This window comes from Coffea arabica, chromosome 4c (genome assembly GCF_036785885.1).
Source record: "Coffea arabica cultivar ET-39 chromosome 4c, Coffea Arabica ET-39 HiFi, whole genome shotgun sequence".
Lineage (NCBI taxonomy): Eukaryota > Viridiplantae > Streptophyta > Magnoliopsida > Gentianales > Rubiaceae > Coffea > Coffea arabica.
Window position 1 is genome coordinate 13,758,612 of NC_092316.1, and position 144,179 is coordinate 13,902,790.

A 144,179-nucleotide genomic window follows, 5' to 3' on the forward strand; every position below is an offset into this window, starting at 1 on the left:
TTTTACTTTTTTATATATTTTACATTTTTTTAATATTTCATCGACTTTTTTTTCATTGCAAATTTTATCCTCACTTTTCCATTTTTTAAATATTATTTTTAGGGTTAAATTTCTTCTTTGGAATTTTCAAAAAATAGTTAAACTTTTTCTTAATTATTAGTTTTACTAGATGTGGTGTATTTTGGTGAGAATAGGGTGTGATGTCTATTTTACCTATTTTACCCCTAAAATCATTATCGCATGGTAGCACATGACCTTTTTCTAACTAAAAAGTCATCAAAATGGATATAGGAACTAAAATCACACATTTTGTTTATCTGAAGCATGAATTTTCATCATTTTAAAAGTGAAGGGCTAAAAAGATGTAAATGCAATATGTGAGAGACTATTTGCATCATTTTTCCTTTTATTATGGTTAGTCATTAAGGATGGATTTACAGAGGTTGGGCAGGGGCAACCAACGCCTCCCCTCCCTATAATTTGTAAAATCTATATAGGCCCCTTAAAGTTTTCTAAAACTTATAAATGAAGCCCTAATTTTTAAATCAAAATTTGTCACTTTGCCTCCCCCAATGTGTTGTCAATATTTAAATCAACTAAGTAATCTTCTTTGATTTTTCTGTAAAAATGAATTATATTCGAAAGTAATAAAATTATATCCTATATTTTTCAACAAAAGTGTTCCAAACGAGTTTTCTTGACAACCATGTTTGGACCCCTAGTCCCAACCCATAGACAAGGCACGGACCGCCTCTTAATGCATGGTATGGATTGCAACTTACATGTACTAGAGCGTTCCACCTATTGCTCCTGTACGTTTAAACAATTCCACATCGGCTTATAATTAAACAACTTGATCAATTTTTCAGAAAATATATTGTATGGTAGTAGTGATACGATAATGCAGTAGGAGAGCTGGCAATATATGAAGTGTGGGGGGTTTTTGGGGAATGGGAGAAACTCTTGAAAATTAAATATAAATATTTTGCAACTCTTAAAAAAATAAATATTGAATTTTTCAATAAGAAAAAGTGAAGGAAATTAACCAATATATAGTATTAGATTAAGATTTTAAGAGAACAAGAGAAGCCTTCATATAACTATTCTAAAATTTTATAGGGGTTAAAAGAAGTTTCCAAAATTTAGAAGGCGCTCTTCTGGTAAATGGTAAGATTTGAAAACATAAGTATGAATGACAGAGGCGGAGGAAGTTAGCTATGTTCCAATCTATCTACAATGAATACTAAATTAGTTCTTTGTACAAATGTATTGAACAAATAATGTCAAGAATAATTAGTTGAAACTTGAAAGGTGAATTTAGCCCCTTACTCTTCAACTCGCCATTGAGATATTATGATGAGAGGCGCTTTGAAATTGAGCAACATTAGTAACCGGACAAATTTCCCATGTTCATGCATGTGAGAATAGTTGGTAAATCTGGAATGCGTCCAGGCAATTATATTGTAACTAGGTATTTGTTAGTAACTAATATTATGGTCCAAATTGTGTAAGATATTAAGTTTGGGGTGTAAAATGAGAACAATTGATGCAAAGTCATATGAGTCCTTACTAACACGTCAAACAAGCAATGCCTAGGAACCTTACATAAACACATATATAGGCAGCTATTTCCAAAGAGAGATACTACATATATATAAAGGGAAAAGACAGAGGAGGATATAAGACAATTCAGTAAAAGCCTAAAAGGAGAATATAAAAGAATAGGAAAACGGAAAAAAAAGATACACAAATAATATACTAAAGTCTCTTGAACTGACATAAAAAACCTTACAATTAACAAAATTTGTAAACCTATTACAGACCAACGGAGTTGAACTAGTATACCACTTTTGTCACTTGAGTACTTATTTGAATAATATAATTGTTGAGTTGACAAAAGGTAATAGTCAAAAAGGTTTATCTGCACTTATACTAACTAATAAAAACTCCCCAAACTATCGTATTTCTAACTTTTTGGTGGAAAGATTACATAGTGTCTTTCTATTTAACACGGCTTCTTTATTTAACCTTTGCTCTTACAAATAAGTTCTTTTCACAATGAATAAAAAGATTTATGAGTGATAGAAAACAAAAATTTGCATTCCTACAGAACTTGTTGTTTATAATTAGAATATAAGTTGAAAATGAAATTTAGGGTGCATCCAATTTTAAGTTTCTAGTCCGATAATGGTTGGCAAGGACACTTATGATAAGGAAGAAAGGGGAAGAAAAGGCAATAGTGATCAATCCAATTGGTTGTGCCTTTATATTTTATAAGTTTGATACATCTTGATTTTTTGGTTTTCCCCAACATGTCTTTCTTCTTATTTTGACAGTGCAATGCATTGTTAAACGTTCAAAGGCAAATGCCACAAATCCCATATTTAGAATTAAAATTAAAGATATGGAAGTGAAAACATACTTAACCTTGAAGGGAAGTGGGCTGAGAGAGCTGGTGTTGTTACATGATGTTGGTTCTAGACCAAAATAAATCATATAAGTCACAATAATTTCTCTAATAAAATTTAACAAATAAATTAACAAAAATTCATACCTTAATCTTGCATTAAAATGCAAATAAATTGTACCATAAAAATGTTGATTTGGCATGGGTTGAGGCGAGGACTAGATCGCTCTCTTTAAGACGATTCGTGCCCCTACGGAGTATCCTCCGGTATAGTAGGTCTCAACACGTCGCCTCCAGGATACAATAGCCCAGCCTTTTGCACACTGTAGTTTACTCCAATCTACACTATTGGAGCAAGACAGAAACCTCACACTAACACTGTTCTTTGCCCTATAAACTCTTATAGTAGTGGGGAAAAAATAGAAGGTAGTATAGAGATAGCAAAGTATCTCTTTGGTTTGGTTGATAGATGGCTTATATATAGGCTAAGAAATTAGGAATATTAAAATACCAACATTAATAGGAATTAACACCTCATATTTCAGTTACAAATTGAAGAGTCTACATTCATTGTATAACGGTAAAAAATCACTAAATGAATTCATAAAACCTAATCATTTCATAAGTTACAAATGCAAGACATAAATCTCATAAGTTACATTTTTAATAGTGATCTTGTAATTGAAAATTCATTTCAAAATTTGTAACTCATTGCATTTGAATTCAAAATAAATATGTGATTTTTTTATTAAAATATCCAACAATCCCCCACTTATTTTAATAAAAAAATATAATATTCAAAACTTAACACTTAATAGGGCAAAGATTAAAAATTCATGCATAATGAAGGTGGCAATGCCTTTAAACCTTCACTTAGTGCTCAACAATTCCCGTGCTAGAGTCAAAGTGGACTTAACCTTTAAACGATGACTACTTGAGGGCACGTGAAATCGTATCACACACATGAACCTTTCAGTGTTCTCAAATAGGTTTCATAAGCCAGCACATTTATGGCCTTGTGCTTTATCCCGGTTTTCATGAGTGCTCTAGAGAACCAGCCCAAATTCTCATAGGAAGCGGCCCTACTTCCACACTCATATAGGTGAGTCTATCAAGGATGCTCCTATGACTTAAACATCCCACCCATAAGGGCTATAGAACTCATTAAGGGAATAAAAATCCCAACCTCGCTTATCGTCATAGGATCACAAATGCACTTACATCATAGGGATAGACAAAATAATCAAAGTAGTGCATATTAATCAACAAAATTACTCTATGATTCGTTTGTCTCCAACCTAGTTCTTGGGATCTCCAGTTCCTAGGTGGTTGTATCCTCATAGGTGATTTTTAACATATATTAGACTTTTGTCTTATCCCCCTCGATGTGTATCATATCCTTGACTCAAGCTTGAGATTTATTTTTTCAACACAAATAAAATAACAAAGATATGATATTCACGAGTTTTTTCAAATAATCTCTTAGTGGTCCAAATACATGGAACCAATCTTCGATGAGAAAATTTCTCATCCATATATTTTTGCCAAATAGTGTAGGCGTATATTTACTCATAAGTAATTTTTTAATTCTTTTCTATGGCCAGTAGTCTAGTGATGCATTAGAAGCCATTCTCAAAAAACTCCATGATAATTTTTGCTTTTGCAAAAATATCAAAAAATATTTCAAGTACCTTCACCTCATGTCATATTTTTCAGTGAATGCTTGTCTACACTACTCAAAATAAAGTTAGAATAGATTCAAAAAACAATAATTATGTTATACTCACAAATTGAGCAAATAGAATGATATCACTCTATTTTTCACTGCTTCTGCTACCATTGTGTTTTATTTCAAACACATTTATCAAGAGTTGCACATGAGACATCAAAATGATTGCAAATTTTAAAATACATTAAAATCCTTCTCCTTCCAAGATAGAGATGTAGTGATGCATACTATCACGTAAATCAAATTCTATGTTAGCCTTAGAAATTATAGGCCCCCACTATTTATCATATTTTTTTATAGAATATAGTGCAAATTTCACACTGAGTGGATCATGTATGGAAGGCATTTATTTTAGATGACTAGCAGTCTGTAATAAGTAACTTGGTTATTTAGGATCTAAATGTCATAACCAAATACAAAAAAAATATTGACAATCTCCCAAAGCTAATATAAGTACATGGAAACATATTTTTCAACAAATCAAAACATATAACTGTTGGAATGTATGCCCTAAAACAATGTATTTGTTTTTTATTTTATACATTCCTTATTATATGTTTTGTATTTTAATAACTTCTTATTTATCTGTTAAATATTAGATACAACCGATAAAGTCCTTATAATATTACTAATGTGATGATAGTCACAAGAGTTGGTGACTATGAGATATCAATCACATTTATAGTAATATTATTAAAATTCCCTAGTTTTTGTACTAATGAAATAGGACATCTTTAGTACAGTAAAACTAGTACACAGTTAGCCTCTAATTAATGTAATTAGTGGTTGTTCTCATCAACTATGGTATGAAGATACTTAGGCTAATGTGTAGATGATTTGAAAAGTACAAATGCATTGGAGTGATCCGTTTAGAGATCCCGTTAGGATATCTATCTAGTGCCAATGGTATATCTCTAGTGAAAAATTGTGTAAGTGATCCTACGACTTGAGATCACCATAGAATCTTGAGTGAGAATCACTACATTTTGACTCTAATTACTTGTTACTCTTTGAGAGTGCCTTAAAGTGTAGAAGTTGGATGTAGTGTGAAGCACGTAAAGAAAATGGGTGATCAAGGTAGGATTTACCACTCTGATAGAAGGAGTTGATATCTGGATGGCCACTAACGAGAAATTAACCCTAAAGTCGACTGTTAGGTAAATTGAAGAATGTCTTCAATTTAACCCAATTAAGGGTAAATTTCGGGAACTAGAAAATTTAATTAGTCATCAGGGAATTGGCACTTATTCCTTATTCCTGACTAATTGGATATCTTTGGTAAAAGGATAATAATTACACGGTAATTTTTCACGGAAGGTTAGGTCAAGTTCCCTTGACTAATTCCGAATAATTGGGCAATCACGATGTATTGCTAGACACCGCTCGTGATTTATAATTATGGATTAATTATTTATTATAAGTTATGATAAAATAAAGTCGTTTATTTTATCTAATTATTAAACCATAATTATTACCAATGCATTCGGGACCTATTGGGTCACACGCAATAGAGATTTAATCCTGGATTGAAACTATGTGAATGATCGGGGTTTAATTTTAAAAGAAAATTAATCCCAGGCCTATTTGAGTAGATAAGAGTAAATGGTTATCTCTTATCTATCAGATAATGATAGATAGAGTCTTGGGTGATGAGAAGTCTGACGGTTTTTGATTTTGAATCAGACAAGAAGACTTATCATTCTATATCATCATATATCTCTCATCATAGAGCTCTCGGTTTTTCCAATTGATTTTTGGGGACTGAGATACAGATCACAAAAAGAGAGAAAAAATATACGTTCGAAGAGAGTAAGAAGGCTAGCACCTTTTTCTGTTCAACACATAGTTTGTGAGACGATCCAGGGTTGCTCTAGCGTGGATATCAGTAGAGGCAGGACGACTGGACTGCTCAAGGGCTGACCATCCTCAAACAACGCTGCAGGGAGACGCCGCTTGGATTAAGGTAATCCTAAAACCCTACTTTTAGTACATCATACGTAAAATCTAGGGTGATTCCTGGATGGTTTTAGGGAAAAATTTTTATTTTTCCGCTGCGTAGTGTCCCTAAAACCCAACAATAACTTGTAGCATATTCAATGCCAAAGTAAGAGTTCTTCCACTCAAAAATAATTTTAAAAAGATCATCTTGAGAAATAACTTAGCAAAACCTCCTTTATATTATTTATTTATTTTTATGCACGGTATTTCAAATAAGAGAAATCAATAATTATCCTTCAAAGTCATGAAGTATTATTAGTCAATGCATATGCCCCCACTTAATTCTCATAGAAGACAACTAAACAGGAAATGTATCCAGTTAGTTAATAGTGTAGTATCGCACAGTATTAACATCTATATACAATAAGTCAGAAGATAATTTGTTTACTAAAAGTGTAGACTAATTTTTTTTCATAAACATCAGCTGCCACTATATTTCACAATCTAGTATCACTGCATAGCAATTAAATTTTGATGAGCATCCTACTAACGTATTTGTACGTAAATAGCCAAAACTAGTATATCCACAAAAACTTGAAATCCCTAGATATATATTTTGGTTAACAACTTGAAGTACATTTTCATTCCAAATTAAATTTTACTGATGATATATGTTGACATATATCTTTGCCACCAAGTTAATCATTTATGTCAATGCCAATTTTTCAACTGATATAATTCATTAGTATAAGAGACATTGAAAATTCACTATATAACATGACAAGCTTAGGAGAAAATAGTTGCTCTATGCAACATATATTAGAAGCACAAAGATGATAAAATGTTTCTATACGCGATCTACTAATATTCAAAGACGTCATGCAAGTAACTTTTTTGTTGTCATCATGTTTACCTTGAACAAACAAATACATGATATTCTATTAATAACAGACAACTTGGATCCAAAGGTATATATTGCAAATTATTTATATGCAATTACACAATATTAATACCGGACTCTAAAGCACATGAAATCAATGGATTATCCTTTCTTACCTTGGTCCATAATTATGACTATTCACATGAAATATCATGTTTATTAAAGTTTGTCCGGATTATGTTATACACCATGTAAGATTCTTATCGTCGGAATGATGTTAGTTTTATGATTAGCTTATTTAGAAGCAAAACATGCAATGATAACCTTATCTTATGTGAAGAGGCGATTCATCTTAAAAATTGTTGGTTCTAGACCAAAATAAATCATATAAGTCACAATAATTTCTCTAATAAAATTTAACAAATAAATTAACAAAAATTCATACCTTAATCTTGCATTAAAATGCAAATAAATTGTACCATAAAAATGTTGATTTGGCATGGGTTGAGGCGAGGACTAGGTCGCTCTCTTTAAGACAATTCGCGCCCCTACTGAGTATCCTCCGGTGTAGTAGGTCTCAACAGGTCGCCTCCAGGATACAACAACCCAGCGTTTTGCACACTGTAGTCTACTCCAATCTGCACTATTGGAGCAAGACAAAAACCTCACACTAACACTGTTCTTTGCCCTATAAACTCTTATAGTAGTAGAGGAAAAATAGAAGGTAGTATAGAGATAGCAAAGTATCTCTTTGGTTTGGTTGATAGATGGCTTATATATAGGCTAAGAAATTATGAATATTAAAATACCAACATTAATAGGAATTAACACCTCATATTTCAGTTACAAATTGAAGAGTCTACATTCATTGTATAACGGTAAAAAATCACTAAATGAATTCATAAAACCTAATCATTTCATAAGTTACAAATGCAAGACATAAATCTCATAAGTTACATTTTTAATAGTGATCTTGTAATTGAAAATTCATTTCAAAATTTGTAACTCATTGCATTTGAATTCAAAATAAATATGTGATATTTTTTATTAAAATATCCAACACATGACATACAGTCAATAAGCCATATAGATTAGGCTGGTGTCCCTCTCCTACGTAACGGGTGTTTTGCCTAAAAAAAGGGCAAAAATTTATATATAAAAAAAGACTCCATGTAATTAAGCTAACCTGTGAAAAGCTTTTTATGGTTTCAAATCATACATTCCGATTTCTCATGATTTGAACTAATTTGAAACAATAATAAAAATCATTAAAACTAATTGAGGCAGATGAAATGATAGAATTATCTTAATATATATAAGCAAAACAAACTTTCTAAGAACCATCCTAATTAAGTAAATTTATGGAGAAACACTTTATTGTTAAGCCAACCTATGAAAAACCCTCTATGATTACTGACTATTGTCATTAGCATTCTCCACCTTCGATCGTCCCCTTCCCCTTCACCACAATCCCTTTTGTCCCCTTTTTCCTCCTCTCCCTTTCCCTCTCACGCACCCCCTTCCCTTCCTATGCAACCCCTTTCCTGCACATCCTCGCCTTCTTTCTATGACCAAATTTATCTCAGGAGGGAGAGGATAGGCTTTGAGGAAAGGGTGATTTGGTCATGACCTCTTCTCTCTCTCTTCCACAACCAATTATGGTCATTGGAAGGAGAAATGGTGCAAAGAAATGGCTGCGAAAGGAGGAGAGGGAGCGGGATGCAAGAAAGGTGGTGATGGAGGGGAGAGTGGTGGTGGAGGAAGACATGGGGGTGGAATTTTATTTTTATTTATTTATTTAATGTATAGAAATAAGGTGACTTTATTTTGAAGTTTTTATTTATTTATTTTATGTATAGAAATAAGATAAGTTATATTTGAAAATTTATATTCATTTATTTTTTGTACAGAAATAAGGTGAGTTGTATTTGCAAGTTTTTATTTATTTTATGTATAGAAATAAGATGAATTGTATTTAGGAGTTTTGGATTGTTTTTGAGAATATTATGAGTTCTAAGGGGTTTAATAGGTATATCAGCTAAACATTTGATTTAAAAATTATTTTCCAGGTCAACCACTTGCAATAGAGGCACGTTTCTCTCAAACTCATGAATTTAAATGATTGTTGTTGATTTTTCACGTTAGTTCAAACCACGAAATACCGAATTACATGACTTGAAATCATAAGAGGCTTTTTCTGTAGATTTGTTTAATCACAAGGGGCTTTCTGCATTTTAACATTTTATTTAACTTTAAAGATATGATAGGTATATCATCAGAAATTTTATTTGTTTCCAGTAAATACTCACGAAAGAGGTGCTTGTATCTCAAACTGATTAATTCAGACGATTTCTGTCATTTCTTTAAAGTAGTTCAAACTACAAGGTATTGGAATGTATGATTTGAAATTATAGGGACCTTTTTGTATTTTATCCAAAAAAATTAAAATGATATGTTTCATCCCACACATTTTAGAAAAAACTATTTTTTTGTCCTTTACTTTTAAAATGAAGCTAATGAATCCCTCACATTTTAAAAAACAAAGCAAATTAATGCCAAAATGACAACCTAACATAGATTTCAAGGGTAAAATTGAAACATCACTTTAGTGTTAACTAAATCTAAGGATATCTGACATATACATCATATTAAGTCAATAGAAAAAGGAAAAAATTCAAAATTACAGCATAAGAAAAACCTTCTCTTTTAAAAATTTAAAATTTTGAGAAAGTGACATTAGGTTAATATAAAAAAAAATAAAATTATGACATCGAAAACAAACCATTCACTTTAAAAAAGAAGAAAATTTTAAAACTTATAACATCAAAAACAAACCCGACACTCTAAAAAGTTTAAAATTTTTTTGAATTTATAAAATTTGATTTTTTCTTTTTGTGTTGACTAATGTCATTGCTTCAAAAAATTTTAACTTCTTTTAGGCAGAAATGTTTATTTTTTATGTCATAATTTTTTATTTTTTCATTTTATAGTGACTTAATGTCATCTACGTATCATATGTAGCTAGATTTGGAAGAACTAAAATGATGTTCCAATTTTATATCTAAAATCTATATTAGATTATCAATCTGGGACTAATTTGTTTCATTGTTAAAATGTGAGGAACTTGCTTGTAGCATTTTAAAAATGAGAGATAAAAAATATTTTTTGCCAAAAATAAAAAATGAAATAGGTCATTTTTTCAACAAAAAATGCCATACAAATTAATTATCTGTGCATGTTAAGATTAGTCCCATCATCAATTATGTGGCAAATTTTATGTCAATAGCTGGGCTATTAATGAGGTCAGTTTCCCACTCTGCTCCAAAAAAGAGAAAGCAGACGTGAATGATGGAAAATTGACTTGATAAGAGAGGAATCTTGTACATTCTTCTTTTTCCACCTATAAAGGTGTTTTTGTAAGTCCAGATCCAGAGTTTTTTGAAAAGTTTTGTCAGATCAGATCAGTGACAGTGGTGGTTCAGTTCCTCCAGTCCCCTCTTAGTCCCTTTGATCATCCCCTTCCCATGTTACAGGGTAAGAGTAGGTCTAAATTATATTCCCTTCCTTTTTTTATAACTAACGTTTAAGGTTTTACACACCAATTAAGAAAAGTTTTTCATTACTTAAATCTGTATATTACTTTCCTTTTGTACCCTCATTAATTGTCCAATAATTATTAGGAGTAGTAATTAAGAATCCTGTATTGGAAAAGAGAGATAAAAAGGTAAAATTATGAAAAATGTTGTAAAACTAATAAACTACTATAGTATGAATAGAGATATTAGAGGAAAAGTAGAGCAATGGAGAATGATATTCTTGTATTCCAATAAGATACAAAAGTTCTTCCAAAGGGTGTCAATGTACCTCTATATATAGGTACTACAAGATTAAAGGAACATCAATCCTATTAAACACCCACTACTACAAGAATATGAAGAAACCTATGAAACGGTTTCTTCACTACATGAATAGATTTATGGATTGTAACTTCTATACATAATGTAGCCATAAAATCAAGAATTAATCCTCTTAGGAATACAAAGGGACATCCACATTTTAGTTGTTTTATAACACTCCCCATTGGATGTCCATTACATAAAGAATATGCCTTGTTAAAACCTTACTAGAGAAAAACCCATTGGGACAAAAACTCTAGTGAAGGAAAAAGAGTACACTATTCCTGTGTATTAATTTCTCCCCCTAATGCAAACATCATTTGAAATCTTTTAATCGTCGTATTCCAATACTCTTCACCAATTTCACTGAGATATGGTACTTCAGGACCAAGTATCTCTTCATTTTCCTCTCGCGGTCTAAAAGGATCCTTATTAGGATCTAATGATCTGACAACCATTGGAGTACTTAATGTATGTGCCTTATCCATATAAAACCGCTTTAATACTTTCCGGGTATATGCAGTTTGGTGGATAAAAATTCTACCTTTCAAATGCTCAATTTGTAAACCAAGACAGAATTTTGTCTTTCCAAAATTTTTTATCTCAAATTCTATCTTCAAATATTCAACATTATTTTGAATCTCTTCAGGAGTTCCAATCAAATTTGGATCATCAACATATACAGCAATTATCACAAAATTTGATCCATTTTTCTTGATAAAAACACATGGACATATTGGATCATTGGTATCCAAATATTTGTGAAAATTCTTGGGCTACTTGCTTTACACCTTCAGGTGTTTGGACTACAAGTCCAAAAACTTTTCTTTTAACCAATAAATCCAATTCAAATTGGATCGTATCTTTCCATTTTGAACAATCATTTCTATACCGACATTCATCAACCGATCTAGATTCATGATTCTTATCAACTTCTATAATATCAAGTGCTAAATTTCATTAGGCTTTAATTAAATTTTTTATGATTTCATTCTCTTCAGGAGTTGGCTCTTCAGGAGCGATCTCTTCAAGAGGTTGAATTTTGTCATGACATTTATTTAATCTCCGGAGATATTTGAAATCAATTTATACCTTATTTAGGTATGCCGGCCTTAAATTTATTTGTAGCATTTGTGCATGTCCTTCAGGGACATCAATTTTAATCAAGGTATTTCCTGCAGGAATAGTTGATTTAATAACTCTTCTAGAGTCGATAATATATCTGACAACTGGTTTGCAATTTTCTGCAAATGAATAATTTCTTGAACTTTTAGTTCATATTATTTTGTATGAGGATCGAGGAAATCCAATTTTTCAGGTGATTTTCTTTCGGTTGATTTCTTCCTCCCCCTAATGTCGGGAATCGTAACTCATCAGAATAAATAAATCATTTAATAAATCACTCATCAAATATTTTACGATATTTAATCATAAAAGGTAATTCATACCCAACATAAATTTTAAATTTCTTTTGGAGCCATATATAATATAAAGGGGGTATGTATAAATATTTGTCGGCTCTCAAATATTCTCACTTTTGTCAAATCATATATCCATTGGGATCAGTAAACTTCTGGTTTACTGCAATTGATGATTATAAATCAAAATCAGAATGAAGACAACTATATCGATAACCATTTCTCTCTCGAATGGTTATTATAATATAATTAACCTTTACCTCACTTGATTTCTAAACATGATCTCTATTATTGTCTCATTTAGTGTCTCAATTTGATATCCATTTCAACGGATATTCAAATTCAATAAAATTTTCGAGACATGGTAAAAAGTAGTACTTTATTCATGATAAACTTTTCTCCTACAGGGAGAAATATAGTAGTGGCTCTTCTGGAGCTTTCAATCACTTAAGCACTACCACTAATTGTGTTTGTCTCACTCATTGGAATATAGTTTATATAGTAGCACTTATTAATGAGACACATATCATTGCCACCATAATTCTTATGGGATAAATATCATCACCATAATCTTTTGATCCCAAATGTTTACATCCATTTCTTCTTCGGAAAGAAAAGCTAATTAAATCAATCATCATACACCTTCAGGGTGTTTAAAGAAATTGGCTATGTGAAGATGATATTATAATTTTGATTCGTCAAATGTACTTCGGGACATTTATTTTCAGAATTCTTATTTTCTTGTCCTTATCATTATTATCCCACTTTAAGTGGTAACTTTTTTTCTCTTATCATGGTAAAATATATATTTACCAAAATCATAATCATAGCAACAACCATAACTAATAAATTAAAATTTAATCGCATTCACTTCTGGGAATGGACTAGAATTAGCATGCAATAAGTACAAAATACTTCACAAAATTTCTCTTAATATTGCTACTACAGGAGCATATTCGAGAAATCAATTGTGGAGAATATCATTTTCAATATATCTTATGAGTAAAATTTTCTCGACACAATTTCAATTGAGAAGTAATTCTGAAAATTGCATAATTATGTTCTTGTAGCCACAGGTAAATTTATCATACCAGGTTTTTGAAATAATGACCATCTTCTAGTGGCCAAATCTATTTGTTAAAGAACGATCATCTTCAGGTGATCGAATCTTTTTCTTTAAATATTTCAAAGGAAAAGTAGATTCTCAAATATAATTGATTTTCTATAATAACATCTCCAAAATTCATTGCATCAAAATATAAGTATTTATAACAAATAATTCTAAAGATAAATAAGTAGAATTAAAAGGAGAAATATTACCTCACAGATGTCAAACAGTATATATTTGTGTTTAATGGTTGCTCAGCAATAGGCACTTGTATTTTTCGATCATTCAATTGTTAGCCATAAGAAATTGACATAAGTTGGTGGGTCAGAGATTTACCTCAGAAGTTACTTGAAGAAATACGGGCAGAATTTTGGCAAAACCTTGTGTTTCACTTTTGTTCATGGTAGAGGCTCCGTTTTCATCTTTTGCTCAGTTGATTAGAGCATCGTGCTGATAACGTGTTGTAAAACTAATAAACTACTATAGTATGAATAGAGATATTAGAGGAAAAGTAGAGCAATGGAGAATGATATTCTTGTATTCCAATAAGATACAAAAGTTCTTCCAAAAGGTGTCAATGTACCTCTATATATAGGTATTACAAGATTAAAGGAACATCAATCCTATTAAACACCCACTACTACAAGAATATGAAGAAACCTATGAAACGGTTTCTCCACTACATGAATAGATTTATGGATTGTAACTTCTATACATAATATAGCCATAAAATCAAGAATTAATCCTCTTAGGAATACAAAGGGACATCCACATTTTAGTTGTTTCATAACAAAAAAATAATTAATACTGTATGGGAATAATAAAATGACAGATAAAAGTACACTAGAGCAAATTTCTTAAACGTCAGTTATAAAAAAAGGGAGGGAGTAATATATAGTGTCTAACAAAAAATAAAACTATAAAGGTGCCTTGGTTATGGCTTGTGGAAAATTGACCGTTGCTTGTTCAGGACCAAGACTTTACTGTAGCATCTAAAACCGTGGACCTATAAAAGTGTCTTGGTCATGGCCTGTGGAAAATTGATCATTTTATGTTCATACCACGGACCAGGATTTTGCTATAGTATCCAAAACCATGGACCTATAAAAGTCTCTTGGTTATGTTATAGGTAGCAAACAAACTCATTTAATTAAATTTATTTATATTTATCCATGAATAGATAAATATAATTATTTTAAATTTTTGCATATGAATATAAATGGATTACTTAATGAGTATTATTGGGTTACCCATCAAATTCAATTAACTCATTTAGAATTGTCTTTCTCCAAACCTCTACTCTTCTTCTACCTTTTTTTTTTTTCCAGATTTTCATTTTGTCATGATGTTAACTACTTTTGTTTCATTATTATATTATTATTATTTGTTGATTTTATCTTATCATTTTATTTTCTCTTAATTTATTAACTTGCTAATTTTTCAGTGTTACCAATTTATGACAAGTTTTAATTTCTTTTTCTATCTTTTCAAAATAAAATTTTAAAATTACATACAAAAAAATGTTAGGAGTTCAAAATTTTTGGATTAAATTTTTATGTTAAATTTTATAGTATTTAGTTCAAAATTTTATATTTGTTATTGTTCAATTATTAGATAGTATGTAATTTTACGATATAGAATGCGAATGAGAAAAAAATTGATAATTAGGTTTATTGAATATTATAAGTAAATATTTAAAACTAATGGTGGGTGCAAAGGTTGGTATAAATTAATAATTTAGTTTGCAAAAATGAATTTAAATGAATTTACAAAAAGTTAAAATAAATAGATTATAAATAAATAATTAGGTTATCTAATTTATTTTTTGACTTATTTATTTATACCCATCTACGTAAATGAATATAAATGAATTGACTCACTTCTATCTATTTTTTTTTGTCACAACAATAATAACTGTATAATCTATATTAACCTAATCTAAGGGAAGGAGAAGTCGACGGAAGCCCTGTTGAAGGAAGCCACCCGAAGGTGGCAACCACAATTAAGTGTCAAATTTGATGGACCCAAGACTTGTGTCTTGAGGTTACCAACAGGCCCAGAGACTGTTGATTTACTTATATCTATTATTCATTTTAACTAATTTATACCTGTCTAAATCATCCATTTTGACACTTCTAGTTATAGCACGTGGAAAATTGACCGTTGCCTGTCCACACCAAAGACCTAGATTCTATAGTATCCAAAACCGTGGACCCATAAAGGTGTCATGGTTGTGGAAAATTGATTGAAACCAATAAATTTCTGCCGACACACAAACACAGCAATCAAGGCTGTGATTTTGAGATGAATGCAACCCAAAACCCGAAGCAAACCAAAACGGAAAACCGGTATCAATTCCGTCCAATTTGGATGTATTGGATTACAGCCTCCACCATTTTAAAAGGAAAAAAAAACGAAAAGCAAAACCGGTATCAGTAATAGTTTGAAAAAAAAAAAAAGAAGTTATTATTGAACTAAACACAACCAAATTTCAATTAAACTTTGTTAAATGGAACCTACTAGGCTACTATACTACTTATTGCAGAATTCAATATAGCGAAATCCCAATTCATCAACTATATAATTATTGTGCATTCATGAATATAGATTTTGGGAATGAAAATTAAAAAATTTTAATAATATTATATAGGTATAAAGCAAAACTTGTTTGTTAATGATCCACCCCAAACCCATCTTGAATCTATCATGATTTCACTTTCATGTTTCTTAAAAAAAAAAAAAACTTGTTTTCAAATCATTGTAACTTAGTTTTGAAAAAAAAAACACTAGTTAAACACTAGTTTTAAAAAAAAACTTGTTTTCAAATCATTGTAACTGTGAATTAGTGCATGAGAAATTTAACTATTAAACACTAGTTAGTTCATTCTTCATCCTTCGTATACTTTGTTTGATATCTGTTGGATTGAATTGTAATTGGTATCAGATAAGATTCGTGAATATTCTTAATGTTTGAATGTATATCAATTAGAGATATGATAGGAATGATTGTTATCTATTAGTGGTTGATAGATATCTGTTAGTGGTTGATAGGTGAGAGGATAATCAATGACCTTCTTGTGTAAAGCCTATAAATAGGCATCGATACCATCATTAGTCTGCATCAGAGAAATAAAGAAAATCTTCCCAAAACTCTCTCTCTAAATTTCGTTCCTTCAAACATGGTATCAGAGCAGGGATTCTAGGATCTCTGCTCCAAAGTGTTACTCTGATAATTTCTTCAACAACCAGCCATGGCCGAATCGTCTGCGCTCACGGACGGTGGGAAAGGACAAGCTGACGTAGTTCTAGAGGATTTTGCCACTCGGATGATGGAAGTCCTGAATAGCTGCCAGAAGTCTACACCGAGCATGGATTCGTCTTCGGCTCAGATCGGCATCAAGTTGGATGATACCAACTATGCCTTATGGTCCCAAATTGTCGAGATGTATATCTCAGGGTAGGACAAATTGGGGTATATTAATGGTGAACTCCCTCAGCCGTCACCAACAGATCCAGCGTATCGACGGTGGCGAACTGAAGACTCTATCGTGAAAGGGTGGTTGATAAATAATATGGCTCCATCCTTGATCGGTACCTTCGTTCGTTTTCCCACAGCAAAAGCGGTATGGGATGCTATTGCTACCACATACTTTGATGGAACCGATACATCCCAACTGTATGATCTGAGGCGGAAGGTGACTAGACTGAGACAAGCTGGTGGGCTGATCGAAAAGTACTACAACGATTTGCAAGGTTTGTGGAGGCAGATCGATTTTCGTCGGCCGAACCCGATGGAATGTGCTGCCGATATCAGCAGGTATAATTCTCTCATACAGGAAGAGAGAGTCTACACTTTCCTCGATGGGTTAGATGACCGACTGGACCAGATTCGCAGTGATGTTCTGCGGATGAAACCATTTCCAACAGTAGAAGAGGCGTATGCCTATGTCCGACGAGAAGACAGCAGACAATCGGTGATGATAACAGGGGGAGACCACTCAATCGGCTCTGTCATGGCTTCCAAGGGAAGGAAGAATGAGCCGATTTTAGTACCCCGAGCCGAGATGCCAACTGAGGAAGTTAATTGTGCCCACTGCAATAAGAAAGGGCACACACAAGATACGTGCTTCAAGTTGCACGGATATCCAACATGGTGGAAAGAGCGCAAAGGGCGAAATTGGCCAGCTGATCGACTGAATGTTGCTGGTCAGAACGGAAAGATGGCCGTTGCAGTTGCTGATATCAATATTGCCCAGGTGCACTCTACGTCTTCTACCAATCAGCATCAAGGTATGAACTCCTCACATCGACGCGATAGTAATTGGATTGTCGATTCAGGAGCCACTGATCATATGACCTATGATCCAACTGACTTCTCATCCGTAACTCAACCACGACGGTCGAAAATTTCCAATGCTAATGGTGTGCAGTATCCAGTTACAGGAGCTGGAACTGTTACTTTATCTCCGTCTTTATCTCTACCGAATACTTTATTGATTCCCTCACTGTCAAATAAGTTACTATCAGTAAGTCAAATAACTACTGATCTTAACTGTATGGTACTGATGTATCCAACCTTCTGTCTTCTTCAGGAAATTCTCACAAAGGAGATAATCGGTCGTGGTACTAGGAGGAGGTATCTATATTACATTGATGATTTCAGTATCGGTAGAGCCAATCAGACAAGGAGTACCGATAACACCAAAGAACGAGAGATTCGACTGTGGCATCAGCGACTAGGACATCCTTCTTTTGGGTATATGAAGCACCTTTTTCCAGCACTTTTTTCGAGTATCAAAACTGCCGATTTAAAATGTGAGACCTGTGTATTAGCCAAAAGTCATAGGGCCTCATATCCTGTCAGTTTGAATAAGTCGAATACACCTTTTGCTTTAGTACATTCTGATGTTTGGGGACCATCCCCGATCACTTCATCTACTGGAGTCCGTTGGTTTGTAACTTTCGTAGATGACTGTACTCGAATGACTTGGTTGTATTTGTTAAAACATAAGAATGAAGTTCTTGATATTTTCAAGTCATTTTGTTCCATGATTCATACACAGTTTTCAGCAGCAGTCAAGATTCTTCGATCTGATAATGGTGGTGAGTATGTTAATCGGCCACTACAAGAGTTCTTTAATATCAATGGTCTTATACATGAAACATCATGCACCCAAACTCCACAGCAAAATGGAGTAGCTGAAAGAAAGAATCGACATATCCTTGAAATAGCAAGAGCATTACTGATTGGTGCCCATGTTCCTCGCCGATATTGGAATGATGCAGTCACAACAGCAGTCTATTTATTGAATAGACTGCCTTCAAAAGTTATCAACTTCCAGACACCGCTGCAAGCACTGTCTCAACATTTTACTCTACCATCGGTTCTAATGCTTCCGGCACGGGCGTTTGGTTGTGTAGCATTTGTTCATCGGCACAAGAATCAACGAAGTAAGCTTGATCCCTGTGCTGTTCGTTGTGTCTTCGTGGGGTATGCAGTGCACAAGAAGGGCTATCGGTGCTATGATCCAACCACTAGCAAGATGTATGAAACCATGGATGTTACATTCTTGGAGTCGGACACATTTTTCTCCTCGGCATCCAATTCTTCCCTTCAGGGGGAGACAAGGGATACAGAAGAAAAGAATTGGCCAGGATTAGCGTGGCCGTGCTGTCCCACTGATTCTGTCGGTGAAGCTACTGTTTCTCCCATTGCCGAGCCCACGGAGCCCACTGTCGATGGAACCGATAAAGCTGCTGATGAAAGTACGGTTGCTAGCTGTCCTATTGATTTTGTCCGTGGAGCCGTCGATGGAGGAGCTGCCGATGGAAATGCTGATGCTACTGATGAAATTGTTGATATAATCCCTCCCTCTTCAGTACCTAACTGCATGTCTCCTGAGAATGTTCCTGAGGTAAGTACTCCTGCTGATTCTAATGTTATGTTAGATACTACTGCAAGATATGTATTACCTGACAGATCCAATCGGGGTAAGCCACCGACTCGGTACTCTCCAGAAAGTCATGCAAAGCGATCAAAGTATTCCATTGCCAATTATATGTCCACTCACAGGCTATCTGAACCTCTTGAAGCCTTTGTGAATAATGTGTCGTCAACTGACATTCCAAAAGATGTGCATGCTGCTTTCAAAGATCCAAACTGGACTCAAGCAATTAAGGATGAGATGTCGGCATTGCAAAAAAATGACACGTGGACTTTGGTCCCATTACCAGATGGGAAGAGGACGGTGGGATGCAAATGGGTTTTCACAATCAAGTATAAGGCTGATGGATCAATCGATAGATATAAAGCTCGTCTCGTGGCTAAAGGATACACTCAGACCTATGGCATCGATTACCAGGAAACTTTTTCACCAGTGGCTAAATTGGATACGGTCAGAGTACTGATATCTCTTGCGGCAAATTTGGATTGGCCATTGCATCAGTTTGATGTGAAGAACGCTTTCCTGCATGGGAATCTGGAGGAGGAAGTCTACATGGATATCCCACCAGGGTGTTCTACAGTATTGAAAACAACTACTGTGTGCCGATTACAGAAAGCATTGTATGGACTCAAACAGTCACCACGTGCTTGGTTCGGCCGTTTTACGCTAGCTATGAAGAAGTATGGTTTTCAGCAGAGTAATGCCGACCATACTCTTTTCCTAAAACATCGGCATGGAAAGGTAACTGCCTTAATAATTTATGTCGATGATATGATTATCACAGGCAATGATGAAGAGGAAATCTCCAAACTACAAAATCAGCTGGCGGCTGAATTTGAAATGAAGAGTTTAGGGAATCTCAAGTATTTCCTGGGAATTGAAGTGGCGAGATCGGCACAAGGCATCGTCCTATCCCAGAGGAAGTATGTACTTGATCTGTTGGCAGAGGTTGGGCTCCTGGATTGCAAACCTGCTGACACGCCAATTATGCTAAACCACAAGTTAGGAGAATATCCATATCAGAAACCAACTGACAAAGAGAGATATCAAAGATTGGTCGGTAAGCTGATCTACTTGTCACATACTCGGCCCGATATTGCCTATTCTGTTAGTGTGGTCAGCCGATTTATGCATTCACCCAGTAATCGGCACATGGAAGCTGTGATGAGAATTCTTCGGTACTTAAAGGGTTCTCCTGGGAAGGGTCTCTTATTTTCCAAAAATGGTCATCTTAATATTGATGGTTACACTGATGCCGATTGGGCAGGAGATGCTACCAATCGAAAGTCAACCTCAGGTTACTTTACATTCGTCGGTGGTAATCTAGTTACTTGGAGAAGCAAGAGACAAAAGGTGGTAGCATTATCGAGTGCAGAAGCTGAATTTAGAGGCATGGCTAAAGGTATGTGTGAGCTTCTGTGGCTCAAACGGTTGATGGCGGATATCGGTTTTTCTCCTAGATTTGAGATGAACTTATTTTGTGACAACAAAGCTGCTATCGATATCAGCCATAACCCAGTTCAACATGATCGCACTAAGCATGTTGAGGTCGATCGGCACTTTATCAAGCAGAATCTTGAAGAAAAAATAATACGGCTTCCGTTTGTGAGATCTGAAGATCAACTAGCTGATATACTCACAAAAGCCGTGCCGACTAAGGACTTTTACAACTCACTCGGCAAGTTGGGCATGCATGACATCTATGCACCAACTTGAGGGGGAGTGTTGGATTGAATTGTAATTGGTATCAGATAAGATTCGTGAATATTCTTAATGTTTGAATGTATATCAATTAGAGATATGATAGGAATGATTGTTATCTATTAGTGGTTGATAGATATCTGTTAGTGGTTGATAGGTGAGAGGATAATCAATGACCTTCTTGTGTAAAGCCTATAAATAGGCATCGGTACCATCATTAGTCTGCATCAGAGAAATAAAGAAAATCTTCCCAAAACTCTCTCTCTAAATTTCGTTCCTTCAAACACCACCGTTCCAATAATCCAATTGGGATCCTCTGTGCTACTATTCGGTGCTAAATTCAGTGTCAATCCCACTAATCACGTGATGGTAAAAGAAATTTAAATAAACAACATAGGACAAATTAAATAAATAGGACACTTAGCATAAATATAAAAATAGCACTGAATTGCCACTGAAAAAGTGGCACTGAGAATCCCCTGTATCCAACAATCACTAGTGGTGGTAATATGTTACTACTACAATCCTAATAATCATTTCTTTCACCTCTCAGGGCGGGATGCTTGCGCTAGCATTCCTTGTCTCGTCTGCTTTACCTTTTTTATCCCCCTTTTATCTAATGGGGGGAAGAAAAATTAGAAAAGCTGAAAAGAAATGTAAAAGAGAAGGCATGTCTCCAGAAAACGTCAAACCTACAATTGAAAGTGGACGATATTTGCGTCGCATCGCATTCTTTCGGTAATCTCATCTCAGATGCAAAAGTTTGCTGGGATAGTTCTTGGATTGTGCAGCAACTGGCTCTTTGTTTTTTTGCTACTACAGGATATGATACCATGACAATAAAGTAGACAAGTGGATCTAGCTTCTTAATTGATCACTCCAAGCATTTGAGAGGTTCTTGTTGAAAGGAAAGAAATCCAAAGGGCCCTGTTTGTCGCTCAGCTTCTAATGTTCCTAATTTTCACCATGAAAATTGTTATTTGGTCTCTGCACAAAGTTGTTGGTAGATGTCTGCGATGTTACAATGAGTACCATTAATTAGGTCTTAAATATCTTGAAAGATTTTGCACTCCAAAGGGTAGTATAAATAAAGCTAAAGTACAATGACAGGATCGACGGGATGAAATAACCGAGGAGCAAAATTCAATAATGTGTCCAGATTATGAAATGGAAAAGATGCGCTTGATTACTGTAGCTTATTTAGGTCAGCAGAAAAGGTGAACATGATGGAAAGAAAGGATCTCAGGCAAATAATAAAATGATGGATAAAGATGAATTATTCCACCGTCCCAAAACACGCCACCAGCAGCACCTTTATCTTTTTTGGAGGGCTCCCAGACGTCCCTACCATGTAAATCGAACTGCTTTCTTTTTGACTGGAAGAGAAAATGAACCACGTGAGAATCGAGCCTCTCTTCTGAGATCAGTTAAAAACAACAGACATTAGAAGTTTTGCAGCTGCACCCAACAGCAAGAGCTTCTCTCCTCCTTTAATAGTTGTTCAAAGCAAAGCTCACTTTACCAGGATGGCTGACCCTGTTATCTCTTTTGTAATTGAGAGAACTGGCGATCTGCTGATTCAAAAAATTGTTTTCCTGAAAGGTGTTCGACGACAAGTTGAGAGACTTCAAAATGATCTGGTCCGGATGCGGTGTTTCCTGAAAGATGCTGATCAGAGGCAAGATGAAGATGCGAGGATCCGCAACTGGGTTTCTGAAATCAGAGCTGCTGCCTACGATGCGGAGGATATCATTGAGATATTTGCCAGCAAAGTTGAGTTCATAAAGGACAAGGGACTCGTCACCCAATTGACATATTATCCCTTGAAAATTGTGAACTTCTACAAGATAGGTAAAGAGATTGAGTCCTTACAGATGAGGATCAATGACATAGCTGATAGCCGTGAAAAATATGGTATCAAAAGTCTTGGAGAGGGGATGGGTACACATGGAGAAGAGCTTCAACGGCTCCGACGGTCCTCTCCAATTAGTGAGGACACGGATATTGTGGGCTTCGAGAAGATAACAAAATCCCTGGTGAAAGAACTTTTGAAAGGGGACAAAAACCGCCAGGTGGTTTCGATCATTGGCATGGGAGGTGCTGGTAAGACAACTCTAGCCAAAAAAGTTTATAACCATGTTGACGTCAGAGCAAGATTCAACTGCCGTGTTTGGGTATGCGTCTCTTCAATCTACAATCACAAAGAGACGCTGAGAACAATCATAAAGCAACTGAATCCGATAACTAATGAGCTACTTGACATGTTGGAAAAGATGCAGGAGCAGGACTTGGAAGAAAGGCTGTATAAAGATCTAAAAGACAAATGTTATCTTGTGGTACTTGATGATGTATGGAAGGAAGAAGCGTGGGATTGTCTTGCCAGGAGGGCCTTTCCTGATGTTAATACATCAAGTAGAGTGCTACTTACAAGTCGCAATCAGGATGTTGCCGTACACGCAGATGCTCTTAGCAAACCACATGAGTTGAAAACTTTGGGGCAGGAAGACAGCTGGCAGTTGTTTCTCAAAAAGGCCTTTGGCCATGGAGCTAATGCTGGGTGTCCTACAGATTTGGAAGTAATAGGCAGGAAAATTGCGGGCCGATGTGCCGGTCTACCACTGGCCATAATGGTTATTGGTGGCCTGCTACTGGGCAAGAAAAGGTTGGAGAGTGAATGGGAGAAAGTTCTCGACAACTTCAGCGCATACCTATCAAGAAGCCAGAGTGATGCAGGGGCAATTCTGGAATTAAGTTATGCAGATCTTCCTGCCAATCTGAAATTTTGCTTTTTGTATTTGGGTTTGTTTCCAGAGGACTCCGTGATTTCTGTGCGCAAGTTGATCCATATGTGGGTTGCAGAAGGAATAATGCAGAAAAGAGATGCAAAAAATTTGGAGGAAACTGCAGCATATGAAGTTGTGGAACGACTTTGTAGCAGAAATATGGTCCAAGTGGCGGAAATGACTGTTGATGAGAGGATTAAAAGCTGTAGAGTCCATGATGCACTGCGAGAGCTTGCAATCAGAAAGGCAGAGGATGAAATTTTTTTTCAGATCCATGACACCAGAGATGATGAAATATCAGCCAAATCCAGGTACCTTGCTGCTCATATTCTCCCTCTGGATAAAAATTATTTTGGGTCTTTGGCCCCTCCTCTCCGGTCTCTGCTTTTTTTCAATATCCACGATTACGGGGAAAACATTAGTCTGAGCTTCGGAAGTTTCAGAAAGCTCAGGATACTAGACCTCGAGGATGTTAAGATGTACTCTAATTTGCCAGAAGAAATTGGTAAAGTCAGGCTCCTAAGGTACCTCGGTTTAAGACGCACATCCATTGGAAGGCTCCCTGATTCCTTTGGTCAGTTGCGAAACCTACAAACTCTTGACGTACGCAACTTTCACCGAGTGAGAGTTTCAAATTTCATTTGGATGCTTGAAAGTTTACGGTATCTATATGCGTATAAAGTGGAATGTGATGTGCCTCTTAAAATTGAAGGATTGAGGAATCTCCAGACTCTGTCACGCATACACTTTGATGACATTATGCACAATAACATGATAACTTTGACAAGTCTTCAGAAACTGGGGATTTGGGTGGATGACAAATCAGACATAGTCAAACTCTGCATGCATTTATCTGAGGTTGGAAGCCTAAAGGCGCTACGTCTTTATTTTGATGGAAGAAGCGAGCGGCGATCTCTAGGTGGACTTTCTAAGCTCCATCATGTTACAGCACTTAAGCTATCCGGGTCGGGTTTGAGAATGCTGCCTCCTGATTTCCCTCCAAATCTCTCTCGCTTGTCTTTGAGTTTCACACGTCTCGAGGATAACCCAATGCCAGCACTAGAGAAGTTGGGACAGCTGTCGTTCCTCAAAATGGAATTTTCATATTGGGGAGAACAGCTAGTCATTTCTCGGCTTCACCAATTGAAATTCCTTGAGCTCAACTTCCAACATGGTTTGAAGGAAATACAGGTCGAGAAAGGTGCACTGCCACAGCTCCAGTGCCTGAGAATCAGGAAGTGCCTCTCATTAGAGAAGTTGCCGGAAGATTTGATCAGTAGGCTTGATGCGGACATGATATCCAGTATTCCTAACCTCTGAATATTTTCACTCTAGGATCTCGCAGAAGTAAGGAGGTTCATATTTGTAATTCCCGCGTAGAATGGATGTTATGTAGTGTGGTGATTAATAAAATTATTTCAAGTATTTATCAAAATACTAGAGAATTGTTTCCCACACAATGCGTGGGAGTGTTATCAAAAGGCCATTGATCGTGTAGAGAATATTTTCTCCTGAATGATATCCCTTGGGTAATATTTTCTACTGAATTTTAATTACAGTAGCGCGATGCGAAGGCACATTAAAAGGCATAAATCAACATATCATGATGCCTGCTCCACGGAGGGTCATAGAAACCTAAACAACAAAGTATAGCAATAAAGAACAATTAGGCTCTGTCTTGTTTAAAAATTGTAAATCAACGTAACTAAGGCTTTTGCTAATTTTTGACTACATCTTGACATCATCTCTTTTCTAATATACCAAGGTGCAGATTATCCATATGTGAATGTTGAATATCTTGCAATTTTCGAAACTGATATTAGTTGCACTTAGTGAAATGCAGTGCATGACCAGCATCAACTTCCTAAAACCAAAATTGAATCAAAAACCAAATTATATCAAACAAATGGTGATTGACTGCAGATTCTACTTATTGATCCCCAAAACTCGTGAAAAATTAAAACCAAGACGGTAGGAGCTGAGAAAGTATTCTTTGACTGGTCTTTGGTCCTAACCACGACAGTCATTAACACGACAATGCAGTAAACGGCAAAATTAATGTTTCATAACATATAACTGCTGCATAAAATTTCTGGGTTCCCCCTGGCTTAATGAAATTGATGTTTCTAGGTCTATCAATGTATTGTTTCCAATGGAATTCATCCAACAATAAATCAACATACCACAAGACTGGAACAAAAACAATCGATTAATTAAAAGATACAGAGAAGATACACAAAATGATCAATCAGGCATAGATCTGTAAAAAAAGGAGGCAAAATGGAGGGAGGTACCACCATGGTTGCAAATTCCCAGTTACACATGCGAATGAGTTCCATCTCATCCCAGAAGCCATCTGGGTTGCCAGCCAAGATATGGGTTTGAATTTACCTCAATGCATTTCGCCATCAATAACTCAATAAAAGATTTTCATCGCCCCTGCCAGGAAATATACACAAACCTCAATGCCCAAAAGCAAAAAAGCGAGAATAATTATGATTATACAACAATTACGAGAGTAAGAAAATACATGAAACTATTTAAACAGGCGAAACTGAACTACATATACCTCTCTTAGCTCTCTCTCTCTCTCTTAGTCAAATGACACAAATGTCCAGTTTAAATGACATGGCAGATTGAGGTTTCTTAGCTGCTGATAAGTATGGCCACTGTAAAAACAAATGCCAACCCAAAAGCTAGTTTACCAACAAAATTCAAACTAATATAGAGAACATTAGCATCTAGATGAAATGAGGTGAATACGGCAAACTTAGAGCATGAGTTTCGGAGCTGACACAATCTACATACTATATTCATGAAGAGGAGCATCATAATCATAGCTAGTGGCAATAAATTGTCCACCAGCTATCCTGCCCAAGTTTGTTCCTCCATGATATTCCCATAAAGACAAGAAACTAAGAAGACAATCACAACAGTAATTTAGTAGGCATTTGAGGAAAAATAATTTTTAAAGCACTAAACTTTACCATGTAATAGTTAATTAAAAAGCCCATTTTCAATAAATTCTACAAGAGAAATTGCCAAGACTTCAGCCGGATGGTCAGTTACTACACCTCTAAATCCAGTAAACTCGGGAAAAAATGGATAAAAATAGAGTCACTTCCTGTCATAAAACTCCAAGAACCACGTGTAACTCTCTATAAAAAAAAAAAAAAAACCAATAACTGACCGGCTAGTTCAGGTTTCTATTCACATCTTGGGTTTATAAGCCTTATTTGGGGAGAAGTAGTCACAGTAGAAGCTGTTGCATGTATTGGTTTGGGCAAAAGTAAAACAGACATACTATAAGGACATTTATTGATAAGTCTTAATTTTGTTATTTATTTTATAATTAATTTTTTCTTTTACTTTATCAAATATAAATTAATTATTCAATTTTATTCACTTTTAAAAATTTGTATTTATTATAAAGAGTAGAACAAAATATCATAAAAGGAACCAATCTGATGGTAATTAGCAGAAGAGTTTGAGTGGTAACGGGAGACATGAGACCAATTGACGACAAAATTGAAGATCGTTGCGCAGACTAGTAGCAGTAGGACCCTTTCCTTTGTTTGCTCCCGTAGCCGTATAGTAGAAAATTAGAGAGAAAAAGCGGCAGTCAATTCCGACTCCTTCTTGGCTTTTGACAATTTCATCTTTTAGTGGCTTCGAGTTCGTCGTATGTCAGACACTTGGTAGAAAATAATTAGCCATTCCTTTGACTTGGCAGTTCTTTTGCATTGTTCTTAATTCCATCAGCTTTTTCATCTCAATTTTGGAGGCAGTGGACGCAACACTGACTTCTACAATTTTGCATTGGTCTTTCTCCATGGGATGAACTAAATCTCTTTTTCTAGTCAAGGAACAACGGAGGCTTTGATTCATCTAAAAATTATGAAATTAAATTAATTTTATTCATTCCTCTTATTTATTAGTATTTGCATATTCTCTGTTTGTTATGTTTCAGGTTGTTTTGCTAATTAAACATCCTGGACCCGGATGTTGAATTAATTTAGCAATCTGACGTCAATTGGAGCGTTAAATTCGTAATTGTTTAATTGCTCTAAAATAGTGGCAACTGACATGATTAGCTTTGTGTCAGGAGAATACGCAAGTTAATCTAAAATAACTCTGGTAGTGTGTTATTTGGTTAAAATAAGGCTCCTCTAATACATAAGGCAATTAGGGAATTAAATCTTACGACGTACCTAAGATTATTTCCCAATTAGAGTAGTGATTGATGGGTGTACCTCAATCATTGAAACAGTAAGGAGGAGTTGACTATCATCGCTTGTTCGGCAGTTATAACTTATTTATTAGTTAACAATTGGAATTATCTCTGCATCAATGATCAATTACTTGAACCATTGCTGAAGTTATTTCTTGATTAGAGCTTAGCTATTGTTAATTTGGTTTTAGTAATTTGTCATTTAATCTTTTGTTGGCTATTCATTTTTATTCAAACCGTTTAGTTATTGCCATTGCTATAAAAAAATCCCCCATTGTTAACTTGAACTTTAGTAGAAACGAATTACTCCCAATCCCTATGGATTCGATCCTACTTGCCCTATATACAAATTAACAAGTTTTCGTGAATAAATTATGGTATATCGAATTTAGCAAACTCTTCGGAGTCAGGATGAATCTAGTTACCTATTGTACATCTAAAATCCCTGCTCCAGTACTAGAATTGACTCAAAACTGTTTTTGTTGACAATTAGGATTATTATTATTGTACAGGCATCGATGACTTGTCATTTATAAAAGTATAAGATACATTGTACTGGCCTAATACAACTTGAAAAATCTTATTTATGTATATTGCGCTATTTAAATAAATAATCGCCATTAATTCTGAATTTCACATTATCTACACCCTAAATGAAGCATAAGCTCAACTCAAATCTAAGCTTATAGGAAATGTCTACAAGGCATAACCTATTCAACAAAATGCTTTTCAATGTGTAATTTCATAAGCTACAGTACTAATCCTAGCTCACCACCTAGAACATCACATATTAAATAAAATACTATGACTTGCCATCATTTTGATGGTAAACTATTAATATTAGCCGATTATAAAACTTGACTTACTATCATTATCTAGTGATAAGTTACTAATGCTATTAATACACCACGTACCAATGCTAAGTAATACATGTAAAGCATCTAACGATTTTCGTATTATTTCAAAAAGCTGTCCATGGCCCACGAGTACGATTGCTGGAAAAGTAGTAGTTCAATCTTAAAATCTTGCCTCTTACACACTACTTTGTCCGTTAGGGAACACTGAATCAAAGAAAAGCTTTAGAGATTCTTTTTTATTTTTAGAAAAAATATTTATGCACTTTGTTCACTCATTTGAAAATGATCTGGCTTTATTTTACTGAGTATTCATCATGGTCCACTTAATGATTCAATGGGAACTTAGATCTACTTAATTATGCATAGCTACACACAAATTAACAGTGGCATTTCGTGGAAGGTGCAGTCCAAGGAAAACTGAATTGGAAGATTTAAATCAATTCAAACAGTATATGATATGATAGAATGCATAAATAAAAATCTCAAATACATAAAAATAAAATACTTGAAATAAGTTGTAGAAAAGAATTCAACTTCCTTAATCTCACACGATGAGATTTTCTATACCCTAACATCGCAACGGATCTTCTGTCCCACACTCTGTGCCATTCTCTGTCCCACTTTTTATATAGTAAAAGAGTGCAAATTATATAGTGAAAAAAAAACTAAAAGAAGAAAAAAGAAACCCCATTCAAATCATTAAACTCCAAAAAAATTTTTTAAAAAAAACTGAGGCTAATATCTACCAAAGTCCAACTTAACAGCTACAATATAACTATTCACGAAGTAGAGATATCCAAACAAAAGAAAGCCAAAGGTTTACCTCTAAATTTTCTAGTAAAGGTGTTTAAGTCCAAACCATCTGCTGCAGAAAATTAGAATCCTAAACATTAGAAACAAAGGAAATCTGATAGTAGCAAAACGAACAAAATGATTACCCTTTCGGTAGATACAACTTTTCACCGTATGGCAATAAAGCAAAAATTTCTTTTAGAAACAAGAAACACATATGACCTTGAAAATTTTCTTGTAGAAGTATATGCTCAATAAAACAACGAATATCAAGCTGATGTGTGTACCTTCTCAGAAGTAGATGTACAAGCTTGGAGCAAGTTACTTTGTTCTCCCAAACTCATTGGGTTCTGTTTATCTACTCTTCCACATCCTATTCCTCTACTTCCGGCACATCCAAAATACCAATAAGGAAAATTCTAAATCCTTTTTTTTCCAAAATCAACAGCATGATTACAAAATCAAGCCCATGCTGCCCAAACTGAAAAAGAGAACAAGGAAATAAAAGCCCCCATTCATGTACTGAGAGAGAAGAAAAGAACGAAGCTGGCAAACAAATCAAGGAATTCATCCCATATAAAAGTGTTGGTCCGTCTGAAATTGAGAATTGATTGCTTCCTACATACTACTCATTATACATATAAGATGTTAAATAATTAAGCATGCGGAAATCAAATAACAAGCTGTTCATTTAAGTTGTTTGGGATAAACATTGAAGGGGAAAAAATTACTGAGGGGAAAGTTTTTGATTATGGGCACAACTGTAGGCTATTTATTATGAAAGGCATTTATAATAATTCTTACATGTAATGTTATTTTTTTTTATGTGTTTGTAGTAATTTCATTTTTACAAAAATTAGTACAAATGTCGTGTGTAATGGATAGTCCAAAGATTGCCTGCTATTTATAAGTTTGACACTCCCTTTTAATTCTTTCATGATTACTAGTTATTCAATTTTGTAACATGTATTTCCTTAAAGGAAATGTCGCATATACTTGTTGAGAAAAAAAAAAAAAGCACAATTTTGCTTACAAAGAAAAAATTATTTAGTTTTTGTGAACTATTGGAGACTTGGAGTGAAAGGAACAGTTTTAAAGGAAGGGTTAATTATAGAAACTCACTTTGGAGTTTGGCTAAAGTTGCAGTTTACCGTCTAATATTTATTTCTTCTCACTTTGCCTCCTATTTCAGTCCAACTAATCAAGTTAACCATTAAAGTAGTCGAGTTAACGAAACCGCTTTCTACATAGTTTATAACCAAGGTTCTTGGGATGTTCAAATTACAAGATATGATGATTGAGAAGTTAGAAAATGACACGAAGATAAGAGGTATCCATTTTCAACTCCTTTATAAGGAACGAGGGGGCTTCTAGAATTAGAAATTAGTAATTTCTGAAAGCAGATTTCAGAATTTGAAGTTTACTGAGCTCATTGACCTGCTTAATCTGGTACAAATAAATGTTGGGAGAGATCCAATGCCAAAACTCAGGTGCTTACGGATCAACTACTGTTACGATTTAGGAATGCCTCCTGGAGAGTTGAAGCCCCTGAAAGGTCTTGAGAGGATGGAGGGAGCAGCCACGCCAAAATCATTCATCACTAGGCTTCAAGGAATAGATTCATACAAGGTCGGCCATGTCCCCAACATGACCATGGAAAGCATTGACTTTAAAAGGTAGAAATTTCACGCCCAAATTCGAAAATCTGCTGCCTTTGTTAGAGCACAGCCCGATAGATTGGTTGAGTAAAACATTTCTTTTTATTATATTTTGTTTGGTTATTTATCAACTGCTTACATTAACAATGTCAGATTGCTTGTTTTCTTCAAGATCTTCGTTATATACACAGTTGACAACTTGAATATATATTGAGGTTTATGTGTAAGATATCCTCAATATATTATTCTTCAACACTTAAAAAATTGATTGTATCACAAATGCGTATTTTAGTCATCTTTTTATCTTTCTATAAACTTTTTAAGCTCACATTCATTATATCACAAAAACTACTATAATACTACTGCATCAAACAAGAGACGCCTAAGGTGAACAATGAGATGGAATTTTCATTTTGGAGAAAAGGGAAAAAAAAACAAATGGAATTCAATTATGGAAAAACAGAATAAATGCTCTTTTACAACAAATGGAATTTTGCTTCTGAAAAAACTGAACAAATGTTCTTTTGCTTTCAACCAAGCAATAAATGCCTAAAGAATTACGACTTTCGTTGCTTAACCGAAGGTTGAATGTAAGTATCAAAATGATTCATGGTCTTTACTATATTTAGCCCCATTTTGGGTTACGATATGTTTATAAAAAAACACTAAAAATATTTTTACGGTGTTTGATAACTATTTTTCTGTAACTTAAAGAGTCGAGTTTTTGGTAATTTAAAAACACTTTTGTTAAAAGCATTTGTGTAAGACGTGCTTCTTTATAAATCAGCGCAATCCTAATCAGGGCCTAAGAAAAAAGAGCTGTGAATATATAAGCTTATCACAATGCAAAAGTAACAATTGTTTTATAAAATGGGAAATTTATAGAAGTGCATAGTAACTGTTTTGGCAGTTTTTTAAATTTCTAATGCTGAAAATAGTCGAATGTATAACGAAAATTTTAGGATGCAATTATATAAACAATCATAATACTTGAAAAATAAATTTAAAATGAAAATAATGTGTTCGTTATTATGATGTATTCAACGCAAAATAGCTTAAACTTTTTTTTTAAATGCGAAAGTAGCCTTTATTCTTTATTTGGATATGCAATCACATAAATTAGGGGATAATGCTAGCAAAAATATGTAATTACTAGTAATATTAGTTATCAAAAGGATAATAATTATTTAATAGTAATATCAATAGTATTTATCAAAAATTGAATTCCATTAAGCTTAATATTTTGTGCTGCACGTAACTACCTAGAAATCAAATTCAATTAAAATAAAGAATTTGTACTAAAGTCTGAATGTTAGATTCTGAAAGTCAAATTCTATATAAATAAGAGTTTAGAACGGATGTGACTTTCAGAAAGTCAAATTCAAGTAAATTAAAAGAGTTTGTACTAACTTTTTTTTGGGAATCATATTCAGCCAAATTAAATGTTTGTACCAAATGTGACATTTTGGTAATTAAACTTAGCTGAACTTAACGATCTATACTGAAAGTCATTTCATTGGAAACCAAATTCATTTAAAATTAAGGATTCATATTTGATGTGATTTTTATGAAATCAAATCTATTAAATTTGAAAATTTATATTGAATGTGACTTTCAGTGAAATACATTCAGTTAATGTAATACCTTAAACAAAAAATGCATACTAACACAAAATGACCCAAAGGAAGGGGCAATCAAATATCTTTCCAGTAAACTTTAAAAAAAACTTAGGAAAACTTTGTAACAATTGTTAAAACTCTATATAGAGGCAGGCAACAAATACTACAGTAAGTAGGAAAGTAAATAACAACGAAAAACCGAAAAATAATAATAAGTCGCGTTGGCCGTCAGACAAACGGTCCTATACCAATAATAAGGATTCAGGGGGACCGTCTGACTGTGTCACTTCTTAGACATTCATGCCATTTATTCATGAAACAAAAAATAACTAAAATGAAAAAAAGAAATACTAGTAAACAAAAAATAATGTGCTACATCTACTCCAATTCTAAAAGTTTTATACATTGTCAATATAATTTTTTTTTGTAATAGTAGGTTTAGATCATGCCTTGCAATATAAATTCAAATTTAGAATTCAAATCATGCATATGTGACGTATATCTAAAACTGAACCTATTAGTATAAAAAATTATCACACTATCAATGTACAAAAAGTTAATTCTAATTCTATTCCCACTTAGAACTGTAATAAGATATATGGACATTTCTATTGATGGTATGCGGTTAGAAGCAAAACTGGGAGTTGGATGCTCCACATCATATACCTTCGAATAAATGTAAGATAAAACTGATTTTTTTTTTGTTGCGTTAAATGCAAAAAAAAAAAAAAAAATCCCAATGAACTATTACACTAGTTATACTTTACACCATAAAATATTTTAATGGACACTTTACACCCTTGGTTAACTAAAAAATAACACGAAAATTAATTTCATCCAAGTTATTCATGAAATGACCAATTTGTCCTCCATTAAAAATTTGAGAGGCGAAAATACCATTTTGGTGGGAAAGATTGCTACTTTAAACAGACTTATTTTCATTTTATAACAAAAATTCGAATTATTAACACATAAAAATATACGGCTTCGCTTTGACTGATGACTGGTTATCAAGCCTGTGCAATAATAAATACCTACTCAAGAAAAATACAAATTTTGTATATAGCAGTGAGCAGGGTCGAATCCACAGGGACTGGAGATAATTCGTTTCTTCCAGAATCCGAAGTGTGGGGGAGTTTTTGGAGAATATAAAATAACTAATTAACTAACTAATGAAACAACTAATAGAAATAAACAGAAATTAATCAATAACCAATACGACTCTAGTCAAAGGTGCAACTTTTCAGACACGATTTATTCAACTGATCATTGATGCAAAAATAATTCAATTACTCATTACTAAATTGGTTATAGTTATCACACACGCGATAAACAACCAACATTTCCTTACCTTTTTTGATAATCAAGGTACGACCATTAACTATTTTCCTAACCAAAAAATAACCCTAAGTACGACCATAGGATTTAATTTCTCGATTGCAATAAGAATTAGAAAAACCCAATCCTAACCAACAAACACGCTTTGAGGGTTCATTTAAATTAGATCATACGTTTCCCTAATATGAAACCAATCACGCTAGTCGCCACTGGTATTAATCAATTGAACAATTAAGGATTTAATCAATTAATTTGGCTGTAGATTATTAGGTTAATTCGAATAACGGGCCCTTAACATTCAAATAACATAACAATCATAAGAAATTAAATCAGAAAACGTACGAATACCAATGAAGAAAAAAATAAATAAAATAATTCGATCTCATAGATGTTTGAAATCGCTCCTTCAAATTGACCTTCGACTAGAAAAGAAGATTAGTGGCTCATCGTTGGGAAACAAATCCCGACGCCAAAGCTTTTACAATTTCGCAAAACAAAAGCAAAGGAACGAGGAGCAAGAAAGCCGTTGTCTCCTTTAAGGAGAAAAGACCAAGCGGCCCCTTCACCAAAGAGTCATGACACTCCCCTCTTGTTTTTGGCTGAAGTCCTAATCAAACGGGAATTTGGCTTCTCTTATTTTTTTTGTGTCCTAATTAAAGTTCACTACCAAATAAAACTAGTCTCCTAAATAGAAAAAGAAACCATAAAAGAAAATATTCCAAGTTTCCTAATCCAAAACTAGAACTAGTAATGAAGATTAAAATCTTCAAAATCTTCCATCAAAAATTGCCTTGAATTCGACTCGGACTTGTAAACCAGCCCCGAACGTGCCACCATCCAATGAACTGGAAAATTACCACTTTTAATCACGTTTTGTTCCTTTTCCTACAATTGGCACCATTAACCAAATATAAGTAGAATCTGACAATTAAAGCAATATTTGGCTAAAATCAAGGGGAAAATAATTATAAATTTAGCAACAAATTATGACCTATCAATTTCTCCTACACCTAAACCATGCTTGTCCTCAAGCATGACAACAACAAATCAAATAATCAAATTCAAATAATGGCTATTGCTTAAATCTTCTATTGCCAAGATACAATTAAAACATATGTCAAGTATTAGTGGCAATTTTCAAAAAATATCTCTCCAATTAGCTTTCAAGATCAAGGACTCTTTCAATTTATGACTAACTAATCTAAGAATATAAAATATTCAACCAGCATCCATAAGCAAATGGTTCGGCTATTAAGCAAAATCTCAACATTAAAATTCATGGATCAGTAGGCTAACAATTTATTCAAACACTTCCACATTTTTCACTATTAACACATTTTTTCTGAAATATCCCCACACTTGATTGATTTTTTTTTTCCAGGGGGAATGCTTAGTCTTTAGCCATTTAAGCGTTTTGACGCGGAGTCCAACATTGGCCAAATGAAGGAGCCCGGTTACTCAGCCATCATTGCTTAAAAATCACATACTCATAGTTATCGTCGCTTTTTGACACGAAAATCGATAATTGTGGTGAAGACCTCCGGTTACTAGGCAACGATACTAGCGAAGTATAGCCGAATACTATTTATAAATAAGCACCAAATTAAAATTAACAATTATAAAAACCCGCTTCATTTCTTAAATATGGAGAGCTAAGATTAATAGTTGAACCAATTTGCACAAAAAATACTAGACAAATATTTACAATACTTAGAAAAGTTAACCAAAAAGTGCAAAAGTCACAAAATCTCAAATATTCACCAAAGATATACCCTTAGATTTGACCATGTTATACTTAACACCTTAGAGTGTAAAATCTTAGCAATAGAAAATTTTGAGACATCTATCCATCGTTTTTCAGGAATAATCACAAATATGTACAAAGATAGGCAAAAACTGGATAAAATTTGACAAAGTCAAACAAAAAATTCCAACAAAAATGCCTACACTTGCACTTTTTCAATAAAATATCAATATATTACTCCCTCCACACCTAAATCTTACATTGTCCTCAATGGAGATCATAAAGCAAAGAAAGTAAATAGGGCACTTCCCTGAATACATGGTGGAGGGTTTCGGGCAGCTATGGAATAGGTGGGAATGGTGGAGTGAAAATGGTGCTACAGTAGGGCGCGGCAGTGACGGATTGCAGAGGGAAGGAGAGCTCCGACGTACGTCTTGGTCCAAGTGACAGTGGCGGCGATGAGTGGGGTGGAGGACAGCAGTGGCACGCGGCTGTAGTGGCGGGGGCTGAGTGACCGCGGGGAGAGAGAGAGAGAGTGAGGGAGATATGTGGTGGTGCTGGAGTTTTTGTTGGTGCGGCGTGCAGCGCTTGGCGAATGCGGGACGCCGGCGAGCAAAAGGGTATGTGACCGAAAGAGAAGGAGAAATAGGGGAGATTATTATTTTTGTTTTTAGATTTTCATTTTGTCATGATGTTAACTACTTTTGTTTCATTATTATTATTATTTGTTGATTTTATCTTATCATTTTATTTTATCTTAATTTATTAACTTGCTCATTTTTAAGCATTTCCAATTTATGACAAGTTTTAATTTCTTTTCCTATCTTTTCAAAATGAAATTTTAAACTTACATAAGAAAAAAAATTTTAGGAGTTTAAAATTTTTGGATTAAATTTTTATGTTAAATTTTATAGTATTTAGGTCAAAATTTTATATTTTTATTGCTCAATTATTAAATAGTATGTAATTTTGCGACATAGAATACAAATGAGAAAAAAATTGGTAATTAGGTTTATTGAACATTATAAGTAAATATTTAAAACTAATGATGAGTGTAAAGGATGGTATAAATTAATAATTTAGTTTGCAAAAATAAATTTAAATGAGTTTACAAAAAGTTAAAATAAATAAATTATAAATGGATAATTGGGTTATCTAATTTATTTTTTTACTTATTTATTTATATCTATCTAATTAAATGAATATAAATAAATTGACTCATTTATGCATATTATTCTTTTTTTGTTACAACGATAATAATTATATAATATATTCTAACCTAATTTAAGATGAGGGAAAGTGGACGAGGAAGTCATCCGAAAGTGACAATTACAATTAAATGACATATTTAGTGGACCCAAGACTTATAAGTCTTGGAGTTACCAAGCAAGAGGCTGTTGGCTCACTTATACTCCCTCCCTTTTTTTATAACTGACGTTTAAGATTTTGCACACCAATTAAGAAAAGTTTTTCATTGTTTAAATCTATACACTACTTTCCTTTTGTACCCTCATTAATTATCCAATTCACCCATGTTTTCTCTCACTAGAGTATTAAATGGTGCTGTTTTACTAGACCAAAAGCAATGCAAACTAACTCTCACCAATTATGAAAAGAGAGATAAAATGGTAAAATTGTGAAAAAATAATTAATGCTGCATGGGGATAATAAAACGACATATAAAAGTACTTAAGAGTAAATTTCTTAAACGTCAGTTATGAAAAAAGGGAGGGAGTATCTGTTAAATAACTAATCAATGCCCATCTAAATCATTTATTATGGCTGTTGGCTCACTTATTCTGATCATGGCCTGTGGAAAATTGATGGTTGCCTGTCCAAGTGGAAAATTGATTGATCCAAAACCAATAAATTTCTGCCGACACACAAACACGGCAATCAAGGCTGTGACCTTGAGAAGAATGCAACCCAAACCAAAACGGAAAACCGGTATTAATTACTACTCCCTCCGTCCCACTTTGTTAGTCTTGTTTTCCTTTTTCGTCCGTCCCAAATTGTAGTCCACTTTCCCATTAAGAAATATAGTAATCTTTCAAATTATCTAAAATACCCTTATTAAATATCTTGTTATTAATACATTGTTATTAAATACTAACCCACTACATTGAATACATTGAGTTTTTCCAAAACATTGAATACATTGACTGCATTGATTAGCATAAGGGTATTTTAGGAAATTATTAATCTAAATTTATGTTTCCAACCAAATTAATTACACTTTCTTAATCTGTGTGAAAAAAAAACCAAGACTAACAAAACGGGACGGAGGGAGTACCACCCAATAAATTTCTGCCGACACAAACACGGCAATCAAGGCTGTGACCTTGAGAAGAATGCAACCCAAAACCCGAAGCATGCCAAAACGGAAAACCAAATTTAGAAGGGAAAAAGAACGAAAACCAAAACCAAAAACTGAACTTTTTTTTTTTTTTTTCCAACGGCAACTATTCATTCATAAACTATGACAGATTACATGCTCCAGGGCAACTGCCCTTAGTCCCTTACAGTCCGCTTGAACCAACTCAAGCAACCAAATTTAATTGAAGGATAGAATTTGTTAAAACTTTGTCAAATGGAACCTACTAAGCTACTATACTAATTGCAATTTAAAAGTGCAAATTCATTTGAACTTGCAGAATTCAATATAGCGAAATCCCAATTCATCAACTATATAATTATTGCGCATTCATGAATATAGATTTAGGAATGGTGATGCTGAAAATTAAAATTTTTTTAATAATATTACATAGGTATAAAGCAAAACTTGTTTGTTGAAGATAATTTCGTGGACCACACAAGTTGAAGTCAAGCTCCAATTTTAAAATTTGTTCTCTTTAGAAGTTTTTTTTGCACTTAAAAATTCAGGTAAGAAGGTGTTATTGAATTAAAAATTTAGACAACTTTAAATTTTAAAAACTAATTATACTGTGGAATCTGAAAATTCATATATATAGAGTTGACTTTTTGCCCTTTGATACCGGTAAATATTTACTATCATCACTTAAGGAGAGATCATCCAAGTAGTACATGAAGAAGGAAAGGAGAACACAATGATAATGTGACTAGTATCTAACTGGTTGATTATTGGCATGATGAGATTATAAAGAAGGTTCGTCGGTCAAGATCTTCTTCAATTGATGGCATCAACTTTGGCTCTCCAGCGGACGTGCCTGAGCTGCAAATTAATTAGATTGAACAAAAAGAAAGTGTAAGCACTAGTCTTATTATGCATGAAAAGCAACTACACACATATACGTATGGAGAGTGGATATAGAGAAGAGAGAGACCGTTTGACGTTCACTTAGGCCGTCCGCTTTCTGTGGCTGCCCAGTGATTTTTCTCACACAAAAATCGTATTCACGGTGCAATAATTTCCGAAAGAAAAAAGGAAAGAAAACCCTGGGAGATACAACAATCTTACCAGGATCGCCTGTTTTGTGAATCACGTGAATCGAGGAAGTGAACCACGTGAGAATCGAGCCTCTCTGCTGAGATCAGTTAAAAACAACAGAGATTAGAAGTTTTGCAGCTGCACCTAACAGGCAAAAGCTTCTCCTCCTTTACTAGTTGTTGAAAGCAAAGCTCACTTTACCACGATGGCTGACCCTGCTCTCTCTTTTGTTATTGAGAGAACTGGCGATCTGCTGATTCAAAAAATTGTTTTCCTGGAAGGCGTTCGACGACAAGTTGAGAGACTTCAAAAGGATCTGGTCCGGATGCGGTGTTTCCTGAAAGATGCTGATCAGAGGCAAGATAAAGATGCGAGGATCCGCAACTGGGTTTCTGAAATCAGAGCTGCGGCCTACGATGCGGAGGATATCATTGAGATCTTTGCCAGCAAAGTTGAGTTCCTCACAAAGGACAAGGGACTCGTCACCAAATTGACGTATTATCCCTTGAAAATTGTGAACCTCTACAAGATAGGTAAAGAGATTGAATCCCTACGGATGAGGCTCAAGGAGATTGCTGATTGCCGCGAAGAGTATGGTATAAAAAATCTTGGAGAGGAGATGACTACACATGGAGAAGAGCTGCAACGGCTCCGGCGATCCTTTCCTTTCAGCGAGGACAAGGATATAGTGGGCTTCGAGGAGATAACAAAATCCCTGGTGGCAGAACTTTTGAAAGAGGACAGAAACCGCCGTGTGGTTTCAATCGTCAGCATGGGAGGTGCTGGTAAGACAACTCTAGCAAAAAAGGTTTATAACCATGCTCATGTCAGGGAGAGATTCAACTGTTGTGCTTGGGTCTGCGTCTCTTCAAGCTACGATCACAAAAAGATGCTGAGGGCAATCATAAAGCAATTGAATGAAATGAGTAATGAGCAACTTGAGAAGATGGAAGAGGAAGACTTGGAAGGAAGGCTCCATCAAGATCTACAAGATAAATGTTATCTTGTGGTGCTTGATGATGTATGGAAGCAAGAAGCGTGGGATTGTCTTGCTAGGGCCTTTCCTGATGTTGGCACATCAAGTAGATTGCTGCTTACAAGTCGCGATCGGGATGTTGCCCAACACGCAGATGCTTATAGCCACCCATATGAGTTGAAAACTTTGGGGCTGGAAGACAGCTGGCAGTTGTTCCTCAGAAAGGCCTTAGGCCATGGGGATAATGCTGGGTGTCCTCCCGATTTGGAAGAAGTGGGCAGAGAGATTACCAGAAGATGTGATGGTCTGCCGCTGGCCATCACGGTTATAGGTGGCCTGCTGCTGGCAAAGAAAAAGTTGAAGAGTGAATGGGAGAAAATTCTCAACAATTTCAGCACATATTTATCAAGGAGCCAGAGTGGGGTATCAGCAATTCTGGAATTAAGTTATGCAGACCTTCCTGCCAATCTGAAATTTTGCTTTTTGTATTTGGGTTTGTTTCCTGAAGACTCCGTGATTTCTGTGCGCAAGTTGATCCATATGTGGGTTGCAGAGGGAATAATGCAGAAAAGAGATACAGAAAATTTGGAGGAAACTGCAGCATATGATGATGTGGAAGAACTTGCTAGCAGAAATATGGTCCAGGTGGCTGAAATGACTGTTGATGAGAGGATTAAAAGCTGTAGAGTCCATGATTTATTGCGAGAGGTTGCAATCAGAAAGGCAAAGGACGAAAATTTTTTCCAGATCCATGACACCAGAGATGATGAAATATCAGCCAAATCCAGATACCTTGCTGTTCATAGTCTCCCTTGGGATAAAAAGTATGTTGGGTCTTCGACCCCTCCTCTCCGGTCTCTACTTTTTTTCAATGTCCACGATTACAGGAAAAACATTAGTCTTAACTTCAAAAGTTTCAAAAAGCTTAGGATACTAGATCTTGAGAATGTTAAGATGTCGTATAATTTGCCAGAAGGAATTGGTGAAGTCAGGCTTCTAAGGTACCTCGGTTTAAGACGCACATCCATTGGAAGGCTCCCTCATTCCTTCTGTTGCTTACGAAACCTACAAACTCTTGACATACGGAACTCTTACCCAGTGAGAGTTTCAAATTTCATTTGGAAGCTTGAAAGTTTACGGCATCTATATGCGTGTCGTATGGAGTGCGATGTGCCTCTTAAGATTGATGGATTGAGGAATCTCCAGACTCTGTTAGGCGTAAACTTTGATGACATTATGCACAATAACATGATAACTTTGACAAGTCTTCAGAAACTGGGGATTTGGGTGGGTGAAAGGTCAGAGATTGACAAACTCTGCTTGCATTTATCTGAGGTTGAAAACCTAAAGACGTTACATCTTTATCGTAATATAACAACAGTGTGGCCATCTCTAGCTGGACTTTCTAAGCTCCATCATGTAACAGAGCTCAAGCTATCCGGGATGTTTTTGAGAAAGCTGCCTCCTGATTTCCCTCCAAATCTCTCTCGCTTGTCTTTGAAAAACACATTCCTCAGGAATGACCCAATGCCAGTGCTAGAGAAGTTGGGACAGCTGTCGTTTCTCAAAATGAAAGATGCATACAGGGGACCACAGCATATGGTCATTTCTAGGCATGGGTTTCACCAATTGAAATTCCTTGAGCTCAGATACCTAAGAGTGGATGAAATAAAGGTGGAGGAAGGTGCATTGCCACAGCTCCAGTGCCTGAGAATTAGGGAGTGCTACAGTTTAGAAAAGTTGCCGGAAGAGCTGAAGCACATATCTAGTCTTGATGCGCTTGAGCTTGTGGACATGCCAGAAGATTTCATCAGTGGGCTTGATGCGGACATGGTATCCACCGTCCCTAACCTCAGAATATTTTGACTCTAGAATCTAAGTCCGTATTTGTATTTCGCGCATGGAATGGAAGGTATGTAGTGTAGTGTTTAATAAAATTATTTCAAGTTTTTATCAAAATATATAAATAAATAAAAAGAATGTTTCATATTCAACATAACTTTTGTTTCCCCCTAATTCAACATACTTTGCTTTGCCGCTATTTCGCTCTTTATTTTCGTCACATAATTCAGACCAACCGACAAGCTTTTTGAGTCCATTTTTTTTTTAATTATTTGAAATCTCACACTTGAATGCTTGCTTTTTTAATTATCCCACTATTAAAGAAGGAATGACTCTTTTGTCATTATTGATTTTGTGGGTAACTAACAGTGTCTACACAAATGCAATGTCTCTCTATCAATTTACAAATGCAATCCCTCATAGGATTTATCTCTCTGCCAATTTACATTGCATATATATATATATATATATATATATATATATATATATATATCATATTAATACAAGTAGAAATAAATTTTAAAAAACAGTTCATGTCTTCGGTATGCCTCAAAAATCCTGATAGTAAACTCTTGGCATTTGGAAATGTCTAATTCATTAAAAATATCTAGAGGTATTTGGTTGATTCTAATTTTTCCCATGCTGCCCAAACTGAAAAACAGAACAAGGAAATAATGAAGTTAGTAAACAAATCAAGGAATTCATCCCATATAAAGTGTTGGTCCATCTGAAAATGAGGATTGATTGCTTCCTAAATACTACTCACTATACATATAAGATGTTAAAAAAAAAAAAATTAAGCATGCGAAAATCAAATAACAAGCTGTTCATTTAAGTTGTTTGGGATAAACATTGCACGAAAAAATTACTGAGGGAAAGTTTTTGAATACGGGCACAGCTGTAGGCTATTTATTATGAAAGGCATTTATAATAATTCTTACATGTAATGATTTTTTTGTGTTTGTAATAATTTCATTTTTTTATGTGTTTGTCGTAATTTCATTTCATGAGCAGCGAAGTAATAACTTGATTTGTAATAACTTGAAGTCTCATCAGTTGCAAGGATTGCCTTTCTAATTTCATCTTGTGATATATTGTCAATATTAAGTCTCCTAATTCTCGGAAATTGTGTTTGATGAAAAGTCTATGCAATGGTATGGAGTTTTACCCTTCCTAAATCTAGTGATTATCTTGTCCATTTCGGGGTCCTAACCATCAATAAATTGTGGATGAGTTTTTCGGTTTTTCCTTGTTTTCTTGATATAACTTCCTAAGCGTTGTGTCCATTTTCAGCCTTCTTGGATAAGTGCAAAATTTGCCAGTCTCAGAGAACTTATTGAGTCTCAACTCATTCGTCAGTGTTCAATGAGTACTTAAATATATATATATATATATATATGTCTAGGGTAAAATTCGTAGAAATTCATCATTAGCAAGGTTATATAAATATGTATAAGTCTAAGGTAAAATGCAATGAATTGTTTCAAGACCGAACCTCATATATTTATTTATAAACTTTCCTAGCGGATGAATAATCTCCGGAGTAGTTTTTTATGATACTATTTAATTTGTACAACCAAATGTGCATCCAATATGTATGGAGTTAGCCGCTTCAATGGGATCTATAATTTTGGTTGGAGGAGAAATTACCAAATGTCTAGCATTCCCTCACCACGCGCATGTGCGCACGCGCGCGCACACACACACACACACATATATATATATATATATATATATATAGATAGATTCATACAGACACACCCCTAATTTATCATGTGAATAAGCACAATCATTTTTATTACATCCCTTATATTTAAATAGTTTCCCAAATTAATTAAACTTTTGCCGAAAAACAAATACTTGGAACCTCTCTTAACAATTGTGAGCACGCGTTAGCCAAATTGTTTGCCAAATAAGCATGACAATGTTTTTTTTAATCAAATTATAACTAACCTATGATTGTGTATACATTGCAAACGAGTTACATAGCTAAACAACATTTTAGATAACCTACAAATGGTCTTAAATAAGTGGTAGACTCGAACTCACTTAAATAATATTAAATTCACATCTATTGAGATTTGAACTCAAAACTTTTAATTCAGGAGGCCTTTCATTGTGATAGAGCAGTACCACAATAATATGCTACTGTTTCGAATAAGGAAACTGACAAAAACAAAAGGTCAAAAATACGCGCGCAGTGCAACCCATGCTGGATCCTTGATGCCCTGCTGGGAGCCCAGTAATGACAAGTTTATCATTAAAGAGAATTTTTCAAGGAATTAGGCTGCTCTACATCTGGGTCGTTCGGATAAGAACATTCTAGTTTCTAGTTCAATTCTTTGGAACCAAATCCTCTCCTTATCTTTTTCTCCTTATAAGGTGGAAGAAGTATAAGTGAGAGATTTTCAGATCAAATCCTCTCACTTATCCAAAAGAAAAGGGATTACGAAGTTGAAAAGAAAATTTTAAGATTTTGTGGTCTTAGATTGGGCCATAAATTATTGCATTGTTGATCATCTGCTTCAGAGTCTCAGAGAGCTGTCTAAGATTGCCGGATTCCACTTCAAATTGTCAAAATTAAATTAAATGTGGACAATCATCAAAGGGAAACTAGACTTATACTTGTGCATTAGTGCATGAGGAGTATTTTAGTAGCTTTTCTATATTTTTATTTGCATCATTGAAAACTATTATAATAGTTAAAATTGTCAATTGTCTTGAGAATGTAGACAATGAAATTTTACTTTAATTTATTTAATCAAGCCTGAAATAATGTAAGTTGACCTTGATTAAATTAAATTAAATCATGTTAAGTCCATTCATCATGGGCTTAACTATTGGACAAATGCTAGGTGTGTCTTAGGTCGATTTAAAGGTGCAATATCCATTTAATTCGAAGTGGATTAATTAATTTGATTCACAAGAGACTTTCTAGGTCGAACCATTATTAGAAGTCGACGTTGAACGGACTATTTTTGAAGTACAAGTCATCCAAATTGTAAGAAGATTCTATGCGGTTTTCTTAAAGCCAATTCTTCTAGGAAGTTTCCATCTAAACCGATATACTGGATGAAATTCAAGAAAGACTCAAGTCTTAAAATCCTAGAAACTCTACCAAATTCTCTAAAGAGTTCTCTCAAATCCAAAAATAAGCTTTTGGCTGTTGGATTATATTCAAGTTCAAATTAAACTCTGTGGCCTTTGGATGAAATTCAAATTCAAATCAAATCCCACACACATATTGAAGCTTGAAAATTGAAAATTCAAGTGTTCGAGATGACGTCACCAAATCAATAATTTTTTGTAGCAAAATTGTAGAGAATGCCCTTTTAATTGAAGGCCAAGCTTTTTCGCCCTTCGATTATTATAGAGAGGAATTAGAGGATTTTTTTTTTTTTTTACTTAGAAATTTTCAAAGAATGTAACCCCATATTCTTAAAATTAATATATTTGAAATTTGTACAAGTTTTTCTTGTCTTTTGTTCTTAGGCAATGAAATTTGTATTATTGACATATTTGTATCATTTATTTATTTTGGAAGGATAATGTCTTGAAAGATTGGTGAATTTTATTTATTTTTTTTGTAAAGATGAACTGAAAAAAGAAAACTTAATGATGATCAAAACCCGAACTATTAAATATATCAATGTACCAATGATTATGTAAACTAAACTTAGTTACATTATGGAATTTAAAAAGTAATTCAAATGAAGAGAAAAAAGTTGTTAGAAAAGAGAGACAAAAAACAAAAGAATTTAATTTTTTTTTTTCAAAACGTCATCATTCATTAAATTTGCACTGATAGCAAAGATTACATCAACTATATGTAGATACAAACAAATCTAGAGAACAAACTAGATACCACAGATATAAAAAGTTAAGAGAATATTACATTGTGGAAATTGAAAAATACTTAAAAGATAAAACGCTTTCCCAAAATCATCTGTGTATGCTTCTAATCACATAACTTGCTTTCTTCCAAATTTGCTAAGTGTTAATGAACTGATTCAAATGTAGACATTAAAATGAGAGAGATCCAACGAATCCCAACTAGATTTGGAAATTTTAGATCAATAGAAGAAATGTAAAAAATAATAAAATTCTCACTAGGAATCCCTCGTATAGGAGAAACCTCTCACTAGAAATCCATAGAAAAGAAGTAACTCTCGTTAGGAAATTTTAGTAAGACTTATTACAAACACAAAAACAAAAGAAAAAAGAGGTGGAGGAATTGATCTCTCTCTCGGAAAGAAGGCGTTTTCTTTGCAAGGAAAAGAAAAGTCAGAGAAAAGGAAAAGGGTTTATGTTAGAGAGTTGTTTTTTAGCTATTGCCAAGTGGTTCACAAAAAGAATTTAAGTTGACAGAGAAAAAGTCTAAATTAATTACTTAATTGCCTCATTATCAATAATCAGCTATGCCACTTGTTTGTTAATTGGTATATCATTGTTTGTCAATTGAAAATGCAACATATAACAAAATTTGATTGATTGAAAATCTTACTCTCGTTATATGTAACTACTCCATGAAAACTTTAGAGCTCTTTCACTCATGTATGCTACGTGGAAATCCTACCAATTAGAGGTTTGTGAAAAGGATTAAATAACCCATTTTGCCTTTCTTCTTTGAATTGGAGACCAATCGGTAACTTCCTGTTTGGGGCTAAAAGTGTAATAAACTCTATAATTTTATCTACTAATTTAGATAGGCCTTGGCAGAAAAAATACTATATGACTATTATTCCCCCATGAATTGTACCTTAAATGTTACATAGGAAAAAATGTAAATTATTTACAAAGTAGTTTTTCGAACTCTTTCACGAATACTTTTTACGTCATCTCATCATCTATTTGTTTGTGCCAGTAGAACCTTGACCTCTAGATAGGAATGGTGGTCAGTGATGGGTATTTCCTACCGGTTTTTGGGTCCGTTTGGATTCCTTGTTTTTGCTTCTGTTTTTGAAAAATTGCTTTTCACATTCCAAATGCTACAGTAAATGTGTATTTCTAAAACAACTCTAAAAACACCATATCCAAATATTATATCAAAATCAACTCCATATGTATATTTCAATTTTTATATTTCAATTATATATATTATATTAATATAAATTGAAATATACAAATTGAAAATTATATATTTATATATTATATATTATATAAATATTTATATGCATTAATATTATACATAATATTGTATATTATACATAATATAATATAATATACATAATATGTAATATTGTATATATAAATGTATAAATATTTATACATAATATATTATGTAGATTATATTATAATTTATACATTATTAATGTATAATATTGTTATGTACATTATTGTGTATAATAATGTATAATAATGTTATGTATAATATATAATATACATAATATGTAATAATGTATAAATGTATTATATTATGTATATTATATTATATCTATACAATATTATGTATATTATACAAATTGAAAATTATATATTATATATTTATATATTACATATTATATAAATATTTATATAATGAAATATACAATAAATATTACAAATTGAAATAATATATAAACACCATATTTATAATATTATAATATTTATAATTAATATTAATGTATATTATATATATTGAATATTTATATATTATATATTTATATATTTATTTATACATATTATAAATATTTTATTTTATTAAAAAATATTTTTATATATTTATAATATATTTACATAAATATTATATATTATATAAATTATATATAATATAATATAATATGTATCATATATTATATATTATACATTTATATAAATGTACATTTATACATAATATATATATATATATTAATGTATATTTACAATATACTTTTATATTATGTATTATATATAATATAATACATTTATACATTTATATTAATATACATAATATTAATTTTACATTTATACATAATATTAATATATTTATACATTTATATTAATTATATTAATACATTTATACATAATATTAATGTGTATTTATAATATATTAATTTATACATTTATATAATATTCATTTATAATTTATACATTTATAATAATATACACTTATACATTTATAAATATATTTATATTATGTATTATATATAATATAATACATTTATATATTTTTATATACATATATAAATATATTTATTTATAAATGTATTATAAATACATAAATGTATATTTATATAAAAATATAAAAATTATAATTTATAATTTATACATTTATATAATATTCATTTTTATATAAATATAAAAATATATTTATTTATAAATATATTATAAATGCATAAATGTGTATGACTATAAAAATATAAAAATTATGAATTATAAAAGTACTAAAAAATATGTTTTAAAAATACCTCTAAAAATAATCCAAAAAACATCTACAGTAAAAGTTTTTCATATAGTTTTTGAAAAACAACCCCAAAAACAACTAATCCAAGCGGACTTGTATTTCAAAAATGAAATGCTACAGTGCTGTTTTTGAAAAACAACCCCAAAAACAGCAAAAACAGCTAATCCAAATGGAGATTATTTGACTCACACAAATAGACTAGCCACTCTGGATGCGGAGGTGTACAACAGCAGCATGCTTTTCAAGTCCAAAATAGACCACATCAAGTTGATTCTATCTGAATCTGAATCGTTTATTTCAAAAAAAAAATTGAAATGAACAATTTAGATTGGTTCAAACCGAAGTGATATGATTTAGATCCTGAAAACACTTTGTTTTTGCACCCACAATTGACACAGGCCTGGATACTGCCGCTTCACAAAAACTTGCTCCCTAGAAAGACTGACTTCTTCACGCTTCTTGTTCGACTTTTGTTTGTAATATGTAGGAACAAAGGAGGGATAACCTGCTTTATTAAACTTGTAACATAATCATTTCCTCATTAGCCAGTTGAACAGTTAACCACTGCATACCTTTACTTCTTCAACCAGTCTTTTAAATCAACTTAATCAATGATCACTTGATCATGTACAGACATCTTATAGCTGACCATACTTACTCTAGGACTGCAGTTCAGATTCTAGCGTTCTATATCTTTAGCTTCATGTGAGATGTAACGAAACAATTCTGGAAAATAAACTTCCAATCTTCACTATTCCTTTAAGAATATTACATCAAGTTCCGGGACAAGGTCATATTGAATAATAACATGGACAGTGGATTCCTAGCTAGTCTGGTACATGTCTAAAAATTGAACCAGTATCACATCTCCTTTGAGTTTGTTTCATATGCTTAACGCTTTAAAGAACTCAATTGTTATCACCAACCATATGCCTTTGGTGCTCAAAATATGACTCTTATTGAATTGGCGTGCATTTTGTCGCTAATTAGAAAATAATTCTAACATTGCTAACAAAATTTAATCCACGCTGTGCAAGCTAGGCATGGTAAAGTTTAAAAATCTCGATTTAAGAGAGGCAACGTAGGGAGTTAAAAACGTGTTTCCTATATATTTGACAGTTGCTAAATTGTCTTGTTTCTATAAAAGCTTTAGTCGGTGATCAGTTGCTGCTAGAATTTTGTTGCTTTAGAAACTGTGCTATTAGAAATCTTAGCTATCTATACGTACGTAGGGGTGCTCTCAAGTTGAGTCGAACTCGAATGGCACCCAGCTTGAACTCAAACTCAAGGACAAGGGTACTACTCCAACTCGAGTTCGAGCTCGAACAGTGATACTTAAACTCAAAATCGACTCAATGCAGTGGCTATACTACTCGAGCTTGACTCATTAAGACTTGATAAAAGTAACGAGTCTTAACGAGTTCGAATGCTCGATTAAAGCTTGTGCAAGCTCAAAAAATTTTCCTACTCAACAACAGCTCATTTCCAAATTCCAACTACAAATCTAAATTTCAGCCATCGAAAGTTCAACAAGCACCAAAAGAACAAGTAATATGAAAAGTGAAAACAACAAAGCAAGTTCCACATCCCAAATGCTCAGGCAGTTAGCGTTCTAACAATAACAACATTCATGAACTAGTCCACCAATGTAATGACAAATGAATCAGCCAAAAGAATCTCATTGCTTAATAAATTCGAGCCAAGAAAGTTTCCAAAAGACTAGGCAATGCTGTCCAAATTCCAAAATAACAAACTAACAAAAAAAGTCACAAGCAACATGACATAACCAATAACAAAGAAAATCTAGACATGAAATTAAAACTCCAAATGCAATCTGGACGTGAAAATCTGGACGCAATTGTTCAATTCAACAAGCTAGTTGAGAGTTCCAAAGTACAACATCTAGATTTCTAAGGCAAACCAAAAATTTAACAAAGTTAAAAAAAGGTAGATAATTTAATTACGATAAATGTAATTGAGAACTAGAAAATGTCATAAAACAGAACCTGCTCTGTTTGAGTATTCTTAGATAAATCTTCAAATCATGGAAAATTCAATTTCTTTGACCTTTTTAGCTTGCTGCATGCTCAGCAAACAAAAAGGAAAAATAAAACCACCTGAATAATTGAAGTTGAAAAAAAAAAAAACCAATAAGAGTTATAGTAAAATAATAAAGCTTACTTTCAATTTCCTTTTGATTTCGTGATGATTTCCGCACCGGTCTCCTCCACACAACAACATCTGAACCATATCTGGATGAAGTGAAGCTCGATAGGAATCAATAACTTGAGTTCTAGCACTAAATGTTGCCTCCGATGCAACTGTAGTCATCAGAACGGCCAAGATATCAGCCGCCATTTTAGACAATACTAGGTATGCAGTCCTATTGCTTTTCCACCATTCCAAACAGTTATACTCATTTAGGTTGGAACCAGCCTTTTGGGGAGGTTTTTCTAAATAATCTACCAATTCAGATTTTTGCGGCTCGATTGTCTCTATTTCTTCATAGTACTCATCAAACTTTGGCCCATGTAAAAGAAGATGCAGAATTTTTTTCCTTTCCTTCTAAACCATGAGTTTGAACTTTATTTGTTTTTTCAACTCCACTTGTTGCCACGTACTCTTCATAGAGCTCAAATTGACTCTCTTCACCTTGGAAATATTTTCTTCTGCCTCATAAGGTGAATGCATCTGAGGGAAAGCAAACTCTACAACTCACATTTTTTGCCTCGGATCTAAAATGGCAACAATAGCCATTAACAGATTGCACTCACCCCAATATTTGTCAAACTTGGCTTTCATCCTTCGCTCCATGGTTCGGATAAAATCATCTTCATCATGCACTCAAGAATCTAAAATGCTTTTAATATGTACAACCTCTTGGAGAAATAGATTGCTTATGGGATATTCACGCCTAGAAATGACATGTGTGGCTATCCAAAGTTTCTCCAAGATAGAGCATAGCTTTTCTGATTTATCCCAATCCTCAAAAGAGGGACAAAAATCATATTGTGGCTCTCTATCTTGAAAACGAGGAAGAACATCTTTGAATTTGAGAGCACAACTTAGCATTTTAAAGGTGGAATTCCACCTTGTCCAACAATCATATATTAGCTTCTTCCCTGGGATTTGGAGATATTGTGCAATCTTGACAAATAATAATAATCTACTCTCTGAGCGATTAACAAACTCCACACTTTCCCTAATGCGATTGATAATGTCCACGATCTCAGAAAGGCCATCTTGAACCAACAGGTTGAAGATGTGTGCACAACATTGGACATGGAATAGTTTGCTTTCACACAATAGCTTCTTTGATCTACTGAAATCATCAAAAGTCTAATTGCCACATCATTCATTGATGCATTGTCAACCAAAATCGTGTGAATCTTATGCTCGATACCCCACTCCTTCATACACTTGAAGAGTGAAGCTGCAATCTCGACCCCTTTATGAGGTGGTAGTATGTTCACGAAATTGAGCACCCTTTTTTGCAGCTTCCAATCTGAGTCAATCCAATGATCGGTGATAACCATATACTCGATCTTTGTGTTTTTAGATTTCCAAAGATCGATTGTAATGATTACTTTTTTCATTTTGCTCAACTTGTTTTTTAGCTTCTTCTTCTCAAGCTCATATGCTTGCATACAGTCATTTTTTGCTACTACCCTAGTGATTTTCTGCCATTCGGGCATCCCACATCTTTGCATGATATTGAAACCTTCTTCCTCCAATACGTGAAAGGATGCTTGTGCATTATAATCCAATGTGCAGCTGCTTCTCCCATTTTCTCCATATCAAACTTGCTTGAATGCAAAACTGGAATAGTTGTAAACACCTTATCAACTGGCTGGAAATCCAATTGTGATTGTTGTGCAGCCAATCAAATATTTATTTCCTCTTTGAACATGTCTTCCGGTGCCTTAGCATGCTAGTAGTTTACTTTGATTTACCCCGGAAAATTTTTTTCCTGCAGTGATTACAAATGGAATAATACTTACCATTTTCCTTGAATTCGTTAAAGTCATCACAAGTTTCAAATGTTTTTCTTCATTTTGGAATATCAAATTCATCGAATTCATCTTCCTCATTAACAAAGTCTCCTTGAAAAATGAGATGATATAGTCAAACTAATGACTATAAAGAAATGCTTGTTGGGAGGCAACCCAATATTTTGGTATTTTATGTTAATATAGTGTGATTTTAGGGTGTAGATTATGTATTGATGTTATTTTGTTATGTTTGCTTCGTAGGTTTGGAAAATAGAAGCAAAAGTAACCAAATGAGGTGAAAAGAGCAAAGTTCAATTAAAGAACTCAACCCTTAGATTTGAGTAATTATTTTTTTTTGATTTGTTAAAGAAAGTTAGAATGCATGTTTTGATCATTTTACTTGTGCACGCTTTGATTATTTAACAAAAGAATGATCCAGAGTGTATTTGGAGCAATTGGGGTAAAAGGTATAATTTTGAAAAAGTTAAAAATTTCTGCAGAAAAATTATAACATAGAAAACGCAAGCTCAAAAAACGTGGCTTTAGCCCACGTTTTCACCAGGTCACGTTTTGTATTCTGTAATTTTAACACAGAAAATGCAGGCTCTAACTCATGTTTTCACAGCTTGTATATTATGTTCCATAATTTTAAAGCAGAACACATAGCTCCAACTCAGGTATTCAGCTCATGTATTCGAAATTTTGATTTAAGACACAAAACATAGCCTCATTTTCTTTTTTCCTTTTCTTCATCCAAATTCACATTTTTCACCCACACAAACACACACTTCACAAATCTTCTCTTATACACTATTTTGTTGTAAGATATCATTAACCAAACATCTTTTAACCTTCATAGAGCCATTCTAACCGATTAAAATTCAGCCAAAAAAACACTTCAAAAATCGATTTCAAGAGATTGAAGGTTAGCGTTTATAGTTTCTAATTCCATCAATTGGAGGTCAATTGGGTGATTTTCATAGGGTTTTTTTGCATCATTTTCATCACCAAACATCACTCTACCAATTTGAGGTAAGTTCTTAAATATTGCTTGGTAGATTGAAGTTTCTCATTTCTTGAATTTTCTTAAGAATTTTAAAATAAAAAATTAATGATGTTTATTTATATTTAGGACTTCCATTATAGTTATTTAACATTTTTAAACATGTTTAGATGATCAAATGTGGGAATATGATGATCTATGCAATGTTTCAATTTATGCATATTCCTATTTTATGATTAGTGTGATAATTGATCTTGAAATATTGTTAAACATAATTGGATGGTACAAATTGTCAAAATGGTGACTTGTTTATGATACTTACATGTATACATTCATTAAATGATGACATTTTAGACAATCTGAATTTGTAAACTTTAGAGAATGGCTAGTTTATCTAGTTAAAAAAATGATACATTTAAATGGAAGTTTATTACTTAATCTTCATATAGAGTATGATTGGATGATGAATTTTGAATATATAAAGAATTTGCAATTTTTGAGGAATTTAGGAGTTTAAATGGAAAAAGTGCAAGATACATATTTCTTGGTTTGGTTTTGTTTCTAAATTTGTTATGATATGGTGATGTTATAGGGTGGTAATGTTAAATGTATAAAAAGTTTATGAAGTGAAATGTTTCAATGTACCTTGAGTAGTTTCTTGTGTATTTTCTATCGGTACATCATCAAGATAAAGGCGTAGAAGTTACGGATCACCATTTTATGTTTATTAAGGCCTTTGCTACTACTTTTGCATTTCTTGAACCATACTAGTTTATTTCTTATTTTCACTTCTTTAGTTTCTATTACTAATGGTTACATATGGAACTTATGAAATTTTCTTTTTATAGAATCGTGGCAAATGGATCATAAACTTTATGATGAATTGTGGAACTTCATATTATCGCACTTCAATCACATCAATAAGGGGGTATTCCTCTTTTTGTTTTGGTTTTCTTTTTTATACATTGAGGACAATGTGTAAATTATATGCATTGTATGTGATTGCCTTGTTGATTGCAAATATTGGACTTGTACTTGCAAATGTTATTGTATTTAGAAAATTTTCAAAATTGGATTTATTGGTAGGGAGTTTTGTCTATTTACAAGGGAAAACTTTTTCAAAACTTTTCCAATATCTTGTTCAAAATTATAAAATTGCCTCAAAACGTTTCAAAATTTTGAAAATTTTATCCAAGGGTAACAAGTTTCACACCATTAGTAATTCAAATTTCTTCTACTTTTGGAATAAATATATGTGACTTGAAAACTTTCACTTCTCATTTGACTTGGAAATAGCTATTATGTGATTAGAATGTTTATCTATTTAGAAAAGTATATCGAGTAAAGTGGAGAAAATTATACCTAAGTTGTGCATGTTTGATGAAATTTCTTCTCTTTACTTGATTTTACATTTAGTGATAGATTGATCAATAATTACAATACTTTTCTCATGATTATGCTTTTGAGGGAATGATTATTATTTGTTTCAAAAAAAGAAAAAAGAAAAGAAAAGAAGTAGAGAAGACAAAAAAAATAATAAGAGTTGTTCTACTCCAATGGTTTTTGTACTTAGTAATTGGCAGTTTTTATCTATAAATGTCGATTTTTGTGTAAAACAGTACTTGAATTAAGAGCATGCAAAGCAGCTTAAGAATGTAAAGTATCGAATGATCTGCGATTTTCATCTAAAAATGTCAATTTTCGCATCAAAAGACACTTTCACAATTTTAAGTAAACATTTAACTATATTATATGAATAAAATCTCTCTTTGAACTTGAGAAAATAGATGATAATGGGTTTAGGAAGCATTTTTATTGACCATAGGCATTATTTGCTTGTGAAATTAGGAAAGAATGAGGAATTGAATTGAACAAATTACAATTAAGTTGTGCATGTTTGATGAAATTTCTTCTCTTTACTTGATTTTACATTTAGTGATAGATTGATCAATAATTACAATACTTTTCTCATGATTATGCTTTTGAGGGAATGATTATTATTTGTTTCAAAAAAAGAAAAAAGAAAAGAAAAGAAGTAGAGAAGACAAAAAAAATAATAAGAGTTGTTCTACTCCAATGGTTTTTGTACTTAGTAATTGGCAGTTTTTATCTATAAATGTCGATTTTTGTGTAAAACAGTACTTGAATTAAGAGCATGCAAAGCAGCTTAAGAATGTAAAGTATCGAATGATCTGCGATTTTCATCTAAAAATGTCAATTTTCGCATCAAAAGACACTTTCACAATTTTAAGTAAACATTTAACTATATTATATGAATAAAATCTCTCTTTGAACTTGAGAAAATAGATGATAATGGGTTTAGGAAGCATTTTTATTGACCATAGGCATTATTTGCTTGTGAAATTAGGAAAGAATGAGGAATTGAATTGAACAAATTACAATTATGACATAATTGACTCTCCTTTACTTGATATTATGAGTACTTGATCTAATTGAGCGATTGCATAATAGTTATTTACTTCATCTTGAGGAAATGAAATTGGAATGTGCACATATGTTTAATTTCAAAATTTTGGATCATTGTTGGTTTGTATTTCTTATTGCTTGAAGACCAGCAATGATTCAAGTGTCGGAGAATTTGATAAGTGTATATTTTGTATGATTTAAATATGTTTTATGATCTAGTTTTGGTGTGTTTTAATTATTTTTGTAACTAATTAACTCAGTTTTTAGTGAAGTTTGCATTTTTGTGGTTTAAGTGTCAAAAATTGAGTTTCTATGGATCAAAGTGGTGAAAAAATCATATTTTTGTAGGTTTAATGATTCAATCATCAATTGAAGTGAGTTGAGAAGATAAGGGGATAATTGTTGATGATTTTAAAGTGATTTAAAGAGAATATGAAGTGCAAAGAGGAAATGCAATCAAGAATAAAAGAGAAAAAGTTTGATAGCTTTGACACTTGTTGGTGTTTCGGCTATATTTTGAACTACAAGCATCAGATTGAGGTGATTCTAAGTCATCTTGAAGCTAACACATAGCCATACATTTTATATGAGACATAAATATCCAGATCATGAATTTTCTTAGTCAAAAAGTCAAAATACACTTGGCCATTTTTGTTGTCAAAATTTGAAACAAAGTTTTGATCAATCAAGGGTATTTTGGTCATTTATAGGTCTACAGAACTCTAAATTGGATGATTCTTGAGGCATTGGAAATTTAACTCATAGAGCTACAACTTCCATGTTTTGCACAAGAGTTATTTCAGTCTTTATCATTGAGAAAATATCAATTGAATTTGGTATAAAAATAGAGTAAAGTTGAAAACTAACTAGAATTGAGAAAATCTGCAAAAGAGGAAAACTTGAGGTAAATAAGTGACCTCAGCCTATGTTTTTTGAGGTTACGTTTTCTTCAATTGCGGTTGCAATTTGTTTTGCAACTTGTGCTCTATTCACACAAGTTTTTTGACCCATTTTTCTCCAAGAATTCTGGCAGGATATGAGCAAGCAAGCATAGAAACTTGTAGAAACAACTTTTGGGAGTTTCAAGAAACAAATTTGCCAACTAGAAAAAACTCATTTGTGGCTTGAATTATTCCATAAATAGGGCCTTTGAAGAGCTCGTTTCACAACTTTGGAAGGTTAGAAATACTGCCAAAATGTTGTCTTTACTGATTTTTCTTAGTTTATTAGTATAGTATAGTTAGTTTAGTTTATCTTTCTTATATTTGTAGTTAGATTTGGATGAAAATTTGAGGAGCAAAGATGGAGAGCTTAAAACTCATGTGACAAAGGTGACTTCTCTCCTATCACTTTCTCTTTTATATTTGATTTTATATTTAGCCATAATACAAATTTGATAATTTATTTCATGTTTTGCTAAAGTTTATACCTAGAGTTATGGATAAACTTTCTATATTTTGTTTGTGATATCTACTTGATTATTTGATAATATTATTTTGAACAAGTTATTTATCACTTTTGCTTTTCTAATTATGATTAACGGGTCATTAATTGTGATAATTTCAAAGTATTAAGTTTGCAATGAGAATTGAAATTTAGCACTAGTTTAAGAAGTGATAAATTTAGAGAGTATACTCACGAGAGTAGAGGTGCACCTATATAGTTTTGGTGATTTATTTTATGTAATTTTATAGAAGAAATGAAATTGTAATTAATTTTATAACCACTAAAGTAGGTATGGCATAGTTACACGTATAGTTGATTTAATACGAGAATAGGTTTCACATACATTAGAAAATTATATCATAATTAGACAAGATAATCACATTCAATTAACTGGTAATTTCGCTTGCAAGAGTAGTGAAGAATTCCATAATTCTAGGAGGTTTCTATGTTATTTTTATTACTTTTATTTCATGTTCATAGTATAGATTTAATTTCTCGCACTTATGATAGTTTAAATAATAAAGGAGTTTCAAAACTAATGGTAATTGACGTTCTTGCTTATGGGTTCGATCCTTAATGTCCTATATTCAATCTTGACCCGTACACTTGCGAAAAATCACGTATGGAGTATTTAAAATTTTATAAATATAAAATTTGATTGTAAAATGAGTTTAATTGTTATATGTATACCAAATGCAGGTCACTATTCTTTTCCAAGCGGCTGGTTAACCATCATGATGGTAACATTAGAAAGCAAAATGAAGTTTGCCATCTTCATTGCTTGTACTGAATTCGCCCTATTCCTTCTGGTTGCATCAGCTAGAGATGTTTGGATTACATCCAAAATTGGGTGCCTTTGAGTCTGTGCATGAGGTCCCCGGTCTGGTCACTTTGGTTGTTCAACATATATAGCCTTGAAGGAATAAAATATACTTGACGGAAAACGGACCATAATTGTTTCTTACAGCTCAAAACTTTAAAAAAAAAAACTCTTTAAATCATTATACTTTAATTTCTTGTAAAGAAAATTTGGTATACTCTTTTTCTTTTGTAAAATATTGGTGCAAGAGATTTTTATAGAAACAAATTAACTGATTCTTCACCATCGGGAAAGAACTTTCTTATTTGACCACTACGAGAAATCTATGTTAATGTGTTGACTGAAATTAAAGAAACACCTAAAAGAAAAAGATAGCATATGCATTAGTCAACATCTTCTACTTCTAGTACTATTAATTATTTGATATACGGCATTTTATATACTTGCCCATACCATGCAGTGGCACAATGTGCAGAACTGGGAAAGAAAAAACCTAGATTTTGTGTATGTTTACTAAGATGAAAGTTGAATTGTCTCTTTATTTCATTTTCATATATATAATTCATCTGATTTTTCTAGTTTTTCAAATAGATGTCCAATAATAAGTATTCCTCTTTACATTTAATTTGTTGTTCACATGCACATATGCACATTTATAGCTTCCTTTGCATTTAATCTACTTTTATTTCAACAAAAACCTAACACTTAAAACCCCTTCTTGACATATGTCACTAATGCTTGTAGTGGCACTAGTTAATCAAATCCTTCAACTTCTTCATGGAATTCAAAAAAGCAATGACTTCCAAGGTCATCTTTGTTTATGGAATTCCATTAAAAACATATTTATGTAAAGAATTGGGTAGTGTAAATCCTTAAATGATAAATATATTCATTCAAACAATTATATGTGTATCCGAGATTATATCGGAAAATTTTCTTTTGAGTTATCCTAGCACTAATTTGAGATATTATGTAGGGTTCATAGAATTAAACAGCCCTTAACATTTGAGGCGATTTGGATTCTGCGAATTAATAATTTTTTTAAAGCGCTTTGCCTCCTAGATTAATAGCGAAAGGTAAAGGTCTAGTAAAAACACGTAATCGCCCTTAAGCTGGCAATTGCAGTTTTTCCCTACAAACTACAACTTTAGTTGCACTTTGCGCCTCAAAAGAATTTTATACACAATTTACCTCCTAATTTATGTTGAAGGATAAGTTTATCTTTGATATTTTACCTATTCACAGTGTTCTTTTTCTCCCTTTATTTCATTTCCCTCTTTCTCTCTTTTAGTTTTCCCCTTAATTTTATCATTATTAGCCACTACTAAAAAAAGCCACTATTTTATTGTCAATAATTTTTTAATCACAAACTCCAAGTTTTATACATGTCTAAATAATTTATTGCCCAATTAAATATGCTTTGAAATGCAGGAGACATGTATACAGTTATACTTTAACATTTAGTTTTTTAGTTGTCACCAACATTCTTTTACGTGTCAATGGTTATTTTTTTTTCTTTTTTCACTATGAATAGTTAATAAAAGTTTTGATGTTAAGTTTACTATATGTTGCAGTTAGTTTGTTTCTTGGATGAAAAAACATATATAACTTTAAAATGAAAATACATAAATCTAAAAATAAAAGTTAGAGGCTGAAATTAGGCAATTGTCAATACTTATGTAATAGTTTTGAAGTGAATAGAGGGACGGCATATATACATGTATATGGCATATATTTATATGTATAAAGAAAAATAAGAGACAATAAAAAACAAAACGTAATTGAAATAACAGTAGTGTAAGCTGCCTTAAAATTCTTTAGATGGCAAACTGCAAATAAGGTTATATTCAAGGGAAATTGCAAGTTAGCATTAAAATGAGGGCAACATTTGAAATTAAGGCATTATATAACGGTCAAATCTTACTTTCATAGCCGAGGTGCGGTAAAGAAGTGCTTGGGAAATAGTACTATGTGACAAAGTGCAAATCACCCCATTAAAGAAGTCTAATCATCCTATCATAGACGTTCAATGCTATTAACCATATGATATATGTGAGATTAAAAAGTAATAAGAAAATAAGAAGTAATGAGAAAACATATTTTAAGAATGTCCAAAAAAATTTTCCAAATAAATTCATCCTTTTTTTCTTGTTCTTTATACTTCATTCAAAGTTACTTATACATGTCTTCAAATTTCCACGCACAATTTAATCATAACCAATTGAATCTCAAAATGCCCCAAATCACACCATCAAGTGCCTCTAAATTTTAACTCCAACAGTCACTTTTCAATGGTGCATGAGAAACTCAACATGTAAGAAATTGGCCTCTCCAAGCCAAGTTTTATTAAGGGAAAATCGCATAAATGGTCCGTCACATATTATAATTGTACCTTTTCATCCATCACTTTCAAAATGAAGTAAATTCATCCTTCACCTATTCAAAATGCACATTTTGTTCCTTACACTCATTTCAAGTGCTTTTGGCTAGAAAATGTCATGTGCCACCACGTAATGATAATTTCAAGGGCAAAACAAATATTATATTATTTTCAACTGAAAATTAAATTTCTGAATTTTCTATATCAGAATGATGGCAAATCTGAAGTCTAAACACATGTCCTAAGATATGTGCTTTGTTTTTGTTCTATATGTGTTCCTTTTTTTTTATATACATATATTTTTTATTTTTTAATATTTCATCAAGTTTGTTTTGATTGCAACTTTTATCCTCACTTTTCCATTTTTTAACTATTATTTTTGGGGTTAAATTTCTTCTTTGGAAGTTAGGACTTTCCTATTTTAAAAGTCCTCTAGATTTTTCAAAACAACAATATAACTTTTTCTTAATTATTAGTTTTACTAGATGTGGTGTATTTTGGTGAGAATAGGGTGTGATGTCTATTTTACCTATTTTACCCCTAAAATCATTATCGCATGGTAGCACATGACCATTTTCTAACTAAAAAGTCATCAAAATGGATATAGGAACCAAAATGACACATTTTATTTATCTAAAGGATGAATTTTCATCATTTTAAAAGTGAAGGGCTAAAAAGATGTAAATGCAATATGTGAGGAACTATTTGCATCATTTTTCCTTTTATTATGGTCAGTCATTAAGGTTGGATTTACAGAGGGTGGGCAGCGGCAACCAACACCTCCCCTCCCTACAATTTTTAAAATCTATATAGGCCCCTTAAAGTTTTCTAAAACTTATAAATGAAGCCTTAATGTTTAAATCAAAATTTGTCACTTTGCCTCCCCCTACAGGAACACCCTTTTAAGAATTCAGGGGGCAAAAAAATACATTTAATAGTCACAGCGGGTTAAAAGTATAAGAGCATGAAAGTTTGAGGGCCATTTAGGTATTTTGCCCTTCCAATACTAACTGGTATTCATCTCTAATGTGTTAATTTCAATGCTTTGCGCAACCTTAATGATGCTAGTCATTTTATGATCAGCACAATTTATATTGAAACAAGACTTCGTAGGTGCCAACAAACTAAAGTAGAAGATGAAAAAAAAAGGAGAGAAATATGACTGCAACTTAAAAAAAAAAAAAGTTTTCTTGAGTAGATGGGGGAAAAATGAAAAGAAAAGATTTCTACTGTAACTGAGTCTTGAGAATTGATTGGGCGGATTTAGTAGTTGCTAAAAGCAGATTAAATTTTTTTTTTCATTTGATATTTTGTGAGGAAATACTTTTGGAACACCTTTGATCTGCAGCATCCAGTTGATTCACAGCCAAGAAACTACAGCTATGGAAATAGAGATCATATCCAAGGAAGAAATCAAACCAGCGTCTCCAACTCCACTTCACTTGAGAACCATTAGACTTTCACTCATTGATTAGCTTATTCTTCAGGATTTTTCAAGTCTTGTGTTCTTTTTCTCCCCGATGAATCAAAGCACCAGGCTAAATGATGTTATTTCAAAAAAAAAGGCAACATCTAAAGCAATCACTATCGAGAACTTTAGTACCCTTTTATCCACTAGCCGGAAAGGTCAAAGATAATCTGCACATTGACTGTAATGATGATAGAGTTTACTAGACTGAAGCTCGAGTAAGTATTCGACTCTCAGATTTCCTGAAAGAGCCTGAGAATGAGTTGATAAATCGGCTGTTTGGTTCAGTGTATACAAGGTCTGGCTGAGGGTGCTCTTCGACGTATCATTTTAACAGCATCTGGTGGTGCTTTCAGGTATGACATATAAATTTCTATGGAAGATTTTGCAAATGATCGTTAACTGTATTATCTTGTAGATACTGAACAACCTTTTTATTAAATTCTGCTAAATTTACTTCCAAAGCTTGTGGAGTTTTTGATGTTTATAATAACTAGGAAAAATTATCCTCCAACTTTCCAATCTCAGCGTGCAAATTTAAGTTCATATAAACTTGGATCTCATATTTTTCTTCTGAGAGTTAATTGTTCTGAATCAATGCAGTTTTTTAAGTTGCACATTATTCTAGTTTTGCATTAGGTCGACCTAAATTCGAGATATTTGTGGTTTCTTTTAAAACAGATCAGTGAACAGCTGTAAAATTTCATATGAATGCTCTTAAAAATCTCTTAATTCCTACACAAAAAGCAAAATAAGCTCTCATGCCAGGAACAATGAAAAAACTCCACCTCCTGTTTTCTCTCTCAGTTTCCGTTAGTGTTTGAAATTTTGTTCTCTTTTCTCAATGCTGGAGTTGTTGAACTGATGTTTGCAATCTGTTATGGTATCAACACCAGGGATTGGCCAGTTGAGAAATTGATAAAGTAGCAGATGCGTTGAATCATCCTAACTGGAACATGGGAAAAAAGATTACAGTGGATTCTGCCACCTTATTCAATAAGGTGATTTTCTGGCGTACTCACCTGACCATGACAACTGTTTCTTCTTGAACTTTCTCATGAACCCCAACGAACCAAAATATTTGGATAACTTTGTCATGGAGCATTTTTTCTTTGCAGGGACTTGAAGTTATTGAAGCCCATTATCTTTATGGGGCCGATTATGACGACATTGAAATCGTTATTCATCCTCAGTCTATCATCCACTCAATGGTTGAAACACAGGTATGACCCTCTTGTGTATCATCATTATATTTTCTCAAGAGTTGAGCAAAAGTGAGGTTCTTGCTTTGCAAGGTTATTTACTCTTAGTTCCTAATTTTGACCATGAAAATTGTTATTTGGTCTCTGTACAAAGTTGTCGGTAGATGTCTGCTCTGTTACAATGAGTACCATTAATTAGGTCTTAAAATATCTTGAAAGATTTTGCACTCCAAAAGGTCGTATAAATAAAGCTAAACTACAATAATGTGTCCAGATTATGAAATGGAAAAATGCGCACCTTTATCTTTTTTGGAGGGCTCCTAGACGTCCCTACAATGTAAATCGAACTGCTTTCTTTTCGACTGGAAGAGAAAATGAACCACGTGAGAATCGAGCCTCTCTTCTGACATTTTTTTTTTCTTTCCTGTCAAATTTTAAAATTTGTTCTCTTTGAAAGTTTTTTTGCACTTAAAAATTCGGGTAGTGAATTAAAAATTTAGACAACTTTAAATTTTAAAACTAATTATACACACAAAAACAGCAAAATATCCACTATACTACCGTTTGACGTTCACTTAGGCCGTCCGCTTTCTGTGCATCTAAAAGTGTTACATTCAAATATCCACCTCAACCGAAACTTGAATCCACTAAAATGTTTCTTCAAACAAAAAAAAAAAAAACTCTTCTTTTCTAATCATTTATAAGTTTAGTTTTGAAAAAAAGAAAAGAAAAGAAAATACTTGTAACTGTGAATTAGTACATGAGAAATTTAACTATTACACACTACTTAGTTCATCCTTCATCCTTCGTATACTTTGTTTGATATCCTTGATTTCATTCTTCTTCATATTTAATTATTCTTCATCCATTCCACCATCCCAAAACACGCCACCAGCAGAGCCCTTTTTATTATATATATAATTGACGTCGTCTCGACCGTGTGAATCGAACTGCTTTCTTTTTGACTGAATCGAACTGCTTTCTCTTCTGAGATCAGTTAAAAACAACAGACATTAGAAGTTTTGCAGCTGCACCTAACAGGCAAAAGCTTCTCCTCCTTTACTAGTTATTCAAAGCAAAGCTCACTTTACCAGGATGGCTGACCCTGTTATCTCTCTTATTATCGAGAAAACTGGAGATCTGCTGATTCAAAAACTTGTTTTCCTGAAAGGCGTTCGACGACAAGTTGAGAGACTTCGAAATGATCTGGTGCGGATGCGGTGTTTCCTGAAAGATGCTGATCAGAGGCAAGATGAAGATGAGAGGATTCGCAACTGGGTTTCTGAAATCAGAGCTGCGGCCTACGATGCGGAGGATATCATCGAGATATTTGCCAGCAAAGTTGAGTTCTTCACAAAGGACAAGGGAATCGTCACTAAATTGACATATTATCCCTTCAAAATTGTGAACTTCTACAAGATAGGTAAAGAGATTGAATCCTTACGGATGAGGCTCAAGGAGATTGCTGATAGCCGCGTAGAGTACGGTATCAAAAATCTTGGAGAGGGGATGACTACACATGGAGAAGAGCTTCAACGGATCCGGCGATCCTCTCCTCTCATCGAGGACAAGGATATAGTGGGCTTCGGGGAGATAACAAAATCCCTGGTGGCAGAACTCTTGAAAGAGGACAGAAACCGCCGTGTGGTTTCAATCATTGGCATGGGAGGTGCAGGTAAGACAACTCTAGCCAAGAAAGTTTATAACCATGCTGATGTTAGGGAGAGATTCGACTGTCGTGCTTGGGTATGTGTCTCTTCAATTTACAATCACAAAGAGACGCTGACATCAATCATAAAGCAACTGAATCCAGTAACTAATGAGCTACTTGACATGTTGGAAAAGATGCAAGAGCAGGACTTGGAACAAAGGGTCTATCAAGATCTACAAGACAAATGTTATCTTGTGGTACTTGATGATGTATGGAAGGAAGAAGCGTGGGATTGTCTTGCCAGGAGGGCCTTTCCTGATGTTAATACATCAAGTAGAGTGCTACTTACAAGTCGCAAGCGGGATGTTGCCGTACACGCAGATGCTCTTAGCATCCCACATGAGTTGAAAACTTTGGGGGAGGACGATAGCTGGCAGTTGTTCCTCAAAAAGGCCTTAGGCCACGGAGCTAATGCTGTTTGTCCTTCAGATTTGGAAGTAGTAGGCAGGAAAATTGCGGGGCGATGTGCCGGTCTACCACTGGCCATAACGGTTATTGGTGGCCTGCTACTGGGCAAGAAAAAGTTGAAGAGTGAATGGGAGAAAGTTCTCAACAACTTCAACGCATACCTGTCAAGGAGCCAGAGTGAAGCAGGGCCGATTCTGGAATTAAGTTATGCAGATCTTCCTGCCAATCTGAAATATTGCTTTTTGTATTTGGGTTTGTTTCCAGAGGACTCCGTGATTTCTGTGCGCAAGTTGATCCATATGTGGGTTGCAGAGGGAATAATGCAGAAAAGAGATGCAAAAAATTTGGAGGAAACTGCAGCATATGATGATGTGGAACGACTTTGTAGTAGGAATATGGTCCAAGTGGCGGAAATGACTGTTGATGAGAGGATTAAAAGCTGCAGAGTCCATGATTTACTGCGAGAGCTTGCAATCAGAAAGGCAGAGGATGAAAATTTTTTTCAGGTCCATGACACCAGAGATGATGAAATATCAGCCAAATCCAGGTACCTTGCTGTTCATAGTCTCCCTCTGGATAAAAATTATTTTGGGTCTTCAACCCCTCCTCTCCGGTCTCTACTTTTTTTAAATGTCCACAGGGAAAACTTCAGTCTTAGCTTCAAAAGTTTCAGAAAGCTCAGGATACTAGACCTTGAGAAAGCTGGGATGGATTATTTGCCAAAAGAAATTGGTGAAGTCAGGCTTCTAAGGTATCTCGGTTTAAGACGCACACTCATTAGAAGGCTCCCTCATTCCTTGGGTTGCTTGCGAAACCTACAAACTCTTGACATACGGACCTATTACCCAGTAGAAGTTTCAAATTTCATTTGGAAGCTTGAAAGTTTACGGCATCTATATGCGTGTCGTATGGAGTGCGATGTGCCTCTTAAGATTGATGGATTGAGGAATCTCCAGACTCTGTTAGGCGTAAACTTTGATGACATTATGCACAATAACATGATAACTTTGACAAGTCTTCAGAAACTGGGGATTTGGGTGGGTGAAAGGTCAGAGATTGACAAACTCTGCTTGCATTTATCTGAGGTTGAAAACCTAAAGACGTTACATCTTTATCGTAATATAACAACAGTGTGGCCATCTCTAGCTGGACTTTCTAAGCTCCATCATGTAACAGAGCTCAAGCTATCCGGGATGTTTTTGAGAAAGCTGCCTCCTGATTTCCCTCCAAATCTCTCTCGCTTGTCTTTGAAAAACACATTCCTCAGGAATGACCCAATGCCAGTGCTAGAGAAGTTGGGACAGCTGTCGTTTCTCAAAATGAAAGATGCATACAGGGGACCACAGCATATGGTCATTTCTAGGCATGGGTTTCACCAATTGAAATTCCTTGAGCTCAGATACCTAAGAGTGGATGAAATAAAGGTGGAGGAAGGTGCATTGCCACAGCTCCAGTGCCTGAGAATTAGGGAGTGCTACAGTTTAGAAAAGTTGCCGGAAGAGCTGAAGCACATATCTAGTCTTGATGCGCTTGAGCTTGTGGACATGCCAGAAGATTTCATCAGTGGGCTTGATGCGGACATGGTATCCACCGTCCCTAACCTCAGAATATTTTGACTTGCCGGAGGAAAAAAGTTGGTATTGGTATTTATAATTCATGCGTAGAATGGAAGGTATGTCGTGTAGTGATTAATAAAATTATTTCAAGTTTTTATCAAAATATATAAATAAATAAAAAGAATGTTTTATATTCAACATCACTTCTGTTTCCCCCAATTCAACATACTTTGCTTTGCCGCTATTTCGCTCTTTATTTTCGTCACATAATTTAGACCAACCGACAAGCTTTTTTAGTCCATTTTTTTTAATTATTTGAAATCTCACACTTCAATGCTTGCTTTTTTAATTATCCCACTATTAAAGAAGGAATGACTCTTTTGTCATTAATGATTTTTTGGGTAACTAACAGTGGCTACACTCTCAATAAAGTATCTTTGCGATGTGAGACATCAAGTCATTTGTTACTAATGTTAATGTACCCATCTCGTCTTAATAAAGTGTACCCATCTCGTTAAATTGATATTTGTCTTTAAATTGGTATCTTAATAATGTGGAAGGTCAAATTGACCCTTGTCTCTCATAATTTGCTACTAATGTTAGTGTACCCATAATCAGTGCATAGTATACTCATTTGGTCTTGATAAAGTGTCTTTGTAGTGTAGGAGATCAAATTAACTCTTGCCTCCCATTATTTATCACTAATGTTAGTGCATCCATCTCGTCTTAATAAAGCATCTTTGCGATGTGGGAGGTTAAATTGACCCTTACCTAGGGATGGCAACGGGGCGGGGAACCCCTCCCCCAACCCCCGCCCTGCTGCCTACAAACTCCCCCCGCCCCCGCCCCATCCCCCGTCCCCTGCTTCCCCCGTCCTGCTTTTCCCGCGGGACTAATAAAAATTTGTTATATAATTTTATTATGATTAAATTTTTTCAAATAATCAAGTACTAAAATATCAACACATCATCAAATTATTATTCATTGTAATTTTATAATTGAAATTTATAAAAACAATCAAACAAAAATTATTTGAATACAATCCACCATGATGAAATAAATATAACTAAAGTAGTCAAGTTTTCACTTTTGGCACAAATACAATCACTAATTCATTATTATACTTGTGCTTTTTTTAAGAAAAAAATGTTATTGTATTAAGTGTAATTAGGGATTTAATATAAATGTATTAGTAAATTTAGTATAACCAATTAATAATTTGTATTAGTACACATATATAATTATTAGTATAATTAATAATATCAATTATATTATATATACTAATAGACATCATATAATATATATAACTAATAATATCATTATCATAAGTTTGTAACTAATTAAATTATATATTATATATATAATTATATACATATATATTATATATTTATTTTTTTAAAGCGGGTGGCGGGGCGGGGGTACACTCCCCTGTCCCTTGCCCCGTTTCTAAGCGGGGGGAAAAAAATTCCCCCGCCCCCCGCCCCAACCCCCTCCCCGTTAGCCCCCCGCGGGACGGGTGCCCGCATTGCCATCCCTACCCTTACCTCCTCACATTCGCTGGTGCACCCATGATCTTAATAAAGTGTATTTATAGTATGGGAGGTCAAATTAACCCTTGACTCCCATTATTTGTTGCTAATATTAGTGCACCCATTTGGTCTTCATAAAGTGCCTATGTAGGATGGGAGGTTAAATTCACTCGTCTCCCATCATTTGCCATTAACGTGTGGCTTCTTCAAGTTCAAATTTCCAGTTGGTTTCCCCTGCCCTAATTGGGCCCTTCATGCTTGCTGTTTCCTTGTCCTGAGGACCTTTATTTGGCATAATTTCGTTTTGGGCCTTTAATTTCACGGACCATGTACTTATTGCCCCTGCAATGCTAAGTTTACATTGCATGTATCATATTAATACAAGTAGAAATAATTAAAAATAAAACAGTTCATGTCTTCGGTAGGCCTTAAAAGTCCTGATAGTAAACTCTTGGGATTTTGGAAATGTCCAAATCATTAAAAATATCTAGAGGTGTTTGGTTGATTCTAATTTTTCCCATGCTGCCCAAACTGAAAAACAGAACAAGGAAATAAAGGCCTCTATTCATGTGCTTGAAGAGAAGAAAAGAATGAACTTGGCAGACAAATCAAGGAATTTATCCCATATAAAGTGTTGGTCCGTCTGAAAGTGAGAATTGATTGCTTCCTAAATACTACTCATTATACATATAAGATGTTAAAAAAAAAAAATTAAGCATGCGAAAATCAAATAACAAGCTGTTCATTTAAGTTGTTTGGGATAAACATTGAAGGCGAAAAAAATTACTGAGGGGAAAGTTTTTGAATACGGGCACAATTGTAGGCTATTTATTATGAAAGGCATTTATAATAATTCTTACATGTAATGCTTTTTTTATGTGTTTGTAATAATTTCATTTCATGAGCAGCGAAGTAGTTTGATTAAGTAACAATTTTTGGCCTTCGCGGTCTCATTTCACGAGCGGTGAAGGCTTTTCAAAAAAAAAATCACTCCTTAGATTCGTAGGGGGAAAAATGAAAAATGAAATAATTTTTTAAAGAAGCCTCGAATACCATTTGCGGCAAACCTTAATGTAGAACGAACTTCCAATTTATATCACTTTTGTGAACTTTTTAATTTTAACAATATTAGTAGAAATTCGCCCCTTCTGTCTATTTGAGCCATAAACCTAATGGAATATATTTCAAAAAGACATTATTTTAATCTTTTAATCATCCAACTATGTATCGCTACAATTATTTGCCGCCAGTGAATGGTTGCCCACCCTGTTGACCGAGAGTTGATTACCACATTATACCAAAATGTTCCCGATGAGTGAGAAGAGATAAAATAGAGAAAGAAATTGGCATGAAATATTCTAAATTTTTATGATAAAACTTAGCACTATTTCAACATTTGTTTGCGTACTTGAAGGCGTACTTGAAGGCCTAACAGGTGTCATAATTTTTAATATGTCAACACAATATGAACTCCTCATGTTATAGAGATTCCAGGTATATTAGCCAAATTTATATTGAATTAAACAGCCAATTCTGTTTATTATTCCAAAAGAAAAGCCTTCCATTTTCGCTCCTCTTTCATGCATGATGCTCTATCCATTAGCCGTAACACCCAAGGTTTGTAAAATCAGGATCCTACGTAGGATCGATTTTAGTTTCACAGAATCGGATCGTAGGATCGTAAGATCCCACCAAAAGTTCATAAATTTACTAAATTAATGAATTTGAAATTCATATATTATTTTGTACATTTTAAAAGATATCAAATAAATAAGTTATTCATAAATATATAGCATTTTTTACTTACTATTTGACAAGTAATAAAGAAAAGAATATAAACCTGTTATCTATCATGATTTCAAGTCTTAAAACCAAATGCTTTACAGTTTACACAATCATAATTTCAAATATAAAATAATTATCAACCTCCAATGATGAAATCTAAACACATGGCTGCCATCTACGCAATGACATCTCCATTGCCAATAAGATACATTTTCAGAAATAACAAATTTCTCACTGCACAACCAAATTGATAGGGTTGTACAACCCATAGAATCCTACTGTAAGGGATCCCATGCTAAAGAGTGGATGCACAATTGAACCACATTCAGTCAATCAAGACATAAACCGCATCAAAATGATCTAGTCAGGGGCGTTTTGTGCTTATTGTAAGAGTGTATGTCAGTCACCAGATTCATACTTAACCTAATTGTAGACTTGAAGGGGGGAGTTAAAACATGTTGGGATGCCTTGAATCAGGTCCTCGACCTATGGCATTTCGACTATGTTGCATTACGCTGATTTGTTCGGGGGTCTCGTTGCCCGGTCAGCGAGTCGGGGGTCCAAGGGGCGACACGCCCCGGCTGGGGTGTCCGGGGGGCAGCATTGCCCCCGAAGCTTACGGTATATATTAGTTACCGTGTCTGTTTATTTTGGATTTTTTGTTATGGACCTATTTTTGGGTCCGATCCGTTTGGTTGTATATATATACACCTTATATCCATTCTGTATATACTACTTCTGAATCGTTCCAAGCCCTAATAAAAATCTGATTTTCCCAAAAATTGTTCTCGTGTTCTTGGTTGTTCTCTTGTTTTGTTGCATCTGTTATAACAAAACACCTGTCTAGGACAGTTGCAATAAATCTGAACTCTCAATTTTTTGACTTTTTTAACTAAAATTGTTAAAACATTGCAATTAAAGGCAGCAATTCTTTGATAAATTACAAGCCTACCCCAAATGTTTTCATTTACTTGCAAAATGGAGTCTCATATTTCACATATTAGCAAAATTTTGCAGGATCGATATAGGATCGTACGATCCTACGATTCTACACGATCCTACCGATCCTGCCGATCCTGTGCTCGATTAGTGTAATTTGCGATTCTGCATGTGATTCTGATCAATTTTGGTTATAGGACCCGAATCGCGATTTTGACAACCATGGTAACACCTCAAATCGAGGAAAGAGCTAAAGGAACACTCTTTTAAGAATTCAGGGGGCAAAAAAATACATTTAATAGTCACTACGGGTTAAAAGTATAAGAGCATGAAAGTTTGAGGGCCATTTAGGTATTTTGCCCTTCCAATACTAATTGGTATTCATCTCTAATGTGTCAATTTTAGTGCTTTGCGCAACCTTAATGATGCTAGTCATTTTATGATTAGCACAATTTATATTGAAACAAGACTTCGTAAGTGCCAACAAACTAAAGTAGAAGATGAAAACAAAAAGGAGAGAAATATGACTGCAACTTAAAAAAAAAAAAAAAAAAAGTTTTCTTGAGTAGATGGGGGAAAAAAATGAAAAGAAAAGATTTCTACTGTAACTGAGTCTTGAGAATTGATTGGGCGGATTTAGTAGTTGCTAAAAGCAGATTAAAATTTTTTTTTCACTTGATATTTTGTGAGGAAATACTTTTGGAACACCTTTGATCTGCAGCATCCAGTTGATTCACAGCCAAGAAACTACAGCTATGGAAATAGAGATCATATCCAAGGAAGAAATCAAACCAGCGTCTCCAACTCCACTTCACTTGAGAACCTTTAGACTTTCACTCATTGATTAGCTTATTCTTCAGGATTTTTCAAGTCTTGTGTTCTTTTTCTCCCCGATGAATCAAAGCACCAGGCTAAATGATGTTATTTCAAAAAAAAGGCAACATCTAATGCAATCACTATCGAGAACTTTAGTACCCTTTTATCCACTAGCCGGAAAGGTCAAAGATAATCTGCACATTGACTGTAATGATGATGGAGTTTACTAGACCGAAGCTCGAGTAAGTATTCGACTCTCAGATTTCCTCAAAAAGCCTGAGAACGAGTTGATAAATCGGCTGTTTGCATTCGACCCAAGTTCCGTGGAAATAATGTCGCAAACTTATGTACCCCTGGTTCAAATAAGCATTTTTTCCTGCGGAGGCATTGCCAGTGGTCTTACCGTCTCTCACAAGATTGTTGATGGCTTCTCAATGTCAACATTTATGAATGCTTGGGCTGCTACAGCATGGGAATCCTCAGAACAAATAAATCCCAACTTTGTTTCACCTTCTCTCTTTCACCTGTTTCCCTGCTATAAGTCTAAATATTCCAAGTTATTTACACCTGCCTCCACATTGCAATCCAAAGGCCAATTAGATGAGCACAATTTTGTAATGAAGAGATTTTTTTTTCGACTTTTTCGACCACTAGGCCTTGGATGTCCTCAAAACTAAAGCAACCACATCATCTCTGAAACCAAGTTCAGTCACAGCTGTTATGGGACTTCTGTGGAAATCTGCCATAGTGGCTTCACAGATGAAGTTGAGTCTGCTGATCCCAGTTTGGCCGGCATATGCTCAACAAGGGACAGATTCCAGTCCAGAGCAGCAATTACTGGTTAACTGCATAAGGAATGCCATTACTACTATATACAGTAATTTTGTTGAAGGTATGAAAGGTGAGGATAGGTATCTCAAGCAGCCAAGCTGACGAAGACTTAAAAAAATTTTGAACAACTGTTTTCTAACCCCAACAGCTCGGCTGAAGATTTTATTATCAGCAGTCTTTGTAAGACTGGTTTTCGTGAAGTTGATTTTGGATGGGGAAAGCCCATTTGGTCTTTCGTCGGCCGTGAAAACAGAAACATATATGGATCCAGAGTTGAACGTATAGCATGGCTAATGGATACAAAAAGCGGTGATGGGATTGAAGCATGGGTAACCTTAAAAGAAGATGGCATAGCTATATTTGACAAAATCCAGAGCTCCAGGCTTTTGCTTCATTAAATCCTGCCCCCCTTGAAAGTTAGGTTTTTTGCATTATTAGGTTTCTTGTGTATGATTGATTATCTACAAGCGCGGTTTTAGTAAAGGTTTGATGACTCGAAAATATAACTAAATAGAAGGATGGAAATCATTGTGCGTCTCCTTTCTAGGATAAAAGCAAACAGGGCAATTGCAACTAAACTGTTTAAATTAAAGCTCCCTAATTTGATATCTAGAATTTTCCTTTAGCTATAATGATTACTCAACTGATTAAATTGTATTTCCTTACAGCAAATAACCTCCTCCTGTATTAGTTAAGTGACAGACAATGCATATGCTTTTATTAGTTGAGTATGGTGGCTGGACGGAAAGGTTTCAAATCATTGGAGGAAGCTTTAAACCTTTATGCTGAACAAGGCATTCCTAGCTCTATACATCTATAGAGCTCAGACGGTTTTTTGAGGTTATAGTTTTATTAAAAAAAAATTTCCAGCAAGTGGGGAAAGGTAAGATTTAAGAAATGGAAAACGGGAATGGGAATTGGGGAAGGGTAGGATTTAAGAAATGTGAAAGGAAAATAGAGATTTGAACCCAGAATTTCTAGATCCTAAAGCCTCAACCTTAATCACTTAACCAAGGCGACCCCAGTCTTATTGCTTTGTAGTTGTTTACAAGTGTAAAGGTTTGAAATCTGCAATTAATTGTCAAAAGGACTCCAATGTCAAGATAGAAAATTTTCACTAGCCACAGGGGTTACGAATAGATTTTGAAAACAATAAAAGGATGATGTGAAATAGGACTAGATAGGAGATTAAAGTATTAATGTATACTACATGTACATATCTTGACTACTTCAACCATGTTGGTTTCTAAATAAAGATAATCTTGAAGTTTCAACTGGTTCGTTATAGCACGATGATTTCATCAATTTGATACTTTAGTCCAAATGATGTATAACTTTCAAAACTATAGAAGAATTATGTGGAAAAGTACTAAAATACAAGAGGTAAAGTGTAATCTACCCTTGCTTTTTTATATAATAAATTAAAAGTCTTTCCTTTTTTTTAATAAAAAAAAAAGAGATATGGTTGTGTTAAAGGCTTCATATTGACTGTTCATTTTAGCAAATATAGTTGTATTAAAGTCTTTCCTTTTTTATATATAATAGATGAAAAAGTCTTCCAATTTTCTATGTTTTTACATCTGATCTGGGTTGTGCATTTTATACATTGGGAGGTAGAAGAAGTGGTAGAGAGCTCAAATTCTTCTGCATTGCAAAACTTTCCATAGCTAATTTTTTTCCTTTTTAGTCTGCTAGCAAATCACGATAGTTATATGGATGAATCTTCTGCATTTTTAAGTCCTGGTAGTTGCCTGCAGTCTTGCCTTTTCTAACTTGATTTGTGATGTTGTTGTCCACCTTGAAGTCTCATCAGTTGCAAGGATTGCCTTTCTAATTTCATCTTGTGATATCTTGTCAATATTAAGTCTCCTAATTCTCGGTAATTGTGTTGATGAAAAGTCTATGCAACGGTATGGAGTTTTACCCTTCCTAAATCTAGTGATTATCTTGTCCATTTCGGTGTCCTAACTATCAATAACTTGTGGATGAGCTTTTTCCATTTTTTCTTGATATAACTTCCTAAGCGTTGTGTTCATTTTCAGCCTTCTTGAATAAGTGCAAAATTTGCAAAATTTTGCTTTTCATATGTACGTTTTTGTGATTGTCTATTTTTGCCCCATCTCTGGGTAGTCTGGATTAAACCAACGCTTGAAAAAAGAAACTATTTTAATTTACGTTTCAACTGTTTCAATTTTCAAAGAAGGAAATTGTTATTTGTGCATATTTTGTTTCCTTTAACGTTTTCCTGCAAATCTACAATTTGCACCTATTCAATTGCAATGAGCTGATAATAAGAAGGCAATAACTTGTAGAACAAAGACACAAGGGAAAAAAGCTTCAAATTAGAGAAATGAAGGTGCTTTTCATTTCGACTGGAACTTCAAATTTACTACATTTTTCTTCAACAAATGCTCTGTGTGTAAATATGTGCTTGCATTTTTTTTTTTTTTTTTAAAGTTGAAGAGATTCTTAAGTTTAGCTGTTTCCCCACACAAATGTTTTCTTTAACACTAATCTTTGAGATCTCCATGCTTCACAGGCTAAGGAAAGCAGAAAAAGACATTTATAATCTGTAATGATGGAACATTAGAGATGCTCATGCAGTTCATCCCTGAATTCTATGATACAAGAGCATCATGCTCCACCATCCCATTTATCAAATTTAGGCAAGATCTGCCATACAATGAGAAGAGATACCTCTGATTTGCATCAAAGCCGCCTTGTTCCTTATACAAGAGCAGGCCTTAAGCCAGCAGAGAATTGCAAAGTTGCTGCATAGTCACGTGCCCACAAATCGTAATGTACAATTTCCTCGAGGGATGGGGAGGACACCAATTCTGCTTGATGCTTGTTGCATGTTAGCTCCACAACCTTGAAAATGTCCAGATAGCCGATTCTGAAACAGGAAATGGTACACAATACATGAAAATGACAAGGTGTAGATAGCATGAAAATGACATCAATTTGATAAATGCTCATGTCCGAGGCCAAAGTGTGAAGTTACAATCATGCTAAAATGAAAGCAAGGAACATTTATTATCGTATTACAGCTTGGTGAACTGTCTATTTAGGCCGTACTTTCTGAAGATAGATACTCCTCAAAATATCGAACTTTCTATGTTATTGTGTGACGATTGGTTGAATGGAAAATATTAGTTAGAACGGTTAGTTGCAAGTGAAGCAGACACAAGGAAGAGATAGAACCTCGTGGTTGATATGTTAAAAAAAAAATTGAAGGAGACGTACTGCTCATTGATGAACATTTCAACAGCTTTCTCATTTGCAGCGCTGAGAACTCCAGTCATGGTCCCTCCTGCTCGCCCGGCAGCATATGCGAGTTCCATTGATGGATATTTGACATTATCTGGGGCTTTAAATGTCAGAGACCCAAGCCTGAATCATGAGTTCTCTAAGTTATATACTGTACAAAATTTGGTCAATGTAAAGGTAGAGAAGTGGAACTATCTAGCATTTGTGATAGCAGAAAACTTTAAAATTGTTAAACAAATTCAAAATGATAAACAGAAAACCAAAAGGAAAATTACTTGCAAAGATCAAGGCGTGGCCAAGTTATCTCAGAACAGTAAATTCTGTCTGGCCAGGACATTGTGTAAAGAATGGGCAACCGCATGTCAGGCCATCCTAATTGTGCCAATATCGATGAATCCTGCAATAGCAACAAACGTGTGGAAAATGTTTAAGTCAACCATTAAGAGTAAATAACCTTGCAAAGCAAGAACCTCACTTTAGCTCAACTCTTGAGAAAATATAATGATGATACGCAAGAGGGTCATACCTGTGTTTCAACCATTGAGTGGATGATAGACTGAGGATGAATAACGATTTCAATGTCGTCATAATCGGCCCCATAAAGATAATGGGCTTCAATAACTTCAAGTCCCTGCAAAGAAAAAATGCTCCATGACAAAGTTACCCAAATATTTTGGTTCGTTGGGGTTCATGAGAAAGTTCAAGAAGAAACAGTTGTCATGGTCAGGTGAGTATGCCAGAAAAAGGTCCAGAAGATCACCTTATTGAATAAGGTGGCAGAATCCACTGTAATCTTTTTTCCCATGTTCCAGTTAGGATGCTTCAACGCATCTGCTACTTTAACATCTTTCAATTTCTCAACTGGCCAATCCCTGGTGTTGATAGCATAACAGATTGCAAATATCAGTTCAACAAATCCAGCAATGAGAAGAGTACAAAATTTCAAACACTAATGGAAACTGAGAGAGAGAACGAAGTGCAGTTTTTTTTCATGATGTCTAGAAACTAAATTTCAGTTCAACAACTCCAAACAGAAACTGAGAGAGAAAACAGGTGGTGGAGTTTCTTCATTGTTCCAGGCATGAGAGCTTATTGTGCTTTTTGTGTAGGAATCAAGAGATTTTTAAGAGCATTCATATGAAATTTTACAGCTGTTCACCTATCTGTAGAAAAAGAAACCAGAAATATCTCGAATTTCGGTCGACCTAATACAAAACTAGAATAATGTGCAACTTAAAAAACTGCATTGATTCAGAACAATTAACTCTCAGAAGAAAAAAAATGAGATCCCAAGTTTATATGAACTTAAATTTGCACGCTGAGATTGGAAAGTTGGAGGATAATTTCTCCTAGTTATTATAAACATCAAAAACTCCACAGGCTACGATCATTTGCAAAATCTTCCATAGAATTTATATATCATACCTGAAAGCACCACCAGATGCTGTTAAAATGATACGTCGAAGAGCACCCTCAGGCAGACCTTGTATACACTGAAGCACATTATAGGTCTTTTTGTTAGCAAGTATTTTGCACGATTACAAGGGAAATAAGGGGAAATGACAACTGAATAAACAAGATGACTTCGAACTTAACAATTATCAATTCAAAGTATAACCTAAAAGCAACTGATTCCCAGTCTTAGCATACAGGACACAGCAAAATACATAGGTGCACACCTGGAATATGGCAGAATGTTCTGAATCTGCAGGAAGAATCTTCACTTGGTGCTTGTGCGCAAGAGGGAGTACAAAAGGGCCACCAGCAATTAACGTCTCTTTGTTGGCCAAGCAAATGTCTTTCCCTGCTTCTATGGCAGCCACCGTTGGCTGCAATAAGGAATAAATCATTCACATGTCAAAGGACTCGTAACTGAATCATGAGCTTCACAAATAGAACAGGATATCCCCACGTGCAAAAGCAATTAGCAAAGAAAGCAAAATAGATGCTTACTCAAAGCAATATTAAAGCATAAGCAAGCTGAATTCTAGTCGTGTCTCAAGCAGATGATCATCCATGAAAATTAAGACTCATGTTCTAGTGCAATGTTTCTTTCTGGTTTCTAGAGCCTGTTTTTTTTCAATCGAGTAACATGATTTTCAAAGAGAGATTTCTGAGTGCTCCACTCTCTACCAATCTTAAGTATCACTGATAAACAGTAATTTCTCAACCTCATCAACTTGAAAAAAGAAGGAAGTTATTGCACATGAAAATATGTGTGAGTTCAAATGCATAAGTTTTGGCATTTGTATTGCATTTGCAGCATAATCATTTCATCCAAGATGCTCTGAGGTCTGTCTGGTTAAATTTTCTATAGGCACTTCTGGATAACCTGAGACTCTGACATGACAACTGCAAATTATCCACAATTAGGACATGTATAAACAGTATCATGTGTATGTGCAGACATCAATAGGATGCTGCTTCTGCATGATTAATAATCCTTTAAAGTTTGCTTTTTACAATTCAATAGTATCTATAATAGTATAGATGCATGTGCAGCTCAGATCTTTGGTTCAATAGTCTAGTAACAATATAGAAACTACAATCAGAAGGTATGGATTTACCTTTAGACCAGCACAGCCCACTATTCCTGTGACAACAGAGACAGCATCAGGGTGGCGGGCTACCTGAAATTGCATAGAAGATGATCAGCTGGGGATAAAAGCTTCGACCAGGAAAAGAGAAACCTCATGAACTAGGTGGTACCAAACCTCGACGACACCTTCTTCTCCAGGAATAATTTCAGGCTTGTCTTCAACATCAGCCAAAGCTTCTTTGAGTTCATCAACTAATGACTCATTGCGGACAGCAACTAATTGAGGTCTGAATGTCCTGACCTGCAAAAATAAGGGGCCTCACTGATCCTAGAGCTTAAAACAACAATGGCACTTTACAACTACCTTGACTAAACTCAAATAACAGTTAACACAGATGTAAATTTTCAAGGATCATAACACCAGACTTAATAATGCAACTTATCCTGAGCATGTTTAAATGGATAAATAGTACAAGTTGCATATCAAAGCTAATGTCGATCACCCACCAACTCTTTCTGCTCATAAGAGTCACCTATGTATTACTGTTTCTTCTCATAACCTGCCACTTTATATGGTCCAGTGCAATTTCTTTTCTCACATAACAACAGAAATCACTAAAAGTCATGGTCCTAATCCCTGCTTTTACTGAAAGTCTAGAATAGTGATAGATCTGGCAGAGGCAAATTGATGTAATCCTTATGAAACCACAGTATGGTTGGTTATAATCATTTGAACACATAGTTCAGTCAGAATCAGTGAGTGGTAGTCTGCTTTTACGGAAGATAAAGTAAAGCACCTTCTTTCTTTTATTATATCATGGCAAGGTGCATTTAAAGTCAGATCCAGACACTCGAAAGAGAAGTTTTAACAATTGTGCCCATTTTTCCGGCTCCAATGAAAATTGTTTTGATGGTACTCCAAACTGTTTTTTGCACTCAGCATCAACCCATGATCCCCAATCCACATCTAATCACTAGTATGCTGAACAGCTTAAACTGGTAGCCAGTTAAGAAGCAGACTCAAATCATTAAATTCCAGGCTGTTCATGAAGATGACAGTCAACAGTTAGTCTTCAAGGATAATCTGGAAGCACTGGAGTACCTATATCATGCTACAGAACACGTTAAATGACTGCTCACCTGATCAGCAAGAAGGGTCACATTTGAACCAGCTGCCAGTGCAACAACTCTGAATTTGTCAGGATTCTCGGCAACTATATCAAGCGTCTGCAGAGACAAAGATAACATTCTAAGCAATTTACAAAATTGTACAATACACTACACCTAGAACCAAATTAACTAGAAGCAAAAACATATCCTGCTGCAAAGAAATGCCATCTAGTCAAGACATACCTGAGTTCCGATGGACCCTGTTGATCCAACTACTGAGAGAGGCTTTGGACCGTCCCAACTCTTCCTACCAGGCTCTACAAGCGCCGTGCCTGGCCAAGCTGGAGGAGGTGGCTGTGCTGAACACTGAACTTTCTTTCCGACTGTGCCTCCATTGTCCTTCCTCTTCAAAGAAATTCCACCTAAAGAGATATCATAAAATTGGCAGAACTTAACCTCAAAACAGTAAAACCAAGACATACACATACACACACATACCGCCAACAAATTATGCTGCGAACCTCTCGTCATCAACTATTAATACAAAAGGATAAAAAAGAATCAAGCTTTACCATAGCTACAAGCTGAAATTATATAGATAAATTACTGAAGTACAGTTCTGCATTTCCTATCAAAGTTCTCGACCAAAAATTGACCATTGCCATCCAAAAAGTAAAAAAAATTAACAAATGCACAAAACACTATAAATTCCATCCAAAATTGATCATCTAAACCAAACCACAACTTCCAATCAATTCCTATGACCCCAAAATCAACTAGTAAACCACACCAGTACCACTATTCTAGTACCCAAAAACATTCAAATGCAAGTAACGAGTATGAGAAAAGAAAAAATAAGAACCTTGGAGCTTGAGAAGATGATTAAGGTTGTAATTGGACTTTGAAGAATCCAAGAATGAAATAGCCTTGATTTCAGTCGTAGGGGAGAACAGGTTCAGAGCCATATTCACTTTTACAACCCAAAAAAAAAACAGCAACCCTTTTGAGATTGAGCTGGTCTAAGCCTTTGAAGATTCTGTTTTTTTCTGAAGAATTTTGCAGAAAGGCAAAAGTTTACTGTGTTCTATCTTTCCTGGGATAACTTTTTTTTTTTCAATAATTCAATTCAGTGTGTGTTCTGTGTGTCTGTGGCTGTGAAGTGTCAGCAAGATTCTTATAGGACCCGTGAGAAAGAGATATGCGTAGGACAACTAGGAGCAGTTTTTTATTTTTCAATTTTTGGTATTTCTACTGTTTTTGGGGCGTTTAAATTTGTTTTAGAAATTTAAATTTTTGTGATTTTCGAGGAAATAATTTAATTATGGAAACAAGATAAATCTTTTGTAGGACTACTTATAGGAGTTTTTTTTTTCTTATTTCCTTTTGGTTGGAAAATTTGTTTTTTATTTAATCTTTTTGGATTTGGGAAGGGAAAAAATTGTGGGAAGAAGAAGACAAAGGATGGATAAGACAACGAAGGAATCAGTAGACATCTCGTGGATTGCATGGGGCTTTATTTAAGAGTATATACTTTTGTTATAAACTGCGGAATACTTCTGCATATCAAACAAGAACAGAGATAATAATGAATGAAAGTTTGAAACTGATATTGGAAACTGTTGATTGATAGTTACTCAAGTTTAAAAAAAAAAAAAAAAGTAGAAATTTTTGTTAGCATATAGGAATATGTATATCTATCTATTGACAAGCACAATGAGATATCAACTTAAAATTGCAAATTAGATTAAATTCACAAATTATTTGTAATTTCTTGGATGAAATTTGTTCTTAGATTATTCAATATTATAAGGAGAACAAATTCTGTTGATTTCATAAATTAGGAACGGGATAAGCTTTTACAAATTCAATTATACAAGGGACTTTTCTAGTAGAATAAAAATTGAAAAACGTTAATTGCACTTTCCTTTATTAATCGCGGTTCCGTTATCATTTTTACCATATGATTTTCATTTATTAGGCTGTCTGATAAAATAAATAGTAAACATGCAATTAATGAAAATCTAAGTACTATTAACGTTTCCTAAAATATCATATCTAATATATGGAGTACAAGCATCAATCCTGTATATAGATATAATACTTTAATGTAGTTATTATGTTGTTTCCAATCCTTAGAATTTTGTGGAATACATTTATCAACTTCTTTTTTAACTTATTCTAATAAACGTTGGAATAAGTCTAATATCTTGAGCTTGACATGACTTGGAAAAGTATTAAATTCCGTCAAATTCCAGCTCTGGCACGCGCTGCACGAGGGGACTGGGGCGGGATTATTTTTTCCCTTTTTGGCTTTTAGCGTTTTCTATTTATTTTCTACCGAAATCGTAAGCTTAAACCTTAGTTGGTTTCCTTTTTTTTTTTTTTTTTGCTCTCTTTTTTTTTCTTTAGAAACTTACTTGTTGCTATAATACTACCTAAGAAAAACTGAACAGGTTGGAATTATATGCAATTACCTGAGCTATTACAAAAAAAAAAAAAGGTAGAATTAGATAGATGAGATTGGTTATGGGACATAATTTTCAATGATTAGTGGATTTTATTATAATTTTATATGTTGCTATCTTAATTTATCATTTTTTTAGCATTGTCATCGTGATAACTAGGGCTATTGTTTCAGTGCATATATTATTGTATGGTGGAATTTAAACGGTAAATTCCAAACGCTCGTACAAAAATATATAATTACCTTTTCTTGGTATGCAGCATAAAATGGTAAGGCGAAATTAAGGCACGCAAGATCAGCATGTGTGTACAATTGCGCCTTCAAGATAAGGGACATTTGGACTTAATTAAGATAGTTTACAATGCAATAGAGTTAATATTTAAACATTTTTTTTGGTTTAAAAGAAAATTTCAAATATTATTATAGGGAAAGAAGAAAAAAGAATGTTTTAGAATCGAATCACAGATTTTACAACTACCTGACTAATGTCCGTACTAGATAAACTAGGTCTCGGAAATGGAATTATTATTTTTGCTATCTTTAATAATGATGAAAATTGAAATGTTTAAAACATATTATTTTAAATAATATTTTGCTTGTATTATAAATATAATTTTTAATTAATTTTTTAATTTTATATATATCATATTTTAAAAAGTATTATAGTAATTATTTTTAAAAATATTTTAAATAATCTCGTATCCAAAGACACTCAATAGCTCCCTATATTCAGTCAAATAATTTAGTTTGTCAATACCTTTCGTAGAGACGGCAATTGAGTCTATTATCAGTCAAATAGTGTGTGCCTACAGCAGAGTACAAAAGTTGACCACGTGAGGGTAGCTACAATAAGAAATTCTGACACATTATGTCACTGATATAATTGAAGAATCAGGTATCATTTAAATTCTGACAATAGGGAATCAATTCAACGGTAAATTTTAGATTAAGACAAGAAAATGGTAGGCAGATGTTGAGTTCTATTTGGGACCTTTTTATTTGCATATTGGATTTAAAAGAAAATCAAGCATTATGTTTTATGTCACGTGTGGGTGTAAGTTACTCCCTGTCCCATTAAAGATACCGGACTTTTCTTTTTTGGGTGTCTTAAAAGATTTATCACGTTTGATATATCTAACTATATTATACATTGAAATTTTCCTTATGTTCTTCATTAATAATGCATAAAGATAAATATAATGCGATTATTTTCTATTTTTTACCTTAACCAACACATAATTAAGGGTAAAAGTGAAATAAAAGGAAAAAAATTTTAGTGGAATGTACTGTGCAAAAAACACACGTATTTCCAAACATGACTAAATATATGGGATGGAAGGAGTACTATCTTTGACTATGGTCAGTTAATCTTATCTTCTTGGGATAATTTCAGAAACTTCTCCTAAGATTTCTAACAATTTCACTGAACTCCTCTGAGATTTAAAAAATTAGACCTAACTCCCTTGATTTGATAGTTTTAATAACAAAATCTTAAAACAATATTGATTTGGTCAAATTTTTAAATGAATGCCCAAAAATGCTCATGTGTAATGAGTTTTAATTTACTTTTCTACACAATTATAAGATTATCTAGTGTAATTATAAGAAAATATGTCAAAATTTTCATATCCATACATACTATTTGATAAGCAACTATAATAATAATTTTATCACTATGACAGAATACTTTTGATGGTATTTTATTATGAATTTAAATTTATAAGATAGAAAAGAAAATGTTGAAATAATTTATTTAGAGTTTATGAATTTTTTGAATAGTGGGATTATCATAATTTAGTAGTGATTTTGGGTCATCTTCTTTTGATTTATTGTTAATTTTAATACCAAAAATAGAAAACAAATATTGGCAAAAACATTGGATTGCATATAAAGTTAATTCATAAACAAATCACTAATTCGACATTTGGTTTCAATAGAAATTAGAGGTAATAGTGGTAGTTCTATAGTTTTATTGGCAACAAATAAAAAAAAAGGAATAAGAAGGAAAAGGAATAAAAAAATTTTAAGAGTCATTCTAAGTATAAACATAACAAACAAGGGAATTTCATTAAAATATTTAAGGGTAGTGTTGTCATTTTAAATGACAAGAGAGGTATGCGTAATTTTTAAAATTTCGGGATAGTTAAATAAAATTGTTAAAAATCTCAAAGTAGGTTTCTGAACTTATCCCTATCTTCTTTTCTTCCTTTAGCAAAAAAGATTAAAAATTACAATTTCTTTCTTTTTTTTTTGGGATTTTTATGAGTGATTCTCTTATAGCTTGAGAAACCCGGAGACTATTAGCATCTTGTAGTCAATGAAGCAATTTATTAACAGGAGTTGGTAGGAAAGGACTGGTCAAAAATAGTAAAACTAATTGAAAAAAAATACAAGAATGAGGAATAACGTGGAAGTGGGGAATGACAAGTTTTACTTTTCAAACATGCCAAGCTAGTAGTGTTTAATCATCATTCGTCCGTTTGCGCTTTAGAGTTTAGAGTAGCCGAAAAGAAGTACATCTTTGCATCCATGGCCGACATTCAAGAAGTGAACCGTGATCAGAATCTGATTTTGGGATCATCTGTCTCCCTCCCCATTGATTTTTAATCTGCACTTTATTTTCTCATCTTGCGTAACTTCACATGCAACTGTACATGTAAATATACTATAATATATATTTGCATGTGAAGAAAAATTAAAAGATTCGATAGAGATTAGCATAGGAAGAGGGATAAAAGATTAATCCGGCTCTAAACTGAAATACTCCCTGTGTTGAAAAAAAAAAAAAAAAAAAAAAAAAGAGGAATAGAAGATTTTAGATACTCTAATTTTACTAAAAACACATAAGTTGCAAATGCATAAAATTTATAGTTATAGTGCTTGTCTAATGAATTCGTCCTGAAAATTCAAATATTGGTTCAATGAAGACTTACATCCTTTTTTTCTTTTTTTCCTTATTAAAATGTTTGGCTGCTGGTTTATAAATGGTTATAAAGGCCAAGGCCGCGTAAACACCAATATTGAAGGACAAATAAGAGAACTTATCAATCAAAGGAAACCGAAAACCCACTCTTTTTTGGTAGGAAAAAAAAAATTTTGAATGAGTTCGATTTCGATCACTATAAATGGCTTACAGAGATTCTTACAAATGACTCACCAATATAAGTCTCAGATCAATAATGAAATTCAAATATATGACCTTTTGTAAGAAAGTGACTCGTCGTTATCAATTGAGCCAATTTATGTTGACGAAAACCCAAAACAGTTGCTTATAGTTATAGATAAAAGATTTTTGGAGAATGTTATAGCTAAAAGATTTACTTTAGTAGACGTGACCAATTCACCAATGCAATTTTGATATAGTGGAATAAGGCGACTGGATGTGTCATGGCACCACATATTAAACTCTGCAATTAGGAAGTGGGGATGAATGCTTACTATCCCATAGACTAGTGGGGGTTTATCTTTAAGAAAGGTATGTTTTTCCCATTTAAACAGTAATAAATAATGGATAAACTACTCTCGATTCAAACGAAAAGAAAGAGAATAAAAAACTGATATGGGTTAGGTACGAATTGTGGCTGATATATTTCTCTCAAGATTTGATATAAAATGTGTACATCGCAATTATTTTTTACACTACATTGATACATACAAACAAAATTCGCTCCTACAACAAAATAATATGATTATATACTTACTCGCAACACTTTCGATCCTCAGCCCCAACATAGAGCCTCTTTATCATATCTCACTTTTCAAATCCTGACATTTGTAATAAGTTATGTTGTAGAAATTTATTTAACCGATCTCATGTACCAACCAGTGTCAGGATTTGAAGAGGAAAACTTGATAGTTGAGTTCCATAATAGGACTGAGGATTCGAAGTGTACTCGCAGGAGTCAGTTTTTGGCCAAACCCAAAATAAGTACTGCATCAGTAACACAACCGTACATTAACCCACGAACCAGGACCAGCAGCTCGACAGCCAGGCCGTGATCGATGTGACCTAAAATTCGTGTTTCTTGTTGTATTCGTGTTTCTTCTTGATGTGGATCAGATTTTACATATCAAAGGCAAATTTACTATTGAAAACAACAAAATTTGACAGATTTTACCAAGTGTGACAAGAAAATTATCTTCCATCAGTCTTTCTCTCCTTTCTTCTTCTATTTTTCTTCTTAAGGCTAGCCTACTCCTTTCACTGTTTTTTTTTTTTTATGGCTCTGTTTGGATTAGTTGTTTTTAGGGTTGTTTTTCAAAAACAGCACTGTAGCATTTTGTTTTTGAAATACAAGTCCGTTTGGATTAGTTGTTTTTGGAATTGTTTTTCAAAAACTATATGAAAAACTTTTATTGTAGATGTTTTTTGAATTATTTTTAGAGGTATTTTTAAAACATATTTTTGGGTAATTTTATAATTTATAATTTTTATATACATTTATGCATTTATAATACATTTATAAATATTTATAAATAAATATACTTATATATTCGCTAAAAAATATATAAATGTATTATAAATGAATTATATTATATATAATAGATAATATAAATACATTTATAAATATATAAGTGTGTATTATTATAAATTATAAATTATAAATGAATATTATATAAATGTATAAATTACAATTTATAATTTATAATTTTTATATTTTTATATAAATATACATTTATGCATTTATAATACATTTATAAATATTTATAAATAAATATATTTATATATTTATATAAAAATATATAAATGTATTATAAATTTATTATATTATATATAATACATAATATAAATATATTTATAAATGTATAAGTGTATATTATTATAAATGTATAAATTATAAATGAATATTATATAAATGTATAAATTATCAATTATAATTTATATATTTTTATATAAATATACATTTATAATACATTTGTAAATATTTATAAATAAATATATTTAAGTATTTATATAAAAAATATAAAAATATATTATATTATATATAATACATAATATAAATATATTTATAAATGTATAAGTCTATATTATAATAAATGTATAAATTACAAATGAATATTATATAAATGTAAAAATTATAATTTTATTAATATATATTAATATTAAGTATAAATGTATTAATATAATTAATATAAATGTACAAATGTATTAATATTATGTATAAATATAAAATTAATATTATGTATATTAATATAAATGTATAAATGTATTATATTATATATAATACATAATATAAATTTATATTATAAATATACATTAATATATATATATATTATGTATAAATGTACATTTATATAAATGTATAATATACATAATATATAATATATGTTATATTATATATAATTTATATAATATATAATATTCATATAAATATATAAAAATATTTATAATATGTATAAATAAATATATAAATATTTAATATATACAATATACATTAATATTAATTATAAATATTATAATATTATAAATATGGTGTTTATATAATATTTCAATTTGTAATATTTATTGTATATTTCATTATATAAATATTCATTTAATATATAAATATATAATATATAATTTTCAATTTGTATAATATACATAATATTGTATATATAATATATTATACATAATATAATACATTATACATAATATACATTATTACATATTATGTATATTATATATTATGCATAACATTATTATACACAATAATGTACATAATAATATTGTACATTAATAATGTATATATTATAATATAATGTACATAATATATTATGTATAAATATTTACACATTTATGTATACAATATTACATATTATGTATATTATATTATATTATGTATAATATACAATATTATGTATAATATTAATTTATATAAATATTTATATAATATAATATATATAATTTTCAATTTATATATTTCAATTTATATTAATATAATATATATATATAATATACATAATTGAAATATACATATGTAGTTGTTTTTGATATAATGTTTGGATATGGTGTTTTTGGAGTTGTTTTGGAAATACACATTTACTGTAGCATTTGGAATGTGAAAAACAGTTTTTCAAAAACAACCCCAATTTAGGTGGTGTGGTAGTGTTTATTTTGGCCGTGAATGACAATTCATTGGGATGATCCCAAAATAAGCTTTATCCAATGCTAGGTATAAAAGCTAAGGAAACAAAAAGCTTTGTGGCCAAAAGTGATCACCTCATTGGCACTATTGGAACAAAGTGAAGTGGTGATTTTCATGGCTTCATGCACTAGAAGGCATTGCTATGCCTTCAACGAAGTTAACGTGGTGTTTTTTGCCTTAGTAAAAGATTTTCGGGTGGATCAGAACATTTTAATGACCCACTGAGGAGACTTTAATGTAATGGTTAAAATTGAAATTCTAAAAATTATGAGTTTTGGTTTCAAAATCCTCTTCCTCCTCCCCATTGCTTAAATCTCTTACCCTTACCTTGCTAGGGGAAAAAAAAAAGGCCTTTGGTGTGATTCTAATAAATTTAAAGTGCAACATGTCAGAAAGTAAAAGTTTTAAGGTGCCAAGTAATAATAGCACGAAACATTAGGGTTACAAAGTAAAATTAATCCTACCAAGAAGAATAAAGAAATTAACACTTACTTCAATAAATGATATAATCGATGAGAAGGCAAAGTCACGGATGAGAAAGGGTTTGACTGGTTGTTGCACCTTGGGTCATATTCAAAATGGGCAGCATTTTAACTAAGTACGCTACGGATCGGAATTCAAGAATGGCAGCATGATGCACGAGGAAAATGTAGGGCAGGACTTTTTTTGTCATGATGCAGGAAATGTTGGATCGGAGTTGAAAGCGAAATTGGTGTTCGCATCAATACCAATTATTTTAAAAGAAAAGATGACAGCTTTACATGGACAAAGATTTGTTTAGTATCCACCAGAAATGCTTTAGGTTTAATAAATTGATTGATGGGCAGAAGCAGTTGTCTATTGGGATTGCTCATGGTATACAAAGCAATTCAACAAATTGTCCATCAAAAAGGGCCAATTGTCATTCGGTTCTTCTATAGGGTCATGAGATAAACTATAACAATTCAAGATGTGAATGATAATATTAGGATATTGGACAATGAAAAATTATGGTACATAGCATACCTACATGCCAATACTTGATTAGGAGTGTGGTTCGAGCCCAATTGAATTTAATTCGAGCACAAACGAGTTTAATCAAATTTAAGCGAGTTTGGAAAACGTATATTTATATTTGATATAATTTTAAATAACGGACAAAATAGATATTTCATACTAACAAATAAAAAATTAAAGAAAAACTTATATATTTGAAGTTCGATTAAATTGAATTAAGCTCAACAAGCTTTCAAATTTTACATATTAGACTCAAGTCTCAAGTTTGTCAAGTAGATTGACCTACTCAAACTCGAACTCGAATTTAGTCAACGTGAATTTAGTTAAGCTTATCAAGTAGTTTGACCTACTCAAATTCGAATTTAGTCAACGTGAGGTCGAGCTAGAATATTGATTGAAAAGCTTATGAACTACTTGATTGAACTCGATTCGTTTGCACAACGTGATTATGTGGATCTCGGACATTGTTTTATGCGAATAGTTGTTACACGTATAAAAAGTTGGGGGTGGGGGTCGCAATCTTGTTCAATCACGGGCATTCAATGTAACCTATAAAAGCTGGGGGGTGGGGGTCGCATTCTTGTCCATGGACAGATAATTGTTCCAGTCCCTTTCTGGCAAAGAAGACCTCCTGGGTAGAAACGAAGAGCTGTTGCTTTTGCCCATCACTCATAATTTACCAAAGGGAAACCACTGTACAATTTTTAATTTTCAAGTTGTCTTATTATCTGCTCTTTCCAAGCTAAGGGTTGCACTCTTGAAATATACCTGGATTAAACTGCTTGTATAGGTAGTGTGTCAAAATTTCTAACTTTTTTTTGGTTTATTGCGTGTGCAAAACTTGTTCTAGTGCCTTTATATCCTGTCTGGTACTACTAAAAGCCACCTGGAAAGTTTTTGGTTTCTGTCAGGTATCAGAATGCAAGGTGATGCTCTAAACTATTCTATTTAGCTTGGGAATATTCCGATGTTTGAAGTTTGCTTTGCTTTGCTTTGTTTTCGAGAAAAAAAAAAATGCAGTTTTGATACTTAAATTTTGACAGATGAACGGTCCCTAAATTTTGGACGAAAACAAATTTGATACTCAAACTTTCAACTTTTGAGCACATTTAGTACTTCTCACAGTGTTTTTTTCAAATTGTTATTTGAAAGAGTCACGTGATAGTTACATATCTAGCAACTATTAATAAAAAATTGCCAAAAAAATGTAAAATATCCTTTTGATAAAATTATTAGTTCTTAAACTCAATACTTAGTGTCAAAAGGATATTTTATTTGATAACATTATTAGTCCTTAAACTTAGTACTTAGTGTCAAAAGGATATTTTACGTAACACTCAATGTCAGAAGAAAATTTTACATTTTTTTGACCTTTTTTTTATATGATAGTTGTCGGACATATGACTATCACGTAATTTATTTCGGTAGTAGTTTGAAAAAAATCTGTCAAGGGTACTAAAATGTGCTCAATATTTGAAAAATTGGATACTAGATTTGTTGGGAATTAAAACCATTCATGTATCAAATTTTGGATGAAAACAAATTTGATGCTCAAACTTTGGACGAAAATAAATTTGATACTGAAACTTTCAACTTTTGAGCGCATTTAGTACTCCTGACGGTGTTTTTTTCAAATTGTTATTTGAAAGAGTCACGTGATAGTTACATATATAGCAACTATTAATAAAAAATTACCAAAAAAATGTAAAATATCCTTTTGATAAAATTATTAGTTTTTAAACTCAGTACTTAGCGTCAAAAGGATATTTTATTTGATAACATTATTAGTCCTTAAACTTAGTACTTAATGTCAAAAGGATATTTTACGTAACACTCAATGTCAAAAGAAAATTTTACACTTTTTTTGACCTTTTTTTATATAATAGTTGTCAGACATATGACTATCACGTAATTTATTTCAGTAGTAATTAGAAAAAAATCCATCAAGGGTATTAAAATGTGCTCAATATTTGAAAAATTGGATACTAGATTTGTTTTTGCCCAAAATTTGGAAATTAAAACCATTCATGTATCAAAATTTGGATACCAAAACTGCATTTTTCTCTGTCTCTTGAGCCGAGGACAAGAGGGAGGGGTCAAAGGAAGGGAAAAGTATCTAACTTAGGATGTTCACATAACAATGAAATGCAGCCTTAATGTACAGTAATATTTTTGAAAATGGTGTACAATCAATTCTCACCCTCAATCAGCAAATTAGATAATCGCTGTGGAAAGCTCATATGCGATCATGTGCTTAGGTATATATATATATATTATACATTGATCAATTTGTTAGAGAAGGGAAAGGTGCTTGCAATGTTGTGGTGGGCGATGGGACTTTTCTGGTGGCTAGACCTCACATCCTTCATCCATGACAGCCTTGGAAAAGAAAATTGTTCATATCCCTACTTGGCAGCCTTGAGTAATCCAAAGTCCTTGTTAAGTCCCCGGAAATTGCTGACTAGTCGAAACTAAATGCATCTAAATATCTGATTCAGTAAGAAGACAAGTTATGCAGGGTTGGTAACATTCTGACCCAAAATAAACAGAGGAATTGGATTTAAAAAAAAAATGAATTAGTTAAGCTCTTAGTGACCATGTTGAAAAATTCATGTCCATAAGAATAGATTCAAGTCTGGACAGGAGCTTACAACTGAAAACATATAGTCATCAAGCAACAAAAAAATTCAAGAACAAAAAGGGAAATATCATATTTCAAGCTTCATGGGGAACATTTTTATAACTTTCACCTTATTATTCTTGGTTGCCAAAGCTTTGGCGAATATGAGGCATACAAGTGTACCACTTCAACCTGCAGAGATGGTCTAACTAACTCTAGAGATTGGTCTTACTTTCATGTAGAGATGACAAAATAAGTAAGCTCCATACATCATTTCATCTTGATGACCCGCATAACTGTCTAAACATATATAGCTTTTTATACAGTAAGTATTTTTGGTAAAGGGTACAGAACAAGAATGATGATGATCAGTTGCTTGATGAGATGACAACATGGTTCCAATACAAGAAGCTTTGAGGGGCAACTGTTTGAGCAACCTGGATTGAATGGATAAACCCCGTTTAAGATACTTGAGTCTCAGTGTAGGCCTGCTACTCTTCTCTCCGTATCTCACTGGCATTATTTGCTGGATTACCACCATTGGCCTCTAGACCACCAGCTTCAGAGATTTTTGTAATTCTCTGCAACTCATCAGTTACCTCTGAAGCACGACCTAGTAACTGGTCGTCAGTCAACTGTTCCTTCTGGAGCAATGGTTTTTTGGGCTGTCGGATAGCTGCAGCTGCTTCTGCCATTGCAACAGGAGGCGGCTGAGGTGGAACCCAGGATCGCTGAACTGGCTTTTCACTGGCCACTGAAGATCTGATGTTCTGCTCATCGTCACTTTCAATTTCTGTAATTCTGGCATTCTTTTGTTGCCACCAAGGGACTGAACCGTCTGCATTTAATTGTATAGTTTGGGACCCAGAAGTGAAGCCATTACTGCTCTCTTGATATTGGAAACCACTGCCAGAGCTACTCTGAGATTGACCAACCTCCCAAGGCTAATCAAAAGACCAATGTGCAAATTAGTGATGAGTTGCAGAATTTCTAATGGTGAAGAACACAGGTTGCATATATTATCGTGCCTTTCATGTAAAATTTACAACAAACTGATACCAGAAATAAAATTGATCAGTGTTTTAGGCTAATGCAAATCTTTGGAACATATCCCATTGTTACATCATTCTTAAAAGAAAAATGCAATTTGTAACCAATTAATACTCAGAGAACGAGCAAAAAGTTAGCATGTTTTTTATATTTGACAAGTGCTTTCTTATTTATTGCTTCATTTTTGGGAATCAAACCCATTAAACATCATGCTGTACTTCAGTGAATATTCATAATTCACAAATTGGTAGGGGTTTGGCAAAAGGAAAAATCAACTAAACACAAAAGGAATTCTTAGAAACCAAACCTTAGGCTTTGGTACTAAGCGAGGATTTGGTACTGGCTGACTGGGATTGGGCGGCTGATCATTGATCTCCTGAAACAACAAATAAACAAGCAAATGCATAAAGAATAAGGATGCTACTAATGGACATCTATGGATGGAAACTGAGACAAATGATCTCATAAGGAGTATGTACTCGGATGTTGGAAGGTCTCTCTCCTCTTTGAACCATAGCCATGATCTGCAACAAAACATAATTCTAAAAATTAGTTTGATAGCATGGAACGTGTTTGAACAATCATAACGTATTTGACCATATATTTGCAACTGTTAACCTGTTGGTGGAAAGGAAATCAACATGGTACCACAGAACTAATATATTGATCACCAGTCTGAAACTGTCAAGAAATATCATTATGTGTACATTTTTCTTTAAACTTTAATGAATTCAAGTAGCTCTTCTGAATGGCAAGACTTGCTCAACCCTGATTAAGGATATATGCTAAACAAACCGATATCTGTTTTTCAGATGCTTCTGTACAAGCAACTCTAAATAGCCATGTAATAAACCATGTTTGCCCCTTAAAATTCCAGTTTCCTGTGTCTTTCTCCTCATCTTTTTCATCTAGATCTCTTTCGTTGGTCTTAGGCGGGATGAGCAATAAAAAATGAGGAATAGGAATTTGTCATTTATACAATCAGATGGCGCTTTAAATATGTAGTGAAAGGAATGCTCAATAGTTTAAAATAGGTAGTAACTTCAGATTTACAGGTAACTCTCATCAAGATTTATCAAATTGTTCCTTTTTAAGCTTCAATCCAGGATAAAATAAAAAATAAAAAATAATTCATAAAGCCATCACTTTTGATGCAAATAAAGTTGCACACAATGGCAAAGCAACAGTTGTAAGGGCTATGCATGCAAAGCCTTTTGTTGAAAAAGCATGCTCTCAAAAAAATGGAGCCATAGGAGAACAGGAAGCACCCTCTCGAATACAATAACACAGACAAGTATTATGAAGCAACTGCGATAAGTCACCTCCATATATGATTTTGGATGAGGGGCAGCAGACGGTTCCACGGAAGGAGATGGTGAAGAAGATATCACTGCACATAAATAGCCATTACATTGATGGACATACTTAGAGAACTTACAGGTAATAATTACCATAACAAGTCATGAAATTTGATAACTAGCTGACAACCTGAATCTATTCTGTTATCCACCTTGCCATTAGAATAAGGTTGCTGAAAGACCATGCAAAATGATTAAGCAATTCAAGTTAAAAACTTTAGAAAGATTATGAAAACATAAAACAAGATTAACAATGGTATCAACTCCATATAGCTTCTCAAATGAGTCGTACTAATCAACTTACCCTCGAATTGACGACTGAAACTCTATGGTCATCTTCTTCTCTTGTAGCTATTCTCCCAGGAATACTGCTTTCTCCTTCTACAAACACATAGAACAATTTTAGCCACAAAAGCCACAATGGTTGGAAAAGCATTGGAAGGAGACACTGACAAAATTAAATGCCCTTCCAGTCTGGAAAACATTTTCCATATGGAAGCATATGAGAGTGTTCAAGTAATTCATCAATGATGCTTAAAGTTATCAACAAGTTCCTGTAGATCCAAGAAATTATGAATCACAAAACTTATATTTGGCACCAGATGCATAGGTTGAGTCTTTTAATCTCCTAGAAAGACACACAAAACCTTTATATTCAACTACCAAATTAAGTGCCAAACATAGAAAAAAAAAGGTGTATAATAAAAGGATGCTGTTGTACACAAAATTTAAAAAGAATAAGCAGACAAATTAAACAACCAGAAAGTGAGAAACTATCAGTGAAAACATGTAAGATCTACAGTGCTCATACGCTAGCAGAAACACAAGGAAGGTTAAAAAATTGGAGGCTCTTCATCATGTTTTACTCCACCATACTTACAGGACAGAAGAAACGTGAAACACAACAAAGTACTTCACTCTAGACATTGAAACCAAATTAAATTGAGGAGATAGGAAAACAGAGAACTAAACCAAATGGCCGTTGCCAACCCTATTATCTCTGATTATGCCCTACAACACCAAGAAGAAATGCATAAGGACCTCTAGGCAACTTGTGCAAACCATTTAAAGGGCAAGTAAAGTTATAAGCCTTGCAGTTAAAAGTCCAAATAGGGCTTCCAGAAAAAGCTTCCAGTAGCGTAAGGGCAATAAAGATGGTGTCAACAATGAGCTACTAAGCTACTTGTCACTAATTTTTGTGTCACAATCTGTCTGCCAATGTTGTCCAATTACATCTTTCAGAAGCAGGAAACTCCAATAATGAAATATTTGAGTCCCATTATGCCTTGCACACTCAAGGTGACTATAATATGCAAAATTACAAAAGGAAGATGGGGGAAGTAGAAATCAGTGCATAATTTGCTCCCTAAAAGCTTTGCAATATCATGAGAACTAGAAACACAAGGCAGCGGAAGAAAAAGAAAAACCCATCCCCTCCAGAAGTATAAGGAAACACATATTAGATATCTGGCATAATGGAAACTTACTATCTTGCAATTTCTGCACAGCATTACTCATGGTCTTCATTTCACGTATTTGTACATCCAACAAGTTTGTAAGCTCCGAGAAGTATCTTTTCTCTGAAGAAAATAATTATCAATCAGTGTCATCATCAAATCATAACCAAAAATTCTTGTATTTCCTAAGCGAATTTTCATAGAAGATGGCAAACTATGACAGATATAGACCTTCAGTTTTCGACATCAACATTTCTTGGCTTGTCCGAGCCACATCAGCAGCAGCAGCCGCCGCCGCCTTTGCAGCAGCAGCAGCTTCTTCCGCCAAATTGGGTTTTGCATTACCTTTCTCTACCAAAGGTTCACCTTCTTCTTCCTTCAACACAACCTTGCGTATCCAAGACTTCAGCCGTGGGATGATAGTTTTCTGAACAAGCATATGCAAGCAAAAAGAAAGATCACATTAGCAATAGCGCATTTATTGGACAAAAAACAGGTTGTATTTTGAATAAAATATTCAGAACGTCAGCACATATTTAAGCTAGCATATCTATATTGTTAGACCACAAACAATTGAATTAAACAGAAGCATTTTTTCAAAGGATCTTCATCAGGTATTCAAGAACACCTTAAGAAGTACTGCTGTTCCAGCTCCCGAAACAGCTAGAAAGCCAATAGCATAAAGCACATGAGACCAGTGAAACTGATAAAGTCCCAATCTTGAAATGTTGCCAGTGGATGGAGCTTGTGCTCGTTGCAGAGTTTGAGTAGGAACTTGCTGCTGAATAGCTGATGATGAATTCAACTGTCCATCTATTACCAAGATAATGACCATAGCAGAGAACCAATTATGACGTCAACTAGAAAAACTTGGCTGTCAAATTCAAAGATCACAGCTGAAGAGTATCATATCGTACCTTGATTTGCAACGACTGGCTGTGATGCCGTAGCACTTGGTGTGGGATCCTATCAAGATCGTTAGTATATTACATACCCAAAAACATATTTCTTCTCATGTTTAAGAAGGCACAGAAAACAGTCAACCAATTTTAAAACAGATTTTAGATGGCCTGAATTTTAATAATTCGGAGATTTCAGAAAAAACTATTGGCATACCGGAACACGACGAAATGCTTCATCAATCTCCTCTTTTGTAAGACCCTTCCTCTCTAGAAATGATCTCCTATACATAACTGGAGATCCCCTAACTTTTGGATGTGAAAGAAACTTCACAGCATTTTGCACTTGCTCCTCTCGAATTGGTTCTGAATTCACAAATGGAGAAGGCGTGGCTCTCTCATTAGGAACATCAGCCTTGGCAACTGTGCCTTGGTTAACTGTTGATTCTGAAGGCTGTGAAGCTGTAAAAGAAAAGAAGTTTAATTTCTGATACAGCAATGATTTGGGAAAATGCAAAACAAAGTAGATTCTATCCATCTACATCTTGCTGGTGACATATATCAGAACTCAGAAAGCCATGTCCAATGCATATATTATTCTTTGTTGTTGAGTAGGCCTGGCATACATGTCACTTTCTTCATTTTTTTCCCATACAATCAGAAAAAGACATGGAGTATTTGGATAAAGAAAACAAAAGCATCCTTTTTCTTCATTCAACATTCCAATTATGAAAGCTAGGTGCAAGAACAAAAAGAGAATTAGAATCATGTATACAAAGGAATCAAGCATCTACATAACTCAAACTGAAGAGAAATTGTACTCTCCAATATGTTATACTCAGTAAGAGCACATTCTAAATTTTGCTCGTCCCTAGTAGTCTACGATGCAAAAGGGTATTGCATGAAAGATTTTCCACCATCAAGTAACTGCTGTGTTTTGGTTAGGAGAAAATGGTGAAAAAGGCTACCAAACTTTTCAAAATTGCACTGGTTGCTCACCAAACTTTTCTTTTTTGGCCAAAAAGGTCACTCATCTCTTTAAAATGAGCCATGTGGATACAGCTAAAGCAACAAAAAATATTCATAGGTATAGAAATGGCCACTTTCGGAACAATGTTAGAAACCTACTAAGTTTTCTACACAGGCCATCCAAGTAACGTAGTTCTAGAGTAAGCTATTGAATTCTAAACACTAGGGAAACCTGTAACTATTGGCCGAACTGATTTAAGTTAATGCTCATCTCTTCAAATTAACAAGAGTAACTAGAGGAATCAAGCATGTAATTTTAGGAAGAACTAGTGCCCAAGAAGCAAAATGTCTTCCTTACTCATAGTTTCTCTAGTTCAATCAGTGCATTCAGCCATTCAGTAAAAAAACTTAAGGAAATGTATTTAATCAAGATTGGCAAAACTGCAAAAACTGATAGCAAAAGAGAGTAGCAAACAACCAATCCTACTTATTTTACCCTAAGTTGCTGTATTTTTCCCTTTATCACAGCATAACTTTACACTTGGAAAGAGGTTCAGTGCATGCAAATAGCACTTTTCACTGCAATCTCACACATTCTTCTTTCCCTTAAAACAGATACACATTTTCGGATGAATCACATAAGTCAACTAACTTGAGAAGATAAAGTGTACACAATTATCTTCCTTCCAACAAATATATAACAGAGGAAGCTAAATCATTTTCTACATCCAGCCATCTGAATTGAGAAATTTTCAGTGACCAATCCTTTAATTCGGGATACTTATGAGAAGGCTAGTTGCATATAATTTAAAAACAGCCTAGAGTGCCAATTGTAGAGGGCATAAGTTTAGCCTATCCATCATGATGGAGGTTCATACTGACCTTTTATGCAAAACGTAAACTTTTTGCTGCACACTTAGTAATTCATTTTGTACAGGAGTCCATAGAGATGCCCTTAACAATAAACAACCACAAATTCTGCCTTCTTTAACTACAGACAGCTGTGAACACACCATTTTCACTTATTTTCCCTAAATTAAAAGTATTTCTCGGCCATTCGTTTTCAAACTGGACTTTTTTTCTTTATTACTTTCATAAAACTAAGCTGAAATAGTAAAAAACAGTTATGCTCATAACATCAGTAAGGCAACGAGGAAAAAAAACCTACCAGAGAAGTGTGACTGGCAATGCATAGCCAATTATCACTAAACCAAGTTCTTGAAACTAACATAACGCACGATCAAAACAGGCCTCGAAAGTGATCATCTTTCTATTTATTGCTGTTTAACTATTTATTGCTGATTAACTAATAAGAACTAGGCCTCGAAACTACAGATGCTGCACTCAATGCAAGGATGATCAGAACAGGAAAAGGAATAGTTGCAAGGCACTGGACAGGCAAGATTATAAGAGCAAAGGCAGTAGTAGAAAGAAAGAAGGGTGAAGCTCTAATGGAGGAAACATTAACCATTAGATTAGCTCTCCAAATGGCTCGCGAAGCAGGCTGGTGGAAGATAGCTATCCTATCAGATTGCAAGACGGCCACAGACTACATCAGATGCAACAATGTGCAGGATGGGATTCTAGCAACCATCTTGGAAGACGTTGAGGATCTAACACTAGATTTTGATTACTGCACAATATCTTGGGTGCCTAGAACATCTAATATAGCAAGTCATAGGCTAGCACTTTTTGCATCAAAACTAGTTAATGACATAGATTGGGTAAATGACTTCCCAAGTTGGTTGATAGAAGCAAATAGAATAGATGAAGGGGCTGTTGCCCCCTTTTGTAATTAATCCTTGTATTATCAAGTGTTAATATATATAAAGATATTATCGTTTGTTGAAAAAAAAAACTAATAAGAACTAAAATGTTTGCTATCATGTACAACTGATTAAAGACTACAAATTCAAGAACTAGAATCTGGGTTTTAGTTAAGATCAACTCTTCAATCTCATAAAAACCAGACAAATTTCGATACCTTATAACCCCATTAACCTTAAATTTTCCAAGAAAACTAAGCAGACAGCAAGAAAACTAAAAATTAAACAAAAAATTAACAAACTAAGTAAAAAAAGAAACCTGGGTTTTGGGCTTTATCGTCTACAGAATTCGGAGTTGAATCAGATTGGCTCGCCATGCTGTTCTAGCTGAATATCCAAAAAAAAATAACAAGAAAGGGTTATTTTGCACTGAAAAAATTAATAACAAGGAAAAGAGAAGCGCCCTTTTTGAAACTTGTATTCGAAATATTGGGAATTAATAGTAGAAAATTCAAATTATATAGTAGAAAATAAAAAATCTTGGGTGAGATACCGAGAATGATGATGTCAGGGAAGAGAAGCAGCAGCTGTTGGGTTTTTGCTTAGTTCAAAGCAAGTCACTGTACAGAAGTGGTTAGGATAACATATAGTGCGTGGGTTTGTTCGGAAAAAAAAAAAACAAAGATTTGCAAAATACACATTTTTTTAATCTTATTTTAAAATAAAAGATAAGCAAAAATGTGTAGGGTAATAAATGTATGAGCTCATAAATCGATCCATCCATTCTATAGAAAAATAGTTTAAAATGTCTCTTATATTGCGTTAAGTAAATTTTTTCATTCTTCACTTTTAAATATTAATTTCATGTCCCTTATAAGTTTAATTTAGCAAAAATTGATTCCACTATAAATTTTAAACCATTTTTTAGTTTGAAGCTACCATATGACCAACATACAATCATTTTTTATGTACAAAAAAATCATATCTTACTTTTTTAGTAGTAAAAATAAATATAGATTGGATGAAATTTTACTTTTTTGGGTAAAAAGTGAATATGATTCGAATCAAATTCAACTTTTTCAATGATAAAAATGAATATGGATCCCACCATTTATTTAACAACAAATGGAATACGACCTACGACCTTTTTTATCCAAAAAAAATGACTATGTGTGAGTTACGTAACAGGTTTAAGGTAAAAAGTGGTTGAAACCATAGTTATTAAATCCAACCCGGGAAGGAACCCGGCGAAGGGGGTGGATCAACGGGTTACTGGTTCGACCGGTGGGTGAGTGGTTGAACCGGTGGGTCACTAAATATATTTAAATATTATATTTCATAATTTTTTATATAGGATATATGATATAAATTGTAATAAATAATGCCATAGTAAAAGCTCATTTAATTTAATTTGCTATAAAATAATTAATTCATATAAGAATCAATTAAATATAAAGTTATTTAGTAATACACCAAACTTCAAGTGTAAAATTTTATCTATATTTAGTGTAATAATGTAGCTTATTTATGAATTTTAAGTGTAAAAAATTATTAAATTAATATTTATCTTTGAAATGAATTATGTAATGTGTTATTTTTGAAATTCATTTTATAAATTATAGAGTTTGGAGGGTACTAATTTTTATTAAAAGATTTCAAATAAATTTATTTTAGAGAAAGAAAGATAGAATTGAAAAAACATATATATATTATAATAAAAACATTTTATTAACAAATTTCGGAGTAGCCTAGTGGTAAGCATGCATTATTGATTGGTGAAGGTCCAAGGTTCGAGCCTTGACAAAGGCAATAAAATTTTTTCACCAAAAACGGGCCAGGAACGGTCCGTGGACAAACCCGGCCGGGTTTCCCGGTTAGCCCGGTCCGATCGCCGGGCCGTTGACTAGTCAACGGTTCCGTAGCCCAAACGATCTAATTTAAGACTCGGCCCGGCCCAATGGCCGGTTCACCGGTTTGACCGGTTCGACCGCCGGGCCGGGCCGGATTTAATAACTATGGTTGAAACTTAAGTTGGAACCAAATTTTATCGATTTAATTTTATAAGAGACGTAAAGTTACTATTTTAAAAGTAAAAAATAAAAAAAATGTGTTTAACAAAATGTGAAGGATGTTATGAACAATTTATCCATTTTATATAAACAATTTTTGCTGCTTTTGTTTTATAGTTTTTTCTTTTCTTTTATGTCGTTGGGCAAGATAATATCCTTATAGGGCCTGCATTGATGAATAAATGTCTCAAATCTTTTATTTTTATTTTCAAATCTTTTATTTTTATTTTTATTTTTGTTCTTATATGTCTCCATCATCTTGGAAGTACACTTCATCCCCTCAACCAAAGGAAATAAAAAAAAAAGAAAAGAAAATTATTCTGGGAAAATTTGGAATATAGACAAAGATTCAGTATTGGTCGGAATGGTGTAAGTTGTGATATTCTTAAAATGTAAATGAGTCGCAATGCATCATGCATTGCATAAAATTAGGGCTGCAAACGAGCCGAGCCGAGTCGAGCTTTGAGCTAATCGAGCCGAGCCTCGACTAAATTTTACCAAGCTCGAGCTCGAGCTCGAGCTCGACGAGCTGGCAAATTTCGAGCTCGAGCTCGACTCGAATCAAGTCGAGCCGAGCTCGAACTCGAGCTCGAGCTCGAAAAAAAATAAAAAATAAATATTTTATTAAAAAATAAATAAATAAAATAATATTTTTTTCTTAATAAATAATAAAATATTAAGGACATATACGTAATTTTACTATGAAAATAAAAAATAAAAAAAATATATATATAATATACGTAATTTTATTATTAAATAAAAATAAAAATAAAAAATATATATATATACCCAAGCTCGCGAGCCGGCTCGCGAGCTAACGAGCTTAATATTCTGAGCTCGAGCTCGAGCTCGAGTTTGACTCGAGCCGGCTCGAGCTCGACTCGAGTTCGATTAACATCGAGCTCGACTCGAGCTTGACTCGAGCCGCTCGCGAGCGGCTCGCGAGCGGCTCGATTCGTTTGCAGCCCTACATAAAATAGCTAGTGAATTTATTATTACACAACTAAATCACCTTTTATAGCAACATATATAGCAAGTCCACTATAATGAATAAAAATGTACACTTTGATGAATATAAGCGCTCATATGAATAGGTGTATCCATGTACCCGTTAGATATATAATACATGTGTCAGAGTTAAATTTTAAATTCAAATTTTACATAATTTATAGTTATACTGTTGGATATGGAGTAAATGATAAAAAAATACATTAGTTTCTTTTTTTAAAAAAAAATCATGCATTATCTATCATTGGTTCTTTTACACGGGTTATTATTATTGTGTCCCGTTTTCATATACCATAAAATTTACAAGTAAAGATGTAGAAAATACATAACTATTTCCCCAAGGGAATTGATTGATAACCGACTAATCGGAATTGCATTAGTCTTTTTTTTTCCCTGAAACGATAGAGAATTTTATTCATAATCAAAGTATAATTACAAGCTGAGCAAAGGCTCAAATTTGGCTACACAAAAGTGTACTAAGACATCGAGAATCTAAGAATTCCTCGTCAAAAGCTATGTTTTGACCAAGTTTGCTCAATTTTTTACTTAACCTATTCTATTCAACATCAGGCTTATCAAATGACCATTTCCTAAATATTGAGTTAAGACTCATGATATCCTCTAGGTGTGCAACAACTATAGTGTCATATGAGGATTGTGCCCTGAGTAAGTTTAGGGTTTGATGAGAGGATAATTTGACTTTAATAATATCCCATCCTTGTTCCTTTACCTTGCTCAATGCCAACTTATTGGCTTGCAAGTAATCCAAAATCATTGAGCCAATGCTTTTTCCATTAGTTTCTAGACTACTTGCATCTAGTTTTGATTATTCTGTGTCGACATTTAAATCCCCATATTTTGACCTTCTATGTGTTGTCCCACTTCCGCACAAATTCCCAGAGTACTTTCTTCTTATGCATCCCTTTGATCTTGTCCATTAGTTGCCTCTGTTTGTTTCTGAAATGCTCATCTGTGTTGGTATGTGTTGAACTTGTCTATACTCTTCCCAATCCTTCACTGCCTTTTGTATTACTTCTATAGGATGCTAGTCTTTGTCTTTAATTTTCTTTTCATTTCTAGCCTTCCATAGCTGCCAAAGTATATCCATTGTCAGAGCAATATGTTCCTAGCCATCCTTCCTTACTTCAAGTGGTCTTGTCCACTAGCACTTAAAGTTTCCCAAATAATCTTGCAATCCATGCCACTGGAGAGGAGCCATTTTCCATATATCTGCTGCCTTTCTGCATTGAAAAAAGAGGTGTTCCACTGTTTCAGCATCTACAGCACAGTTCTAGCACACTAGTTCTTGTTTTCTTGTCCTGTTGAATATTGTTTCTCTAATTGGCAGTGCATGATTCTGGCACACTAGTTCTTCTTTTCCTCCTTGTTGGTTTTCCTCACAAGTCATTACTTCATATGCAGTTCTGACTATATATTGTCCTGCACTACTGGACTCTAGAAATAGCTATCTGGCTTTCCAGCTAGGTTTATAGGCATTTTCAAGATTTTACCCGCTTCATCTGATCTGAATGTCCTAAAAATAAGTGTCGTATTCCATCTGAAGTTTGAGATTATTTCTTCCACTCTGTCAAGCTTGCAATCTTGAGGCTTTAGTGAAGTTAATTTTCGACCCGTACAATCCTGTATCCATACATCATCCCATATTCTTGTGCTCTTCTCATTTCCAATTTTCTTTCTGATCCCCTAATTTACCTCTTCTCTTGCTCCATTAAGCTTTGTCATATCCATGATGCATTCTTTTTCACTTTACAGTTCAGTATTGAGTCCTTGAGGTAGTATTTTGCCTTCATGACTTTGCTTACCAGCAGATTTGGACATGTTAACAATCTCCACACCTGCTTACCTAACAGAGCCTTGTTGAATCTTTGAAGGTCTCTGAAACCTAGTTCTCTTCGATCCTTCCCTACAGTAAGCTTTTTCCATGAGCACCAATGAACTTTTCTTTTTCCATTCTCTTACCCCCATCATAAATTGGCCATCAATGCATTTATGTCTTTGCACAATCTAACTGGTAGCTTGAAGCTTGACATTGCATATGTTGGCATTGCCATGGTGATAGCTTTTAGGAAGATTTCTTTCCCTGCTTGACTAAGTATTTTATTCCTCCAATTGTTAACAGTTCTCTAACGATTCTCCTTGATGAAACCAAAAACTTGTTCCTTTGTTCTTGTAATCACCATAGGCAGTCCTAGGTACTTCCCTTGATTCACCACTTCTATGCCTTCTAGTTTTGTGCATATTTCTCTTTACTTTTGCTAGTTCACATTCTTGCTGAAAAGCACTGATGATTTGTCCAGGTTGATCATTTGGCCTGAGCCTTGTTCATATATCTTCAGGATTCTCATTACCTCTTCTGCTTGTTTTGTCTTTGCTTTGCAAAAGATTAGTGAGTTATTAGCAAAAAACAGACGAGTAACTGAGGGTCCATTCTTGCTTAATTTCATTCCATTCAGTTATTGGTTCCTCTCTTCTTGGGTTAGTAAGTTTGGGAAGCCTTCAAAGACTAGGATGAGTAAGGTGATAAGGGATCACCTTGTCTAATCCCCCTAGAGGGATTGATATATATCATTTTGGCTCTCTATTTATGTTGAAAGAGTAAGAAACTGTTGAGATACAAGCCATAATCCATTTAATCCATTTTTCACAGAACCCCATTTTTGTCATTATAGCTTCTAGAAAACTCCATTTCACCTTGCCATAAGCTTTTGGCATATCTAGATTCAAAGCCATAAAACCTTGAGATCCTTAACCTTTTATTTTTTTAGGTAATGCGTGTACTCATGAGACAGAATAACATTATCCAAAATTTGTCAACCAGGCACAAAAGCTGCCTGATTTTTGCTAATGCACCTAACTAAAACATTCTTTAGCCTATTTGCAAGTATTTTGGAAATAATCTTATAGAGCACATTGCAAAGACTTATAGACCTAAATTGTTTTGCCTCTATGGGGCTTTCTACCTTGGAGATAAGGGGAATAATGGTGTGATTAACAGCTCTCATAATACCAGAATGAAAAAAGCTTTTTATGGCTTTGATGATGTCAGTTTTTACAATATGCTAAAATTTTTGAAAAAACATCGGTGTCAACCCATCAAGGCTAGGAGCTTTGTTTGGGTTTATGGCTAGTAAAGTTTCTTTGATTTCTTTTTCCTCTCCATGTTTGGTGAGGCCAATGTTCATTTGGTTTGAGATGGTATGTGGTATTCCTTCAAGAATCACATCCAAATGTTCTACTCCCTTACTTCTAAAAAGCTCTTTAAAGTAGTTCTCTACCTCCTCACCTATCTTTTCATTAGTGTTTGCCCATAAGTTGTCCTCTCTCAGGATTCTCTACAACTTATTTCTCCTCCTACTTTTCACACTAGAATTAAAGAATTGTGCGTTCTTGTCCCCCTCTTTCAACCATTGGAGCCTTGTTTTTGACTTTAGTAAAGTTCTTGGACCCTTTTTTTCTTATCCTGGCATTTAGACTTTTTAACTTCCTCCAACTTCTTTTTGGTTGTGTCTATCCTTTGCCTAGCATTTCCTTGAAATTTATTTTTCCACTTTGGATAGCCACTCTGCAATTTGCTACCTTTATTGTTACTTTGTACATATTTGACCCCTCTTGATCTTCTTCTTCCCAAGCATTTTTTTATTACCTGCTCCAAGCCTTCCTTTTTCAACCTTCTTCTATCAAATAAAAATCTTCTTTTCCTCTTTTCAAGTTGAGGATTAGAATTCATAAAGATCATACTGTGGTCTGACCCAACATTCTCTATATGCTTAATCCTAGTTTTATCAAACATTTGGCTCCATGCATTGTTTCCAAAAGATATGTCCAACCTTTGTTTGATCTCTTCTTCATTTGACCCATGATTACTCCAAGTCTAGGGATCTTCTTCAAAGCCTAAATCTATAAACTCATTCCTTTCTATGAAACCATTAAAATCTTTGAAGCTTCCTTCCTCCCTTCTTTTTCCGCCCTATTTCTTCTCATTTGAAGTGATGTCATTGAAATCTCCTGCAGTCATCCACCTATTGCCTCATAGTTCCTTCCTTCTTTCAATCACTTTCCACTAGTTCATTCTAGCTTGATCATTAGTGTTGGCACATATTGCAATAAACCACCAATCCATATACTTCTCTAGATCCAAGATATGAACTTCCATAGTGAAAGATGTTGTTAGTACCTCAATCACTTTGAAATCATTGTTCCACATCACTGCCATGCCTCCAGATTTATTCATAGATTCCACTATAGCACGTTTCCCAAATTTCAACTGTTTCCTTACTTTTTCCATAATAGGTTGTCTGTTTTTTCGTCTCGCATAGAAAAATCAGATTTGGGGAGAGGGGGTTGCAGGCCTCCCTCAGTTGGGGAATTGTCAAGGGGCTCCCTACACCTTAACAATTCCATGCCAACATCCTCATTTGTTCTTTGGAGACCAGTGAAGGCTAGTTTACAACTCTTCTGTTATTGCATAGTTTTCTTGAACTATCTCCACTCTTACCTTTTTGTCTATTATGTCTCCTACCTCCACATCAACCATGTTTTCATCCATTAGTTGGAACTTTCTTTTGTTTGATATGTCCATAGAAATTCTACTGTTTTGTATTTCTCTCAGTGGCCGTCTAATGATGCTCGGAAATTTCAGTTGTTTTCTAGATCTTTTTGTATTTTTGAGATTGTTCTTTCCCTTTTGGTCCTCCATCTTTCCTTCTACTTGCATATGTTCTCCATCCTTTATCTTGTTATTTTGTTCCAAGTTCCTTTTTTGTCATGACTGTTGATCACCTCCAAGTCTTGCTTACCTATCATACTTGTTCTTTTTTCCTTTTTTCCTCTCAACTCTGGATTGCTTCTATTGGACATTTTTTCATTTGTTTTGCTTTTGTCTGTTTTAGCATTTTCTTCATTTCTGTCTGGGGATCTTCTTCTTGAAACTCTTATTTTTGCCCCCTTTTAGTTAGCTTGTCCCATTTTTGTCATCTCCTTTCCACTTGATATTTGAAACAATTCCCTATCCTTGAACCCCCACCTTTGTTTGTTTGGGGAGAAATTTGAGGTACCCTGTTCTCTTTGTTCTCTCTGGGGTGATACTTTACCACTTCCTCCTCTAAGCCATGGTCCAAATTGGTTTTCCAATTGCCCTTTTTCCCCATGCACAACTTCCTTGCAGTTCCTCTCACTATGTCCTATTCTACCACATTTGTAGCAAAAATCAAGACATCTTTCATGCTTAAAACTTATCCATTTCACCTCCCATCTAGTTTGACAGTAGTTCCTCTCATTAGGGGCTGAGAAGTATCTACCATTACCAGTATTTTGATATGCCTACCTTTCTTTCCTCCTCCTTCTAGTATAATTACCTCTCTAGTTTTTAGGAAAACTGATGCTATTTTCTTTCCCACTTTCTTTGATATTCGGTGCACGGGAAGGTTCCAAACCTGAATCCAAATTGAGGCAATGTTGAATTTTGCCTCTTCCTTCTCAATTCTTGCGTACCATTGTCTTAAAACCAACATTTGACTATCAATGAGCCATGGCTCTCCTTTTAGAATCCTTTCTCTATATTTTTCGTTAGGGATGAAGAATTGGAAGAGATTTGCTTCTAGTTCCACTACCCTCAGATCTTTTGGATATCCCCAAACCAGAGTGACAAAATTTTTATCCCCATAAAGTTTATAACTTTTTCACCTTTTATTCTTCCCACCAAGCTTTCCCCCACATTCTTTAACAAGTTTTCCCCACATTCTTCAGCACTAGGACCTATATCTTCAAGGTCAATTTCAGCTCCGTCCAACTCCTTGCTTGTTAGGGCAAATTTTTTTAAAATCTCAATGAGCTCATCAACTATATTTCACCCATCAGTGATTCTCAAGGAATACCAGAGCCCAAGAAAAAAAGAAAAGCACTCAATGCCCCTAGGCTCAAAGCTCCAATAGGAAAATTTAGTTTTCTTACTTATCGAAAGGTAGAAAGCCACTACTAAGACAATCTAGTTCAGGGGAGATGAGGAATTACAAAAATGTAAGTAAACAAAATGTAAAAAATTGAGAAGAAATGATCTTTTGTTTTTCAGATTAGTTTTGGATTTTTCTTTTTTTAATATGAAAAATGTGGAAAGTGAAAACTTTGTACTACTACTACTTATTTAAACAAACGCTTTAGAAGAAACAAGAAAAGAATAAAAAGAGTATTGCAACTACAAAGTTGGATCTTTTAGGTGATATGCTTTATTAGGATTGCAAACAAATCGAGCCGCCTCAATATCGAGTTCAAGCTAATCAAGTCGAACTCGAGATCGAGTTCAAAGATACTCAGCTTGTTAGCTTACGAGTTTGGTCGATTATCTATATATATATATTAATAGTAAAATTACATATATATCCCTAATATTTTATTATTTGTTAAGAAAATCTATTATTTTATTTATTTTTTTAAAGCTCAAGCTCAACTCGAATTTGAATCGAACTCGAGCTTTACATTAAGAGCTCGTTGAGTTCGAACTTTACATAAAAAATTGAGAGTTCGTCAAGTTTGAACTCGAGTTCGAGTTTCATAAAACTAAATTGAGACTCGGATCAATCAGACTAAAACTTGACTCGACTTGATTCGATTCGTTTGCACTCCTATGCTTCATAGTACCTATCTAGGCTGAAGTCAACATATAGTGGAGTAAAGTGGAAGTCAGAGCTGGTTTATTTCTCCAACTTCTAGCCAGTTCAGATAGAACATGTAGGATCTTTGTCGTTGCAATTAATAAACCATTTATGGAGTTTGAACCACCACACTTCCAAGCATTTAATTCCTATACTCATGGGCTTCAACATTTTTTAATGCTTTGGATAATTTTCAAGCAAGAGCTTTCAAAACTCCTAAAGGAAGGAGACAATGCATAATTCTCAAGAGAGAGAAAATTTTGAACTCTTACGCAAGAGAGAAAATTTGTATTGCATTAGTCATTAGCCATGAAACCATTGATTTTGCCAACAAAAATACAAGGACATAACTCTTCAATAGACGTTGCTAAATAAATGTACGATTAATGTCAAGAAAAGTTCTTTTTAATAAGATGAAGCTTTGCTTAGAGCACTCCTCTGGTCCGATGTTCGGTCCCCATGGGTTTCAATGGTTAAAAGTTGGATTTATTCCTCTTCCCCATACCTGTCGTATAATGTCAAAAAAAAAAAACTCAAAAGAAAAAAAAACAAAAAATAACCTCTCTAACATCTAACAATTGAAAATGGGGAGTTGGCTTAATGAACAGTAGAAGAGTATCTCCGTCGGTTATGTCAGCATTCGTTGAAATGTTAAGGTTATTGCGGTCCATTTGCGTCAGTCTCTTGCCTTCCCAGTTGTTCGTGTGATTAGGACTACCCTTAGTGGTCATTCATTTTTTGGTTATGCCATTTCTTACTTACTCCTCTTTTACTCAGCACATGGGAAGATCGATGTTATAATTGTGTGGTTTCTTTGTAATTTTTTTGTTCTTTGTTCCCCTTTTATTTGTGTCTTTCTTGCTTCTTCTTATCCACAGACATGGCCTATGTACATATTTATAAGTATTACTTTAGCCTTGGGTATCTCTTATTTTTCTGTTATGCCATTCGTTGTTTCCTAAGTTGAGCATGTATGCTTTAGTTGCTTGGTTGCTTTGTAAAATTATTGTTTTTTGACCCTGATTTTTGCTTACTTATTGTTATCTTATGTGGACTAGACGAATGGACCAGTTTTCCTTATCATGCTTCTGCCAACCTCCGCTGTTCTTTATTGAAAAATTCTCGTTTTTACTTTGCCCTCCTTTTGTTTCCCATTGCTGTTGCTTTTCTTCTAGCACTAGCATTAAATGTTGAATGACCTTTCAGGCACCAATTGTTTCTAAAGTACATGCTCTTCTGTACTTTTGATTTGCTTTTGCCATTTCTAGACCTATGATGAATATGACCATCCATACGTTTTCCTCCTTCTTAATCATAATGCTTAATGCCTTTTTTGTCCCTTTTTTTTATTTTTGCTAAATACCGGATTCCTTTTATGTTCTTTTCTGCCTTCAACCTTTGCATTCATATTGCTTTCTGTTCTGCTGTGTTTCTTCCTCTGCAACTTTCTTTTCTTTCCAAAAGCTTGTTCTTGAGGTCAGTTGCATTTCCGTTGTACATGTATTACTGTTATTGTTTTGCATTTTTTCCTTCTTTTATTCATGCTTTTGCACTGTCATTTTTTTTTTCTTTTCCTCTGCTTTTTCTCTTTCATGCCTTACATTCGCTATGCCCATATTTATGCTTTTTTCTATGCCCATGTTTATGCTTTTTACTCTATGTTTTTTATTTGCTCCTTCGATGGAAATAGGTACTATAATTAAGTGTTTTAGGATTGCACAATTTAGCTAAGATTTTTTTCGTTGATAATACTTACAAAATGTGCCATGTGATATGCCCTGTGTATCAAACAGTTACCTGCACCTTATATTTATGTATGTTTTACAGGTTTTTAACACTGCAATCCTTATTTTTTTAGGTTCTTTATTGTGTTGCTATTTTTGCTCTTATTAAGCTTGCTGGTTTGCACAGGTAATGCACTTTCCTTTATTCTTTTTTTAGTCAGTTACAATGTTACATGTTTTTACCATAGTACTTTTCCTTTAACTTAACTGTTTATGTAGTATACATATGTTGCTCATTTTTATGCTTCTAATTTTTCTTTCATTACTATTTTGTCCTTCCTGCTTATTGTGTGCTTAATTTTTTATTTGTCTTTGCTTTTTATGTGCTATGAATGTAATCGCTTTATTTGAATAGATTTTTGAAAAATTAAACATATTTTGCTGTTGAATGTATTTGCATGTCTTGCTTGTCTTATTTTTGGCCGTTTTTAGCATTCATGGGTCGCAAAAGAAAATTCATCTTTGATGACGATTGTCGATTACACAAAAATCGTCGCGCAAGAGAAATATATGCAGCATTACCTGAGACCAAAAAAGCTGAAATTACAGCTAAAAAACGCCAAACACGCCTTAAATCTAAATTAGTTGCTTTCTCGTCATCCTCGAATCCCATTGAGGACAAAGAATTGAACGCTATTATTGCTCAATCTGCAATGCAGTCAAACGCATTTATTCTAGGTGCTACTGCTTCTGTTTTAGAAACTCATCAAAATGTTGATCAAGGTGTTGCTTTGCATGCCATTTGTGCATTTTGTTACATATATATATATATATATATATATAATATTAATAATGAATATAACTTTACTCCTATTTAAATACCTTATTATATCAGTTTCTTCGTTGTTTTGAATGTCCTATCAAATAGCAAAGACTTGCCTAACAGTCATCCAGGTAATGTGATATATCTTATACAACATAATATGATTATATATATATAAGATAGTCAGTTTTCTTTTTACTATTAATTATCCATATTTATAAATATTTTCTATGAGTCCAAATATTTTGTTTCCATACCTGCAGAATATATAGCTAATATGAAGCCACCAACTGAAATGCATGATGTGCTAAACATGAAATCAAGAGCTATTGGTAGTATTTTTAAAAGGATGACATTCACTTATTATACAGTTTTTTGTGATTAAACTATCCTATCTATTAATTATCTTTATGGCACCTTTTTGCTTCCTCCACATTTCATTAATATTTGCAGAATCTATAGCTTATACGTTACCAACAAATACAACACAAAGTTTCTCACATACCATGTCATCTCTTATTGGTATTATTTTTACTGCAACACTATTCATCTATTATGTACCTGTTTAGAATTTTTTTTAATTAATTATATCTTCTTTTAACATCAATAAGTCATTGTCGTAGACAACAAAATAAATCTCGCATAATAGACCAAATACCTACTGAGCCAAATACTTTACCCAAAGTTAAGGATTGTGTATACTGTGGTGCAAAACATTTCTATTTAGAACCCCCTAGATTTTGTTGTTGTGCTGGTGAATTTTGATTAGCACCTACTGAAATGCCTTCAGAATTAGTCAAATTATACATAAGTAATAATGAAAAAGCAAATGAATTTAACGCCAGTGTGTTAGAAGTTATAACAATATGTTTGCATTTACATCTCTTGGAGTGCATTACGACAAAGAACTCAGCAGAAGAAATAGAAGAATTTATACATTCAGAGTCCAAGGTCAGATGTACCATTTTATGAATCTATTGAGCTTTCACATGGCCAGCCTCTTTCAAATGTTCAGTTATATTTCTTCGACACAGATCATGAAACAAGCAATTGTATGGCCATTTCTCCTAAATTTAAGGAGTCTATTATAGAGCAGCTTCAGAAAATACTAGATTGCAATCCATATTCTGTATTATTTTGCCACTCAGCAGGTCTTCCGAATGTCGATGAGTATAGAATTTTTTTAAGATTAGACCTAGTTGTGGATCAAAGAGTATTCAATGTACCAACAGTATCATAGGTAGCTGCAGTTTGGTTTGAGAATGATAATAATATTGGAAACACATCTCTTCATAGACAAGTTTATACAAAATCAGGGAATGTACAAATTATAAAGCACGATTTTGACTGTTTTGATGCTTTACAATATCCACTTATATTTTCAAATAGAGATACAAGATCGCATGAAGGAATAAAGAGATTTATAAAAGGTGTTGATAACGTTGTTGGTCATGCCACATGTATTGGTGAAAATAGGAATTTTGATACTTGTGCAGATCCATGCCAGCTTGTTATGGCAGAGAATAAAGGTTAATTTTAAACAATTCTTTTATTTTTGTATTTGAAAATTTTATGCTATATTTTATAGTTCAATGTGCAGATATTGAGATTTTACTGCTTTCTTTTTTTTTTTGTGCAGCATTAAAACAAAAGAAGACCAAAAAATGAACAAAAGCTTCTTGTCGCGAGTATTATGCGTATAAGTTCTAGATGTGATAATCCGACAGATCTTTTTTGCTTCATGTTGCAAGATTGTTTTAGCAATTTGCAGCGGATACATATGTTAAGATAGAATCGATTCGTTTGGATTTTCATTGAAACAAGTAGTGACACATTCGAACAGAATTATACCAAGGAATCCGAAACAGTATCGCAACTGGTAAGGCATCGGCCTCAAATGTAGGAAAACGAATTGTATTGCTGGCATCATTCATCGGAGGTCCTAGAGATATGAGAAAAAGATATCTTGATGCAATGACTCTTGTTTAGTGTTTTGGAAAACCAGACATATTCTTAACCATGACCTGCAATCCAGTATGGCCAGAAATTAAAAAATGTTTGCTTGATGAAGAAGAAGCACATAATAGGCCTTATCTCACAGTGCGTGTTTTCAGAGCAAAATTTGAAATGCTGAAAGATGACATTGTTAAGCAAAGTTTATTTGGAAAGGTTATTGCGTATGCCTATGTTATAAAATTACAAAAGCGAGGATTATCACATACTCACCTCCTCATTATTCTTGATAAAGATTCAAAATTATATTCACCCGAAACTTATGACAAGATAGTTTCTACAGAACTTTCTGATCCAACTATCTCTAAATATCTGCACGACTTAGTCATCAATCATATGCTTTATTGCCATTATGAAGATTTCAATCGAAATTGCCCGTGCATGAAGCAAAATGGCGGATGCAAGAATAACTTTCCAAAACTCTTCTCAGAATTTACAAAGCATGGAAAAAATTCGTACCCTCTATATAAGCGCCCAAATAATGGTAGGAAAGTACTTGTTTAGGGTCATGAATTGAACAATCAATGGGTAGTTTCGTATAATCCATATTTATTGGCAACATATGATTGTCATATAAATGTTGAAATTTGCTCGACAATTGAGGCTGTCAAATATTTATATAAGTATATTTACAAGGGTCATACAAGGAATTTGTATCAGCTAGCTGCACAGCAAATTGATGAAGTTGTTGATAAGATTAAGAACTTCCAATCCGAAAGATGGATTTGTGCTCCAGAAACTCTTTGGCAAATTTATGCATTTGATTTAAATCAAATTTATCCAATAGTTATGGCTTTGCAATTGCATCTCGAAGGACAACAATTGTTAGCATTCAATGAAAATGATGAGCTTGAAAACATTGCTGCCAGTGACAGATCATCAAGGACAATGTTGATTGAATTTTTCCGTATGAATAGGTCAAATGCAAAAGCAAAATCACTCTAATGCCTATACAAAGAATTTCCGCAGCACTTTAAATGGAATAAAAAAGATAGAATTTGGGAAGAAAAGCAGAAAAGACAATCAGTGAGAAAAATCGTCTCGACTCATCCTCTTTAAGGTGAAAGATCTTTTCTTAGAATGCTTCTAATGCATGTTCAAGCACCAACATCATTTGATGACCTTAAGCGTGTCTCTGATGTAACTACATCAACATTTAGAGAAGCAGCACAATTGCGTGGTTTGCTTAAAAACAACGATGAAGCTGATACATGTTTAGGAGAAGCAGTTGCTTATCAAATGCCATATATTATGCGTCAGCTGTTTGCCACTGTTCTTGTACATTGTACACAAGTAACCCAATTAAGCTATAGGAAAAGTATGAAGTAGCGTTGTCACAAGATATTAGGCACAATAGCAACCCAACAACGGTGTAGGTTAAGAGGAAAACACTTGAGCAAATTAATAGACACTTACAGTGCATGGGCAGATCAATTGCTGAATTCGGTATTGCTCAAGATGTTTTGCAAAACTTTACCTTAGGTTCTGATATTACAAAAATCGATATTGAGATGAATATATAGATACCAGATCAAGATCTTGTTTTAGTTTCATTGCTGAACAAAGAACATAAGCATGCTTATGAAAAAACAATAGCTCGAATTAATCAAGGCAAGTCAGGTACTTTTTTTTTATTGATGGTCCTGGAGGCACTGAAAAATCATTTGTATATCGAGCTTTGTTAACAACAATTAGATCGAGAGGTGATATAGTACTAGAAACAATATAGTCTGGTGTTGCAACCTCAATCTTACCAAGTGGTCATACAGCTCATTCGCATTTTAAAATTCCTATCCATGATAGTGAAAATAATGGCTACAATGTCAGCAAAAAAAAAGTGCAATTGCGCTGCTAATCAAGGCAAGCAAAGCTTATCTTTTGGGACAAGGCAATGATGGCAAAGAAATGTACAATTGAGTCCCTTGACAGATTGCTAAAAGATATGATGAATTTAGAAACAATTTTTGAAGGTAAAGTTATAGTTTTTAGGGGTGATTTTAGACAAACATTGCTAGTTATAACAAAAGGCTTCAAAGAAGACTACATATCTGCTAGTCTTATTACTTCATAAATTTGGAACCATCTTGAAAATTTCAAATTGGTTGAAAATATGCGCGCTTATCTTGATAAATCATATTCTAATTTTTTGCTTAATGTTGGTACTGGTACTATTTCTTCTTTTGTTAATAATAAAATAATACTTCCGTATTCTCTGCTTATCCTATTTATTGACGATAGTACTTCATTGCAGAACTTAATTGATGTTGTTTTCCCCGATTTGAATTGTTTTGGAGCTAATTCTCTTGAAATGCTTACTAGAGCAGTGCTAACAATAAAAAATGATTTTGTGGATGAAATAAATAATTTGTTGATTGCAAAATTTTCAGGGAATGAAATCAAATATATTAGTTTTGATGAAACAATAGATCAAGCTAAACAATCGGAACATGAGGATTTTCTGCACACATTACATCCTCCTAACTTATCTCCACATGAGCTAATTTTGAAACCAAATTGTCCGGTAATGTTACTACTCAATTTGAATCCAGCAGAAGGTCTATGCAATGGCACAAGATTGATATGTCTTTCATTCACTAAACATGTTATACATGCTAGAATAGCAGTAGGTAACTTTGTTGGCAAGGAAGTTTTCATTCCTAAAATTTGTTTACACTGTTGCGATGATCAAGTCTATCCTATTCCATTTAAAAGATCTCAATTTCCAATTAGATTATGTTTTGCTATGACAATAAATAAAGCACAAGGTCAAATACTAGATTTTGTTGGTTTGTATTTAAAAGAGCCTGTTTTTTCCCATGGATAGTTATATATAGCTTTATTTAAGGCTAAGATTGTAGCAAATGTCAAAGCATTGATACGCCCTTCGACACCAGAAATTCAAGATTGTGCAATTAGAAATATTATTTATCATGAAATATTGGATCTTTGCTTTATGTCTTAACTAATGCATATATCAATTTGATTTTGTTGTTTGCTTTTTTCAAAATTCCTGATCTGATCAGCCTGTCTCGTCTTTTTTTTTAATTAATGTATTAATGTATTAATTTTCTTTTCCTGTAAGGTATCTAATATATTAAAATCTTTCATTTTTATGGTGCTGTTTGTTCCCTGTTTATGCTAACTCTCTAGCGTTTCATTTATTTTTTTCTACATACGTTATTATATACTAACTGTTTCATTTGTTCTTTTCTAGATACATTATTATATACTACCTGACTTCAATAAATTTTTCTATTTAATATCTTTACTATGCTAAATTATGTCATGAAAAACATAACTTCTTAGAACTATCAATACTTATTAGCTCTTAATCACCTTTTTTTAACCCATAATCTATTCATTTTATTTCCATTTCATCTTTTTTCATTGTACCAATTACTATTTTATTCTATATTCCAAAAAAAAAACTTGCTTATTAAATAAAAACTTTCAGCTCCTAAAACTCTATTATTCTTTATTACTATACAAAAAAAAACTATGAACTTAATATATTTTGATCCTTTTTTATGATCTTATTATGCCTATGTTCACAAAATTTAAACAAACCTCATATTACAACTATATATTGCAAACATATCTACCAGTTTTATAACCAAATTTTCTATTTCTTGTTTACATAGAATATATCGCAGATGGATGACAGATGCATTCCTATCAAGAATCTAGAATCAATGCAACGTGATTGGTTTGCAAAGGTATATTTGATCGAAAAATCTCGTGTCATAATAACTCCCTTGAAGTGAACAAAAATTATTCAAATGCTATTTGCGGATGATAAGGTATTTCATGTATTCTTTCACTTCTATAAAATCGTGTACACTACTTCGTCTAAAAAATTCCAAATTTGAATACGTTATTAACCATAACCATTTATTTATTTTTTTATATACAGAAAGAAACAATTCAGGGCGTCATTTATGAATTTGATATAGATTCAATTGTAGACATATTTGTCATTGAAAAATGCTACTATATAGGCAGTGCTTATGTTGTTTCTGTTCCTGATCCTAAAATAAGATTGGAACCGTTCCACTCCAGCTCAGTTTTACTAAAACTACTTTAATCAAAGAACATAATGCTTAGCTCCCTATGCCAGTCCATGCCTATTATCCCTTGACATCATTTTGGCAGCTCAATCAATTTCACGGAAAAGAATCAGAAAATTTCAGTATGAAAATTAACTTATATTTGTACATTTCATTTACCCACTTATAATCCTTGATTGTCCCTAATTATAAGCTTATCTTTCTTTTCAATTTTAGATATCATGTGTGCCATTATTCAAGCATTGCCTCAGCGAATTATACCAGGAGAAAAATCATCAATTATCCAGGAATTTGTTATTGTCAATCAAGAGTAAGAATTTTTTACCTTTGTTCAACTATTATTTTACTCCTTATTTTAAGCATTATTAGTAACTAAATTATTTGTTATGAAAGATGTCGACCAATGGTGCTTACACTGTGAAATTCTTTTGTTGGCCATGAAAGAGCTGAACTCATAAACATTTTGCATAGCTATTGAATTGCTGTTCTTCTCAGGCCTAAACTTGCAACTTACTATGGTAACAGGAGCATTTGTCTTGTGTTTTTAGTACCACCTACTTTCTCAAAATAACTAATGTAATTTCATTAGGTATATCTTTACGCACTAAAAACAACACCAACATTCTCTTGGATCCACCATTCCCACAAATTGCATCTCTGGCTACATGGTATAGTTACTCTGTTGCCTTTTTCGCATTTACACTGCAATAAAAAATATTACTATTATTAGACAAACTTTTTCTTTTTCTTTTTTTGCTCAAGATTCAAGAAAACAAAGATTACATTGAAAAAATCACAGCTGAAAAACTTTATGAAAAATTAAAGCAAACAATAGTGGCTCCACCTCAGCAAAATATTCAGCAAATATCGCAGGTCTTGAGCTCAACTTTTCTAGTATGAAAGATGTGGTTATTTACGCCTGTTACATGTACCCTTTTATTTCATACTATATGCTAAATTAATGCAAACTGCTTTTGTTCCATGCAGACAAAAGATTTTTGGATCAAAGGAAAGCTCAGAATCACTAATAACAAGCAAAGATTTTACACTCCAAGTTGTCCAAAATGTACATGTCCCACAGGAGCAGCAATGGATATGTCATTTACACGCAATAATTGTAACAAGCAGCAACAACGACCTATTCCAAGGTTTTTATATTTTTATTTACGCTTTTTTTTATCCCTTTTCATTATCGATCATTCATCAGTTACTAATTCTAATATTCTGCAGGCCAAAATTTTTTGTACAAATTGAAGATGATTCAAGCAGACTAGATGCATTTGTCCAAGATTCATATGCAGAAAAGTTGCTAGGCATGACCGGTGATGAATTATGTCAAAAGCTCAGCACTGTAATATTCTTTATTATATGCTGCCATCAATATTATGTTTTTTGTCATGGCAATTCAATTTTTAGAAAATCATTAACTTCATCTCTTTGCTACAATTATAGGAAGAAAACATTCCAATAAGGGACATCAATACCAGGTTCAACAATGAAGTCATGCATTGTCAAATGAGAAGTGCAACTAGCCGCAACAAAGAACAAGCTTCCACTATTTATTTCCTTTCTACTATTGTTCCAATTGTTGAAAATCAAATGATCAGCCATATCATGTGCATATCCAAGGCCCACCATCACCTTTGCTCACACCACCTTCAACAGCATTTACCAGTTCTTATATAGAGTTGCAAGGTACTGATACACCCATGTCTTCAATTGCTAAATTTCTAGGGACAGTAGATAAAACAACAGTAGTAACAACTTTTTCAGCAAAATGCAAACTAGATTTTGAACACAGCAAAGATAGCAAACAACTCAAGCACCTTTGATGCACTCTGAATTCAGTATTATTACCATTTTTTGTCACTTCTAGTGTTTCTTTATTTCCTGATCTTACAGTTGTAATCCATGCCAACTATCTTACTTCTTTTTTTGTAACAAATTCTAAGAATTGGAGTCATTTTGCTGCTCAGAATATGACAATAAGTCATATCAAGTAGTCTCATAGCAGAGACAACTTGGCCTGTGTTTTGTTGTCCACAAACGCATGTCTATTTGTGTCTGTAATTCAATACTTCTGTATGTGTTGTATAATCACGAACAACTTTATTTGCTTTCAGGAATTTATCGAACCAAATATCTTTGTCATTTTCTATACATAATCTCGTTTGCTAAAATGTAAAATATGTATATAATCTTAAATAACAAATAAACTTTCTTTTATTTATATACTATTTAAGATAAAACCATAAATCTAAGCATGATAATCTCAATATCAAAAAATAACACACACCACAAATATCCAATTAATACAAACAAAAAAATTGCTATTTTTATATCCTATTCAAACTATAACAAAAAAACGATAGAAGACATTCAAAAAGTAACATATCTACTTTATATCATTTACTAATCAAAATAAATGACAATTAAAACAAAGAAGCATCCACTTCTGCAGCACTTATGAAAAGAAACAGCTATCAGCATGTTATAGCAAACAACCAACTACCCCACTTCCTATTACTTACCAGCCACAATAAATGACAATTAAAATGTTGCACTTCTCCCCACTTGATACTTTTCCTACTTCCTATACATGATCTCAGTTGCTAAAATCTACAAAAGTATATATATAACTACAAAGCAAATATTTTTACTACTTTCTATCCATGATCTCAACCGCTAAAATATGAGCAAAACATAATATATATAATACATAGTGATATACAATAAACCTACCTAAATTCATAGACTAAAACAAACTGTAATTCATTTCAATAACATTTAAATTTATTATTTTAATAATATTTGAAGAAAATATAAATGCTATAATTCATTTTTATAGACCTTAATTTTGTCTTTTTATTACACCAATTTTCACAGTTATCTTTTATGGCAGTTATTTACATATCAAAAAGATGCTATTTCCCATCCTATTAAAACTGAACCAACAAAAACAATAGAATCCATCGACAAAAGACTTACTTCCCTTTCTATCATTTATTAACCACAATAAACACCAATTATAACACATAAACATCCACCTCAACTATCTCAATAAGAAAAAAAAATCGTGAACGTTCAAAATAGAAAAACAACTACCCGCTTCCTATCATTTACTGGTCGCATTTAAATGCCAATTAAAATGCCATACCTGTCCCCATTTAATAGCAACCTTTTCACCCTGAATTAATAACAAAACCTCTACCAGCAAAAATGAATTCCACTTGAATACTTACTACCACCATCCTCTCCAATCTTTACCGGACGAAAGCAGCAACACCCGTGAAAATACAGAGCATCCGCTTCTTCACGTACATAACCACTAACCCTTTAAACACTTTACAATCTAATTTTATCACTGTCATTTTTTTCCACCATTTTTGCACATAATGCAGCACAGTTATTTACCTTTAGTATTACTCATCTTTTAGACTATAATAAAGACTATCTTCATATACATAGACCTTCACAAAACATGCACTGCTTTATTCTCCTCTCATGTATAAAATTCAATAGTAGTCGCTTTTGCCGATTCTATTCTTAATATTTTTCGCTTATTATCATCTCATTTCCTGATGCTTCCAATCGTGACATGTCCATGCACATTTAGCAGCCATTCAAGAAAATATCATTTCCTACTATAAACTGACTCATTTTTCCCTAAACAATTATATAACCAGTATCTCCAATAGTTTTGTATTTACTTTTGTACTCTTTTTGCAGTTTTCTTTATCCTTTGCAATAACATGGATGATGAAACATTCATTTCATAGACAATTACTACCAAAATTACACCAAAAAGATAGAAAATGTACAAATACTACTTAATCACAACTAATGGAAGCAGAATACTCACTGCTACAGTTTGACAGCGAGATCCAAAACATTATACCTACCAATATGATGCTACATTCGTTGAGCAACACTTTGACCTAATTGAATACGTAGGAATTCTTGAACTTAAAAACACTATGTCAATTCCTAGGTGGTTAGAACGTGTCCTATTATTTGTTTCACCACATCCACCAGGTAATTTAACGCTTTTTCATTCAATCATCCATTACTTATATCTTGTTTTCTACCTAACTGCTATTTGAATTGCTTTCAATACAGACGCTAGACTTCCTCAAATCAATCTTCATATCTATGGATCACAACCACGTTGTTTTGCAATCCGCTTTGCAAAAAAAATAGAAGACTAGTAATGCCCTAATACATAGTATTAATGTTGTATATAAACAAAAATTTGTTGCAGAGATAATTAACATGCCATCATTATTAACTAACTTGTTCCAGATGGCCTCATTCCAGTAATCCAGCAATGCAGACAGCTATTTATCACTATTAAAGCCAAGGACGCACATTGACTCATCAGCTTAACAAACTTTGAATTTGGTCAAGGCTGGAATGACTTTGCTAAAGACCATGATCTCAGAATAGATGATGTCATTCTATTTAAACATCTAGGAAACATGGAATTCAATGCAACCATCTTTGGAAGAAATTATTAGCAACAGATATATCCCTGGACAACGCAACTAACATATAAACCACAACTAGATCCATTTGCACAAATGCATTTTGATAGCTCTGCTTGTATCTATCAATAAATTATGACCGGCTTATCAAACAATTTCACACAGAATTTAGCTCCAGCATTCTTCCGTCGACTTACCCTTGAGGACATCCTTGAACTGGTACAATCTCTCTATACATTATTTTTATTATAAATTATCATGTAGTAAAACTAATTCATAACATATTCTCGTAGAAATTGCCCTTCAAAATCAACAGAACAAGCCAAACAAATGCCTCTCCTTTAATCATTCAGCTACATAGACAAAGTATTCATGGTCAGGCACACTGCAGTAACAACTATCTTAGAGAAGGATAGACAGAATTTATCATAGAAATTGATGGAATAATGAATGAGCTCTTGTTCTTCCACCAAACAGTAATGCTCGATTATCAAGTCATTATCTGTGCTGAAAATGGAAGAAAAAAATGTGCTTTGCAAGACCCAAGAATGGTACTCCGATCATACCAATTCAAAACGTCATCTCCAGTCTAATGACTTCACTTGCAAAACCTCTTTTGTTTTTAATTTTTATGCACCTATATGTATTACTAAATTTCCTTTTTATAACTATCTTCGCTCTTTTCTTTTTATTCTCTTTATAGTTAGTTTTATGCTTCTTATCAACTTTATCATCCATTATATCAGATTTATAATTACCTCTCTATCCAACTTTATCATTATACCGGTCTATTCTCTCTATTTTCACTATTATAGATAGTTTATTAGGAACCTTATATCAACTTTTCTATTTTGTTTCAAAATTCACTTTATCCATAATCTTTCATTTTTTTCAATCTTTCAAAGCAAATATTAATGCAACCATATGCCTAGCAGATTAAAAAAAATAACAAACATACACCAATTATAGCACACAATTTATTCCTTGTACAACATGACAAAATTAGCTCCAAACCACAACACCCCTATCCCTGTTCACTTATCGAAACTACAATGCTAAATAGTATAACATATTTTAAAAAAATCCTCACTATAAAAAATATACATCATTCATTCATTTTAAAACCATAATTAACCAAATAATAATTTTTTCCACCGAAATTTATCCCTTGTCATCTATAAACAAATTTTTTTTTTCCAAAGTTTTCCTCATTTGTGTCTTTTTTTAAAGTAATAACTTAATTTATTTCCTCAAAAAAGAAAGGCCATGGACGGGGGCATAGACCTTACCTCCCAACAGTACAGCTGACCTAGCATTTTCTAAGGGAAGAGAGACCGATTCTATCCAGTCTAAATGCCCATCGGGCTTTAGCAGGGAGATCCGCAAACTGATGGTAGACTCTGTCACATCCGTCGTCGCAAGCAACATTTGATAAATAATCAACCACTTGATTACCTTCTCTGAAGTAGTGGGAAATGTTGGTGAAAAAGGATGAAAGATGAAGGAGACTTCGAACTTTTGAATCAATACCCCATGGGCAACGAGTTGCATGTTTCAATATTTGAACCAGCACCAATGAGTCCACTTCAACTTGCACTCTCACATATCCGCAGGAAATACACAAGTTAACCTTGAAAAGAAGGGCTCACGCCTCAACTTGGATACTAGTACAACTGCCGAAGAATGTGGAGAAAATGAGCAAGAGCTTCCCCTTATCATCACGCAAGACTCCCCCACCTCCTGCCTTCCCAGGGTTGCCTCTTGAGCATCCATCCGTGTTTAGTTTGAACCCCCCCCATCGGCGGCTTCAACCATTTCACCAATTGGACCGACGCCTACTAACGAACAGAGGTGAGAGAAGCATAAAAGTCAGGCCATGTCGTAGGGACCGAGGACCACCCTGGGAACTGCAGAATGAAGAGACTCCGCACCTCATCAAAGACAAAACTAGAGATAGCCCCAGGGCTTTAAACTTTCCCGTCGAAGCGCGCTTTGTTCCTAGCCTTTCAAATATTTCAGCAAATCAAAGGAGGGATAATCAGGTGAACAAATTGCAGAAATACATTCGAGTTGGAACGAAACCATCAACTAACAATGTTTCCCTGTACCGAAGCACATGGGCTCCAAACCCCTGCAGCAGAACCAAAGAATTTCCTTACCGCTACAGCCAACTCGCCCCGACAAAATGTATGGTCTAGAGTCTCAGCTTATCCCTTGGTGCAACAAAAATACTTCAAAGGATCGGTGACACCAAACTTGTATACCGTAGAATCCAAAGGCAACCAGTCCCTCAATAGCCGAAGCAGGAAGAAGGAGATTTTCAGCGGGAGTTTGGGCTACCAAACCCTGGAGAAGATAAATGACTGCAGCGAACGAGACTGCACTAAGTCAAATGCTGTGCTTAACGTAAAGACTCCAGATTGTGTGGGTGCCTAAACCATCAAATCATCCACTCTCGGTTCAATCTTAAGAAGAACGAATCGACTGACCTCAAATAATATGTCACCCGGCACCTATCCCGCCAGCAATTGAAAATTTCATCTGCCCTCTATGAAAAAATCTGAGACCCTGTGATTCGAAACATTGCCTAACCGCACCAACAAAGGCCCTGACCCCTAACTAGTTATCAAGCCAGAAATTCGAACTCCCCGAATGAACCACAAAGGTGATGTGTTGTTCAGCTAATTCCCGCACCTGAAGCATCTTACGCCACGTGGTTAAAGCCTCCACTAATACATCCACCATACCTGGATGAGCATTGGAAGCATAATAAAATTAGCCTAGAGAGATGAGTTCTGTCGAAACTGCCACCACCACTTCACCGAGAAAGCTTTCACCGCATCTACCATGGAGCGGAAGCCTACTCCACCCTCCTCATTAGCAACACAAAGCTCCTTCCAAGAAATCCAATGGCACTTGGGTTCACCCCCAACAGTGCCCCAAAGAAAATTAGCAAAAAGCCTCTCCACTGTAGCCAAGATAGACTTTGGGGGTGCCATCGCCGCCATTAAGTGAAGAGGGATAGAGGACAGTACATGCTTTCTAAGAACAATCCGTCCACCTGGAGACAATAATCGATTCTTCCATGAAGTGATCTTAGAGTACACCTTATTGACCAAATCCTGGAAGTAAGCATTCTTTTACCGGCTCATGAACAGTGGGGACCCAAGGTAGCATACAGGAAACTCCTTTTGAGGAAAGCCCATGATGCGCTGAATTACAGACCTCCGGCTCCGGGCCATTGTCAAGTGAACCATGAAACCGCTCTTTGAAGCATTTATCCTTTAGTCTGAGACACCCTCATACCTAGCCAGCGTCTCCATTAATAACTTTAATGAGGACGCCGCTACACTAGAAAAGATAAGGATGTCATCCGCAAACCCCAAATGGGTAATGGAAGGACAAGCCCAAGGAACTTTGAATCCATCAAATCCAGGATGCAAGCGAAGTTGGTTTAACAGGCAGGACAGGACCTCCGCGCCCAAAATAAACATGGAAGGGGATAGCGGATCCCCCTGTCGGAGCCCTCGCGAAGTTGGAAAAAAGCCACATGGCACCCCATTAATGAGAATCGAAAACCAAGGGTTGGAAACCAGCCGCTAAACCATGTCTATCCACATTTCGCCAAATCCAAATGCACGAAAGACGTTAACCAGATAGACCCAAGAGACCCTATGATAAGCCTTTGTCATATCTAGTTTCAAAGCCACATTTCCCCCTATTCTTCCGTCCCATACCCATAAGCACCTCCTGTGCAAGTAGGAAGTTATCCGATATTTGGCGACCGCGGACGAAACCACTTTGATTAGGGGAGATAATGCGTGGCAAGAGAGTAGCTAATCTCTCAGCAAGAATCCTCACCAAGACCTTATTGAGGAAGTTACACAGACTGATGGAGCGAAACTGAGCAAAGGAACTTGGGCTCTGCACCTTGGGAATGAGCACAATTAACGTAGCAGTGACCCTCCGCAGCAGTTCCGCTTCATAGAAGAAGCTAACCACCGCATTATAAATGTCCTGGGCAATTATCTCCCAAGTAAAGGTGAATAATTTTCCAGAAAATTCATCGGGATCCGCAGCACTATCCCCCATCTATACTGAAGACCACACGCCGTCTCTCCTCCATTGTGGGGACCTTCTCCAACATGTCATTTTTAGACAGTTGAAGGAGTTTGGGGATAACGGACGATAAATTCCAGGGCGAGGTAGGCTCAGCCGAAAATACCGAACTGACTCTACACTGATGTCCTCTTCTGTTGTTAACCAATTGCCCTGTCCATCTTGAACTCAATGAATTATTGATTGCAACCGCCATTGCTTGACAATCGCATGAAAAAACTTAGTGTTCTTATCTCCCAAATCGAGCCAACGATCTTTCTCTTTCTGCTTTCAGAACCGTTCTTCCACTAATAGACACCGCTGCCACTCTGCGGTGGCCCACTCTAATGCCTCCTGCGCATCACTTGAGGCATCCTCCATACGTCTCTCTGCGGCTAGCACGGCTTCATCAGCCTTCCGTGCGTTTAAAAAAATATTACCGAAACATTGCTTATTTCACACTTTAATATCCGCCTTAAAGCGGGTCAGCTTAGTACAGACTACTTGAATAGGAAAGTCGACACACCTTTGTTGCCAGGAGGCCTTCACAATATCTCTAAAACCAGAATGAGAGGTCCGCACATTTATAAATCGGAACGGCCGTGGCTTGCCATCAACCCATGTAGCGACAGAGAACAAGATGGGAGAGTGATCGGACGGATCCCTAGCTGGATGAAAAATCGAGACCACAAGACCGGCATCAAAGCATGGGTTATTGATTAAGAGCCGGTCCAGCCGCTTCCAAATTCGTGCACGACCAAAACAATTATTGCACCACGTATAAGAAGAGCCAGAAAATTCAGCGTCAAACAGTTCTGCAGAAGATATAAATTCCAAAAAATTGATTGCCTCAAACAAGTGAAAAGGCTAACCTCCTTTCTTTTCCCTCGCCTCTATCACCACATTAAAATCCCTCCCACAAGCTACTGCCCCTGAGAAGGCTTGTTCCGCAGCAATCCGCTCCATAATGCCCGTCTCTCCTCCCCTGTGCATAATGCATGGGCAAAGAAAACAGTCAAAAGGGTAAGGAAAGAACTATGGCTGGCGAGGAAGGAGAAATGCTGCTTCCCCTCCCTCACCAATACCAGATTAAAAGCATCATTATAAAATAATCAAAGAGAACCGGAAGTATTGTATACTACGTAATCAAAACGGAAGTTTTGCCGAAAAACTTCAGCAAGTTTACAGTTAGCACGAGTTTCACAAACTATCAGAAGTTGAATGTGATATCGCAGTATAAGTTTCCTGAGACGCTTAAAGTGAGAAGGTTTAGACAAATCTCTTACATTCCAGAAGAGAGAGTTAATCATGAGACAAAGCATGGAAAGAATTCTGCGACTTGGTTGTGGTGGACCTGAGTGTTCTATCTGACGGGGCAATAGAGCGATACCCCTTCTCCTTTCTAACCATCTGGAATGAGTCATTCTGCGCACACTGGACCTCATTCGAAATGTAGGGTAGCACCATCTCAACAAAAGGTTGGCCCCGTGGCGAGAGATTGCCCGCCGTGGTGGGCAGTCGCACCACACTGCTCTTATCATCTGGTGCCACACAATGTGAGGCCACCTCTACGGCCACTTCACAAGGCGCGGCATCCCCCTCCCTATCAAGCGGCAGCTGAACAACCTCCTCAACTAACGCTATAGCACTGTCCTCGGCAACTCCCATAGCAGGCGTGATCAGCACCGCTTCAGCAAAAGACAAAGAAGGCGGCAGGCCCATCCCAACTGAAGTGGGAAGAGGTAACTACCGAGTTGTCACCTCTGCTGAACCCACCACAGCAACAGCAGGGAGCGCCAAAGCAGCGGCCATAGGATTGTCTCGCCCACTCTCCAACGCTGGAACCTTATCTAGGCCATCAGCCTGTCCGTGCGCAGCAGTGGTAAGGGGTCCTCCAGCCTGTTGCGTCAATTCATCAGAACCCACCACCCCTGCTTGCACCTCAGCCACGCCCCTGGACTCCTTCTCCAACGCGCGAGACGAGGGACCACCTATATCAGATTTTTGACAGTCGTTGTTGGCGTGATCCAAGTGCCAACAACTGGTGCAATACTGAGGCACATTCTCTGCCTGCAATAGCTATCAGAAACCCTCACTTGAGTTTTCGACTCTGATCCACACCCGAATTAGGAGAGGGTGAAGTAGATCGACTTCCACCCAAACGCGCGCAACGCTCGACCTAGATAGATTCACAGTTGCAGCCAGGGGTGGGCGCGAGTTAGGTACCCGCCCCATTCACCATTTGGCTGACTTGACCCGTACCTTGCGGGTCAGCCATTTTTTTATCCTTACCTGCCCTGCATATCAGCGAGTACCCTATAATCGAGTACCCGCTGAGATAGGGTCGGGTCAACGAGTATCCGCCCCATCCCATTTATCATTTAAGTTTAACAAAATGATTTATACCAATTTAATTTTATATTTTACACATTCATCTAAGATTTAAGAAATATTTTTTTCTAAAAAAAGGTTTCGTACCAAGAAACAAGCATATGAAAAAAATATAAGATAAAGGAAACAAATTAAAAGAATTCGAAATCAATAAAAGTTTGAAATAAGTAGCACAATTTTTAATATATATGTTCCACATTAATTAAACTTTTTTTTATAAAAATATAAGATCACAGCCTCTACAAATGAATCTTATAAATAAACTATAGTCTCTCATATTTGTAATGCAATTTGTTCAATAAAATTACTTATTTAGTTCTTATTATTTTATAGTGTGTGTATAAAAATAAAAATAAATAAAAAAATATATATGCGGGGCGGATCAGGTACCCGCGGATTTTTAATTATGTGACCCTAACCCACCTCGCATCTTAGCGGGTACCCGACCCTCTTTTGACCCGATCAAATAATAAAAATCGGATATCCTAATTTTCGGATCGGATATGACGGGTTTTTGGGTTAGCGGATAATTTTGCACACCCCTAGTTGCAGTGTCAAGAAATAACGGCTCTCTCACCGCCTGAACGATGGAGAACAAAAAGTGTTTGTTAAAGAAGTGAACCGGCAGGCCTGGAAGGGAAAACCAAACCGGAACCTGCGACGACTCTCTGTTCACGTGGAAAGATGTAGACCACTTGAAAACTCTCATGGGGAACTTATCCACATATCAGATTCCTCTCAACCAGAGGCGGTGAAAGTCAAATTCTGATGAGCAATGAATGAGAACATGACGCGCATCCATGTGGCCTATCGTGCATGTATCCTTCAAGTCCAAGGAGCGAACAAATTTCCTGATGTCCTCTAGTTTTGGGCGACCCCGAGAGAATGTGCCAACCAGAGAAAGTCTAAAAGGTGACGCAAGCTTGGAGATATCCTCCACCGAGAAGATAGGGGATGGTGAAGCCGACGTAAACAATTGAGCAAAGGACCTCTGTTTCGTAGGTGGAGGAGGGTGCCCTTCAGTCGACGACCGAAAGATAGCCATCGGCACTGCTGGAGCTCGAAAACCCTAGGAGAAGCCTGCAGCCGTAGAGAGAAAGTCGGACGTTTATTCCCTCATTCTATAAACAAATTCACTTGCATTTTATTATCCATCGATGCATGTCTATTTGCGTTTATCACTTAATATTTTCCTGTCTCCCATATAATGGTAGACACCTTTATGCCATTTTCAGGAATCTATCAGAACAGATTTCTTTGTCACTTTCTATGCATGATCCCAGCCACTAAAATATAAAAAATCTAATACTAAATACATCACATATAACATTTCAACATTAGTCACACACATGCTCAAAACCAAACTTTTTCTTTACTATACTTCACCAAACACATTCTTTCTTTCTCTATAAATACCCATCCAAGCACATTCTTTACTCAATACCAAAACCAAAATACAACCCAATAACTAACACAAACTATACCACCTTAACAACTTCTGTTCTCATCCGCAATACCAAAAAAATCAATGGAACCACCTATGTTCATACACTGGCAAGTTGATCATGAAGAGCTTTCATTTGCACTCAAAAAAACAACCTATTACCTTGTTGATCAGAATGGTCATGCAACTGCTACCGTAATAGCAACATCGCAGCACAATTTACGTCCAACTTATCAAATTGTTCCATGGCTCCAAGAAAGCATAATCTACAGATTATATCAACTACCTATAGAGCTCTGGACACACGATGCACATATCATTAGCTGGTTTGCCTCTTTTATACACCCATATCCTCCAATTCATCTTCATTCAGGTACAATTCCTATTTAGAACAAAAAAAATGTCTATGTACATCGAATTTACTTCCTAAATAACTACTCATTTCTTTCCCATTGTAGTTTCTCCAATCAATGCATTCTTGATGCAATATGAAGGACCAGAAACAAATACATTGGTATTAAATTTATAAAATTTCTCTAATATATATAATTTTTCTCCAAAACTTAAATAACGTATACTTATATCTAAATTGCAGGTCATCCCACCAAAATTCATGCATTATCTACAGCCACATGTAAGAAGAATAGCGATACTCAAAGTTGGAAATAAAATATGGTTTCTAAAACTAGATGAAAATCCTCAAAACTCTGGTTGGAAAAAATTCATCGAAGATCACAATCTACAACCAAATTCCTTGCTTCATTTGTGGCACATTGGGGTCATGACATTTAGAGTTCAAATTTTCAATCCAGACCATTGCACAAGCTTCTACAAATGGAATATCGTCCCTATTGAACCACATATGCACAAGGAATACGGTAAAACAAATATTAATACACTATATCCTCATATATAAACAATGCAACTTCCTATTTATCTACTTAAAAATTACAGGCATTTTTTCTACAAGAGAAACTTTCCTCACAAAGTTCGCATTTTATGTAGTGATCACAACCATAGATATGGAAATCTTGGTAAGCCAAAATTTTCGAACTTATAATAGCCCATGCAAATACAAAAATTAAATAACTTTCCTTGAATCATCTATTTTATTTTGCAGGAGCTATATCCCGAAGATACTGCTCATATATTCCTAAACAAAAACAACATAATCATCTTTTACTGTCAACACAAATGTTGGGACATCAAAGTTGAAGATAATCTTTTAACCTATGGGTGGAAAAAAATGTTGCAATACCATATTATTAAACCAGTCTATATTCTCATAATTTCCATTTAGGAATCAACGAATATCGAATGCACATATTCGATGATTACCTTGTAGAAGTTCCTCCAATATAACATAGCTATGAAAAATTACAATTTTGCTGCTCATTGCTTTTCTCATATTCTGCTACTCTACAGCACATACATACCAAATCTTTATTCAACATTGAACAATATTTTATATAATAACCTACCAAGAATACTTTCCAATTATCCTCATTTAATCAGAAACAGCTTCCTCTCAATTGTTTTACACATTATAAAATAATTTCTTACATCAATACTTATAAAACAAAACACACTATTGACATGGGTCACATATACCCACCCTGCGCATAGAGTAGGGCCTCTCCACTAGTACACTATAAATGCTGAAACAGTATTGTAACACTTCATGAAATTTTTCTTTTTATTCATTAACTAAATATATAGAGCTTCAGAGTAAACATATAATATTGAGATTTTCATTTCAAATAGTTCAAACCTCATTAATAACCCATTACTGGAATAGTTTTTCTCAAATGCTTAGTGGATCAAAAAAAAAAAAAGAAGTATCAACCATTAGTGTATTTCTGTTGCCTTCCTTTTTTTTTCTATTGTGAAAAGCACGGAATCCAACTCATATGAATCAGAATCTTCATCTTGGATGATGCTAATAACGCCTTTAGGAATATATATATAGCACAGAGATGGGACCTATATACCAAGTTATCTTTGAAAAGTAGTTTCAAATATGTGTGATACCTCTTATATATATATATATATATATATATATATATATATATATATATAGTGAATTCATTTGTCTTTAGAAGTAGTACCCTTTTATTGATATTAATAGACACCATTTTTATGAATAGGCATCTTTTTACTTAAATATGTCTCCGTAAAATTCAAATAACAAAAACTGGTAATGAAATTTAAAATTATTATTTCAAAATTAATAAAATTAATTTCATGTTGGAAGACCCAAGACCCAAGTGCCCTTCTTTGCCTATTGAACATAATGTAATCTAATAGTCAATATAAGACAAATGCCTATCAAGTTCAGGAATTTCCATCCAAAATTTGCTGCCATTCAAATTCGATTGAATTGGTGCTAAGATTAATTTATGTATTTTCATCTTCTACACACTCTTCAATGTGGCATTTTAATCTACACATAAACTAACTATACTTCCTATGTCTGTCTAACATCACTGCATTAGTATAATTTAGCTTCAACCATGTAACAAAAATTATTTACCGTTGTGGATTCAGTTAAGTTCTTCTTACAAACCTCTCTCTTATTTAATTGAGTTCCATTCAAGCCCAAGTGGCATAGAGCTTCCACTGGTAACTTTGACTTAAACAGTCAGTCGCAGTTATTATAGCAATTGGAATTTGAAATAAACATTTATTTCTTTTGATTATATTGTTGGAAAAAATTCTAGTCTCTCCAGAGAATCATTCCCTCTATATATATATATATATTCTTATATTCTTTTGATGATGAAATTGATTTACATTTTACATTTTTTATTTAATATAATCAAGGGTCCAAAACACTTATTTCACCATCCAACAATGAATTGATATCTAAAAAGGATTATAGAATTTCCCTAACTTTCACATGAATTTTAAGCTGCTCAAACATGAAAATCTCCAAAAAGTCTTTAGACAAATTTCGAAAGAGTAGGAGGAGAAACCTTTTTTTTACCTCCCATCCCTTTTCGCAATATTTTCAAACCCAATTGCAAAATCTAGAATGCGAACCTTGCAATCTTCGTATTCCTAGTGGCCAGATTCAAAATTCAAAACAATCTAGTAGCAGAAAAACTCTAAAAGTCCTCTTTGGCCATCAAGTCAAGGCCAATGGTTGGAAGAGCAGGAGAAGGACAGGCACTATGGCAGTAATCTACATTAGAGTGACAAGCATGAGGCTGTAGTAAAATCACCGAACCATACTTCTTGTCCATTGGCCTTTCCACTACTTGCATAAAAGGCACAAAGAAAATTAAATGAAAAAGGTAAATCAGGGTTTGGACTAAACAAATTGTGTAATATTGTGTAAAGTTCTTGAGTAAAGGGTTGTGTCCTATATTGGTTCGAGAGATGAAGAAAGAGCGATTAATATGTAAGTAAAGACCTAAAACCTAATAGCTTAAGTTTTTGGATCAGAGTTGGGTTTCTGACTTATATATTAAGTTCTTTGGTGGACTCTCTCTAGATGTTTCTCCCGAACACATTGTGTTATATACATATATGAAAGATATATATGGACTAATTATATATATTACATCGAGCATTTGACTGGATATTCTTTTGCTGTAAAGTTTAATTTTGAGGATTAATTTAACCAAATAAATATGTTAAACCAAATTAATTCTATGTTTTCATGGAGTTACTCTTACTTTTTTTTTCCTTCTTTTTTACTACTTGTAAAGATTTTTTTTTATAAGATCACAATCGACACATAGTTGGAAAAAAAATAAATAAGACATATCTGAAAGTTCTTTTGTTTTTTGGAGGTTTTCGTTATACTCACATTCATTGACAGCCAAAAGGCGAAGAATAACAAAATTGGTTGTGTTTTTGCAAGACCACGGACCACTAATGTTAGAGAGGTATTAGAAGAAAGATATGAACAGATAGATTTGCAAGACCAAGGACCACTAACATAGAGCAGCATTGCGATTGTAAAATGCGAAATAGTCATTCACAATTATGGCAATTGGAATCTGAAATAATCATTTATTTCTAGTTGAAATGAAAACTCAACGTAATATTGATTGTGTTTTTAAATTGACATGAATTCTACGTCAACCAAGAAAAACATTAGGACATGCATGATGACAAGCAAAAATAGTATCGTAGCAAGCAAAAGGCTTAGTGAAAGGACAGCACTATGCATCGTGTCCATCGACCTTTCCACGAACAGAACGGTCAATGTCTATCTTTCTTCCTCCTGCTCCATCAAGCCTGCTGCTCAAGAGATCACAACAGAAATTAACAAAATCAAATAATCTTGCTTCATATAAATGTGAATATTTACATGCATGCACATACAAATTTCTTTGGTTTATGAAGAAATACTTCGACCTAACAAGTATGTTAGAACAAGTTCTATGTCATGGGGTTACGCATACTGTTTTTGCCTTTTTGTTTTTTATGACTTAAAGATTTTCTTGATAAGATGACAATTTATCCACAAATAATTAAAGAAAAATAAACAATGGATATGTAAATTTTTTGGAAATAGAGTTTTGTTATACTTACATTCATTCATAGCAAGAAGGCTAAGAATAATTAACTAAACAAACGAGAATCGATTTCTTCATGGCAGGGGAGGGCATGGCCTGAGATGGATTGTTTTTTGAAGCTAGTCAACTAGCAAAGAGGCTGTTTCCTTTCTTTTGCTAAAATTTACAAACAGGTTCATGAATTCTTCAATTACAAATGCCCAATCTGTCAATGTGGTTTGCTATATAGGTGTGAATTGATAAATTAGGAAAATAGAATTAAATGTGCTATAGATGAAATATTATTTGCTAAATCTCCTTTTTTGGTGAGTGTTCAATAGTTTTTCTTTTGGTTATTGACTTGCCACATTTTTAGATGCTTTTGGCTAGACTAGAATTTGCACAACATCACAGTTCTAGCTAGGAATCCATGTCCATGGTAATATCTATTAGTGATAAAAGAATAAATTAATTGTGAATTTTTTTAACGAGTGCCCTTAAGATACCTAATTACACCTAATTTATTATGTGAATGTACGCACTCAAGTTTATTATTTCATGCATTGAAATATTTTTTCAAATTAATTTCACTATTACTGAAAAATAAATATTGAAACTATCTTATAAATAAGTGCCTCGGAACACTCTTGTTGACCAAACCCATTAATTATAAAAATTTATCACCTTTTATGAAATGTCCCATTTGGTTCCTTAGCATCATTAATTATAAAAATTTATTACCTTTTTTTTGTCAACACAGGGGTATCCCAGTCATTGCCGGACTAATCCCCTGGGTTGTATAGAGCCCCGCCCAAGGATGTACAGCAATTTCGTGCAGCAAGGTTCGAACTGGTGACCTACGGGATATTACCTTTTACGAAGTGTCCCATTTGGTTCCTTAGCATTTGATGTCTTCAATGTGACTTGTAACTTGTAGTGTTTGAGTTTGATGGCCCATTTGATGTCTTCATTCAAGTCCTGCACATGCAAGTTTCTCTCACTAAAATAACAGCTAGCCCATCTATTCTACTATATTAAAGCGGAAATAAATGTTTGGATAACAAATTTTTTCAAAAAAAATTTTTCGCTTGCATCATAAACACAATTCTCAATCCATCTTTTTACATTTTTAACCACATTTTTATTTCACATACATCACATCACAAAAAGTGTTACAGTAATTATTTTAAATAATTATTTGGAATAATACTCTATCCAAACAAAGCGATGCTAAATTACTCTCAATAAAATACTAATTATCAACATGTCCTTATTAGATCCCTAATTAAGTCGAATAAAGTATTTTCCTTAAGAGGGGATTCCAATAACATGAACATGTAATTACATACATACATATCTACATACATACATACATACACACACATATATATAGGATGTTCCTTTTATTTTTTCCCTTTTTGAAAATTTTAAAATTCATGTATAGTGAAAATTTTAAAATTTTTAATTTCTTAATAGATCATCCTTTGATTAAATCCATGAGACATAAAATTAATTCAAAAAAATTACCTCAATCCATGAAGATTGGAGATTTGATGCAGAGGAAGGTAAAAAAATTCATGTAATCGCACACATGTCCGGCCTCTGACGGTGACACATGAATATCTTTAGTTAGTACCTCTTTGAAGGGTTATTATCACTTTACCCCCTTAACGTTCGATGTCACTATCAATTTGTATGTGAGAACCTCGAAAATATATATATATATATATATATATATATATATATATATGTAGATATCAATGCATATTGCAATTGCATTTTTAATTCTTTAATAAATTCTAGCATTATATATACTTGTTTTTAAATAAGTGCGTAGAAATAGTTTATGTGATAAATAATGTAATTGTGCCAAAATATTAACATACTTGGTTTCGCTATGTTAAATTAATATTTCTTGAGTTAGAGTAATTTTATCGCCTTAATATAAATTCTTCGAGATCTCGATAATTGAATCTTTGCGAGATTAGTATATCATTAGGCATTCAATTAGTTTTGGGGTAAATTTTGGAATTAGACTAGAATTGAGGACTTAAGTGGAAATTTGGAGGAAATGAGAAAAGACTAAAATAGCCCTCCACTATCTCGGAAATCACCATGCAAACACCAAAGATCCATTGGCCAATCCTTTTAAACCACTAACATTTCCCTTCTGCCGGATTACATTTCACTTCCCTACCCACACACTCCATCAACCTCACCACGGTTTTTCTCCATTTCCTCTCCATACTACCACACCTCAAACCCACAACAACATTCTCCTTTGCCTTGTTATCATCGACAAGGAGTGAGAGAGAGCTGCATTCTGCATCCGAGAGTAAGAAAAAGAAAACCGCGAGCAGCAACCTTTTCTGTTTCTGTCCGTGAGCCTGAGGTAAGAAAGGGAGAGGCCGTGCATGAGTTCCTTCTGCACCTTCACCTCCACCAGCTGCAACCATTTCATCAGTTCCAGCCGCAACACCACAACTGCCACCCACGACCAAAATCAGACCAACACCTCCAATCTTCGCGCGAGCCGAGAGGAAAATTTGACAATTTTTGTGCCGCGTGAGTAAGCTTCAGTTCGAGGTAAACTCTGGACTTAGAATCGTCGATTTCAAGTAGATGCAGTGATTGATGGGCTTACATGTTGAGTTTAAGCATTCGGATGAGTAATTTAGGAAAAGAAAATTCTGATGTGCGCAGGAAATGGGTTTGCCGAGAATTTAATAGGATAATGTTGAGTTAATTCGTTTATTTCTTGACAATCTGAGCATGCAATTGTGATTAACTAAGTAAAAATAAGAGGATTGAGACTTGCATGTTGAGTTTATGCGTTCGGATGATGACATCAAAAGCACGAGAAAAATCTGGCTTGATGGAAATGGAAATTGCCGCGAGTTGATTAGGAAATGCAGCTTTTAATTTGTTTTATTGTGATGATATGAGCTTGTAATTGTGATTAACCAACTAAAAACTAAGTGATTAAGTCTTGCATGAGGATAGTTAGATCAGTTAGGCAAGAAAAATAAAAATGAAATGAAATCAGTTTGCATGCAAGATCATCCGAGGCTAGCTGGAAAAATTTCTGGAAAATTTGATGATTATGGATGTTGTTCGAATTTAATCTTGAACTGGAAATGTTAATTAGCTAGCTAAGTGTTTGCATGTCGAAATTGAGTACCTAATACCATGTTTTAAAAGAGGAAAGTTTGGATTTAGGACCATTTGGCTGCTGGAAAATTTGTTAGTAGCCGAGAGGTTGAGCTAGAAATTTTGCAGTTTGTTTCTGGAAATTTTCTTGGAGTATAATGGATGGAAATGTCTGAAAAATGTTGTTTTAAGTCTTGTATGACATTCAGTAGTAAACCATTTGAACTGTGGGCAAATTTGGCCAAAATTATTGACACATAACTGTTGGAAATGTTTCAATTTATCCGAGGAAGGGAGAAAGAATTTTTCCAGTTTTCTTTGGGAATTTTGGGATTTCAAATTGTTGCATTTAAAGTTTGACAAGCTGTAAAATATTCCACACTTGTTGATTTCACTCTAGAACATTTTAAGAGGGTCATGCATGTGAAAGTTGGGGTGACAATTTAATGTTTATGGCTAAAATGTTGAGATGGAAATTTTTGGCTATTTGAGTGAATTGCACAAGCGTTAAATTTTGATGGAATTAACTGCTGGAATTACATGTTATTAGTTTCACTTGGTGGATAAAACCCTTGCGGTTTAGTCGATGGAATTGCCTGGAGTCCTTGAATTTATTTGTTTAATTGTGATCTGATATGAGCCTGTTGGACACCAAGAGCTAATGATTGACGAAGCCTTGGTCATTTGTTTAATTTTAATCAGATATGAATCCGTTGAAACCCAGGGCTAATGATTGACGAAGCCCTAGTGAAATTGCTGGTTGAAATGTGATTTTACTATATTAGCAAATCTGAGATATAATGTGCTTGTGAATTGGAATCGTGAAGTTCATCTTTGGCCCTGTGAACTTGAGCAATTTTTAATCAAGCTATTTAAATATATTTTACACCAATATGGAATGATAAAATTTAGTATTACACGATAACGTTAGAAATTCGGGATTTTGAAATACATTGTCAATTAGTTATTTTTTTTCCTGACTTAAATTAGCTTTACTATTTTTAGAAAATGATTTCACTAGTTTTTAAAACCCTAGGTTTTATTCTATTTCCTTTTCTTTCTTTAAAAATTGTCCTGGCTAGCTATGCTAGAGGAAAACTTGTTCGGCAAGCAAACTTATTCAAGTAAAGTAGCTCTAGTTACATCTTTAGAAAGAAAAGTAAAATAAGGAAACTATACAGAAAATTTTACTACTTTTACTAGTTTTAATCTTAAGTGGATTGTCGAATTATTTCGAGAAAATAAACTATTTATATACCAGAGAATCTTTTATAAACCTAGAACTTGAATAGAAAACTTATAGTTCTTAAAACTTGGTTTTCTAGGATTTAGTGAGGACGCGGATTGTGATTCCCAGCTTGACTTGTGACTTCACTCTTGGTGAGTGTCCCTGCTTGTTCTATGCCTACTTGATTAAAGTGCTTTCTCGACTTGATATGTGAAAACTGGAAAATGGTTTCTGATCCATCGAAGTGAGCAGTGTGTACTTTATCACACTAACCTTTCGAATGGTGACTTGTGTGAAATGTTTTCGTGAACATCCTGCTTGCACTTGCTAAGCACTGAGTAGGGGAATATACCACACTTGAGGGTGGGAGGGCCTCTTATCCTATCTCAAGTACTAAATCACTAGGCAGGGGAATGTACCACACCTTAAAGGTGGGAGGGCCTCTTATCCTGACCTAGTAACCACGTGTTGGACGTAACGTCGTTGGGTGAATCCCTCGACCAGTCTATATTAAGGTATACTCGAATATTACCACTCTCGTGTTTGTCGTGCGGGCCCGATAAAGGGGTATGATTGGTGGCCAGAGTTAAGAAAAATAAAAAGATCTACATGGACCTTAGGTAGTGAAAGTTGACGGAGGGTCGACTACGGGAAAATTTGATCAAGTTCGTGGAGAAATGGCTCCTGAGAGCCCCTGTATCTTATCTTGTGCTGTTAAGCACTTTCCTAATTGTTTAATTTAATTGAAGTTAATACTCGCTATTGTTTTATGTGATTGCATGTTTTGGGGCACCACTGAGTTTTAGCTCACCCCACGTTTATTTGTTTTCCTTGACAGGTCTTGACATTTGAGAGATCTAAGCCTACTTCTATTTTCTTATGAATGTATTTGAACCTTATGACTTAGCTCTGTAGTTGTAATGTATTTCGGATTAAACAATGTAGTTTTGATTTCGGGTTGCCACTTGAAGTTGGAAAAGTGTAAACCCTAGATTGGTTATGTGGCTTGTGTAAATTTGTTACTTAGCTCGTTAGAATGTATTTGGTGAGTATGAATTTGTTAATTGGGATTGTTTAATTTTATTTCATGGTTTGTAACGAGTAAGGTGTTTAGGAATCGACGAGTAGCTATCTTAAAGTGCTGTTATCTCTGAAGTTAATGTGGTCATAGTTATTGGTCTGTGTTGGAGGATCAATATTGTAATAGTTTAGACTATTCTTCGGAAGGATTTGGGTTAGATTTCTGGCGTGAGTCCTGGTGAGAGTTAGGCAGACGGCCCGCCAACCCTCTGGTTCGCCTTAGGGGGAACTGGGGTCGCCATATTGTAACCACACACATGTCCAGCCTCTGACGGTGACACATGAATATCTTTAGTTAGTACCTCTTTGAAGGGTTATTTTCACTTTACCCCCTTAACGTTCGATGTCACTATCAATTTTCCCCTTAACATTATCTTTTAGTCACTTTATCCCCAAAACTAATGGTCAAACTTAACGAAATTTGTTAATTAAAGTAAAAGGATTAATCACATTTTATCCCCTTAAAGAATACCTAATTTCTCAGTTTACCCCCTAATCTTTAATTTTGCTCACTTAACCCCCTTTACGATAAAATTGCCCTTGCATTATTTTGACTTTTCATTTACCTTGTTTTCTTTTCTTTTATTCTTTTTCTCTTTCTTCTATATTTAAGTCTTCTTCTTTCCCATAAAAATCTTCATCTTAATGATTGAAATTAAAAAAGAGGAATTGCAGAGATCTATCTTCTCCTTAAATGATTAAAAAAATATTTAAATTACTTTCCTAAAATACAATTTTTTTAGCCTTTCAATTCTTTTAATTTTGGGTTTTTCTCTTTCTTTTATAGTTTCTCATTTTATTCTCAAGAAAATATCATAAGATGAAATTGTTTTCCTTTCTTTTATTTCTTTTTTTCTTTCTTCTCTCTTTCATTCTTCCCAATAAAAATTCCATTTCAACGAAATTTTTTTTTGAGTTTGTAATTGTATATTTCTGGGTGAAACTTTAAAAGGCATCAAAAACTAATTTTGATTTTTTGTATGATGCCACGTGTCACAAATTTCAATTGATGATTATTAATCAGGTCATAATTTCATCTTAAGATATTTTCTTGGGAATAAAATGAGAAACTAGAAAGGAAAGAGGAAAATCCAAAATTAAAAGAATTGAAGGCTAAAAAAATTGTATTTTAGAAAAGTGATTTGAATATTTTTTTAATCATTTAAGGAGAAGATAGATCTCTGCAGATCTCTGCTTCTTTTTTTAATTTCAATCATTACGGTGAAGATTTTTGTGGGAAAGAAGAAGAATTAAATAAAGAAAAAAGAAATAAAGAAAGGAAAACAAGGTAAATGAAATGTTAAAATAATGCAAGGGCAATTTTGTCTTAAAGGGGTTAAGTGAGTAAAATTAAAGGTTATGGGGTAAACTGAGAAATGAGGTATTCTTTAAGGGAATAAAATGTGATTAATCCAAAGTAAAAAGACAAGTTTAGCCCTTATAGTTATTATCATTTTACTCTCATAAACTATAGTCTCATTATCAATTTATCCCATAGAATTATTTTTTTAGGCAATTTATCCCACCATTAAACCAATTTAGCAAGTTAAAAAACTTTAGAAGAAAGTACCCTCCTCTTTATGTAATAAAACAATAAAAAATTAGACTGGCTCTTCTCCTCTTTAGTATCAAGAAAAAAAAATCAAAGTATTAATTTCTTTCTTCTTGGCAATCTTATTAATATTAAAAAATAGAAAGATCCGAAGTGGAAGAGAGAGGTGGAGAGAGAGATAGAGAGAGAGAGAACTCAATTTTTTTTAAGAAAATATAAATAAGAAAGAATTAAATACTTTTATTATTTTAAATTATTTTACTTTACTGTTTACCACCAGATTTCAATCCTAATCCTAATAATCTTAAATTAATATGATAATATTAGACTTTTTTTTTTGCATAATCTGATTTTTTGTCTCTTTCTTTCCTATCTCTTTTTCTTTTCATAGTATTAATAAATGTGAAAAAAGAAATTTAAGAAAACCATTTTATTTTTATATTTTTGGATCTCTTAAAGTGAAAAAAAAAAGAAAAATAATCATTCTAAATTTTTTATTTTTAATAATATATATAAGGGTAAATATAATTAAAAAATTTTGACCATAATAGTTAGATTAACGATGGAATAAAATGCCAAGAAAATAATGTTAGGAATTAAATCGATTATATCACTATAATTTAAAGGAATAAAGTAATAATAACAGTGTAGTAATACTATAGAATAAAAGGGTATTTTAATCCAAAATTTCTTAACATGTTGAGTTGAATTACTTATGGGGGTGAAGTGACTAAAAGATAACGTTAGGAGGTAAACTGATAGTAGTGATATAGTTTAAGGGGGTAATGTGATAATAACCCCTTCTTTGAATTAGCTTTCCTAGACTAATAGTAGTTATTGCCAAGACACTTCACAAAAGTTGATTGAGAAAAACCCTAATTTTTCACTATAAAAAACTCGCTCAAGTGAGAGAAATAAGAGACATGAATTTTTCCTTATTTTCTTGAAACAATTTTGGATATTTTCTCTCAAGATTTTTCTCAAAAGTCTCACAAGATATTTTGTGTATCGATTAGTCTTGCTAGCAAAAGTTTAATGAGTATTTATAGACAAATAATCTATTCATATAAATATTCACTAAACTTTTGCCAGCAACACAAATTGAGACATAAATTATCTTGCGAGATTTTTAAAAAAAAATCTCGAGAGAAAAAAATACCCAAAAGTCATCCAAAAAAAAAAAAAAGAAAAACCCTCTTGGGCTAGTTTTTCATAGTGAAAAAGTAGAGTTTCTCTTGCACAATTCATGTAAGATGTGTTGGCAATAGTTAGCACTAATTTAACAAAACTATTTCAGCCTAGGATATTCTAATTAAGCAGGTGCATGTGAATCAACGTTAGAGGTTGGACACATGCATGGCTATGTAGATCTCTTTGCCATTCTCAACATCAAATCTCCATGGTTTTAAAAAGATTTTCATGGGTTGAGATAATTTTTTTGAACTATGTCTCATGGAATTAATCAAAAGATGATCTACTAAATGAATAAAAAAGATTAATTTTCACTGTACATGCTCATATGATTCCTCACAATGAGCATGCATAGCAGAAAATTTAAAATTTTTTAGTTTCTTAGTAGATCATCCTTTGATTATATCCACATGATATAGAGTAAGTTTAAAAAGGTTACTTCAATCCATGAATATATTCTTAAACCAATGGAATTTTGATATAGATGATGGTAAAGAGATCCATGTAGCCGAACACGTATCCGGTCTTTAACGATGATTCACACGAATTTCCTCAGTTAGAATATTCTAAGTAGAATTAGTTTAAACTAAATTGGTGCTAGCTATTGTTAAAACACCACACACAAGTTGATTGAGAAAAATCCTAATTTTACAACATGAAAACCTGCCCTAGTGAGAATATCTTATTTTGTGGGGTGAATTTTTTGGATATTTTCGCCCAAGATTTTTTTTTTTGAAAATCTCATAAGACAATTTGTATGTTGATTTGTCTTGCTAACAAAAGTTTAGGGAGTATTTATAAACAAATAGGCTGTCCAAATCTTTAAGGAAACTTGAAACCAGTTTTTAATAGGATTTAATTTCCTTATTTTAATACAACTCTTGTATTTAGAAGATTAAATTTATTTGTACCACAAGTCTCTCAAATTTAATTTATCTTACAAATTAAACTATAAGTTATAAAAACTTATTTTTCAACCCCCTATTCAAAATCCTTTAATCCAAACAAAGAAATTCTTAATGTGTGTGACCTATTAAATTCTCGTACATGTTGGCAATAAGTATGAATTATAATTTCTAATAAATAAGAACTAGATAAATTAAAACTATATTT

The 144,179-nt window shown here is 33.8% G+C and overlaps 6 protein-coding genes and 1 long non-coding RNA gene across 8 annotated transcripts; 5 read left to right on the forward strand and 2 right to left on the reverse strand.

The window, feature by feature from the left end:
- The first annotated feature begins 22,302 nt into the window (after positions 1-22,302).
- Positions 22,303-25,352, forward strand: LOC140005301 (putative disease resistance protein At1g50180). Of its 2 annotated transcripts, XM_072046096.1 has the most exons (2): positions 22,303-24,116; positions 24,518-24,678. In XM_072046096.1, the coding sequence occupies exons 1-2, from the start codon at positions 22,549-22,551 to the stop codon at positions 24,555-24,557; spliced, it is 1,608 nt and encodes a 535-aa protein (XP_071902197.1). In that variant the 5' UTR covers positions 22,303-22,548; the 3' UTR covers positions 24,558-24,678. The 2 variants fall into 2 exon arrangements, with proteins under 2 accessions (XP_071902197.1, XP_071902196.1); XM_072046095.1 differs by having other exon boundaries at positions 22,303-25,352.
- Positions 25,353-39,077: 13,725 nt separating this feature from the next.
- On the forward strand, positions 39,078-42,428 carry LOC140005300 (probable disease resistance RPP8-like protein 2). The gene has a single exon (XM_072046094.1). It carries the CDS (start codon positions 39,659-39,661, stop codon positions 42,293-42,295), a length of 2,637 nt encoding a protein of 878 aa, XP_071902195.1. The 5' UTR covers positions 39,078-39,658; the 3' UTR covers positions 42,296-42,428.
- Positions 42,429-62,488: 20,060 nt separating this feature from the next.
- LOC113739020 (uncharacterized) lies at positions 62,489-63,395 on the forward strand. The gene is made up of 3 exons (XR_011812743.1): positions 62,489-62,524; positions 63,065-63,169; positions 63,287-63,395. It is a non-coding gene; the product is annotated as an uncharacterized lncRNA (long non-coding RNA).
- A 934-nt stretch (positions 63,396-64,329) lies between these two features.
- Positions 64,330-67,248, forward strand: LOC113739913 (putative disease resistance RPP13-like protein 3). Its single transcript, XM_072046097.1, has one exon. It carries the CDS (start codon positions 64,466-64,468, stop codon positions 67,103-67,105), a length of 2,640 nt encoding a protein of 879 aa, XP_071902198.1. The 5' UTR covers positions 64,330-64,465; the 3' UTR covers positions 67,106-67,248.
- A 5,198-nt stretch (positions 67,249-72,446) lies between these two features.
- On the forward strand, positions 72,447-73,343 carry LOC140004699 (stemmadenine O-acetyltransferase-like). Its single transcript, XM_072044840.1, has 3 exons — positions 72,447-72,617; positions 72,769-73,025; positions 73,094-73,343. Exons 1-3 carry the CDS (start codon positions 72,447-72,449, stop codon positions 73,341-73,343), a joined length of 678 nt encoding a protein of 225 aa, XP_071900941.1.
- A 2,143-nt stretch (positions 73,344-75,486) lies between these two features.
- LOC113739916 (1-deoxy-D-xylulose 5-phosphate reductoisomerase, chloroplastic-like) lies at positions 75,487-81,012 on the reverse strand. The gene is made up of 12 exons (XM_027267332.2): positions 80,727-81,012; positions 80,108-80,286; positions 79,895-79,981; positions 78,930-79,055; positions 78,783-78,845; positions 77,895-78,044; positions 77,641-77,708; positions 76,976-77,087; positions 76,742-76,846; positions 76,491-76,612; positions 76,192-76,338; positions 75,487-75,841 (listed from the first exon to the last, which is right to left on the reverse strand). The coding sequence occupies exons 1-12, from the start codon at positions 80,827-80,829 to the stop codon at positions 75,673-75,675; spliced, it is 1,431 nt and encodes a 476-aa protein (XP_027123133.1). The 5' UTR covers positions 80,830-81,012; the 3' UTR covers positions 75,487-75,672.
- An 11,148-nt stretch (positions 81,013-92,160) lies between these two features.
- LOC113739939 (peroxisomal membrane protein PEX14-like) lies at positions 92,161-100,258 on the reverse strand. Its single transcript, XM_027267363.2, has 13 exons — positions 100,122-100,258; positions 99,888-99,955; positions 97,051-97,295; positions 96,852-96,900; positions 96,563-96,747; positions 96,166-96,361; positions 95,965-96,057; positions 94,782-94,858; positions 94,608-94,650; positions 94,442-94,509; positions 93,599-93,643; positions 93,427-93,495; positions 92,161-93,013 (listed from the first exon to the last, which is right to left on the reverse strand). The coding sequence occupies exons 2-13, from the start codon at positions 99,943-99,945 to the stop codon at positions 92,561-92,563; spliced, it is 1,581 nt and encodes a 526-aa protein (XP_027123164.1). The 5' UTR covers positions 99,946-99,955; positions 100,122-100,258; the 3' UTR covers positions 92,161-92,560.
- Positions 100,259-144,179: the final 43,921 nt, after the last annotated feature.

Bases quoted from the DNA above. Each gene is read 5' to 3' on its own strand.
- LOC140005301 (XM_072046095.1), top strand. From the start codon at position 22,549: ATGGCTGACCCTGTTATCTCTTTTGTAATTGAGAGAACTGGCGATCTG.
- LOC140005300 (XM_072046094.1), top strand. From the start codon at position 39,659: ATGGCTGACCCTGCTCTCTCTTTTGTTATTGAGAGAACTGGCGATCTG.
- LOC113739913 (XM_072046097.1), top strand. From the start codon at position 64,466: ATGGCTGACCCTGTTATCTCTCTTATTATCGAGAAAACTGGAGATCTG.
- LOC140004699 (XM_072044840.1), top strand. From the start codon at position 72,447: ATGTCGCAAACTTATGTACCCCTGGTTCAAATAAGCATTTTTTCCTGC. The intron at 72,618-72,768 runs GTTTCACCTTCT...TTCGACCACTAG, and splicing joins AACAAATAAATCCCAACTTT to GCCTTGGATGTCCTCAAAAC. The intron at 73,026-73,093 runs GTATCTCAAGCA...TAACCCCAACAG, and splicing joins GGTATGAAAGGTGAGGATAG to CTCGGCTGAAGATTTTATTA.
- LOC113739916 (XM_027267332.2), bottom strand. From the start codon at position 80,829: ATGGCTCTGAACCTGTTCTCCCCTACGACTGAAATCAAGGCTATTTCA. The intron at 79,056-79,894 runs GTGAGCAGTCAT...TTATTTTTGCAG, and splicing joins TGACCCTTCTTGCTGATCAG to GTCAGGACATTCAGACCTCA. The intron at 77,709-77,894 runs GTGTGCACCTAT...AATGTGCTTCAG, and splicing joins AACATTCTGCCATATTCCAG to TGTATACAAGGTCTGCCTGA.
- LOC113739939 (XM_027267363.2), bottom strand. From the start codon at position 99,945: ATGGCGAGCCAATCTGATTCAACTCCGAATTCTGTAGACGATAAAGCC. The intron at 96,748-96,851 runs GTACGATATGAT...TCTTGGTAATAG, and splicing joins GCCAGTCGTTGCAAATCAAG to ATGGACAGTTGAATTCATCA. The intron at 94,859-95,964 runs GTAAGTTTCCAT...ATGTGTTTGTAG, and splicing joins TGTGCAGAAATTGCAAGATA to AAGGAGAAAGCAGTATTCCT.